The sequence below is a fragment of the Aythya fuligula genome, chromosome 6 (genome assembly GCF_009819795.1).
Source record: "Aythya fuligula isolate bAytFul2 chromosome 6, bAytFul2.pri, whole genome shotgun sequence".
NCBI lineage: Eukaryota > Metazoa > Chordata > Aves > Anseriformes > Anatidae > Aythya > Aythya fuligula.
The window spans coordinates 33,468,364-33,590,259 of record NC_045564.1 but is presented as its reverse complement, the minus strand read 5'-3'; the positions used below and the strand labels follow the sequence as shown (position 1 = coordinate 33,590,259).

At 40.2% G+C, this 121,896-nt stretch overlaps 2 protein-coding genes across 2 annotated transcripts; one reads left to right on the top strand and one right to left on the bottom strand.

The window, feature by feature from the left end:
- Positions 1-12,088: 12,088 nt before the first annotated feature.
- Positions 12,089-45,370, top strand: NXPH2 (neurexophilin 2). Its single transcript, XM_032190064.1, has 2 exons — positions 12,089-12,139; positions 44,382-45,370. Exons 1-2 carry the CDS (start codon positions 12,089-12,091, stop codon positions 45,123-45,125), a joined length of 795 nt encoding a protein of 264 aa, XP_032045955.1. The 3' UTR covers positions 45,126-45,370.
- A 17,188-nt stretch (positions 45,371-62,558) lies between these two features.
- SPOPL (speckle type BTB/POZ protein like) lies at positions 62,559-95,479 on the bottom strand. Its single transcript, XM_032189926.1, has 11 exons — positions 95,439-95,479; positions 80,581-80,714; positions 80,289-80,410; positions 79,865-80,016; positions 76,475-76,602; positions 72,896-73,073; positions 72,746-72,801; positions 71,375-71,497; positions 68,991-69,133; positions 68,853-68,906; positions 62,559-66,780 (listed from the first exon to the last, which is right to left on the bottom strand). Exons 2-11 carry the CDS (start codon positions 80,656-80,658, stop codon positions 66,636-66,638), a joined length of 1,179 nt encoding a protein of 392 aa, XP_032045817.1. The 5' UTR covers positions 80,659-80,714; positions 95,439-95,479; the 3' UTR covers positions 62,559-66,635.
- Between the last annotated feature and the right edge of the window lie 26,417 nt (positions 95,480-121,896).

Genomic DNA, 121,896 nt, shown 5'->3' with positions numbered 1-121,896 from the left:
AATCTGGTTTAGATACTTGATATTGGCAGTCTACATCAAAACATGCACCCTCTAAGCCCTTGCTTTTGGCTTTTCCAGGCTGTTACACATACCACTTTTCTTCATTGACTTTGTATCTGAAAAGTATTTATGTCTCATCTTGGCTACCCATCCGGACAAAACAATCTCTGGCAGCCTGCTGCACCTGCATTGCTTCAGACCTTCAGCAAAAACAATCTTACATTGTAGAAGTGTTCTCTGAAATTCTTAAATAAGTTGGCATTTTATTAGTGTTGGTCCCCTCCTCCCCCCCACCCACCTCCAATCCCCTCCCCAAGACAGATTAGTGGTTGCTTACTTACAATCAGCCTTTAGCTCCACTGTTGGTTTTTGTCTAGGTTAACATTTTATCATGTACCACTTCTCCAGCAAGCTTCCACATGTGTCCAACACCACCAGTGGAAGATTCTGGCAATTAAGTTCTGCAATCCAACCAGATTCAACAGCGAGCAATGTTCTGGTGAAGTCTGTTACAAATAGAGGCCACTAGCAACCATTAGCTTCAGAAAGTGCTTCAAAACTTGGCCCATGTGACAGACTGCTGGAGATTAAAATGTATTTCACACATTATGCAATGAACAATGAACATCACCATGGCTAAAGGTTAGATCTGTTCCACATTAAGAATACTTCAATCATCTTTTCAATCCTTCATATTTTTTCTGATAAACAAGACATCTCAGCCTATTTACCAGTACTTCCTGCATTAGACAACCCCTATCCTTATGCAAGTGCCCATACCTACAAAACCATTTCATTTAACCATTTATAGAACAGAGTAAGGAGAGCTGAGAAATTTTTTCCTCAACTTTCTTTCCTTGTATGTATCAAATGTTTTGGACATGAAGCTGAGTCAAAAGAGGTCAGGAGTCCAAAGAGGCAGTGCAGCTGTGGAAGCCAGCTGGGACCTGTGAGTGAAGCTCTGATAACTGATAAGGCTACACCTGGACTTCAGTCCTTCCAAGAGTTTAAGCACAAAAGGTCTGAAGATGATTTTAAGAACCTGGCTTACTCCTAAAGGAGGAGCTATTAGAAAGGAGAAAGTTTGTGGGCACATAATCAGCTGAGGATAGAAGCCACCCTCAGGCAAACTGAAGGCACAGTTCCCTGTTATTCCCTCTGCAGGCAAGCTCTTGGTTCTCCCTGCGTCACTTGAGGTAACATCTAGCATGGATAAAGAGATCTGGAAGCTGGAGACACACGTGTAGAAGTATAAACCAATTAGCTGTTGTCTGATATACACCTATATATACACCCCTGACCTTGTACTCTCCTTAGGATTGTGCAACGCTTTATGTTTATTCTCCCTTGGAGTCCTTGAGCTGCCTTCTACGCACTTCTCACCTGCCTTATCTCTGTAGTTTCACCTCTCCTGTTTTGCATGGCTATGCTCCCTGTGCTTTATTACAGCTCTTTCTATCAATTTGGCAGATTTCTCAGAAGTCTGAGCCACAGTTACACAGGCATGCTGCGCGCAAGCTGGGTCTGGGATCGCAGAGAGATGAACCCCAAGGAGTAGGGTTACAGGTATGTCAGGCTGTTCTGGGGAAGAAAAACCTATTGACATCACGTTATGAAGACCTGTCTCTGTTATTGTCAAGTCACATTGCTGGGAGGGAGCAGAGAGCAACAACACACACTTAATAAAGTAAAAGGACCTCTTTGCATCTCCTTCAACTCTGACACAACAGTGAGAGCAGCAGGCAGCAGACTCTCGCTGTTTAGGAGCACGGATAACACAAAAGCAGGTAGAAGTACATAACAAACCTCTTCATTTGTGCTAAGTTAAGCAACAATAAGCCTACTTGTGCCCACAGATGGTTCAGTGCCTGTAATGTTCGGTTTGGGTTTTAATGCAGAAATACCTGAAGCTGTTGCTGGCAATACTGAATGACCTCCTGCCTGCAGCCAGCGATTTCCTTTTGATACAAAATGCACACTACTTTCAACCGCTGTGAAAAGAAGGACAAGTGACAAAGTAAACAGAGGCCACCTCACTATAATGGTTTTTCTTTTTTTGAATGTCCCTGCCTCTTTCCGCTCCTTTCAGTAAGGTCTGTGTTGCCACACACATTGCATTGAGCACTGGTATCAACAGATTTCATCTGGTACATTGCTTGTCCTAGAAAATTAATAGTGGTAACTATTTTCTAGAGAACTGTTATAAATGTTGTAGGACTGCGGAAACTGCAGTTGCTAAACAAACATTTCTGGTGAGCCTTGAGGAGTAACTTTGAAGGAGTCCATATGTCAGATTACACTTGCCTTCCAAGAAGAAACATTTAAATACTTTTTGTCCCTCTGGTAAATTTATAGTCTATATTTTTTTTTATTCTAATAACAGAAAAACACATCACTAGCCACAAAATTTGATCCTGAATGTATTGTTATTGTAGCACAAAATGTAAAGTGTAGAGTTTACCTATCAAACTCCTCTGGAGCGTAAGACCTGCAAAGTGCATCCCAAATTAATGTCCACTGCTGCTTTGAAATGACTGGAAGCATATTGCTAATGGCAGGGCAAGGAGCATTATCTATTTACAGCAATGGTTTTGACTTCTAAAATGAATTTTGACCTATAGGCCTTTAAATATCACACATTTCAGTCTCGCCGTGGAAGGTTTCTGCTTGCTACACTCCCCGTTCACACTCGGGCTGCAACGTGCCGGATGTGATCTGATTAATAAGGACAGAACCGCATGGCTGCACCGAGTCCCAGGCTGTCTCTCATGATTTATTTAGTCCTACAAAGGATATTTCCCTCGATTCGTTACTTTATTGATGATATTTGCTGATTGAAAAGTTAGTACTTGCTTCCACTAATCATCAGATCAAAGAAGCCTGGTAAGATTTTTAATGTTACGTAATGCTTTTGAGGAATTTTTTTCTGATTCAAGAAAATTAACTTTCCTAATCCACCTGGGTAAACACTTGCTTTTCTGCCTCCCTCTCAATTGCTCACTCAAAAAAAAAATAATAAAAGTTAATGTCAAGTTTTTCTTTCTCTAATTCTGAGACTTTTAAAGATGGCAGAGGCGTCCATGGGCCTTTTTAGCTTAGTCTTACAAATAAAGCTGACAGAACTCAGCGAGCAAGAAAAATGAGCGACATTTCTCAAAGACCCAGCACATGGAAATGAAAGCAACAAGACACACATATGCCTCTTCCCACTGTAAGAGGCAGGAAACCTCTCTAGACTCACCAGCTGCAACGCTTCTTTCCTCAGCTCCTGGTCACCCCAGCTTTATGGGTTGCTGTCCCCACCACCAGAGACCACATCTCCCATTAAGGCCAACAGCATCAAACAGGCTGAAATCTTAAAGTCCTGTAACCTCAAGGCCACTACAGACTAAGTGCTACTTCACTTTCCAAGCAGAAAAGTGCTACTCACTACCTGGCCTGCTCCAGACCTTTCAAAGGTAGCACACCATCACCACTGTACTTCAATTTTCACACACTAGCTTTATGGAGAAGTAAGATCTGAGGTCAACACAGAGCAAACCACAGCCTAGCCCTACATAGGAAGTGGCAGCAGGCCATCCATCAGTTACTGCTGCTCTCCTCAGCTAAGCCAGCTGCCCTCAATATGCCAGTTTTAGGCAGCTGGCAAAGCTTGCCCTTGCTGAGGCATGTTTTCTGCAACAAGGGGCAAAGCTAAATAGCATTGACTGGAATATGTGGCAAACTTAATTACAAATCCATGCCTGTACTCCTGGGCATCTTTTTCAACAAACAATTTTTCCAAACCAGGCTTTTTTTTTTTTCCTTTCCCATATTTCCTTAAATTTCAAGCACTCAATTTCCAGCAGTCACAGTTTTTTTCAAATAAAATCCCAGCAAATGCAAAATAAGAAGCGACAACAAACCCTACCTCGTTTCAGGGAAGACTCCTAGTCCCTCTGATTTATTCCAAAGCTGTTCCTGCTCAGCATGAACCAGGCACATCAGCAGCAGGCTTTACCAGACCTCCCAAATAACTTTCCTAGAAGCCAAGGTCTGCCTCTCTTCATCCACAGAGGGAAACTGTATTTCCAGAGGGCCAAAGCACTGCTCCACCCAAATTTCTTCAGTAATTTTGGTCTGGATTCTAAACAAAACCAAGAGGCTTGTACTATTTCCCCAGCCCTGACCCTCACAAAGCGTTTCCCTCCTCCCCCAGAAGCTCTGTGTCCACCTGGGCTGCAATTTATAAGTAGATGCAGCAGGCTGATACTTGTTCCTGGGGCACCTGTTCCTTGTGCTAAAGGGCTGACAATGACAAAACTGAGAAAGAACAGAAAAAGGAGTTGATATGTAAAGCAACATAGGGAAAGAGACCATGAGGGAGGGAGAGGGAGGCTGTTTCCACTGCCCAAAGTAAGATGCCAAAGACCACAATCAGCTTTACGATTAAAAAATATTTTGTTGTTAGAAGTTAAGGGTGTTAAATAGTTGAGTTTTTTTATTATTATTATTATCATTCAAAGTGCAACATTTTATATTGAACATCAAAGAAAACTTCTGAGTTATGAAGCAGAAAAAAAAAACACACATTTATAAGTCTCAGCTCACAGCTGACTAAGTAACTAACTCCAGGCTGCAGTGCCCTGTGACACCTATCCCAAATTTAGCAGCAGCGGGGCTTGCATTACAGGCTCTAACTCTTTGATCTCATCGTTGTGGCACTGAGTATAGGAAATCAGTAACATGTATTGTGCTTACTCGTCGCTTCAGCTGCCTAATGGCAAGCTTAGAGCCAGGGTCTGGGAAACACAACCCCTCCCATAGTGTACTGCCGGGAACGATGCAAGGAAAGCCCAAAAGATTCCAGGTATACCTCAGAAATGAAAATGTCTTGTGAATAATCGCTTTGGCATTGTGGAAGATATGATGAAGAAAACAAAGAATTCGCACCAATGTACAGAAGCAACCAGTTATGAACTTAGCTTAGTAGCTTCGTTATCTATCAGCCTGCTGTAACTATTCTGATAACGTAACACATCTTCTGGATGTTTTAAGTGGCATTTATCTCATCAGGTACCAATGCAACGTGCACTGGATGTATACTTCGTATATAGCTTGGGTAGTTTACCCGTGAGTCTCATACAGGGGATGAACAGGATGATAAAACATGACAATAGCTGGTAAATAATATGTAAGGAGATGTAAACCACAACATCTTAATAACTGATTAAAATAATTGCTTATATTGGAAATGATATAGACAAAGACCCATGTTGGTCAAATAGGCCAGAAAAATGATGATCTAAAAGTCCATGTGTGGCCTCTTTATAACCAAAAAGAAACATTTTTCTCTATCTTTCAAAAAGTTCACTTGGGCATGTTATCATACCTGTATGTTCCTGACCAGCTAAAACTCTAAAAAAAAAACACTGAAAACATTATATTTCAGTTGTCTTCCAGAGCTACCCAGATTCACCTTGATACTGAGTAATCACACGTGCTCAGTGCAGGTTTTTTTAATCACTCCCCATATGAAAGTTGACAGTAAAAAAAATTGCTTCTTTTTATGTAAGAGATTATGACTTAGAAGTGTAATAAAGGTGAAAGTGAAGTGGATTTGGAAGCGTTCACTGAACCAAAGATCACATTATATTTTCAATACTAGATGAATGCAATAGCAAATTCTAATCTCAAGTCACAGCCTTCATTTTAGTACAGCTCTGTGATGTTTTTTTCATAATGTTAAGCAGGATTTTTTTTTTAGCAGAATTACACAACGTATATTTTTGTCATAATGCAGATTTGCTTGTTTTGTCTCTTGGTTTAAATATAAGCAACACGGTACATTTGTAATGATATTGTTTATTCATATTCTATGGAAAAAAAAAAAAAAAAAACAATAGTTAAAAAATTAAAACTCTAACATGGTAAAAAAAGATATTCAAAAATAAAGCTTTTCATAACTTATAACTAAAGGAAATTGAGCAGCTGCAACATAAATGAATCTCACGTGAGTGTCCCATCTAAATTATAAAATATTCCTTTGCAAGAAATTAACTGATGAAAGAATACATCCATTTCTAATGAGGAAAATGTATTAATTCTGAAGGTGGAAAAAAATCTGAGAGTATTAATGCAGGGATGCTCTGCCCTCAAACGCTACCATTGCTGTATGTGTATATGTACTATACAACAACTCCAGATAGTATAACTTCTAAGACAAATTATATTGAATAGCTCTTCTGATCCAGTTACAGGCAACTTGCTTTCCTTTAAAATGGATTTTTTACCATTACTTTTTCCCATTATGACATCTTATAAAATATTTCCCATGATCCTGCTTTATACACATCTAGCCATAGTTTATAAACTCTGGAAATTTAACTGTTTTACTGACTCATCTTCTAGGTCCATTTGTATTAATTCCTTTAATATCTGCTCAGGTATTTTGCTGGGCATTTGACTTTAAGTAACAATTACTAATTTCCTGGATGTCCCTTTTTATTCATTCTTTCATGTTCGTAAAAAGGTTTAAAATGTATTGATTACCGTTGCCACCTGCCTCTCAGTTTTAATTAGTGATCTGCTCTCACCTATGCTCTTCCAGGAGTGCCAGCATGTCTACTGAAAGGTTTCATTTGTCCATTTGATCTGGATGCGCCCCTTTATTTATGCCCTCATTGGTAACGTGTGTGATAAAGTGTGTGTGATACTTCGCTTGCTTAATTCTTTTTATTCTTTGAATATATGTAAGCTATAGGAATTCAGAAAGTCAGTGAGCACTGGTGAGTCACCTCGCTTTCTTCCAAATGGTTTTCAAGGTCAAAAATCATGTTTAAGCACACAGCGGAAAAACAGCTTAATACAGTGGTCACTCATAGCCTTCTGAAACCAAGCTTTAAATCTAAATGTGTAAAAACCCCCTTTGAGGAGCTGGGCTAGAATTTGTCTGTGCTACAGCACAGATCCATCACCTGAGTTAAAGCAGCACTAGTAAAGAGCGGTAGCAGGCTGTTATTCTCTATTTAGACTACTCACAACGGAGAAAGGCAGTACGCTGACTGCACTGAGAAAAAGAGTTAACTGATGTGATACAAAATTCCAGTGGAGAGGCAATCTCTGTCTCAAGCAAAGCTTACAGCTCAGCTTAATGACAACTGAGCACCTCAGATAAATGAGGAAACAATGAATGCAGAAAAACAGAAGGCATGAGGATGGAAAGCAAGGGAACAAGAAGAGCTGCTGGTAATGCAGGCATAAAGAAAAAACTGACAAAATTAAGATTTAGAAATTATACAAAAGACACTATATAGGGTGAGAGAATGAACTAAAACACTCTGGCGACAATGCATGAATACTGCACCCAGAAGCAGAGATGCAGAGCTGGTCAGCTTGCTGACAGGCTTATTTTCTTAGTGTATAGTTAAGACATTTAGAGAAAATCAACATGTAAAGGTTTAAAAAAAGAATCTTAACATTGTCCAAATTAAATGAATAGAAACAAGAAAATAGCCTGGCAATTAAATTTCTTAATGTCTCAACGTCAAATGTGCTGGGTCCAACTGGACAAAAAAAAAAATAAACACAGAGCACATAAAAGTGGTAAAAAGGATTGATAATCAAAGCTAATGTGTTCATTAGGGGTCAGAAAGTGTAATAGAGTGAGAAACGTATATTCAAATGAAAAAGTAGACAAGATTCTTCAGCCTCATAAAAGTGTATATGGAAAGAAAAAAAACAAGGCACTATCTCTTTAGGGTGAAGAACTGAAGATAGTCTAGATGTGCCCTGAAATGTCTAGATGTGCCTTCTGCTTCAGTTTTAAATACAAATGAAGATTCTGGCTATTAGACAAATATAATTAATATAAAGGACAGGAAAAAGTGGAAATGGAAGTTCTAACAGCCACTGCAAGACTAAAGTCCCACAGTGAATATGGTCTGACAAGCAGAGATGCAGAAGTGGTGTCAGACAATCTTCAGCCCGAAATTCTGAACCAACAGACTTGGGAAACTGCAAGTCAGTAGGAAAGATCTGTAATGGGTCTGTACAATCAGGAAGGGTGAATATGTAGAAGAGCAAATGTAATTCTGCATGAGAATACAGAAAAAAAAAAGAGAAATACAATAACAGCAAACATGAGCTTTAGAAATGCACACAGCCTGAAGGAGGGGAAAAAAAAAAAAAAAAAAAAAAAAAAAAAAAAAAAAAAAAGCATAAGTAAATAGAAAATGGAATCAATTTGTTGCATTGTGATGTTTTTATTTTATTTTATTTGTTTTTTATTATATTTTATTTTATTTTTTCCCAAAAAGTAGATCATAGTGGATGATGAATGTTTCATTACCTGTCTTTGATTAGGTTGCTAATTTTCTAGACAAATGAAATAGAGTCATCTATCAGGACCTCAATCAAAATGTCTTTGGATGTCGGATGGGAAAAAATAGATATGCTGGAGAAGGTGATTAGGGAAAAAGTTGTGGAGAGGGTAAGGTATGGCTTAACAGGGTATGTTCAATGTCTAGGATGAAATAACTAAAATTCTGGTGGAGGGTTGAAGATATTAGTTACAACAAAGCAGAGGAGACAGACTTCGGTCACTTATGTGACACATTCTTGAAAATGAAAATACGCTAACACCATGTATCATGGAATGTATTTCCAACAGTGATACATTAAGCATTAATTATGTTCCACATGACTACTACCATCTAAATTTGGATTTTCACCCATCTGCAAGAAAAACTTGTTCCAATGGAAATAGAAGGAAAGGTTTACTAGAATGATACTGGAATTTGAGTGCTATTGTCTGAGAGACACTGCCTGGCTCACATAATTAGTAGCATTTTAGAGGAAATTTGTCCACTCCTTATCAGTTTTGATGGGTAGACATTTCCAGAGGGATGAAGAAGAACATGTTAAAAACAAGCCCCATGGCTGCAAAGAGATAAGCGTGTATAAAACTGGGTATCAAGTACAGTGAATCTGGAAACTAGAAGCTAAAAGAAAGTTTTTGAATGCCAGAGGAGTGAATTTTTGGAACCGTTTCCTAATCCAGTACAGGACTCTCCACACTTCTGGCTGACTACTTTAAAGACGGAGCTTGAAGCATTTCCCAAAAGGACCTACACCCACTGTCTGCAGCCAAGAGAGATGGACCGAATGGCACGGGCTGCTCTCTCCAGTCCAGAATTCCTAATATCAGAAACGGAGTGAGGAGGGCCAAGAAGAGCAAAGGTTGGAGCTGGTGCTTTAAATTAACCTGGAGGACTTGGAAATTTAATTGGGGTTGAACAACAGATGACTTTGATGCTAACTACAGGTATTACTTGTTTGTGCTTGTAAATGACTTGATAAATGAATAAAAATCACTCTTGACTTTGTGCACAACCACTAGAAAACTTGTGATAATCAGGCATTTTTCACCATCTCATAACAGCCGGGATGGTTCAGTAGGACCTTAAGATGTTACTTTAGTTTTTCCACAACTGGATCACCAACCCACTTCTAAAGAGAGAGCGGGATTACTTCCTGCAACTCTTATTTCGCGAGTTGAACCAACTATTTGTTACTGTGCCTTAAAATTAGGCCAGAAAATTTTCACTTCCCCATTCAAATGACATTTGAAGATCATGCTAACAACCAAAGCCAGGGGGTGCAAAGCTCAGCCTTACGTTCTGTTCTTAACCACCGCTACCGTGACTTTTCTGGGAAGTAATACAAATAACAATGCCACTTATCACTTACTGTGCATGGTACTTTTCATCTTCAAAGCGCTTTACAAACATTTATGGGTAGTTAATCTGGAAATAGTATGATTTAGGGCCAGCTTCTGATAGCTTGTGTGACAAAGTTAATGTCATTTAAATTGAGTCTGCTCGCATTTAATAGGATAGAACTACAGCGCTTTAGTTTAACCACTATTGTTCCATTAAAAGCCAATTACAGAAATTCAGCTCTCCTTGAATTTATAGAGCGCGGCTTTTCATTTTAAGAGAGATCCATCTAAATACCTCATCCGGCTTCGGCCCTCATAACTGCGGCTAATTGCATGACGCTTCTCGCCCCGCTGCATAACGGCATTACGGCTCGCGGGGAAGCGAAACCCTCCTCGGGGGGCTCGCAGGCGCTGCTGTCGGGCAGCAGAGGGCGCTGGCGACATGTCCAAATGTCGCCGGAGCCACTTCGGGTCGCGACGGCCGGGCTGGAGCCGCGACGGATCGGCACCGCTGCTGCCTGCCCCGCTCCGCGTCCTTTTGCCCTTTCCCAGGCGATAATTCCTGCATCGACACGTGCAGGGGGAGAGGATCGGCACCACAGAAAACACCATTTTAGCATAAAACCTCTTAAATACGGAGGTGTTTATTTGTTGGACAGCCAGGGTGGGAAAACAGTTTTTGGGGTTATGTTCTGACAGAGAAGCCCTAACATAGCTTGCAATGATTATTCTATAGTAAAAGACCACTAAAATAAACATTATATATGAACTTTTAAGTAGTGCTACAAACTACATGGATTATCATGCATTGCCTCAGTGGGTACTTCTCTGAATCTTAAGTCTGATGCATGTGAACCCATTTTGGACCTGTTCGGCTTAGATGTAGTTTCCTTCTCTACACCTGAACATATTTTCTGGACCCAAATGAAGGAATGCAGTCGGTGGCTCATTCACAGCTGCGTGATGTGCCTTGACACGGTCTAGGAAAGGACCAAATGGGACACAGCACACACATAACTACAGCTGTCATCTGGTAAACTCTGTGCAGTAAAAGGGCTTCCAAAGCGCCTTCCAGTGGCAAGTATTTTAGAAGTTGAACCCCATGCAAACTGCAAAACTCGGGGCGATGCTCAGGGGTATAACAGCGCTCCCACCACAGCCTTGCATGCTGAACATGGCCAGGCCTTCTGCCAGCCCCAGGCATCCCGGCCTCCACAGCAGCCCAGCAAGCCCCAAACTTCATTCTCCTTTTGAGGTTGCGTCTTGAAAGCCCAGGAACAACAGTTTTACCACCGCTGCTAAGGCCACATAACTTAAAAGTGGGTGCAGAGAGCACTCACTGAGAGCTGTGCCAGGGGAGGTTCAGGTTGGAAAAGAGAAGACATTTCTTCTCAGAAAGAGCAGTCCAGCACTGGGACAGGTTGCTCAGGGAGATGGTGGAGTCTTCCCCCAGGGGTGTTCAAGGAAAGGTTGGACATGATGCTTAGGGAAATGGCTTAGTGGTGACATTGGTGGTAGTGGGATGGTTGGACCAGATGATCTTGGAGGGCTTTTCCAACCTTAATGATTCTGTGACTCTAAGATTCACTGCCTTTGATCATTAAAAAGACAGCACCTCAGGCGGGAGGTGAGCACTGCAGCCCTCCCTGCCTCCCCTCACGTCCCAGCACCAGGTGCCCTCATGCCCAAATGCCATTGCCCAGACTCATGTGAGGAACCTGCCGAGCCCCTCAGCACCCACAGGGACCGGTCGGGCACAGCACCCCGGGACCCTGCGGCCACCCCGCGCCTCAACCCGGCCCGTGGGCAGGCTTAATTCCCCCGGAGGGCTCCGCTCTCCCCCTGAGGGTGGGCTGGGGACGAGGAGGGGACCCGTCCGGCTCCCTGCGAGCGGCAGCAGCCCTCCGCCCGCCTCCCCTTCGGCACCACGCCGGCCGCACGGAGCCCGCCCCGGCAGCGGCGGGCGGGCGGGCGGAGGAGGAGGGGGCGGCCGCTGCGGCGCGGCTTTAAACTTGCCGGCAAAAGCCGGGGCGTCGGGAGCGGGAGCCCCACCACGGCTCTCCCCCAGCGGGGGACGCCACCACAACCACAACCATCGCCGCCACCACCACCATCATCATCATCATCACCATCACCATCACCAGCGGGCTACGAGGGGACCCCTCCGGGCCGGCAGCGCTCCCGCCCCCTGCCCGCCCCCCGCCCGCCATGGCCGCCCGCGGAGCCGTGCGGCGGGGCAGAGCCGGGGGCAGCGCCGGGGGCTCGCCGCCGGCCCGCAGAGCCCTGTGAGGGGGGCACGGCGCCTCCCCGAGCCCCGGCCGCCCCCCTCCGCCGCGGGGATGCGCCACGGCCCCGCCGAGGGAGCCGCCGCCTAGACCGGCAGCCGCCATGGTGCCCCTGCGGCCCCTCGTCGTGCTCCAGGGCGTCCTGCTGCAGCTCGTAAGTGCCCCCCCTCCAGGCTCCGGACCCCCTTTCCGTCCTCCCCCCAACCCTGCTTTGTTTGTTTATTAATTATCTGCCTTTATTAATTGCACCCCTCCGGGCCGGGGGAGCGCGGGGGCGAGGCCCGGCAGCGCTCTCCTGAAGTTTGCCGCCGGCCCCCGGAGCGACTGCTGGCTGCCGAGGGGCTTCCTTCTGCCTTTTTATCCCTTTTTCCCCCTTTTTTTTAAATATAAATCCAATGCTAGGGGAGCGGGGTGGCCTTCGGCGGGACGTTTCCCTTAGGGGCCAGCGGCCGCAGCCGAACCAAACGCGGTTTTCAAGACTTTATTTATTTTTTTCCCCCTTTCCATCACTATTATTATGATGATTATTTCGGGAATTTCTGCCGGCGTGCTCCCCTGTCACCTCCGCTTCGTGCTGCCAAACTTCTGCCTCCCTTCCCCAGCTGCCTCGCACCTCCAAAGTTTGTCACCGTAGCCAACAGGGAGCGTGTAATAAACCCTGAAGGGATTAACCATCCTCCCCGAGAGCCGGCTCCTAATGTTGCAGCGTGAATTGATTGATTAGTTTTCGGGGGAAGCTTATGTCAAATCCTAATCCGTTCTCTGGCTTGTGCTTGTCGTGTAACGTTTCTCGCTCCCGCACTTTGTCGTATAGCAGCGAGGCGCCGAGCTGCAGCCCTGCGATAAGGCACCGCCACCCTTTTCGGACGACCAAAGGCTGGTGGCATCCTTCACTCACACGGCAGCTCCCAGCTGAGCAAGGCAGGGGTGAGAGCACCTCTGCAGGGGTGAGAGGTGCGGATGGGGAGCAGTAAATGGACGGCCAAGCTGCTGAGCAGAAGGGGACTAAACAGCAAGGCTCCTTCCTCGCACCTCCGAGCCCTCCTCGCCCACATGCCCCGTTTTATTTATTAGGCAGAAAGCAGAGGGATTCATTGTATCACAAGGGAGCGGTTGTGTGGATAGTGTTTCAGATAGCATCCTGAGGTTGCTTGCTGTGGTGCTGAACGCGCTTTGCAGGGAGGCTGGCTGCTTGGAAGAAGCAAAGTTGCTGCCTGCCACGCAGCCGGTGCAGGTTTCCAGGTGGATGTGGCACCAAACTCACGCAGGAGTGCTCAGTTTTCTCTTTTCCTCACGTACAAACCGGCAAAGTTTTGTTGTCGATTAGTTTTATTGCTTACACAAGTTAGTGTAAGTAATAATTTAAAGCAAAGGGAGAATGTTTGAGATTTTAGAGGTGCTTTAGATCTGTCTTTTAACGCTCAGCTATTACTAAAAATACACATGAAAACGCTTTGGCATGCGTTTCCACAATATCTGGTTAATTTCTGGTAAACATCTGGTTAAAGCTACACCTTATTATACATTGCAGGCAAATACGTTTGGTGCTGCTGGTGATGCACAGAATACAAGTCTCTGTGCTATCCTCTGCTCTCTGTGCAATACTTGGAGTGCCTGGTGGCTTCCTGGAATCTAATTAGCAGTTTCAGCAGGCAGGCATCGGTGATGCTAATTCTCAACTGTTTCTTAACCAACAATGAGTACGGTTAATATTAATAAAATGCAGAATGCTCAGCATTACAGCCAAATGAAGAAAAAATTGTGGCTTGCAGTGTTGTAGTACAGCAGCACTCTAGTAACCCAGAAGTGCTGCCATCAAACCCTTACTGATGGCACAATCTTAATTTTTAAATGCAAACAGACTTGTTAGGATGCAAAACATCTTTGCATCTACAGTCTACATTTTAATGAAGCCAGAAATACTTTTTCATTAGACCTCAAACTCTTGCTTGGCTTTCAAACACAGAAGGGTGTCATCTGTGTGCCCACTTTATAAAGATGTGCAGATACGGGGTAAAACTTCACAAATTTTAGGAGATGCTGGCAGAAAATCTCACTGCGTTTTTGAACAGCGTTAGTTCGGTGATGGTGTTATATGCAATACCATTCAATCAGAAGTTCATGTTTGGTATTTTCTCAGTGGAGTGTGGATACATTTTTGTAACACTTTCCTGGATTATTATTTTTAACTAGTGGATGGCGTGCCAATAATGCATGCAGTGTGAGCACGGCTGTATCTCTTAAACTACTTTGCATTATTTGGGTATGGAAAGCAGCACGGCTGGAACATGCAGCTGTGTCAGGTTGAGGTGCTAACTGGCGTCTGGATAAATGCGTTCAGTTCAAAAGTGAATTTTGGCTCGTGCTGTCAGTATAGATCAAAAAATAATTTGCAGTGCTCGGTCAGTGATGTTCAGGCTGTTATTGATAAGAAGCCCAATAATTGATATGCTGTATTGTCGCTAGAAGATGCTTTTCCTTTACCGTTAGTCATCAGTAAGCTTTTTAATTTTCACATAGTTGCTGAATACCTTCATAATTATCTCTGTATGAATAATGGAGTTCTACATATTGGAAATTGAAAATACCAAGGTATTGGGAATTTTAATTTTAAGGAGATCTTATTAAAGTACATGCTGTATATATTTGGTGTTTTCATGTTCCTAATTTGCACTGTTAAAATGCCACATTTAATACCCTTCTTTAACGTAGTTTATGGGGTCTTTAAAATGTACAAGACTCACCCTTTGCTTTACAAGGGAGGGAGCAGGGGGCTGTACGTAGGGTTTGAATCAGCTCAGGTCTGTTTTTGCTGTAGATAGGTGGTGTAAGCAGCACTTTGCCTTGGCGAGGGGCAGGGACAGAGCAGCACTTGCAGGTGGGACCCGTGGTTCCGTAGGGTATTCAGCTCAGCTGATCTCAGCCAGCTGGAATTAAAAAGGGATTGCAGCAGCGTTTTCCAGCGCCCATAGCTAAAGTTGTGTCAGCAGTCCTCCCAAGGAACTCGCTTCTAGTGTTAGCAGTGGGCAGAGCTGTCACCATTTATAAACCGAGGGAGTTAGTTATTTTACAAACACTTAAAACTGCGTTTTTGGTTTTGTTTTGTTTTGTTTTCCCAGTAGTGTTTGGATAGATGAGAAAAAAATAGAGTGACAAAGTATATTGTTTCAAGATTTTTCTCCACCTAGGCTGAATATAGCATCTATTGCTGTGAATTTCAGTGACGCTTTGTTTTGGCCTTTTTAAGGGATGACATTTTTACCTACAATGAATATAATTTTGCCTGACAGTTAAGCCAAAATTTTTACAGCATGAGTTTAAAACAGAGTTAAAAGGTCTTAACAACTTAAGTAGGAAAGAACATTTCATAACATGCTGTAGTGCAAGACAATGTTTCATCAGCAGAAATAGCTTGAAAAGTGAGATAAAGCTGCATTTCCATTTAAAATATTTACATTATGTGGGGCATAGAAACAGAAGTGTTTTTCTCTTGGCTTCTTTAATTTTGTCACCGTCACCTTGCAGACTTGCAGTGTGTAACATGCCAGTGCAGTGAGAATCAGAAATAGCCACCATGTAAAACTCCAAACTCCGTTTGTGAAAGGTAAATGCTACCCTCTGGTCATTGGGAAGCACAGGGATGAAATTCCATCCCTCTTAATTTCACTCAGATATTTGCCACGAAATACATTCAGCCCAGCTTTCCTTTTGGTTTGTTTTGGTGTTCTCGGTGCTGTAGGCATCGTACACCTGCATCTTATTCTGGTGTAATAAGGTACTAGAAGTAATCTAAGGAGTGAAGGCAGTTTGAAGTTAAGACAGCTCAGGAAACGCTGGTTTCAGCACTTTGGGACTTTCATCATCCCAAATGAGGAGCATGCATCAAGGTGGATGGGCCAGGTTTAGTTTAGGAAGGGTGTTGAGATGCCACGCGAAACGCAGCTTGCAGCAGCATCACATCTTTTAGCCCAGTTCTGTGGAGCTGGTGCCTGACGTTTTTCATGGTTTATTTGCAGGTTGACTGGGGCACAGAAAGGTTGTGGATCCTATTTAAAAACTGTTGAGCAAGTCAGTTTGAGTGATGTCTGTGAGACCACAAGAAACCCCGGGCTTCCCAAGCACAGGACACTCAAAATCCAAGCCTCAATCTTTCCACTTGGGACATGGAGAGCATTTGTTTGCCACTGTAAAGGGCTTTGGGATCTGCCTACCAGAGATGTGCTGTAAGCACTTTTGTTACCTGTATCGTAGTGTAACTGCCAGGGAAGCGAAACAGAGAAGTGAGTGGAGCCTGAATGCTAAGTTGGTGAATTGGGATGCAGTGGGTCAGTCACCTCCTTCTGCTTGCTTCCTGAGCCTTGGTTTCTGCAAGGAGGGAGCTCAGAGTTGTGGGCAAAAGGAGAACACATCTAAAAACACATCTAAAGAAAAATACATCTAAAAGCAGGTGTACTTCAGAGGACAGTGCATTTTCTCTGTCAGTCTGTCTCTAGTCTTGATTTTTGCCTGCCTATCTGTAGCTCACCACTTAGCTATTCCCAGTTATAAAGCAGAGCTATTGGCTGTGACATTTTTACCACATCACAGGGGAGGTTCCCATTTACGTGACTCTGATGCATTCACCCTGACCTCGATTTCCAAATGTTCTGGTTTGGACCTTTCACCAGAATAGCCTGATTATCTTTGTGTATGTTTCCCCTCGCCCCATCCCTTGTTCCCGTCCCATTTTCATTCTCTTCCTTTCCTCCCCTGTTTGTGGCTGTAGTTTGTGGTTTCCTTGCGTAGGTAAAGAATCAGTCAGAGTTAAAGTTAAAACTGGGAGGACCTGTACAGAAGCAGAGCATCAGTAGTGTTAAGTCCCTGTCAGTCACGTTTCACCCTCTTAGAACCTCTCTTCTGCAATTTAGCCCTTCCCACACTTGCAGGCTTTCTCTGATGCTCTGTAAATTCAGCCCATTCATCAGCCGTTCAGCTGTGGCTCGCACACTGCTGGGTGAGCAAGAGGTGGAAGGGGCGGCTGGATGAATTTGGGGATGGATGTCTCACCAAGGCTGAGGCTCACAGGTCAGGGCGTGGAAAACACTGTAGCTCCTTCACTGTAGAGGATCTCTTGTGGCTGCTGTTGTGGCCAGCCATCGGTTCAGCTGCAGCTAAAGCTTATTTCAGGGCTGGAAGGACAAAGAAATATCTGAAGACAGGAGGAAATGAAGAGCTATGAAGATGGGTCCACAGAAGACCAAGTAGTTGTGTCCTAGAGGCAGAGTTTGGTGCTGGTACAGTGCTCTGGGCTCCCTGGGTTGCAGCACTTGCTCTAAATACCCAATCTGAGCAAGTTGACTATAATTTAAGGTGGAATTATTTGTAAAGAGCTTTAAGAGCTGGAGTTGTCAAGCTCAGGTTTTCTATTTGTTCCAACTGGCTGGTAGCAATATAAGTTACTAATAGCAGGCAAGTGAAAATGTAAGAATAGGGAGAAATAAAAAAAAAAAAAAAAAAAAAAAAAAACAACTAAAAATCCAATGTCTCTAAAAGCAGTTTTTGTGTGCGCTGGGACCAATTATGGTTATTGTGCCATTACAATGAAGAGTTAAGGTTATTTAGAGCACTTGAGTTCTGCTTCCCCAAATCCAGCATGTTTGGCTTATGTTTGTGATGAACAACCATTTGAGAATTTCCTGACTTTATAGAACTTGGTTTTGGTGATGACCGGGTATTTCTAGAACCATGAATCACCAGTATAAACTCAACCTGAATTTCATCATGCTGTAGCCAGTATCTAGGAAAACAAAGCACCGTGCATAGATGTGCTGCTGTATTTGTTCTGTCATTGTGCGGATTTAAGGGCTTTGGTGAAGGAGCTGGCTGTGCGTGCGGCTGACCTGAGGAAGAGGAACACTGGGACTTGTTTGTGGGGGTAGGAGGTGAATATCAGAGGGAGGAAGATGATGGAAATGAAAAACCCTGATGGGCAGGTGGAGTGAACTTGAGCAGTCACTGCAGGAGGAGAGGGACCGAGGGACCGAGAGGAGCAAGGTCTCTTTCCCCGACCTGTTCTGAGTCTGTGCTTGCACAAGTGCAAGAACCTGGTGGTTTCCATCAGCAGTTTTCGGCACTGTTGCTGGTTTTTCTGCCTTGAAAAGGAAGTGGGAACCCCAAAGTTGAGCATCCCAGGATGGTAAGACATGGACCGTGAAGTTTTTTCCTTTAAAGCTGGCTGCTCAGCTTTTTTTTTTTTTTTTTTTTCTTGTTTATTTCTCCCTGCAAGCATCTGCTGGCTGTTTCTGTTGTTCATTACGTGGGTCTGGAAAGTTGGAGTTGCTGTTCCCCTGGAGGTTCTCATGGGCAGTGATTTCCCTCCAACCTCCAGCTGCAGCTGCTACTGATGAGTGTCTTCCTCCAGCACTGCCAGCTTAACCACCCGTGGGATTCCCAACCCAAATTTTCTCCTTACCCCAAGCAGTTGGATTCTTGTAGTTCCCACAGTCTGGTTACTGCAGTCCTCAGAGACTGTAGTGCAGGAGCAGGTATGTGATGGTAGCTTTATAGTACTCACTAGCAGGACTTCGTGGCATTTATAGGCAAGAGATGTGCACTCATTTTTTTTGTGAAACCAAGGAACAAAGGCTGACTGAACGTAAACCAGAGCCTCACAGTGTGTTTCTCACTTTTTTGTCTCCAGTGCACCAGGAAAATGTTCCACACTGCTGTCCCTCCTCCCACTGGCCTGCCTCAATACAACGGCAGGGGCAAGGATGAACTTTGTCAGAGAGGAAGCTGACTTCTCCAGTCTGTTTGCATCAATAGTGTATGACTATGTGTTGATTCATACGACTTACTGCTTAGGGTTTTTAACCCATTAGGTGTCACTGCACGTATTTTCCAAGTGGAACTGTAGTGCTGTGCCACGTGCTTTCTGTTTCATATACTGTAGGGCAGATAGTGCATTGTGAGACTATGGGCTACATGAGCACGTGCTCAACCTACTATATCCCTTGTTTCCTGGGGTTCAACTTAAGTCTGGAACTGGGATATGACAGCAGAAACTAGCACCACAAAATGTTGCTGAGAAACAAGAATGGCAAGGTTGGTGCATAAATCTGTCTGTACAGCCTCCAGATGTAAGTGCAGGAGAAACTAGTGTATGGCTCCTGGTTTTCTAGGCTGTGCAGATGTGTTCTGTGTTTTCTCATGTATCAGAAGTTGGTGGTGTCTGTAAGAAACAAACTCTGTTTCCAGAATTTTATTGTTTCATTTGGGAATAATTACAAAACCTGCTGCTTCTGTTTTACTCTACTATGGATTATTAAACTATGTTCTCAATTTGGAGCCTTAATTTAAAAGCAAAGAAAAACAGTAAGATACTCATTTTAAAAAAAAAAAAAAAAAAGAGGAAAGAAAAAGGTGTGGTGTGTTCTTATTTGTTTGGTTGTTTTTTGAGGAAAATACAGTAGCAGATGACGAGTGGTGCTAAATCTAACTCTTAGGCTGGAGACAGGGGCATTTTTAGAGCAGCACAGTGGGAAGCAAGGGACGAGCGAAACCCAGTCCTTCAGTTTCTTGAGCAAACAGCATGTGAGGGAGAAGCCAAAAGCTTAGGCTGTTTTCCACTCATTAAGATAACAAAATGCTAATCAGCTTTGTGGAAAGATTCATAGCAGATAATGTTACCTTTGTTGCTGTGACACCGCTGAAAGGTTATCTGGTATGTTAGCACGGTCCCCTTTAATTTAGTTGATTGAAACAGTTATATACAGCAATCACTAGCTAAATTGCACCTTTCTTTCTTTTAAAATGAATGAGGTTTTGGCCATTGGTTAATCTCAATGTTATGATCGCTCAAGGCAAGGAAAAGACTGACATTAAGATCCTTGTTGGGTTGGGATGGGTGCTGTGGTACTGCTGGAGATGGATGCCAGACTCAAGTTCATCCCCCTGCTGATCCCTCGTGTAGCTTGCAATTGGTTGTAGTTGTATAGCTATGGAATTAGTCTTCCCGTCATGGAAACATCCAAATTTGAGTTAGTTTTGAATCCCCCTTAAGTCTACTCTGTTAAAATCATAGCATCAGTTAGGCTGGAAAAGACCTTCATGATGGTGAAGTCCAGCCACCAAGTCCCACCAGGCTTTCTCTGCCTCCTGGAGGTGTCCACATGATCCAAAGTGGAGCAGCCAGGACCGGGCAGAAGGACTGCCTTCCTTTCTGCTGCCCAACTGCACTTTTTTGTTTGTTTGTCTTTTTTTTTAAAGCAAAACGTACTCTACCTGTACAGGAAACTAAGGAGTTGCAGCCACCTTTCCAGGATCTCCTAGTGGTCATCAGTTCACACCGTGCTGAGAGCTGTCTGTCTGAAATCCCTGGTAGCAGGACAATCCAAAGGCTTTATCAATTTGAATCTTAGATTGTGTAATGCACTTCTAGAATGTTTCCACTTAAAACTAACTGGTTTTCAACTCAGTTGTTAACTCTGGGACCAGGGAATTAAACTCCACGTTTTATTTAACAAAACACTTTTGAGAATATTGGATGGGATCTGTTACTCTGCTTTCTCTAGAGTCAAGGTGTCAGTGTTTTTTTTAATACTTAATGTTGCACAACTGGGGAAGGAAGGAATATAAAATACCTAACTTTGCGTTACGGTGACCAAGAATACCATTCTGCAGAAATTTGCTTTCTGGTGAGGTTTGCAATGTTCTTTCAATGAACAACAAACTTTATTTTTGGTGGAATAACAAGCTTAATATGGCAAAAAATAAAAATATAGTAGTTTTTGTATCTTTCTTTGGGTTTGATGGATTGCATTGTCTTGTTCAGATCAACAACTAGACTTCATTTTTAATTCATGTCAATAAAGCAGATAAATGTAACGGAAATTCAATGTTGTCCTATTTAGATATTAGAATTGTAGTGCTGATAATGCAAACCAGTAGTCACTCTACCTGATTTGTCCTGTACCAGTGATATTCTCTGAAGGCACAGAAGGATGTTAGCATTGAGATAAACTGGTCTGTGAGCAGGCATTAATAAGCCTGCTGTACTCTGAATACGGGCCTTGTACCCTGACTTCTGTCTTCCCAGTACCATTATTTAATAGAAATGTAATTATCTTTGAGATCTCCAGGTCTTTTAGATCTAGTTGAAGTGCACAGAATGGTTGAACAGTTGTTAGAGAGGGACTGACATATAGCTGCAGCAACGGCATCATAGGAAGCTTGTTTTTTTTTTTCATAGGAAATGGGCTAAAACAGTATTCTAAACAGAAACGAGTCTGAAAATTGAAAGAAACCTGAGTCCTGATCAGAAGTTCTTTAGGACATCCTGGGACAGACACATTTCAGGGATTTGCTTGTTATTGTACAGGCATGTAGAGGCCGCAAGACATTTTAATCTTTCCTTGGCTTTGATGAAAACGTGGGCTACTGCATAATTCATCTGGTTCGGGTTCCTCTTTAAAATACTCAACTGGAAAAGAAGTAATCAATTTTAGTCAGGCAAGAAAACCTATGCTAATACAGAGGTTCTGCTCACTTCCTCAGTTTAAGAATAACATCTTAACTAAAAGCAGTCAGGCGTTTTTCTACAGTTCTGGAAAATTTCAAGTTCTGAAAAGATAGCACGGAAGTTACCCCTATGGCAGCTTTGAATTAAACACCTGCAGTTTGCATATTGTGCCTGAGAGGGGATTCAGGCGAGCTTGCTGCACAGAAGGACGTGCCGTACCTGGTAAGATCCCAGGCAGGAAGGAGCAGTGACTTAAATGCATCCCTTTTAGAAGCTGCAGAGCCTTCCCCTAGGTTGCAAGGAGTGCTTTTTCACTTGAATCCAGCAGCCTTGCTACATTAAGCTGTTTAGCTTAACATACAACAGCTTTCAAAGACTGATGAGTAAATTCTCTATGTGCAAATAAATTAGCGGTTATCCTAGTTTACAGCACTGGAAGGGAAAGGGAGCCTGTGTCTCTCAAGACAGTATCATATTTACCAAGGTAGACAGTATATTTCATGAGGGTGCTCAGTCCCTTCCCTCAAAGCTATTTAGATTCATTTTTTGGAGGAAGAGAGAACAAACACAAATTTGGAAGTGGGATATGCGAGCTGAAATTCAGTGAGGTCAGGAAGGTGGCTTTCCTCTCACACCTACCAGGTGATGCGCAGAACACAAAGTGGTGGAGGACTCATTGCAACCATTTTTCCTCCTCCTTCAACCTTAGTATAAGGTGTGTGAAAACCATGGCCTGAATTGGATCCTTCAGCAGAAATTGATGCAGGAATGCCTGGACTCGTGTCCCAACAGAGCCCATACGTGGATTAGCGCTGATGTCCTTGGTGAGACGTGCTCCAAAACAACTAAAGGCAGTTTTCATCCTTAAAGCATAAGGACTACTTGGGTCGTATGTCTTACAGGGCGATTTTAAAAGTTATAGATTTAGGACCTAGGCATCCCTTATGAACCCGTGAAAAACCGTGTTTGCTGCCTCTTGAGCTCTCCCTATTCTTGTGTTTCACTTCTGAAGACAGACACCAGGCAAAGGTATCCAATACCCTCCTGTAATGTAGGATTGCTGCTGCCCTAAGCTTCCTAGTACTCTTCCTCAGCTTGTTTTAGGTCTCACAGTAGTCCCTAGGAAGCTTCAGAGCTGACAGCATTGTGTTATTTAGTAAGCTTTTCCTGATATTACGCACAAAGTTTTCTTAATTCCTTCCTGTTATGTTTAGCTATCTTCTTTTTATCACTATTGATGTGCTTTGCTGTAGGCTTTGTTATTTGCCTGTTCCTGGGGACCTTTTCCTTGAAGAACCACAGCAGTAGCGTTGTGAGTTACATCAAGCTTTGCCTCTCTGTTGATCTCTGTTACTGACCATGCGTGTTTGGAGTGCCTTTTGTCATTTTTTGTTGTTGTTGTTGTTTCTTACTCCCATTAACTTTCACAGAGCCTCTTAATGTAAAGATATCTGCAGGGCTGACCCAGTCAGTAGTAAGACAGCCTGTTAATGTTACAAGATACCATCCAAGTGTTAGAGAATCCAGCAATTTTGCAGATGAAGAAAATGGGTTAGATTCAGGAGGAAGACAGTATATTCTGAGTGATACTCTTAACCAACTCTTCTTTTGAATACAATCACAAATGCACATCTGAAGCCAGTGAAATAAAATACCTTGTACTTTTATCCTACTGTCAAAAAATCCTGTTCTACTGATAGTGTATTTATTCTACTTCAAACTGCAAAGTGTTCACTACCATATGTTTTTATCCGTCTCTGGACACTTTATCTAGGCAGCTTTACTCTGGACACCAGCAGTCTGCCCGTGAGAATGGCGCGCTGTGTACACCAGGCATATATCCTGAAGGTGTGAGCTACGTGACTGTATTGGCACTATGCACAAACTAATGAGCACTACACCAAAAGGTAGGATGAGTACAGTTATGCAGTTTTGATCAGTTTAGCACTCAGGGAGAATGTTCTCCTATCTAGCCAGAAACATCCTTACCAATCTCCCTAACATATTGCTTCCATCGCGAGCTCTTGAAAAGTGCCTTCTGCTTCATGTACAGGGCTCAACACCCATCAACGCTCAGATAAAATACAGTGGTGGCTGAAAAGAAAAGTAACAGCAGGAGTTACATGTAAACAGATTGTATACCTGAATATTTTGCTCAGTCTCTTAATTTCTGGCTAAAGAAACATACCACAAACTCCTGAGGGACACGTTTCTTTGCAAGCAATGGCAACCTTCGTAGCTGTCAATATGTGAGAAAAGCTTCTGCTGAAAGAGGCTGTAGAAAATCATCAGATGTGTTGTTGATATAAACCCAACATTACTTCACATTTCCTATTCCTGAAAGAAATGTGTTTGGAGAAGTCTGTAAAATAGTCCTCTTACCTGGCACCACAACCTGTTTCTCATACAAGTGATCATCTTTAATAGATAAACTTTCCATTAAGAGCTAGACAAGGTGCTATTTTTTCTTGCAGTAGTCAGAAATAAGAACAATAAATGTGTGGGAGAAATTCATCAATTTTGTTAGAACATCAAGGTGCATGTCTATCTGAAATATAGACTGCATGGAAACACAAATCAGTACAGAGAAGGCTCCAAGTATAGAATTATTGACCCTGGAGGATAAGATACAGAATAACCTTTCCAGGCTGTACTTTGTCAAGTTTAAGTAGTGTTTGCAAGGGTGGGTATTTTAGCAGTCTCTTCCCCCTCAGCAAAGGTTTAGTAGTAGATGCATTATAGCTTTTCCTAAATGTTGTTCTTCTTATAAATTACAGTACTGTAATAATGTATTAATCGTTTGTGCATTTCCTAAATTTACTGTTCTGAAAAACAGTATAAATAAGTCAAACTGATTGATGTGAGTTACTAAGTGTGTAGATATGTCTATTTTTCCAATCTGTTTGTTCGCTTTCTGGTTGCAGTCCCAATTCTAGGACCAATTGGTTGAGTCCTCTCTGCAGAGTGTCCCAGTGCTGGAAGTGATGGGGTCTGCAGTGCAGCCTCGATATATCATAGGATGATAGATTATGCCAGTAGATCACAATTAATCGTTTTCCAGCCTTGTGAAATATAAATGCATTTCTCAAAAGTTAGCTTTTGAGATAAATCCTTATGCCACACAGTGCTAATCATGTCTGTGCTGGGATATTTTGAAATACATCAGCAAGAAAAAAAAAACACACCTACAACTTCTGTTCTCTTCGAAATGCTTTTGAACACTGGTCCTAACCATAATTCAAAAAGTGCACTTTCTTCCAGACAACTTAAATACGAAGCAATCTGTGTCTAGTTATATTACCAAGCCAGGAAGAACATCTCATCCTATCACAGAGTGTATATATATGTAAAGCAATGTCCTTGGAAGTTAGCAGACAAAAGCTATCCTTTGGGTCTACCACAGAGTACATACATTTTTTGTTTCAAGGGATGTGAAAATTAATTTATATGCTGCCATTCTAAGCTTATAATCAACTGTTAGTCACCATGTTTAAAAAATAAAGCTGTTAGTAAAATATTTTTTTAAATAGATCATTTCCAGCATCTTGGCACAAGCATTTCTCCGATGAAGGAAAGACTACGACTGGGAGGACGGGGTGGCAGTACCTGTCCTCCTGGCGTTGCTTGCCTAACCTGTGGAAGGCTGGACTTCTGTCACGTTTTATTGCACCTCCGGCATAAGTCTGGACCTTGAGAGATGAAAGCACGCTGCAAATACGAAGAGGAAGAAGTTAACTTAAATACTTGCACCTGTCAGTGTTTGTGGGTATTAAGTCAGATCTTCAGATACTTCAGTCTTGATAGTAACAACTTCAATTAATATATTCTGAAACTAACTTTATAAAGACATATGAAGTAAACAACATTGTATAAAACATTTTATGCAGTAGTTCTGATTTTTTTTCGTTTGTTTACACTGTGCTTTATAGCAAACCACCTCAAAACCTTTCAGTAACACTCACGATTATGAAAACTTAACCCTAGAAAATCCCTTAGTGAATTCTGCCTGCACTCTTGCAGAAGAGTGGGACTCTGTTACTGACTCTCAGGAGGGGTCCCGCCACTTTTACACCCAAATGGTAGTCTACTCATCCAGGCTGTAACATCCCATGTTAAATATGGCTAACCAAAGTAGATGACATTCTTCTGTTATCCCCCAACCCCCAGATCTAGTCTTTTGATAAATGTTTGACAATCGGTTTAGTCAAGCATGGCAAATTTAGTAAATCCATGGTAAATCTGACTGTCTATTCCCAGTCATCATCTTCCCCTTCATGTGCCCAGACATGACTTCAGAGAGGATTTGTTCCATAATTTCCCCAAGGGGCTGAAGGAAATATGAACAGCTGGTAATCCCCCAGATTGTTCTTAGCTTTTTTTTTTTTTAAGAATGGTCACTACGTTTGCTTTTCTCCAGTCATCAGGGACTTCTCCCAGTCTACAAAACCTTTCAAACCTGATAGAGAATGGCCTTACAGAAACATCAGCCAGCTTGCTCAGCGTGCTTGGTTGATACCCATCGCTCTCATAGTCTGTGTACGGGTTGGGATTGCTCAGGGGATCCCCAACTCAGTTCTTTTCTACTGATAGTAAAGATTACATAGGGAATAGAATCAACATCTCAGGGGACTTGAATTAGTTGCACTTAGGTGTACAAATTAATCTATTGCAATGAATCCACACTACATAATCAATAGTATGTCACTGAAACAGGCACCAATGTTCTTGTTTAGTGATGAATGCTAAATGATCATCAAGCCAAATTTTAAAGAATCTCCTGCAAAGGAATAGTTGCCATTCACTTTTCTTTTTTTCTTTTTTTTTTTTTTTTTTCCTTCTAGATGAGCTAGGTGGACATGATGATCCGCTACAAGTCTCTCTAGGGAGATCTAAAACTTGCAAGTGTGGGTCTTGAGTTTGGTCTTCCAATGCCACAGCAGCAAATAGCTATGTGGATTCAGAAGCAAATAAGCTTCTGGGCATTGGAAACGTTTCTGTAGGATGAGGGTGCTCCAGGGGAAGCAGCAACATGCTCTCTCTTGGTCACCCTAGAGCAGTCGTCCTGTACGAACTGCTTCAACCTTCCTTCTATGTAGCTTGAACATGGTACATTTTTCCCTAAAGTCCTCATCAGCAATGCAAAAGATTGAGCAAAAAGTTCCAGAACAACATTAGTGTGGGTTAACCAACTTCTGGAGTAGAATCTCAAGACCAGCTTGCCTGAAGTACTGATTATTAGATTCTTAGCTGTATTACATTCAGCTGTACCCACAGGTACAGAAATAATGTCTGCTTAAGGCAGACACAGGAAGATGATTTGCAATTCGCCATAAATCGTGTCTTTATGAATTCAACCGGTGTATTATGGATAGCAAGCTCGGAGGTGAAACTGCCAGCCTGTGCTTTGAGTCAGACTAACAACTTTTGCTCCTGCAAAAATGATTTGCATTTTTAATTGTCTGTTAGCTTGTGTCCTACAAATTAAGGGCTTGTAGATAAATTACTAAATTGGGTACTTCTAGGTAGACAAATGAACCTCAAAGCAAATGTAACACCTGAAAATTGATCAATTCAGTGACGGAAAGAAATTATGGTCAACCGTTGTCAAGCACTTGCAGTTTTTTACCATACGGGAACTTGGTTCTCCCTTAGTTTGTTAGCTGATATAGTGACAAGCTGCTGAGAGATGACAGATTTAGCCAAGGATTTAGAGTCTGAACACCTGTGCAGTGTCATGCATTTAAAAATAGAATGTGACAGCAAAACACATCAAGCCTCTAATGTCCAAATGGAAACCACAGGGGTTTTTCCTTCAGCTTTTTTCCAGAGAAGTAGCTCTCAATCATCGCTGTCCGAGTAAACACACAAAGCTGAGGCTGTTTTGTTGAGGTCCAAAATAAACAGGAACAAACTCAGGTGGTAGGCATGGGAGCAGCAAAAATGTTCAGTAATCACCATTTCTTCCCTCTCAATGATGTTCTGGTGGCATCCATCTCCGAGGGGTGCAGGTTATTACTGCTCAGAGGCAGTTTCTCCAGGAAAAGCTTGCTGAGGGCCTAGCAGGGTCAGCTAACCTTCCTTGGCCTACCTTGGCTTCTGTGTGACTCACTCAGTCCTCCAATGAAGCCGACAAAAAAAAAAAAAACAACAAACCAAGACGGTTTTTGTTTTGCATAATCTCCTTCAAGGGAGAAAAAAGCCTAAACCAAGGGCATGAAAGATAAAAACAACCTTTGATTAGATTGGGTTAGATCTGCGTATTACGCCCTTCTTTGAGGGAGCCTACATCACTGACAGTATTTGAGGGCAACGCCTCTGCTTCCCCTCTCCTCTAATAGTATCCTTGAAGCCTTAATCAAAACTAAAGCACATAATCTTTTTTTTTTTTTTTTTTTTTTTTTTTTTTTTTTTTTTTTTTCAGGGTGAGACTGGCTTTCCTGCCCTCTCTGAGGCATTAAGTCTGTGGCAGTCCCCGCTGCCAAGGAGCACTCTGCTCCAGGGAGCACTGAGGGCTGGCAGCCGTGGGCAAGGCCATGAACCCCCCTTCACATTACAGAGAGCCAACCTTCCAGCTTGGGTTCTCACCTCAGCAAAATGCATGGTATTTTGAAGGTCAAGTGTTTTTTCATCACATTGGGTGCAATAATTTTGAGAGGGTATTTTTGCCTCTCTGTTTTGTTGCAGTCCTATTAACTGCGTTAAACAGAACAGTCTCAGCAAAGCCATTTATTCAGTGTTTTGGACAACAGTTTTGTGTGATTGTGTGATGGGGAATTCAGTAAGGTCCACATTTTGCTCATCTGTGCTCTCATTTATATATGGGATACTTTAAACTGAGATAACGCCTATCACACATGAATGGGTTGCTTCTTGAAATCAATGATATAAATTAGACTCCCTGTTTAGGAGCATCTGGCACCCTTAGAACCTAGTGCAAGTAATGATATCTCTGTTTATTAAAAAGAATTATGTAACAATATGGTTGATTTATTTCAATGTGATTGGCTTAGCAACTTAATTGGACTATACAAGAGGAAAAAAAAAAAAATTTAATTAGCTCATTCATTTGTGGCTGACTGGAAGCACTGTATATCATGCTCAGCTTCTTTAAAGGTGTGCAGCCGTTTGATCCTGCAAGGAACTGAACCTTTTCAATGTTCACAGAAACCTTCGTGTTTTATGGGGCTGCTCAGCACCATGCTGATGTTCAGACTCCGGGCCCCAGTCAAAGCCCACAGAAACCAGCAAGAAGTTTCCTTTGAATCCAAAGAGCTCTCGAAGACTCCTTGCAGACAAAGGAACCTTCCTTGAGAAACAGCAGGACGAAAAGTGCCTTGAAGAATAAAGCCGGTTTTCCCCCACTGTGGTCTCTCTTTTCCCTTGAGCTGAAACTCCCACCTTCCAACTCCCAAATGCTATTAGCATACCAGAAAATTAGCATGCTGCATCCAAGTTTTTATATTCAGCCTGGTGCAAAGTTTTATTTCCTCTATTTCCAGGGTGGCTACTTACACATGAAAAACATGCTCTTGCAACACTGTTTGATTGCTTTATGAGGTTACCACATCTCAGCTGAGAGAGAACACTAATTGTTTTTTGTTTTTTTTTTTTTTATTGGTGTACCTCTTAGTAACACAAAAATAAATGGGTTATTTATTTAAATGTGTTCAAATTACTTAATAGGCAAATAGTATTTTCCGAATAGCATTTGACAGTGATTCAAGTAACTTTCAAGATCCCTCCACTTTATTTTAGTTCCAAATGCAGCTTGCTGCAATCAGCCAAGAGACTGTTGTCTTGGGGCCAAATTCCACTTGAGTGGAGTTAATCACATCAGCATAAGTTGTTTCTATAGTCTAGTTTTACACCAATTTAAATAAAATTAGAGGTTTGGATGTTGATTTCTCTTGTGCTGTTAACTTAAGATACTCTGAATCCCAAATGATTTCTTTTTCCATGCCTGTAATTGAATGCCAAACTCCCCACCATTCTCCCACCCTCTAAAACACACCAAAACAAGGCAGAAACCTAAATTAAAATCAGAGTAAGGATTTGACTTAAAGCATAAAAGAAGAAATAAGGCTGAAATTCCATACTTATCGCACCCCGTTGTACCTAGATACTGCTGCACATCTGGTATGTGAGATAATGCACTGTTTAGAGACTGCGTTACGAACACAGAAAATTGGAAATGAGTTTCAAGTCTTAACGCTACATTTCTTTACTACTGGGAGCAAGTAAGGCCCTGTTTTTCACTCTTTTTTTGTAGGTTGTGTGATTTGATTCCCTCTCTCGGTTATATAAATAATATAAACATGAATGAAATCAGAAAAGGAATGGTTCTGTAAGAAGTGTTTTATGCAGCACAGCTCTGAAGGCTTTTTAATAATTCCCAAAGTGTATACCAAGGTTTAATTACAATATTAGCCATATAGCAAAAAATAAAATCTGCTCGGCTGAAGTAGTGAGTGTAGCAATAAAAGCATATATATCTTGTTCAGTCATTTATCATATAATATAAATAATTAAAAACAAGGGCAGTGGTTAGCCATTCTTGACCTTCTGTAACAGAATATGTTCTCTCGGCACTACCTGATGTTATAATTCACTTCTGAAACGATCACACATATGAGCTATTTGCATGAGACTAGCCTGTAGCTATCAGACACAAGAAGGCAAATCTGCAGCCAACGTGCTTTTGAGACACTTCTTACTGAAACTCATCGATGGCTGTACGGGTTGTATCTTCTTAGGGGTCATATTCTTCTTATGTTTTCTTTATACAGACATGCAAAATGCAAGAGTTTTATTACAAAATGACCCGTGTGTAGCACATGTGGGCTTAATCTACAGAAAAAGAAATATATCTCTACATGAAAAGCTGTGAATTTTGTCTGATTTTTTAGTACCTACATCCTTCCAAATTAATCACTTTTCTCAGTTTCTTGTGTACGTGGCTGAACACCCTTTCAGCAGCAGTCTGGAATGAGGGGCTCCAGGGGCACTCCAGGACACAGAAGAGGACCCTCAGCAGTGCAAGGACCACTGGTGGTGGCCGCTGCCAGCCTACAGCACCAGGCAGGATGGCACCGGGCAGGAGCACAAGGAGCAGGGAAGCTGTTGGTGCATGGCAGACACTCATTCCTCAATCCCGACTTCAGCAGGAGGAGCTCTTGTACCTTGAGAGCAGGGACAGCAGTGGGAGAAGCTGGAGGCCGGGCCTCCATCTTCTGCAGCAGCCCCATCCAGAGAGGGGAGCAAGCGGGCCGTGCAGAGACCTCTCCTCCTCCCTCCCAGCTGGGCTGGGTTTGCCGTGTGTAGTCAACATGAGGACAAGGGGAGAAAAAGCAGCGAAGTGAAGCATGCTGCTGGCACCCTGGAGAAAATATCCCCTTCCGGGTATTGAGCAGCAATGAAGTGCACATCAAAATTGTTTAGACATTTCGATCCATATTCAGCTATCAGAATTTTGGCTGAAATTCAGCTGAGCTGTAAACAAACTCAGACACAAGCCACAAACATCTTATCTACACTAATGAGGTGTCGCCCTTTGCTGACTGGAAGGAGATCTGCCAAGATTTTTTCTGGAGCATGATTTGGAAATACGAAGTCTCTGTTTAGTGAAATAACATATTCAAGCTCTTGTTATCATGGGTGATAGCAACACATGTATCTCACTGCCAGTCCAGCAGTCCTGCTCTCCTTGGTGCGTGACTGGTGGACAGTGAGGAGCTGCTATACCTCAAACAGCAGCTGAAAGGTTATCTGCTTCCACCCCAGACGGGAGGAACAGGTGAAACAGATTTATTTAGAAATTTTTAATCCAAAACCATGCATATACTCTGGCTAATTTGATGGTTAAGCCTGATTCAGATTAAGTTTGTAGCAATGGGTGAGCCTGGCACACAGGGAACTGGCACTGGTGAATGTGAAACCACAGTCTCAGGGCACCAAAAACCCAGACTGTGTTTCTTTAACTGCTGGAGAAAGGGCAGAGAAAAGAAGGAAGCAAAGGCCTCCCTGGTTATCTCACTAATGCAACAGCAGAGAAATGGCTGGGCTAATTTTGTTGCACTTAATGCTTGCCTCCTGCTGCTGACATCTCCCCAGGCTTTGGACGTGTCCTGTGCCAGTGCCACCCGGTGCCAGCGCTGTGTTCCCTGCATCCTTCCCCTGCAGCAGTGCAGGCAGGTGGCACAGACAAGCCAGCCATTCCTGGAAGGCTTCATCATCACGACCAGCCGGCACTTCTCAGGTATCGGGACTCGTAACGTTGTTTGATCTAGCACAGTCTATTGACCCGAGCACGGAGACTTGGAGATTTATAAAATCACATTTTTATTACTGATTCAGTCATGCACATACATATTTATAGACTTTTAAAAATCTTTGTAATTGATCGAGTAGGGCAGCACATTCAATTTTAATACAAGGGATTACTTGCAGTCCCTGTAGAACCACCATTGGTATGCAGAGGAGGCAGTTTAAAACATTTACAACGGAGTTGCTTTTTTGGCTGTCTTATGCTTATTACCAGCTTTGGCCTAGGCAGCAGTTACAGCTAGATTTGTCTCCTTTGATCTCTACAATCTGCATGAAAACACGCATTAAAAACAAGAAGGAATGTGTGCCTTTTCAAGCCTGACTTTACTTACACGTCATCAGCTCTTGTACCTTCTGCTTATCAGATCACATCTCATATCTTTTGCTTAAAAAGCTGTTCCTCCCAACCCCAGTTTGTTCAGTTTTTGAGTGTTAACAAGCAGCATGATTAATCTCAGTCCCAAACCCACTCGTATATTTTGCTTAGGTTTTGTGTACAGACTCAGAATTTGGCTACTTAATGAGAAAGACTTGATTTCATGTTAAACCCTTTTAGACAGTAAGTGAATTAAGCAGTGACCTGTAAGCCTTGTTTGCTGTTATGGATTCTGGAAAGCAGATTGGAAACACATTCATTATCTGCGCAAGAGCTCAAGACTGTGATCAACTGAAAAACAAAAATCAAAAAGAAATTTAAACGAACACTGATTTACAGAAGAGGCACTTTTTTGTTATTGTGCATGGTCAAGGCTGGGGCCAGTGAAGAGAATCACAGGGGTTGTTGACAAAGAACTGTGAATAACACAGACATTATCTAAACTTTTGGGAAAAAAATGTCTGCTGTGAGTTAAGTCAATAAAGCCAACAGGGCAGAGATTTCTCATTGAATGGTTATCCAAACTGACACCATATTTAAGCCTTCTGAGGTTTTTGTAGTCAAAGGTTTGGGAAACAGAGTGGACAGAAACATTGGCTGTTAGGACACATGTATCCACCGAAATCTGGATTCCTATTTGCATTATTCATGGTAACCCAGGGAAGACTTTTTAAGGTCATGCATTTTCATAGCCTTTCCTCTAAAACACCTTTAATATGCATATGAAGAGAATGCTTCCTGCTGTCTCTTTTCTAGGGTTGCACATTTTCTAGGCTATATATTTTAGATGTGTGTGCCTTGAAAGCGCTGTGCTAGAGTCCCATCTCCCCCAGCCCTGGTCTGCCAGCAGGTGATTTATCTGCCTTTAGTGCTTGTTTCACCAACTGCAAGCACCCTGCCAGTATCATTCTTTTATACAACCTGGAAACGTTATTCTGTATATGCTAATTGAAATGCATCAAATGCATCCTGTGATGAGATCAAATTAATACTTGGGGTGATGTGCACAGTAATTTACAGTAAAAGAAAGATTGAAAGATGTAAAGATGCACTGAATGTATTCCCTTTTTGTTTGATACAGATACAGCATATGTAGAGCAAATAGGTTTGAAATGATATTTTTATATGCAAATGACAGCAATTTGTATTAACTCCTATTGTGCTAGAACGTAACATTGATGTCTGATGTAAGCCTTTCTTTCTTCAGATCCTTTTTGTGTTCTTAGAGTGCATGTTTAAAGATCCTAGACACTAAACACCTCTGTGAATTACCAAACAGGAACGAGCCAGGCATGTATTGTGACAGTCTTCCAGGCGAACTGGATATCAAAGTCATCCCTTCTCTATTTTTGAAACCCGAGTCATGATTTTGGTACACCCAGGTACAGGCCAGATGACTAAACAACTTCTAGTTAAACCCTGCTAAATATCACATGGCGACTGGATTTCAAATTTGGACCTCATCATTTCTTAAGCATCTCAAAACTGCCATTTCATTTCAGAATTAACATCTTGTGTATCTAGCAGGGCTCTTGAATGGGAGTAATTGTGTATTCTTTGTTTGTTTTTAAAATTAATCCAGAAAGTTGAATTCTTAGATTGATAAGCAGCTAAAAAATGGCTAAGGAAAATATTTCTATTTTAGGAAGCTTTTAATTTAGAAAGGATTTGACCAACTAATCTCTAACTGCTCCCCAAATCTTCAAAGAACAACCAAATTCAAGCTGGAAGGAATTCTGTTTTTCCTTTTCTTGGGGACACAAAAGATGACTGACTAAATTAAAAGGGATTAAATTTGAGTTTAAACAGGACCTTACAGTGTAAGTCAGTACTACACCACAAAGCAGTGCACAGCAGCTGCACGCATGGCTGACTGCTGCTGGTCAAAGGGTAATATTGTTTCGCCTTCAAACTTAATAATAAGGCAGCATCAGTTCATGATTTTCTCCTCTTTAAGAGAGTAATTCATTTTGGAAAGCAGCATGCAGGCTTGTGTGTAGGCAGCAATGAAGTATCTGGAAGTGCCCCCGTGTGCTCCCTCATGCTAGGTGGCTTAAAAAGGAAAAAGACTTTAATTTAATTTAGAAAACTGACGTGGGCTCCCCAGTATCACGCCCATGCTGGGGTGGGCAGCGAGAAGGGGCCAGGCTGTGCTCGCAGCAGGGGGCTGTCACCCCAGGCCCCATGGCACCCCAAGGCCACGGGCAGGGGGTTTCTCTCTGGTTTTCTCCCCTCATGCTTGCTGCCAGCCTTCAGGAGCCCCGTGCTGCTCAGCCCTGCAAGCAGCAGCTCTTCCAGAGCCATAAGCCACCTTCCTCCTCTGCCTCGGCCTACACTCCTACAGGGCCTGGAAGTCAGATTTCCAGGGTCACCATGTGGAAAGCAAGCAGTGAAATGGGTTTTTTTTGGAGGCCAGCGTGGATCTTGTGATTATAATTGTTTCCCATATCCTTGCCTAGCTCTTGGACACATCCTGTTCAGATGGCGGGGTGGAAGATTGACAAGGGATCGCCAAGCCCTGCTTTTAGGCCCCTCACCGTGCAGCATGTCTGGCCTGGCAAGCCCAAAACCAGTGTCAGGACAATATCTGTGCTTTTCATTCCTCGAACAGGACATTTCCTAACACGACAGAGTTACACACCCTCTAGCAAGAGGCACATAACAGTGAAAGCTGAAATCAAGTCCAGATACACTGACTTTGTCTCTCTCTCCCCTCCGTGTCCCACGGAAGGCAGCAGTCCGCAAGCATACACACACAGCCTTCCTGGGACAGACCCATTTAACTATCTTCGTCTCTTCAGGTTGTTAGGAAATGCAGCCTGCAGTGAAGCAACAGAAAAATCTGATGCTGTATTTAACTAAGTGTGTTCATTGCCTATTAAAATGTAACTCCTCGTTTTAAAATAGGATTAATTAAAATGTACAAGAATGCAATTCAGTTACATTTTATGCTTCAGCCCAGCGCACGCTTTTTTTCATAACTCGATCCCAGAAGTAATATTCAGGGCAGCACGGCATTCTCAGTCCTGCCATTAAAAGCGCAAATGAATATAAAACCTGTTCTTTTCAAAAACTTGGCTCCAGTATTGCCATTGTTAGATTTTGCGTAACATATTACTTTGGCCATTACTGTTTTGCAAGATAATTGTATCAGTGATCTAACTTTTGACAGTATCCAAAGTGGCTGAAAATAGTTTGCTGCAGCACCTTTGTCTTTTAAAGGCCATTTGGGGCTTGTTATTTTAATCCTTGTGCAGCCTGATTTATCACTTCAAACATCTGTCAGCTGTGCTTTGTCTTGAAATTGATAGTGATAGTGTTACTGATTTTTCAACAGCAGCTGTTAGAGGTTCATTAGTTAGACTCTCAAAGGGAGTAGATAACTGTAATATTTTTCTTTGTTAATCATCTCTTACGTGCTGTAATAATTCAGAGTTTGAAATCTGCTAGAAACGTACAGCTTCTTTCTGTTTCTAACTTGTCAGAAGCATACTTTTATTCATTTAATCTGGCTAGATTATTAAAACTCTACCTCATAATGCTGTTAAAGTATTGAATAATGGCACGTGAGTGGTAAGATAGAAAATCACCTTTTTCTGTGTCGTGCTTAGCATGGAGGGAGGTCAGCTGGGTCTCGGAGTTCTCATCCAAATATGAATCAACTCCAAAGACGAGATTAAGGGCTGTTCTGTAATTGATTTTTAATTTAAAATTTATAAGGCATACAAAACCTAGATGACAACTTGAGTAAAATCAAGTTGATTTCTAACAGGTACAGCAGTTTTACATTAATGCGGTTTCCCCGACACATAAAATCGTCTTAATGGTTTACTGTGGCTCTTAAAACCTCTCTCCCCCTCAATCCTTTCATGCCCACCTCCGTCCGAGTGCCCTGGTGACTCCTGCTCGGAGCTTTGTGGGACTGGGGCAGCCATGAACTCTCCTGCTGTTCAGAGCCTATCAGTGCTACCACTGGTTCAAACAGCAGTGCTCACCAACAGATAATTACACTTTGAAATTAGTATTTTAATGAACTGATCTCCACAAATGTAAAGCGAAGTCTCCCAGGCATTAAAGAAATAAGCAGGAGGGAGAATTATTAACTGTAAAGTTCAACAGACAGCAGGTCAGCAGGTGCTGTGTTGGCAAAGGACTCGAAGTGGTTCCATTTCAATTTGCTGTCGGAGGAAGCTTTTTTAGGTATTAGTCCTGCAAGCCGCTGAGCAGCATCTGCAAGTGGCATGGTGGAGGTTGAAAGCACCTGGGACATCTCACAGGCTTACCAGACAAAAGAAATGTCTTCTAAAAATACCTAAATATTGGTTGGGAGGCCAGATTCATCCTAAAGGACAAGTCTCAGTCCCGTGAGCTGATACATGTCCATAGCACCAGCTAAGCTCCATACAAAATAGGTTTCATGAGCACAGCTTGAACTTCCAGCAGCTGAACACGGTGATTCAAAGAGCACCTGAAGCTCTTTGCAGGTGCCCAGGGAGCAAGGCCAGAGACCTCAGGGGGCTCGGTGCAGCCTCCCCAGTGGTTGAGGTGTTCCCTTCTGAAAGCTGGACTGGTGCCCTGGCCTTGCTGGCAGCAGGCAGGGTGGTCAGGGAGAGGCTGTGAGGAGGACAGGAGCAAATGGGGCCAGAAGGCACCCACCAGAAGCAGCATCCTGAGTGCCCAGGCAAATGGCCAGAGCCCCCAGCCCACTGCAGCAAGGAACCTGCATGCTCAGGTCAGCTTTCAGCTTCCCCTTTCCCTTACCAGGATCAGAAACTGGCCTTGAGAAAACCACACTCCCACTGTTAAAGTCAGATTTTCAGCTTTCAGCCATCTGACTTTGGAAGTCCTTCAGAAGTCCCATCTAGGCAGATTATGCCATTAGTATTTCATAGACTTGATGACCTTTTTATTTCACTTGCTGAAGGGCAGCTCATCTCTACCAGAGACGCTGCCCCGCTGAGCCCCCCCACCGCAGCATTCCCTTTCCTGGCCTCTCATCAACTACACACGCTTCTCAAATATTTTAGGTACTTACATAAGTACAGATCCCAACTAAGATTTCTTTATCTATCGTGACTGATCTAGATGTTCTGTTATGACACTGCTTTTCAGATCAGTCACGGAATGGTTTACATCTCTATTACTTCTCCACCCTTGAAAAAGAGCCGAATGCCTCACAAGTGGCAAAGAGAAAAACTACTTAGTAATACCAATATTTATATCTAATCTATGTCAGACAAAATTAGGAACCTTTTTTTTTTTTTTCTATAAACAAATAAGATACCTATTTTTTATCTCAAAGATCTCTATTTTAGCTTTAAGGGAATCTTTAATGGATTTAAGTAGAATAAGGTGAAGTCTTCAACAGCTGAGTTGTGTGCATTTTTTTTTTTTGGCAAGTAGCATTTCTCAGAGTGAATTTTCTGTTGTTTCAGCAAAAAGGTAGATCAATGCAATACACGGATATCATTTAAAAGCCATCTATGCAATTTATCCAATTGAAGCTGGAGGGAACAGTTAAGCTGAAACTACTAGTAGGGGTTATGGGTAAAATGGCAAATGCTTTCCACAGATACCTTTCTGGAAAAAGAATTAATTACAGGCTTCCCTTTTTTTTTTTTTTTTTTTTTTTTTTTTTAATTTTCCTTCTCTATTCTTTTGCTTCTTTCTCCCCCACAAATTTCTTTCCTTATTGAAGTGCTGTTTTAGTAAAGTACTATTTTGCTTTCTCACAAAAAGTGGATAATTTTATTTTATTTTTTTTTCTCTAAAATATGATATCAAGGATACATTTTGTTGAAAAATATGCCATGAAATCATGGTCTGAATTGGAACTTCTCTCAGCATGCCCATTTGTTTTAGACTGATATGTTTGTCTGTAGGTTATTTGAATGATAGCTATATTCTCGTTAAAGCAAAGATTTCTACCTGTTACCTTCCCTAGCCTTCAGGGGTACATAGATGTAGATAGAGGTTTTCTCTCTCAGATCTTTTGCAGAAAAATGGCAAAGCGCCTTTCAGTGGCGCTCAGCGAACCCACTTTATTCAGTTCCCGTATTTCTGCCGTGAGAATAAAAGAGGAACTTGCCGTATTGTAGTGGGGGAAATGGTGCTGAGTCTGCACATTTGCTTTTATGTTTCCAATTTATGTTTTCTGCCTTACCTTCCGTGACAGTCTGAAACTCCTGAAAGGCAGAAGGCTAAGCAGTTAAAGAAAGCTTCGGGCTGGCTGTTACTGTCATATCTCCTTCAGGTATTTAAGTTTATATTCGTGTTTATCAGGATTCATTGAATTTCAGGCAATGATATGCAGTGTCAGAAAATACAAATATTCACAATTAATATACAGTCCCATTGACTCACTCCCCATTTTCTTCCTGTGACATCCCCATTTCACTGCTCTGACACTTTCCCAGAGCTGCTGGGGGGGTTCGGTGCAGGAGGGCATCACACTGCCCATGGCTGGCAGCAGCAAGCAGAGCGGCCCCAAGCACAGCATCCCTCTGTGAGAGGCATCTTCTTGCAGGATTCCTTTACAGGCAGGAAGTTTAATGGGCTGTAAGGTTCAGTTGTGCCTGATCTTTGCCTCCACTTGCGATGCCTTCTGTCATTCCTTTAATTTTTGGAAGTTGTGAAAAATGTATTTCCTTCCTCAGTCTGCTCCTGTCCACCAGCTCAAGGGCTGCCATGCCATGGGGCTGGTCCAGGGACACCCCTGGCTCTGGCTAGGGCATGCCGCGGCCACCCCAAGCACCCTCAGGTCACCCAGCACCTCCTCCGTCACCACAGCAGAAGAATTCAGCTCGGGAAGTAAAGCCAGCAGTCAAACACAGAGCCTTTTGTTAGCTTCACTTCATCTCCAAGTCATTTTGTACTTTCCTCACAGCTGAAGCGAAAGGCAGAAGTTAGCTGCGCTCCTTTGCAGCTCTCGATATTTTCCCGGTATGTGAGCCGCATTCCCTGCTGCCAGGCCCTCAGGTATTTACAGACACTTTTGAACTTAATAATTTCTAATAAAGTAGCTTATCTCAACTCCTCTATCTGATTTAAAACAGCTCCTGGGAAAAGACACAAGCCCCAGATCATGGCAGGATGCTCAGTGCTTCCTGCAATGAGCTCAGCCCCCAACTGCTGTAGCTGCAGCCGCGTGTCCATGGCTTGGTGTATCAGGACCAGGGCCCTCAGCTGACTGCAAAGTCCAGTGGAGGAGGAATCGGTGCAAAACCTTGGACCTGCCTGGCACTGAAACCTCTTCAACTCTGAGCAAGCAGCGACTCGTTCCTTGGTGCAGGCTGACCTGCACGATCTCTTATTTTGTTTTCTCAAGGGAAATCCAAACATTTCCCAGCAGCATTTCTGGGAGAAGGGAAGCAAAATCAAAGTTTATGAAGCAAAAACCTGAACATAAGTTTGGGCTGCTGAAGATCCGAGTATCCAAAAGAATTTTTCCTTTAACAACCCCAGTTGTTAATTCAAAGCTTTCATTCCTAGCAGAAGCTGCAGTGGTAAATGAGAGTTAAACCACCTTACAATTGCAGCTCATGTGCTTATAACATCCTGCAAAATGAGGCTGTGACTGGATGGGACAAACGTGGCTCTTAAACATAGTCCTGCTAAAAGACGTTGCTTAATTCCTAAATTCCTTGAAGCATTCCTGACAGCAGTCGCATCTGCTGCCATAAAACCCATCGCGGCCTCTGCCTTTGAGAAAAACGTATTTAATAATCGGTAAAGTTCAAACTCAGCTTGTTGTGATGAATTATTAGGAGCCGTCATCATTTTCTTGCAAAAAAAAAGGTTATAATGGAACACAATTTTATGTTTTTCCATTTAATTGATGACGGTCTGAGTTTTTATTAATCTTCCTGGGCTCTGGTGTAAGATGCTGAAAAAGCTAATATGAGATCATTGTATCTGGTTAATGTGTGTGCTTTGCAAAATTGATAAGGCCTGTCAAGACATAAATTATTTAAAATTTGATAAATGTGTTGAAATCATTGAATTTTCAAACAGATAAAGCAGAGCTATTTCTCTTCCTTCTACCCCCCCATTCACAGCAAGGTTTTCGTGAGGCCGCTCAATGATTCTGCTTTATTCTTGCAGCGCGTGGCTTGCAAGATGCTGAGATTAGCACGAGGCAGCCAAGACAGCATCCTCTGCAGCTACAGCAGTGAGATGAATACAAACCCTCGCGATGCAGCGGCAGGGCTGGGACCAGAAGAGAGCTCGGAGCCCACTGGAAGCTCCCCCAGGATGAGTTTTTCTCTTGTCTGCGGGATAAAAACGCTCACCGCAGCACGGGCAAGTGGCAGACTGGTGCTTCAGAGCAGTTTATCCCACCAGACCTATTTATTTCAGCTAATTGCTGGCGGTTTTTAAATGATTCCTGGCAGGGCAGAAGCTACAGAAATGATTGCTGGTGATTGATGACTAACCTGGATCAAGTCCCCAAAGCATCAGAACTGTTAACTCTTGCATGGCTGCTCCTCCTTTATTTAGTGCCTTGCCCATGGAGGAAGGTGTGGGAGCAGGTTCCAGCACAAATTTAATGGGGCAAATACAAAAAATACAGCATTTACTGATACTGGCGTTGCTTCAGCACAGACTAATTTCTTAAAAATAGTTCACAGGGACCTCATTCAACCCTGTGCCTCTCTGCCATGATCTGAATCGTTCACGGAAGGGAAAGGCCTTGAAGAGAAATCACAATCATTCAAAGAAGCATGCAGGAAGAGCCAGTGGTTTGAGTGAAAACCACACAAATAAACACGATGCTATGCTTTGGTCTGAACTGCTTCTGTGGGTAGTGTACCCCACCAAAAGAGCAAGGCGTGTTGTGGGTTCTGCACAGTGTGACAGGTCCAAGATAATGCCCAGTACAGGAAAGTATCTGTGGTCTGATAGAAATTTGGGGGTAACCGGGTGACAGTTTACAGCCTCTGTAATACAGAAAATAGATGAGGCGATTTCCTCTGCTTGGGAATTGATGGGTTGGAGGGAATGGGAAAATGCAGGTGCAGCAGAGGAGAACTACAGCCACAGCCATCTATTTAAATGTATATACAAACTTCCCTAAGCTAGTATTTTTTTCAAATACCTTCCTAGCAATATTTTCCACTATAGAGAAGCACCGTAGTGAGATGGGAAGATGCTGAGGAGGTCATTTTTTCCAGCACGCTCTGCATTCTTTTAATACAGATTTTTTTATTTCCTGGAAATTGCTAACCAAAGTGAATAACCAGCTGAACAAAACGCATCGGCCCATCCCTGCTAATAGCAAAAGGCTGTCATCACGTGAGGGGTCTGTGCAATGCGTAGCAGCAAATGATGGGTTAGGGTTTGGTTCTCTCGTGTTGCAGAAAGCTTTATTTAAAATAGCAAAGTCTGTGCACACACACAAAGGGTTTTGTACAAATATTATTCATGTTTCTGAACAAGGTGCCCTCACTCGTGCTCCTGTGCTGGGCACCGAGCAGAACCAGGCTTTTCTTTGTTAGGCACTGTTTATTGAACGTTTGCAGAACACCACAAATGTACCATCCAGGGCTTGCAAAGTCCCCTTTCCTGTGACTGACTGAGCCGATGACTTTTTCAGCCCCTGAGCCTTGTTCCTACAGCAAGATGAGGGAAGAGGGCAGCAGCAGGAGGAGGCAGAGTCAAGAGTTAAGGCTGCCCAAGTCCTGTAGTCTTCAACCTGTTTGAGAGAGGAGGGAAAAAATACTTATTTTAAGGAAGCAGCAGCGATTATTGGGTGCTGTATGTGCCCTAAACAGGAATATTGCATCCTCATGATTCAACACATTAATGGTTTTGTATTCCTGTGTTATGAAAGCCAGTTCATTGCCACATGAACCAGCCCATGTCTCTGCAGCTCCAGCGGCAGGTCTCACTGTGAGCGTACCAGCTGCTCCTTCACTGCAACACATACACAATTAAACGTCGTGGCAGTGGCTTGGCATGGCACAACTCCGCAATTCCACCACCATGGCTGTGAAATAACTGTGCCCTAATACCTTCCTGATGTGACAATCCTGACTTGTTTTATCATGCGGTAATGTTTCCCATTCCTTAGCTCCCCCGAACCTTATACTACATATTTCTTCTTTTTATGGCGGAGCCTGCGGAAAGAAGCACTTACGAAAGCAATGCTCTGCTATCTCATTTGGAGTGAGCGCCCCCAGAAGAGCCATACGCCGAGCATTACCGCTAACACATGGCTCAATGCCCTCTAGATCTCTTCCTAAAAGGAAGGGGAGGAAAGCCAAAGAGCCGCTGCACACATACCAATAAGCACTGCAGAAGGAAAGCAGCCCAGAAGGACGGCTGTGTGCATCCCTGTGCCCTTGCCAAAGGACAGGCAGAGCGGTGTGCGGACACAAAGCCAGGTCCTCCTGCGCACCGAGCGGCTTTGGGGCCAGCAGTGCTCCTTCACCTCACCCCCTGCAGTCCTCAGCCGGGTACCAGTTGTGGGTACCTGTGCCTCCAAGTGGTTGTTAGCACTTCAAATAGGAGCAAAAGCTTCTGGACTTTCAGCCCTATCCCCACTGGAGCCTGGGGCTGCCACACGATGGCATCCCACCTTCATCACCACTGCATCCTCGGTGCCAGCCCCGGCCTGCAGCGGGGAGCTCCCAGCTGCTCCCAGTGCCACCTGGCTCACCTTCAGACCTTGGGCTGGCTTAGCAGTGGCTGAGGACCCATGCATAAACATGCGGTGTTGCACCGGGAGCTTTCCATCACCGTGACAGCTTCCCCCAGCATCGCTATGACAGCAGTATTCGTGGTGGTGCAGATAAGCATCCGTCTCTGCTTCCATTAGGATCTCCTATTTTCCCAAGTTCGTAGCTCAGCCATAAAAAACGTAGCATGGAGGCAGAGACTTGACATACAAGGTCTCAGGCTGAGAGTGATGGCTGGTGTCTTTTTCCCCCTTTCCAACCTAAGGAAGAAAATAATTTACCTACGGAGGGGTGCTCCTTCCTCCCCAGCAAACCATGCCAGGAGGAGGAGGAAGGAGCTTTTCTTTGGGGGTGGAACACTCTACAACTCAGTTATTTCCCTATTTAGCTGCTTTTCATGCCGTTCATGCAATGGGTAGCGTGTTGGTGAATGATAATGCAGCTGAAAAGCTTCTCTTTGTACGTGAGGATACTGATGTAGGATAGCCCTGAGGAGGACTACCTTGCAAATATGTTTTACAAAATTTATGTTTAAGACTTCAAGGGCTTTAAAACAAGTCAAATGTCCACTTCTAGCCTGTCAAAACACACGTCCTACCTCTGATTTCCTGACTACACGCTCAACTTCTGTCTTTTCAACAGGACTCCCCTCTCAGGGTGTGCAGGAAGAATGTACCTGGGCAGTATCTGTGTGCATTGAATCGGGAACCTGATATTTACTGAGACACATGGGTCAGAAAGCTAACACTGTCACTGCTACGAATTGTTATTTGCTCTCTGACTGCAAACTATTTTGCATTAGACATAGCTTGGCCTAGTCATGTTACTGAAAAATGATGAGACGTGCTCTACAAGTGAAGTTGCTCAGCTCCTCATGCAGGTTAGGCCTTGCAAAATACACGCAGCTTAGCACCTGCAACCAACGCACCAAAAGCTATGATTATGTTCACAGTCTGACTCAAACTGAGAGCACGAGTGGGCATACCAAGTTAGGTATGCCAATGGAAGAGACAAGACCAAAAATACAAATGTATAATAAACATTTTATTGTACAGATAGGAGGATTTTAAGCATTTGGCAGGTTAACTACGCAGAAAAAGAAAACAGAATGGAAAAAAAAAATCTGCTTTTGTCTGTCACCCCATCTTTTAGCAGAGGTACTGCTTTGCTGTTTGGGTTTTCTTCTGTCCTTAGGCATGGTTTTATCTAACACATCTGAGAGCAGTGTGTGCTTGCCTTGCTTGACACGTGACAGTCCTCGACCTGTCCAGAGATTTATGCATTTGTTCCCCTGGATGGCTCCCATTGAGCTTTTTGCATCTGCCGTAAGCTATTGTGAATAAAATCCTTGAGCTTTCATGGGGCAATAGAAATTACTCATTACAGAAGTCCGTGTGACTGAACTGGCACAGATGTGGTTCAGTCCCCACTGATATAAAAAGAAATATTAATAGCTCCTTTCGGATCTTGACATTTTTATTTTCATACTTCATGCCATTCTTTTTCTGTTTTGAAACAGGTATTTTGTGACGCTAATCAAGTCGTACAAGCCACGGACGTGCTGGACTGGGAAGACAAGGATGCTGCAGAGACATTGGTCGACAACGTGGTCCACTCCAGGATCATCAATCCCTTACGCCTGTTTGTTAAGCCATCTCCAGTACTGAAACACGGCCAGGTGTCCTACTCAGACAGCACAGAAAACTTTTGGGATTGGTTGTCCAACATCACGGAGGTTCAGGAATCTCTTGCACGAACTAAACGCAGACCTATAGTAAAAACTGGGAAATTCAAGAAGATGTTTGGATGGGGCGACTTCCACTCTAACATCAAAACTGTTAAACTGAACCTCCTGATCACAGGGAAAATCGTTGATCATGGCAACGGCACCTTCAGCGTTTATTTCCGACATAACTCCACAGGTCTCGGGAACGTTTCTGTAAGCCTGGTGCCACCTTCCAAGGTGGTTGAGTTTGAGTCGTCTCCACAGTCAACGCTGGAGACCAAGGAATCCAAGTCCTTCAATTGCCGGATCGAGTACGAAAAAACAGATCGCGCTAAAAAAACTGCCTTGTGCAATTTCGACCCCTCCAAGATCTGCTATCAAGAGCAGACTCAAAGCCATGTCTCCTGGTTGTGTTCTAAACCCTTTAAAGTTATCTGCATTTACATTGCTTTTTACAGCGTAGATTACAAACTGGTGCAGAAGGTCTGTCCTGATTACAACTACCATAGCGAGACTCCGTACCTGTCCTCTGGCTGAGACAGCCGCCAGTAACTGTAAAGATCCAGCATCAGTCATAAAAATCAGCATTCCCATTAACCTTCTGGAGAAATATGTTTTCCTAGCAGGTTAAAAAGTCTTTTAAAACTGTAGCTGTGTTTGTGCTGTATCGTAAATAATCAAACTGTTTATGTAACAATCATTTTCATTTGAGACCATTGCACTTTAGCACTCTCATCGTTCACAAGGGAACCACCAGGCAGACACATTATGAAAAAAAAAAAAATAAAGCAAATTTTGTCTGTAATGAGCATTGATCATGAAAATAATTCTTTTTTAAAGAAGACTCAACAGCAGAGAGATTATCTTTTACTTGAATTGGACAACACTTAGCAGGAAACGATCCTGTTTCTCATTGGGAACTTTAGGAGGTGACAATATAAAGAACAAGTGATTCTCAGCTGCTTATATGGAAACCCAAATAAACAGCTCTCCCTCTAATTTCACAAAGAATGTTATACACACAGGGCTCAAAGGATCAAGTCTAAATATTGAAAGTGTTATTTCTAGGAAAAAGAAAAGGAAGCTGCATTTCTATGAGTTGTAGTAGTTGTATGTATTCGTTGAAGTGAAGAGTGAGTAGTTCTTCCTTCAGACTTTTACCCATGGATATGCAATGATGTAATTAAACACTGATGAGTTTTAGTTTATTAGACCCACCAGGTGTGCAGGTTTGGTGTACATTTCTTCCTTCTGTGGTCATCACTGGTTTTGATCATTCTTAAGTGTTTGCACACTTGTACTAGTTTCATGGTGAGAGTATACATACCCTGGAAAAAGATAATCTCTGTTTAAGTCTGAAAATTGTAACAGGGGCTGGTTTCCCCTCAAGGGAAGCAATTGTCTTGCTACCACTATACTGTGGCGAAGAAAATACATCGCAGTGTAAGGATGATGCCTGAGTAACACGAGCTTTCTGCTTAACAGCACCCAGTTGTCTTCCTTAGCATTGCATTGCATATTGAAGGTCAGTACATAGGCAATGAAAAACAGAGGAGAACAAAAATCTATGCATCTTCACCTCATAAAGCAGATTTCAAACAATTGCTGTCGATATGAAAACACTCAGCCAGACTCACACCTTGTACAGAAAGCATCTTGTAGTTGTAAAACCCAAGGGTCTGGCTAGGAATTTGCTTCAGAAGCAAAGCTGTTGCTCCCTCTGAAGTCAGTAGCAGCTAGCTCCAACGGTGCGGCACCAAGCACAAATTCCCCAGGCTTTCTTGCAGTATTGATTTTACCACTGCTGCTGGTTTGCTATCGCAGACCCCTGTGACAGCCTGATATTACAGGTCCCGTGCAAAAAGCTGGCTGAGGAAGTGTTTTTCATTACCTATAATCAAACTAACATGCAGGGCCCAAGAAGCTACACGCAGCTTAAATGAAGTACTGTTAAAATACTTTGCTCAAGTTTTATGCACCCAGACAAATGACTGGCAGCTCAGAAGGACTCACTCATGAGATTAATTCTGATTTCCATGGTAAAGTCACACACATGAATTTATTCTGTCAAAAAAATAAAGGTAATGGTTAATTTGCTTTTCTCTTTAGGTGACAAACTTAAATGTGTGGTTTTGTTTCATCACAAATCTGAATGTTTTCCTCCATTTTATAGAGTCTCTCCTGTTCTAAATGATGTTTTTAGTTTGTCGATTATTGTTGATTCCTACAAGATGTTCTACTTTGTATTCTGTATAGCGTGTCCTCGTTCTAGCTGTATATAAGCTTGGATTTATTGCTATGGGTTCGGTGTTTGGTGCTTTTGTAACTTAGCTGTAAGCCATGATTTTATTGCCATGTATTTTTACTCAGCACTGTAGGCAATTAAAAGAAAACCCTACATGCTATTTATTGTAGAGTACGTGGAAACCATATATGTATATACACTTGAATATGTGTACATATACAGAATATATGTGTACATGTATTTGTATGTAAATAAAGAGAGTTTGCTAAATCTGTCACTCACTTGTGGTAAATTGGATTTTTTTTCCCCAATATCACTTTGTGTCCTTATGCACAAAAACTCAGATATTGCTACACGTCACTGAGTATTTTTCCCAGCTGGAATTTGTTCTTTGATGAGATATTTAAGTCTGGCCTGCACCTGACTGTGTTAGAAGCCTGGGCTGAATAGGTTTGATAGTGTTTATGGCAGCTGAGAAGTGGATAGTTTGATGAACGTGGTCATGAACTGCTTAATTATTACGTAAGGCCCCTGAACCAGGGCATTAAAAGTAGAGGGGTTGGTTGGGCTCATGTCTGCTGGGTTCCTGCCCAGCAGAGGCTCTGTGGAGATGCAGGGCCTGCTGCTTGGTCTGTCCGTGCTCGGGGAGCTTCTGGGGTAGGAGCTGGGTTCTCCACCTGCAGCTGCAGAGCCAAGGCCTGGGCTGGGCATTCCGCACCACAGGGTGAGGGTACAGGGATCTGTGGCAGGCAAGCAGGGCTGGGGAAAGGCCTCAAGCCTCCATTTGTTGTGAGCCAAGCTGCAGGTAGCAAAATGGACTCACACAACAAGAAGACAGGTGCCCAGGCAGCAGCGGATGACTTGAATCAAGTCTCAGGCCCACCCATAAATCCCCCCCAGGAGCTTTCCTTTCCCCTAAGGGCTGAGGAGTGACCACTGCCAGCCCTGCTCCTCTCCTGCCGCACCAGTGAACATGACATAGGCTAGGGAGAGCCGAACATTTTCCACAGAGAAAAAGGCCCCGGTCCAGAGGGCCCCACACACCTAAGAGAAGCCCCTGAAGGCTCAGGGTTTGCCTTACAGCAGGCCAAAAATTGGTGGTGCTGCAATGGCAGCCCTATACCACCACCCTCATCTTCCTCCTCCTCCAGCCCCAGTGCATTGGGGCAGCCTGGCTCTGTGCTTGACCCTGTGAGGGATGGAGCCCCGGTACCAAAATCCATTATGTCACAAAACTCACCTCTACCCACCACGTTGTTTCTGATCAGTACCTTAAAATCAGCCCCAAATGATTACAGCGCATTTTTTAATATCATTTTTGAGAAAATCACTGCAAGAAAGGACTTGCAGTCAAAAATCAGATTAAAAAGAAAGTGTTTCAGCCTAGCGAGTTAAGCAAAATATGCTCCAATGAACCTAACAGTGACAGACTTCATTAACTCGAGTTTCACTACCTGTGTAAACAGAACAAAATTTAATTTTACACAGAACAGGCACTACTTTAAAAAGAATTTTCTGTATAAACAGATGACTTTTTATACAAGTTCCAAATTTCAATAGTTGTCACTCATGACCCTTATCCAGAGAATTTTGAAATAAGAATTTAGTAGATTAAATGTCATGCACCTTAAAATAATTGCTTGGAAGCAAAGAAAATACACCATTTTTTAGAAAATGTCCCAAGTGAGCAGGAATGACTTATGACTGAAGAACCAATGTTTCTCATCTAATTCAAAAAGTTTAATATATTGAGTTATAAATCAATCCAAATCTCAACAGTGGAGTTTTGCATGTATTTATATCAACGCAAATAAGAATTTAAACTCCTCACTAAATATGCTGGCTGCTGTTCTCCCCATCACTCTGATATGAAGGTGTTCGGTGCAAATCAGCATCCTGAGCTGCTACCTCCCTCCCCCAAAATCATGGGTAATTCAAGGACATTAGAATTTGCTATTTGTTTTATGCTCCGTTGACCAGCATAATCTGGATAATGTTTTATTTATAGTATAATAATGATTCGTCATTACCACTGTTCCTATTCAAATATGCACAGTAGAAAAGACAATAACAAGTCGCAAACTAAGCAGCTCAAGGAAACACACATCAATCAAATACATTTTTAGCTGTAGGCTGTCTCATTTGAAAAGCTAGACTATGCCATTCCCCTCTCTGCCTCTTGTGAACATCTCTTAGATGCATCCACCAGAAGCAGTTTACTTCTTGTATTTTAAAATGAATAAAATAAAATGATGTTTCTAACACATGGGCAACTAGCATTGAAGTGTATACAGAGAATTTTACCTGTACTGTATCGGTCACTGACTAACTAGGAATTAGCATAACCCCCTCACAGGTTTCCAGAATCAGGGTCACAAGTTGATATCATGTCCCAGAAGCTAGAGAAAAGAAGTTAAGCCACATGCCAGCAGCACAGCCTGCTCAAATCTACGTTTAGTAGTGATGCAACTTGGATGAAATCCATTGTGTGTTGCCAGCCTCGTGGTGCAGCAACATCACCCTGCAGACTGCTGCTGCCCACCAAATCGCTCAGCTCACCAGCCTGGAGCACCCGTAGGTTTTCAGCCAGAAGGCAGCTTCCAGCTGCAGGATCTCCAGGCCGGGTTTGGGATCTCATACAGACCTGGGCCATGGGAGCAGCACACAGGACCCTGCAGAACACAGCCTGGCCATGGCAGTGGGCACAGTCCCAGGAGAGAAGCAAAAGCTGCTTCTACAACGTTTCCTCTGATGTCCTACTACTCACCTTGCACCTCTTCCTTTGACTATCATTAGTAAAAAAAACAGTTTTATTGTCACCCTGATCCTAGCATCTCACGTTCCAATTATTCTGTACACCTGCCCTTGGCTGCTTTACATTTTAGCCACTTCAGATGCAAATTCAGGTTCCCTAGTCTCTTGCCTCGTTCCCAGACAGTATGTGGCTCAGCTATCATTATGCAGTCAATTAAGCTTTGGCTACCTTATCTTAACAGCTCCAAATACACTGGTGATCTTCCTGAAAGGTGATACATTATAATTGGTTCCAAATTGGCAAGAAAGTGAAGAGCGGAATATGAGACAGTGAGGCTATATGAATTAGCCCTAAAGTTTAAAATGGAAAAAATAAAATAAAATAAAATAAAGCAACTGACGTTATCAGTGTGCTTGCCTGGATCTCATAGCACTGGTCAAATTTGTATTATCTGCTACAGCCAACGTTACTGCCCAAGAAACAAGACTTGCCCCTGGGGGCAGCATCAGCTCCATAGGGCCAAGCTCTGGGTATGTTCCTGGGGACATGGCAACACCAGCATTACTAACTGCAGCCACTTGCATAACAATTCACATCTATTTTTGTGTGGACTGCTCTAAAAAAGTCCAAGTTTCAAAATTTGTCAAGCCAATTTTAACTGAAGTACTTCAAAACTTGAGCATTTGCATTTCAGCTTGGTAAGAGAACTGAATATTAAGGAACCCTGAGTCTATTTTATGTCAATACTACTTAGGCTCTTCCACATTTTGAGGTGTTTTTGAAGCACACGCCACAATGGCAGGTGATGCTGAGCTGACTTACACCACAAACCTGGCAGCCCAGTGCAGAATACTTAACACAGATTTCTGGGGAGGTAAACCAGAGGATTAAAAATACTTCAAGATGCCATATTTAAGATGATAAAGCAAGCCTATTTAACATTATCTAGTACTTGAGAAGTGGATTGGAATTAAGTAGCCTTATGTCAATTGTATTTAACTGCAGCATTTCTGGCTTCAATCACTGAAGATCTGGATTAGACAAAGAAATCTTGGGAAACCAAGGAACCCGAGCTTCCTGGAGGCAATGCTCTGTCCCAAGTGAGCACCCTCTCTTCCAACTTTCTTCTGCCAGTTGTAAAGTATTTATATTTACGAGATCCACAGCATTTTGTGACAGCCAAGCACAACCTCACTGCTCAAAATAAAATGGTACCATGGATGAATAGCATGCAAGGTAGTCCAGACCCATTAAATCATCCACACTCAGTGCATTGAGATAGAAGGACTGGTTGTAATTTTATTTGGTAAAGGAAGTGGAGAGAGAAACGTATTTGATACGTTACACCAGTTACCTTTAAAACAAGCAGAACCCCGTATTTAAAACATAAGTATTGAATAGCATTGCCAGAAGCAGATTAATTGCAGCTTCCAGGAAAAACTGAGCTTATTTCACATTGACTTTTATTCCCACTTGAATTAAGTTCCTTATGTTACACTGCTTCATTTGAATTTTTTGAATTGGTTTTGCATAGTATCATTTACTGATGTACTATCTTTAATTACATAATACACATACAGTCTCCAACTGCATTATTAATGGAAGTGTTTTTAATTAAATGGCTCTCAGCATAATATCCAGTCATTAATTTCACATGTTGAGGATGTGGAGAGATTCTATTCTGATGGTCTGGGGAAACTTTGTACTTTAGATGAGGAATACTTCCAAAGTGATAGTTTTAGAATGAAGTTGAAAATCATTATGAGCATTGAATTACCCTCTCAGCAGCTGGTACCGCAGTTATGCTCTGCTGGGCATTATCTATTCTTCAGCTGAAGTGCTCCTTTTGCTCTGCCATGCTTCACCGCTGGTAATTTTCAGATGCCTCTCACAGGGTTCATGTGTATTCCACAGTGAATAATATCAGGCTCACCTTTTAGGAACAATTTATGCTCAGATAACAACACTAAGGCTCCACCTTCCACAAGGAAAAACCCTGCGTCCCCCTTTCTAATTATAACTCACCTACCAGCACCTACTCAAGTTTTCAGTGCTCTCAGAAATGACAGTATCAATGCTCGTGGGGTCTGGGCTTTTTTCACCCATCCTGCAGATGGAGGCACGGACACACTAGTGCAGAACGCAGGCTTTGCTGTGAGCATTCACCCTGCAAAGACAGCTAATTAGGGCCAAGAGACAGAAGAAGAGCATTATTCCCCACCTTGTACCCTCCCCCCATAGCAGCACAACCTCAATGTTGCCTTATTCCGAGACAGCCAGCAGACCTCTTATCCAGCCCAGCTTGGGAAGGTCCATCCAAGCAGTGGGCCAACATAAAATTTTCTTTTCCACAAAGTCTGAAGATAGGATCAATTTTCACCCATTTATTTCCACCCTCTGTTTATTAAAGATAAATCCTTACTTTTTTTCCCCTCCTTAAAGTTCTAGGACAGCACTTTACAGGACTTTTAATCTTGAAGTCTTTTTGTGTGTATTTCTATGAGAGTCAAGGATCTTAAGTGCAACGAGGTCGCACACTACATGCATTTGAAATGTCAATTTTGGGGTAAATTTGCACATTTTTCTCAATGAGAATTTCACATACGGAAATATCATGGCAAGATTCTTGCCAGCTCATTAGCCTCTAGGGAATTAAGTCCTAGCAACACAGTCCCACATCTTTTTTGAGTAATTAAGCCCTTCCCTAAAAGCTGTCTTTTAGTTCTTTTTCAGCTTAAAAGCCTTTTCCTCACTGCAGAGGTTCTCCTGGTTTACACCTTGCTTACTTTACACCTCTCCGCCTCAGCTCAGCTTCCTGCTGCAACACTCCTGCTTTTGGATTTCTTTCTGCTAAGCCCCTCTAGAGCTGCCATCCTTTTTGACACCGAGATGCTGCTGTTGACCCTTCCTCTTCTGCTCCTGTGGCCTAACTGCAGCAATTACCTGCCACCATCTCAGTTCAGCCGAGCAAAGAAAGCCTTGTGAAGGAGGAGAGGAGACACAGGAGGAGCATAAATTAGAACAAATGCTCGGAAATCTCTCAGCAAGATGAAACTGAACTCTACTTCCAGGAGAACCAAAGGACTTCAGGTAGCAAGTTCATACCATCACTAGAAATCCTACAAAGGCTCAAAGCAGAGTCCCAAGTTTTAGTGCCCTGATCAGGAGAAAAGGCAAGGAGGCAGAGCATGTACAACCAGGCTAGCAGCAACAGAGCCCATATTTCCAGAGCATCCCTGTTAAAGATGGTTGTTTCTCTGAGTTTTTGTAAAGGAAGAAGGAAGAAAAGGGGATGAACACAAACACTTAATGAATTCCACTGTATCAAAAAGATAGTTGGTTGTGGACCTCCAGCGCATTAAAAATGGATTTTACAGAAGAGAAATAACTCGAGTATTTTTATATGACAAGACTAATTAAAATATATGCCCACATTCCAAGCTTTTCATGTCTACATAAAACATTGCACCATAATGAAGATAATTGAAAGTATGACTTCCATCAATATTTAATTAGCATTTGGTGCTAACTCATTATTTTGGTACAATTAATTTGACATCTTGCGATATGGCCTGTACAGATTTCCTTCTCGAGTGCTGTTTTATTGGCGGAACACGAGTAACACTAGACATGTGCACCTTCCCCGAGGCTTCTCGAGGACCATGAAATATGGATACTATGATTGACATTTTAATCTAGCGCAGGATATGAAAACATAATATTGATGCTCAAAATATGCATGTGTATTTGGTTAATGCATTTTTGTAATAAGGGAAATATTCCACTCAACTAACATTTCAGAAAACAAATTGTACCGTCATCACGTCTGCCTTTTCTCCCTGAATCCTGACTTATGTACACAGCGATAATTCAGTACATCAGACCCACAGTGCCTTATTTTAACTGTTTAAAACCTTTGTAACTATCAATTTTGAGATGATTCCCTATAAATCCGTAGAGTTCTCTACAATAAAAAGTGGATCTTTAGATGATCACAGGTTACAAGATGACTCCTGATGACAGGGATATATAGCTCACAGGAGTATATTCTGCACTACCTACAAAAACAGGCAGACAAAGGCCAAAAGGGATAGGGTTGAAATTACATCAGTAATTTTGGCTGTCAGTCTAACTTTTGATGGAAGGCAGCAGATAATAGGGGATGGGTGGTAAAGAGAGATCCTGGGGCAGTTTTGTCAACACTGATGGGATTTCACTGCAACGTTTTGATTCATACAATGAGACCTCAATGGATAAAGTTTCAGATCTGCAATACTTTTCTTTAGCCCTGACTTCCCATGGCTTCCCTGACTTCACATTGCAAATATTACTGGAGCTTGTAGGTTAGCTTGCTCTTACAGAACACAGGATTGCCTTGAGTTTTGTGGTCAAATTAAAAACAATATAATGAATGCATTTTGTATGCCAGGACTCAAATATGTACTTTATGATAGAAAAACACTTCAAGCACTGCAATCTGCAAAATCTGAAGTTACCTTTCCATTGCAGCAACATTTAAAAACCTACAAGAAGCATAGAGACTCTTTAGAACTGCAGATACCAAAGTTAATGTGTTGTCTAAAAAACCTCTGCTCTGTACACTTCAATATACATGCTTAGTGATACATAATATAACATTTTCTGAAGACAAGGACTACAAATGCTAAAAAGTACAACTGGCCTTTCAAAACTGTTGAAACACCCTCAAAGTAGCCATTCTTTGGAAGCCTGACCAGTTTGATGCACCTTAAATTGGTCACACCCCCAAAACTTGACTTAGTTCAAACTAATATTTGCTTACATGCAAGAGGATGGAATGAAGTGTTTGGCAAAGCCTTAATGAGTGTGACAAATGAAGAATTGGTAACAACAGCTGTAAGAGGGAAGTACCAAGATCTGCTTTAAGCGCTGTTTTTCTTCATTTTGCACATACCTACTTGTTTTATTAAATATAAAACCCTCCAGCTCATTGATTTTTAGAATTTCCCTCACTTGTAGGGACATTTTCAAGTATGGACTACATATTTTTAAGGAAAACCACTTCTTTTTTTAATGATTTTTCAAGCAAAGGCAAAGCTAATGAACAGATCCTATAACTTTGTCACTTTTGAAGGCTATTAAGACAGTAATATTCATGCCTGGCATGTTAATGTAGCAGCGCATCTAAAGAACAAGAGGTAATCTCTCTTTAACCAATTGAAAAAGCCAGCCTGACAAGTATCATTTACAACCTGCAGGCTCTGGCACACGTTTTTGTTCAAATCCCATTACAGGGCCCCAGAAGGACACGCATCGCGCTAACGCAGTTCCTGGGCAAGGACCAAAGAAAGATCACCATTCCCCTCTGAGTTATTCTTCCTGCAGATCTTCCAAGCGCAGTTATGATAACTCTGCCATCCACCTACTCAGAAACAGGCTATTGAGCACAGTGCTCACAACAGAGCCAGGATCTATTTTTCAGTGTCATTTCTCCTCACCTATTCCCCAAGCAGCTGTCAACCCAGGAGAGTGGGAGCAAAAAAAAATTTTGCTAGGTGCAAATGGGAAGGATGAGTACTTGGCCTGCAGTGTGAAGGTGTCAAGTCCTTCCAGCTCAAACTCACTGGAAATAAAAGCCCTCATCACCTGTGCACATTTTGCTTATCAATTACTTGATGGTAGGTGGTATTTACTTAAGGCACAGAAGAAAAATCCACAACTAAGAAATCTGCAGTGGTGCCTTTCTCATTCTGGTTTGCAAAAGACATTCCTATGACTGCTCATGCACAAGAATTAAGCAAACAACTTCTTAGCAAATCCTAGCCAGGCATTTTAGTTCTGTGCATGTCCGTGCACACATGCATGCAGAGCTAAGTGTACTACAGGGAAATTAATCCTAAATACAGGGAGGTCGTGATGAAACCAGGAGCAAGTTCAGCTGCAAACTCTAATAATGTATCATGCTCAAAGAGGTTTATATTACACATTTAGAGAATTGGCTAGGAAAAAAAACACAGGTATTTCAACTGGTGGAGAAGGGTGTTGATGCGACAGCTGTAGATGTAAGACACTCACCATGAAGGCAGACAGTGATCAGGACTTCACTGCAGGTTTTACTGCCTCACCAATAACCCTTCTGCCCTGCGGGAGAGCCCTGGTGTGGACAACATGTGAACGTCCTCCTTCACCCTGAACCTCACCCTTTTGGCATAAATTGATGACCGAATGGCTTTGACAAGCACTTGCAGAGACACTAACTGTAAGCAGGTGAGCACTGAAGCCTCAGCCCTACCGAGCCAGCCATGGCCTTTCCTTTTTCCTTTCCTCCAAGGCAGCACATGGCAGGCAGCTCTGGGGAAATTGGCATCTCCATTACAGGCACTTAAATCCTTTTTATCAGCAGGAAAAGAAGCCAATTCTGATACTTGTAGATTTGCAAGAGCCAAATAAAAGTTACTAAATGATGCCAGCGCTATTGATGGTTCTGATAGGAATCTCCACACACAGCTGTACAAGCTGCTTATGTTTTACCACTCATCGACCTCAGCACCACCCAGTGCTGCTGAGCTAGCCCCATGTTGTGTGTTTGCTTTTAAAGGATGAAATGATGAAAAACATTCGTGTCAGGAAAAATTTCTTCCTGTCTTTGTGCTTCGTTTTAAAATACAAACACAGATTATTGTTAAAGACCGTCTCAGTGCAACAGCAGCCTCCCTACCTCTACGTGCCTTTATTCGGAAGAACCAGGAACAAATATTGAGTTTGCTCTCTGTAAACAAGCAAAGAGGGAAGAGGTTATGGATTTGCTGATAGCACTGACTTAAAGACTATAAACACAACGACTGTTCATAGAATGGCTAAGAGTGCAGAGATTATTTTTTTGATCTACACAGAAGCCCAACGACAAAATGCACTTGGGTTTTATACCAAATGGAGTATTCTCAACAGCTAATTTGAGGGTTATATTTAAAAAAAAAAAAAAAAAAAAAAAAAAAAAAAAGACTTAACATTCCTCAACATTAAATAGTAACCTCCACTTAACATAAACCAGTCAAAATCCTCTTATTTTTTAGCTTTTTTTTTTTTTTCCTCTAACTGTCCAGAATAACACATAGCAGCCAGCCCAGGACAGTCAGTGTCTTAGAGGAATCGGATTAAGCTACATATCGGAGACCTTACCTGGAACTATACTTTCAGTTCTCACATTGACTATGCTATTTAAGACTAAAGGATATTTTTATCCCAAGACATTTTAAATAGCTTCTAATGCAAAGGGAAATCATAAGAAAAAGCTTCCTGAACATTCATACTAGCATTTTTTTTTTCAGGATAATTCTTTTTGAAAGCCAGTATTCTGCTTGAGTACTTTGATTAAAATTCGTACGGGATATTCACAGAGATGAATGTGACCAGGGTACGCTGCCCCAGTAAGCATCGCATATTTAACTAAACAAGTGACAAGACTAGTATGAAATATTTGTCAATAAAGCAGCTCAGAATGCAAGCACTCCGTTTCTTTGATGAAGTACATCTGAATAAATAGCCTTTTTGTGGCTATCCAGAGACACTAATTTCAGGCACACAGACTCTGCAGCTCTTGCAGGCCTCCAGAGCTGTTACAAACTCATTCCTCTGTTCCTGCCAGTTCCTGTGGTAACTTTAATCAGCAGCACTGAAATCACCAGTTTAAGAGTTGTGAGCCAGGTACAGGCAGAACCAGGCCTTGTATACACCCAAAAGCTGTCAGAGGGCCTACCAGCCACAAGTCATCCTAATAAACACCTGCAATACCTGCTGCTCTCCAGGCTGCAGGCCTGAAAGCTGTGGAGAAGGGGCAAGCCTCTTATGAGAAGGAAATGCAGTTTTTACAGTTTTAGCCTCAACTTGTGATGATGGGGTGCTGACCAAGCCAAGGAGCAGACTGCCCAAAGTTTATGGTGAACTATCTCCTTGCTGTCTCGCTTGGTTTTGCAAGTTCCCAGCTTGCATGGCGTTCATTATAGTCTTGAGTTATTTTTCTGCATTAGCAATTTGAAAGCATCTCCATTGCAGAAAGCCAGTTTCAGATGATTATTCTGCCAAATACTGCATTATTTCTTCAAGCTGATTCTTTATATCCTGCCAATCTATTATAATTTTTTATCCTGCTGCCCTTTTTAATGGGAAAATACTTGTTTGATCGCAGTTCTTTCCTCTGAATGAGCTTTTGCATCAGAAGAGGCAAGATTAATTAAGCAGAAACCAAAGTTGTTTTTGGAGAGTCAAAGGCTAAGTACCTGCAGAGCAGCATGGAAATCTTGAGCTCCCATGCAGGCAAAATAAAGTAAAAGGAATAGCTAAAATATGCTACTGATTTTAAATGCAGAATACATATGATGGACTTAAGAGAAATCTCTCAATGTCAGCGCATTGAGTAGGACAAAACTGAATGACAAAGAGGTACAGATATCCTAAATATTCTGAAAAAAATCTGAAGAGATGCCCAACATCAGGGCTTATCTTTTGTCATCTTGCAGATGTAAAAGTTTCCCAAAGCAGATTTAGACTCATGAGTTGAGCCTCCTGATGAGAGCTCTGCATTCCCTACCTACCCCTTAAAGAGTAGCTGAGAAGAAATTGTTTTGTAGAAAGATTTGAAACCTGGATTATGCCCAAATTATTTATGGTGGCAAAAGCATATTAAACTATTTGATGCATCTACCATATTCTCCCTGCTCAGTTGAAAATATACACCTGAAAAACCTCAACATCTCAAAGAGATAACGTACTAACATGGCTCACCCTCACACACAAATCTACATTTTTTTAGAAACACTGGAGCCTGAATATGCAAATTATAAGAATGTATTAATTATCATTAGTCATTCCTTCACAAAGACTAGAACTAATTGGAGAAATAATTTGAGAAAATTGAAGTACATGACAGAAAGCATTAAGATTCATTAAGTTTCAATTCTCTGGTCTGTCAGCTTGTCAGAAGTAGATGTCTGCTATTTAGGCATTACTGGCAAAACACTGTTTTCCTAACCTTGTATACAATTTAACCCTTCTTGTAGTTTGCTCTGAGATCAACCAGATTTGACATGATACATTTACTATGAAAGGCACTGTCAAAATGTGATAAAACTTATCTCTATGTCTTTCAACTGAGGAAAATGAACTTCCTGAAATTCTTGCAAAGCATTTTCAGGTTCCTTAGATGAGGTATTTTATTTATATTATTTCAAAGGTGACAGCCCCCATTCTGGAAAAAAAAAAAAAAAAAAAAAAAGGAAAAAAGACAGCAAAAACCAACAAGACTTTTGAAGAGATAGGTACTTTCATAAAAGGATATCCATATGCTTCCATATCGAGCTTTCATAAACTCACGTTAGCCAGAAAATATAAAAATATGCAAGATGTTCTGGCATTATTTGTCATAACACTAACAGCCAAAAGCATTTTGATATTTATGAAGGCAAAGAAGTAGCTTAGAAGCTTGTCTGCATCTAGAAAGACATCACTGCACCAACAATCAATATCAAACAGCTCTCGTTAACTTCAGCTGCACTTTTTAGTATTCAAACTGTGCCTTAGCCCAATAGTTACAGAGAAAAAGGGCAATGAAATTTTACATCTATCCATTTGTTGCCTTTAGATAATCCTCCTCAACTTGTGCTGGTATGCAATCTATTAATCCAGCAAAATAAAACAGTCCTGTTATAGGGGGGAAATGAAGTCTTAGTGCTGTGAGAATTCCCACATATATGTCTAAAAGGAAAAAGCCATCTGCAAGATCTGACAGGGACAAGATGCAAAACTTATTAGTCTTTGTTTCTTTTACAACATATGGTGTGGGCTCTATGGAGAACATCACAGCTCTTAATTTGAGGGTGGCACAACCACCCCACCAAGTCTTTGCTGAGCACAGTGGGCAGACATTTCAGTTGCATGCTTCAGTAGCAGGTAGGTGGTTTGCTTTAAAATTTCAAGACTTGATAAACTTAACAGAGCTGGTTTTGAAATTAGTGTACATAATGCATGCAATTAATTTTAAAGCTTACAGAAAGTTATCAACTTAAAAACAAAAAAGTTTTAATAGTTTACTCGGCAATTAAGGTTAAAATAGGACATTTGCCTGCAATTAAAACTTCTATGATTTAAGAAGTCACGCTATTAGAATTTTTTGCATATACTTCAAAGTTTACCTTTATTAAAGGAAAAGGCTTAGTCAACTATGCAGTGAAATCTGGGAAGTCAAAACCCATAACTGCTTAAAATTCAGCACAAATTGCCTCTGCTCTGATCAGCGGCACAAAGTCTGACATAGCGCAATTTATTTTCTACATGACTATCACTGCCAATACATGAAACATGCATAAGTTTGGCAAAGCACAGATTTACACTCATTATATACATGCCCTTGATTGAAATACAGTACCTGCACGAAAATGTTGCTACACTCCAAACTCTAAGAATGCAGGACAGAAGTGTTAACGTCAAGTCATGCTTTCAAAGCAAGGCAAATCCTCTCTCTACTTTACAAGATGATTACCACATGTTGCTACTGCTATAAGGCTCCTTCAAAATACTTTAACTGAGAACTCAGAGCACTTGTTTTCTCTATAAGCCATGACCAAGCAAACTCTGCAAAATTATTTCTCCCTCCTTATCTGCGTCTGGAATCACAAGTTCATTTCTGACGTTTATACTTGACCTACAGGAAACCCAATTTTACACTTAAAACAATCTCACACTATTTAAAACACACATTATCTGAAAAAACACTGGAATGCCATCTCTATTCCCGAGCATTCACAATTTCTCACAGCTGCTTTTTTGTTTAGTTTGGGTGGGGGTTGTCTTTTTTGTTTTTGTTTTGCCTAGATTCTGTGGTTCTAGCAGGACACCATCACAGATCTGAAATACTTCACTCAACTTCTGCATTTGCATTTCTTCCATTTTTTTTTCCTGAGAGAACAAACATGGGATCTTCACAATAGATGATGCAAGAAAAAAAGTATTACTCTAGTGGAAAATTAGCAAAATATTTGCAGAAAAACTGTTCAGAAATGCTGTAGTTTCAACAGCATTTACTACTATTTCTTCTATTACAATACAATTAGGAAACTAAGTGCAAAAATATTTTTACATATAAATCAAGTAGTCTTACCATTAAAATAGTTTACTTAATAAATGTGTAAAGTAAAGTTTGAACTAGAATGTGCAAAGCTCTTGCTTAAATAGTAACAGGATTCATCTAAAACATGGAAAAAACACTGATATTAAGGGTTATATTCTTCCATATAGAAGGTAATAAAGCATTCATTAGTTTAGCTAAGTCAAACAGGCAAGATCCTAGAATAAATTTTACTGAATTTCTTACAGAAAAATTAAGATGCTATTGAATAATCGTGACAATTTACAAATAAGTTTGGAGAAGTGGCAGACACTAACTGTCATTTCTCACCTGCAACTGCTTAAGCTGCACTTTGAAATACTTTAATGTCAGTAACAGGGACTGCTGAAGCTGGCACCCCTCAGGACAAACTATGCCTTCAGCGTATGGCAGAGCTGGCAATTTTGTGCTATTAAAATAAAAAGCAACTCACTATACATCTTATCAATTCCCATCAACCTTCATTTCTGTTTTAAAGAAAGATGACAGATGAGACTTCAAATGATAATTCTAAGAAAGCTGCTAAAGAAAAACTTACTAATATTTAAATTAAATCAAGATTGGCAGTGTGAAGTACTCTTGTACACAGTTTCCACACAAAGGACTATTAGAATTCAGCCTAGAAGGCAAATAGGTGCTTTTTTAAAAAAATGATTGGTGAATAATAAACTAAACCTTAGTGAATACTGAACTAAAGACTAAGGATAAAAATACAGCCTTCTTTAAAAAGCCTCTTAAGCTTTCTTAAATGCTTTAACGCCCTTTACCTAAATGTAGGAGCTCATTTATAAACTGGAACTTGCACAGTTAAATTTGATTACGATTCACTGTGCTAACCAGTCAAGTTTACTATGGATATTACTGAAACTGCCTGTAACTGTGTAAGTTATGCCACTCTTTTGCTATAAACCCCAAGAGGAACTTTAAGCTGAATCATTGTGGAACAACCACTAAAGGATGTTAATTTCAGGCAGATGTGGAGAATTTTACATGTACCTACAGACAAACATGATGTTCTATGCTGAGACCCCCAAAAGCATCCCCATAGCTATACTTTAAGCTATAATTTTAGGAATTCCTGTAGTAGCATAGTTTTACAGCAATACATCATCGGCTGTGCTAACTCATAGAGCAGTCTATGTAACAAGTCAGGTAACTGTGTTCAAATGGCCTGTAACTGTATAAAAAGTAACTTACCTTCACATTACCTGCTCCCTCAGCTCAGTGTCCAAATTCAAATCTGTAGAGCAGCATACTAACCATTCCACATATTTTTGCAAAAACCTATAAAACGATGAAAACCCATGACCTATCCCTAAGGATTACTTTTATGCACTACTCTTCCCATTGAAATGGTAGTAGTCTTCTGTTACACATGGTCATTATGAACCTATACTCACTGGCAGGAAAAAGGGACTGTTTGCCATGGTAGGTGATTTAAAAAAAAAAAAAAAAAGCCAACCTCTTAGAAACCATGAAACTCATCTTCATCTCCACAGCCTTCATTACCTGAGGAGCAATTCTCCTTCCCACTGAGCACCTATTCTTACACAGTCCATGCAAAGGCAGTTGTTTCTCAGGAAAGCAAACCATAAGCTATTCAGAGCTCTGTTATTTTAATTATGTTAAACTTGAAAAATAGTGGAGATCAGAGCAAGACTACAATACGAACCTACCCCAAAAAGATTTCCAGAAGGACAGCAGTATATTTTACACCAACCTGTTTTACAGTGCTGGTAAAATATTTTTCTCAAAGCACAGAAACAACAGGAGACACTATGATCATATACAGGAGAAAAAAATACAAGCCACACAGACACGTTCTGTATAAGTAACAACTTTATTGTAACTTGATGTGCTGAAACGCAAAAATATTTTCAGCAACAAGGTACAAAAAGTATTTCACCATTAACATCAGCTGATAAAAAAAGGCTGGATGGTTTGATACAACTGTTTACATATCTGAATTCTTAGTCATTTCCACCCCAAAACAGGTCTAAGTCATTTCACTGGCTTAATTTCTAAAATAGGACTCATGTATCTCAAGCCTTCAAAAACCAGGTTACAAATACAGCGAAGTTCCTTGCAAAACACTTGAAATAGTGAATTCCCTTTACAAACAGTCCATTTACTGTAAGCAGAAGCCAAGTTATGAGACTAAGTCAGTGTCTTGCTAGCTAATGAGCTAAGCTCTGTACTAAATATGCTATCAACACCAGGTAAAGAACATTCCATTTGTCAAATACAAAAAAATCAATTAAGATAAGGAATTTTAACCAACTGCAAAAGTCAACGTAATTCAACAACTTCAGGCAGCAATACCTCACATTTGCAATTCACTGTCTTATGAAACACAGTTTCAAGTACTGCACATTATTTTAATCTCCCAAGGGAGAAACCTTACCATGAGGATTTAAAAGGAACACCATCTCCATGTAGGTCTTCTACTGACCTGTGCAAAGGTGAATTTTACGCTAAACACTCAATGTTTAGAAAAACATCAAAACTAGAGTAACTTGTAAAACTAACTCTGTATCCATGATTATCATATTTTGACATACACTCAGCTTGTAACAGCAAATATGTTCACATTTTCACAAAATATACCATTACTCAACTTGTATCTGTAATTCCATATTTTTGCAGTTTCCACAGTGAAACTAGTGTAGTTTCTCAGGGAAACTTAATTGTGGAAGCAAGAGTCAACATGCAACAGAGTTCAAAGGTATAATCTGTAACTTTTACTCAACCACCTGTCAAATATTCTCCTTCACCTTTAAAAATACCACTTTAAAAGATCTTGTATCCTGTTAAATCTTCCCTTCATTGCAACAGTTTCCTAAAAAAGGCACAATGTGTTTATACTTCTGCATGCAGTAAATGGACTAGAAAATAAGGATTGTTTATTGAAGCCTCTTCCACCCAAAGCATCTCCTTAGGAGAGGTCCAAATGGAAAAAAAATATATAATACATAATAGCATTTTAACAGCAAATCGAGTCCTTATTTTTAGAAAGTCATTCTTGACAAAAAACACCGCACAGTCATACACACACACACGCACGCACACACAGGACACATGCAGGGTTCTCCCCAGAAAAGTATGGAAGCGGTGGTTCACATATATCCAAGGGAGTAGTGTTGGCAAGCCAAAACATGGCACCTTCATACAATATATTCCTAATCTGTATACAAAACTAAGAAAAAACCCTAAAGACTTCAGCCTGAAAAAAACCTGTCCGTTGTAATAGATAGTTTTACATCTGCTGCACTTAGAACTGACAACTGAGGTTTTGAAGGGCAAGCTCTTGAGATGCGGGGAATGAAAACAAGCTACTGAATCTGACGAACGCTGCAGTTATCAGCTGTCCTGCTCCAGTGAGAACACTGCATGTAGTTAGAGAATAGAAGGGGTGAATAGTTAGTGCACTCACTTAAGAATACAGCAACTGTTTTACCTTTTCCTTAAGAGCTGATAAAACTTAATATACATAATAAATAAAACCAAATCTCAAACAGATCAACCATGATTTTTGTGGTTTTTTTTCTCCCTGTTAGTGTAACGTATGGTATACACTGCCTAACTTGAAAAGTGGACACTTCACAACGTAGATAATATCACAGCACAGTGTCTGACTTTTTGGTACAAAGTGTGCTATTAAGCTTCTGAAAAAAGTCTTCATAAAATCCTTAAGCGTTCCATTAAATTACTGTATGCTGTTACTTTAGAACAAGCTGAACTGGACAATCATTACAGTATTAAATATTCAAGTCACTTGGTACGTTAGAGCTGCAAGTTTTACCAGTGATGGGTATGAGGATATTTAGTTCTAACACATTACACAGTGCAGCAAAAACATCACTTTTTGGAGGGAACAATTACCTTTACGTCTTATTGTGAAGAATGCTTATGAGACCTTAGATAAATATTTAAAAATTGATAAAAGGATAAATCTCTGTAAATATATAATTTGATGCCTTATGCACTATTAAAGTTTTTGATTTTACACTTTATCCATCATAAAGATTTAGTTAGAAGGTAAGAAAACGCATGTTTAGAGGTTATTTTATTTAGAAATTGGCCCGGGAATTTTTTCCAATTTGTCTTTGCTAATGGTTCACTAGACACGAAAGTATAAAACTATATACTCTTTCCTCTAAAAATTTCATTTAGAGCAATTCAGATGAATCTTAATGAAATGAGGATGCAGATAGATTTTAAGATAGTAAACAATGTGAAATTCCTCCTCTCTCCTCCCTGCATAACTTTTTTTTTTTTTTAAACTAGGCAAAGTAAAACCTTTATCCAAACATGATTATAAATTAGGTGAGATCTCCTCCCATTCTCCACCACTAAACCAAAGTCTTCCCAAAGAAAAAATACAATGCATTATCACTATTACAGTAAACTTAACGTAATAACTCAGGAAACATTTAGAGTGTGCACTACTGCAGACTTTTCCTCCCAATTGTAAACAAAGCTATCAAACACTGAGGATGTTGGTATTAAAGCTAAGGTTCATATAATAAAGAACTGGCCCATGACAAGCAGTTTACAAATGTTTCTTCTTTTTCACATTATGCAGAATTTCAGTATCATCCACAATGCTAGCACAGTAACTGAAATGCAAGACTGAGCAAGTCTCTGCTTGCAAACACCATCTGACATTTCAGGAAAATATTCCTCGTGATGTGTATGCAGCCTCCCCAGGTGTTAGCAGAAACTGTGCACACACATCGAGATGGGAAAAATCCCTCCTCCAGAATTTTATCTTTCACATGCCTTTTTCAAATAAGAGAAAATATTCTGTTACTTAAATACAAAAGCTTGCAATAGTCACCTTCAACCGAGTCTTAAAAAGACATGCCTTTCTCTTCTAACAAAACTAAATCCCATGTGGCTGTGGGCATCTGAAAATGTATCTAAAAAGTTAAGCCACAATTACCTGTACCTCATTAATTCATCAAAAGCAAAATATATATGTACCACACAACATACAAAAGTTACACGTTAAAAGTGCATATAATCCATTTGGCCCATTTCTTCAATTTACATTTGGTCATTCTATGCATCCTTTACTTTGCTATGTAACCGTACATGTGGGATATATTTTTCCATACACAATACTATTCCATTTTCACATTGAACTCCTTGCCTCTCATTCAGTTCTGCATTAAATGTAAACTAGTGATGGACCGTAAAGAAACACAAGTAAGAGGTTTATTCTGTGTTTCTTTTCACCGTCTGGACAGCTTTGACACACACACAATAAGCATTACAAACTGTAATGAAAATACATTTTTGGGCCAAACCATTGCATATTTGCCCCACAATGAAAAATAAATTATGTTCAAAGCAGTATATTGCCATAAATAGCCTGTAGGCATTCGCTGAAGGTAAACAGGCTCTCCCTATACTTAGCACTTGCCTAGGGTACATTACGTGCCTCTGGTTCAAGTGCTTTCAATGAGAGGCTAGTTAAAACCTTCCAGTTAGCACAGGACCAAACTATAATAATCTTTTCTTCTGAAAATAATGGAAGATCCCTTTCAAAAATTAATCTTCAGTTATCAACTTTACTGCATTATGGAGCTAGTGCAATCCTGCAGAGCCTAGTCAAAAAGACAAGGCACATTAAAAAATAATAATAATAAAAAAATCAAGATACATTAAACTATATGGACTAGAGTCATTGAAGATAATTTAAGGCCTTTCAGTGAATTAGAGTAATCAGTCTAATTTAAAGCTGAGGATTAAACCATAAATTATCCATCTGAAAAGCAAACAATAGGCTTTTTCAGCTTCTGTTCTGTGTACAAGGATAACAAAAACTCTTGTTATGGTTTGTGAAAACACCTCTGGACATGGAGGAGTAGAGTCAATTCAATTTCTTTAAGTTCATGGAAGATTTCATGACTGTTTTAGCCGTTTGCGTGGAATGCCAAACTGTGGACACTGTGCAGATGCTAGTGCGCGAAAGGCCTCTGCTACTAAGTGAGGGTGGGAGTGGATCATGGACTTCCAGCCTGCTGTTTCCATTATGTCTGTTGCTTGGCTGAAAACAGAAGTATTAAGAATAGTCACACAATTTTACAAAGCAAATGCACAAACACACAGTGGAGAAGAGCAGGGAAGGCAGGATTACTACAGAAGAGCAACTGAACATGACAGACAAAGTTTACAAATGCCAATAACAATGCCTTTGGGAAGGAGCACCAAATTTGGGTATACTAATATCACCATGTGTAGGACACGGGCTATGTATCCTGCTCCAGTCAATATCAGCTAGACCTCAGACAGAGAATTGTGTCCTATACAGAGCAGAGTGTAAGACAATCACCTTGAAATTGCCCATGAAAAAACGATAAAAATGATAAGAGGATAGGTAGAAAAAATGAGGTTTAGCATATAGAAGAGAAAACCAGGGGAAGACATGATAATCTCATTACATAGAAGAAATGATCAATTTGTAGGAGAGGGAAGGATGACAAGATGCATCAGTTTAAACTGCAGCAAGAATGATATAGTTCATGTACGAGAGAAGTCATGGAGACAGATTAGCTGGCTGACTGCAGAACCCTTCACTGGGAGATCGCAGTCTAAGTACCAGCAGATGATACTTGGATATTCACTCTTGCTTCGGTACAAGATTACAGGCTACATTCAGAATGGCTTTCAATAGCCATTGCCAATTTTTAACTGACACAACAGCAACAACAGGTATCAGCCAGTATCACATTGATATCCAGGAAATAAGAAAACAACATATATAACTTTTAAAAAGTAAATGCAGTATTTTGAAATAATATAAAATATAAAATTTTATTCTGTACATGGAGAATACTACACTGATTGAGGCATGACACATTGACCACGGACACATTTGTAATTTGGAATGAACAGCTTGTGCATTGATCCCAAGTTCCTGTTGCCCTGCGTTTCCATATGCACCTTCATATTATGCCTGACAGGGTTCCTAAAATAAAGTTAGCATTTGACCTCTGCACAGTACAATCTCTCAAGAAAGCTTTTGCAGATTATAATGCAAGACTTTAATCTTCTGCTGCAAGTCAGTAAAGGTAAGTGCCTTGAGCAACAAAACCAAAAGTTTAGATTCCCTAGCACTCAGGGTCAGTTAAGCCAGGCCCTCTAAAATTACTTCACCTAAAGCATCCATAATAAGTCAGGGAAATAAAGATGACCAGCATCTTTACTAGCAATTACCAAAGACAGAAGTAAACTAGGAAGCTCCAAGTCACACAAAGAGGAACACAAAAACTAATCTACATTGCCTATATAGTTGATTTACATTTATTAGTGTTTAATAGTGTTGGTTTTGTTGTTGTTGTTTTTACTAGTATTTAATGGTTTTCCTTCTACCATTCACTTCTCTTTCATATCACACTCATTCATGACATCTGTGAAGAGCTCAAGTTCTTCAGGAAAAACACTAGATTTAAAGTAACTGGTATAGCACAAGCCTTTAACTGTTCTGGAGATTCTGATGGCAATAACTAAATCCCCTGTTGCTGTTTTACTATGTTTCAGCCCACCACTGGCCATTTTGAAGCTATCTTCTATTCCATGATTCACTTGAGCTGGTCTAAGCATATAATGCAATCGGTGCTACAGTCTGAGCCACATAGTCTCAACCTATTTCTTGGGCAGGCATGAGCACTTACAGACTCAGCCATATGAGAGGGACCTGGCTGACCAGTTGTCTTGACATCAAGAGCACTAGTGCTGGCATGTGGGAAGGTGCACAAACATGTTGCTGAAGGCAAGAAGAGTACTACTCTTCTGGCTTTGACAATGCTGCAGGCTCAGATTGATCTAACTCTTGGAATCACACCCAGGTTGCCACTTGAAGGCTGCTGCCACTTTCCTCACAAAGCTGATACATCCCTAGGAGAGGAATCAAAACTGTTGTGACCTCACACTGGAGGGCAGTTAACTCCTCTTATCATCTGAAGTGGAAGTAACATTCCAAACTGTGATAAAATCTACTGAATCCTACTTTACCTATGGTGCATGACTAGCCTCAATAGCAGGGAAATGAAGTAAGAGTCCTTAGATCTGCAGTCTATTTGGCAGTGTTTGTACAGAAGATCGGGAAGGGAAACTTACTTGCTATTCCAGTTTTTCCCATCTTTACACCCAAGTTGTCTAAGAACACTGCACCTGGAAGAGAGAACGGTGCTAATATTGAGAGGGTACACAAAACATAAGTACTAATATATTTGGAGTTTCATAAATATTACTTGCCTGTTAATAAAGTCTATTGCTTGTGCTTTTAACTGTTCAGCGCTGTGCAAATCTGCGAGGATAAGAATGTCAGCAACATTTTCTACCGAGAGGTTACTACAGAGTGCTTCCTCACACATGACCTTCAGCCGTTCCAGTGCATACTGATAAAAGAAAAAACTACACTAATCATTCTTCAAACTTATTCTTTCTACCATTATTTCTACAGACAGTTTAATACAGGTCCAGCCACCACGAATATGCTTACTGCCTCTCAAGTTTAAGATCACACTGCTTCCAAACAGGTAATTTAGAATTCAATATGCTGTAATTAATAGTCCTCAAATTATAAGACATTAGACACAAATTGATGAATGTTTTACTGGAAGAACTTTTTATTAAAACAACAAAAGTCATTTAGAAGTTTGTTTTCCTTCAATTTAGTGTGGGAGGAAGAGCAAGGAAGATACGAAGGCACTTTATCAAAATCATCATCAGATAGGTTTACATCTCAAAGCAGACGGCAAGAAATTATACAACGGAAAGTTTCATGAAACTGATCAAAGCAAAAATACATTGGGCTGCTTGAAACTGGCTTGTTCTGAGGTTTCCCACTCCCCTCTTTTTTTTTTTTTTTTTTTAAGCTTCTCATACCTTTGACAAAGCCTACCAGAAAATTGATGCAAAATAATTACATTCCCTTATTACATTCTGCATGAACGAACTGTGCTTTGATTTTGAAGGATGTCATACATCGAACGGTTTTCAGTCAGCTGTATACACTTCTACTGAAATCTTCTCCATCCCATTTAATTTAGCACTCAGTTTTCAAGTATGAAAGGAATTTTAGATGCTTAAGTGGCACATATATATGTATGTGTGTATATATAAGTCAAGTTGCCACTCATACCTTTGTATTAGCAACCGTACCATGCAACAAAGAAATACCATTGAAGAAATGTCAAATTCTTGGGCTAGCTTCTGTGTTTCTAGACCTATGCATTTTTACATCCATTTTATCATTATACTACTCTTTAGAATACTTCTATTTAGAGTGCATAACTAACAATTATAACAAGTCTATACCTAATAGGTAATATAACAGGGAATATACAGAATACTAATTTTTAGAGTCCTCATTCAGAAACAATAGAAAAGTTTATAGCAAATTTTGGACTGTTATAAAAAGCTAAAGGGACCTTCTAGCTCACTATCTTTATGCCCTGCTATCACAGACAATTATATAACTGCATCTTAAAACATTCGCTACATTTATCAATGTCTTCAATACAAGCTGGCATTGATAAAAAACACCATTTCACCTTCCCACTTGGGTGTTTTGTCAAGGTCTAGTACACAATGAGCTTAAAAACAGAGATGAGATGCTGGCAATGAGATTTGAAGTGAATGCAACTGGTAAGTCACCAAATCCAGGGCAGTGCTCATTCAACAGTTCTTGAAGAAAATTGAAAACAAATTGCCTAAAACAACATTGTAATTGTTCCTTGAAATTTACTACTGGGCTGACTTAAATTGTTGTGATAAGGCTGACTATGAGAACAGGCAGCTTCACCACTAATGATGTAATTACACAACTAATTTAGAAATCACCTAGGTAGTTTAATAAATTGCCACAATCTCAGCTGAGAGTTTCAGATTACACACACTGAAAGGAGCATTTTCTGAGTTCTGAGCTACTTAAAACTCCTCAGGGAAAAACAACTGTATGTTGTCTGAGGATAGCTACCTAAAATCTCAACCCAAGCTGTAAAGCAGTGAAAAGAATAAACAAGGTATCGGGTCAAGTTTAAAATAGTTAGAAAATTAGATAACATGAAAGTGAATAACCTCACTTTAATTGTTGTGCTGTTTTACGTCCTCTAATCTCAAAAAACACAGGAGAAAAAGCATTTTGCTGAGTGACAATTTAAAGAGTAGACGAAATCCCAACACAGAAGAGATGAAAGATTAGAACTATAAAGTTTGTAGGAAAGACAAAAGGATGAAAGCTCTGAAGTAACAGTAACTTTAGGAAACAATTCAAACACTCGAATTTGTTCAAACACTCGTATAAATCCTCTTAAAGAATATAAAGATCGAGGATAAAATTTATTCAAGACTGATTTTTCCAAATCATATTAATAGTTCCTGATTTTTTTATTTATTTATTTTAACAGAGAGTAAATGCAATTAACATCTGAAACTCTTCTGAACAGTAAAGATTTACCAAACAGTTTCTAAGCCTCATACTGATTAAAAAAAGTCTACCCTTCCATCTTTCTGCATTTCTGATGAGATCCTTCTTATGGAATTTAAAAAAGTGAGATGAATATCAAATTAAAAAAAATATTTAAGAGGAACATTCCACAGACAAACATTAGTTTTGAGACCTTAGGGTTACTTACTTTGTCTGCAGCTGCCAACAAATTGTCAGCCATTTTTTCAAGGTTTGGTGCTTTTCCTGTGTAAATGAATCTCATCATTTCCTTAAAAACTTCAGGGTCTACATCATTTATTTCTACACGGTTCTGGTAAATGGTAAAGAAGAATTATCATCAAAAATCACTGGAATTCAACAACATCTTTAAAACAAATATGTCAAATACCTGTTGCAGGCTATATTTTCATTTCACATCCATCATACAAGAACCTTACAATTTTAAACTAATTATTCTACAATATTAAGCAGAAAGTAAATAAACAGTAGCTCTTAGTCAAGCAGAAATCAATTGGGAAAGCTTACAAAAAGAAGTAATTGCATTTTCCTTCTAGAAATGTCTGTGTGGACTCTATTGCACAGGCTGTACCTGTGGCAGTTTCAGGAACATTTACAACTATTGCTGAGTTTCCAACCTGACAGCGATATGCTTGGAACATTAGAAATCAGAGTAGCACACAGAACAAAGAGCCACTTTCAGCTCAAGTCTGGATTTCTTTAAGTCTGGAAAAAAAATCTAGAAATCCTAAGCAAATGCTTCCAATATTCTAATTCTGCCTGAGAAAGTTTCCATGCTGGTGAACTGCAGGGAGGAAAAAAGTCACATTCGTGAAAACTTAGTTGTATTGCAGCACCACAGTCACCTGATAGATTCATATGCAAGTGCTACAGTTGCAGCCTGCAATATGAAATCATTTGTTATAAGCCTTTAGTGAGTTGATCAGTTCTCCTTGCCTCTTCATGTATTCTACCTATAACCAATCCCTTTTAGATATTCGTTTTTCATGAAAGAGATGAACAACTCCTTGCTGTAGGAGATATCAAAAGCATAAAAGCAGAAGCAGCTCTCTGTGCTGATTAAATAACTATCCATCCAAAACACTCATGGAGGTCAAGTGCTTGCAGAAACTGTGAATGAAAAGCACTTCACTGCTTCAGGGCTTAATGCGATTTATAATTCACTTGTTGTTCCTTCACGTCCCTAGTGACCACACAAAACTTCCAAGTTTTGCCATAATGTATTAATCAAGTCAATTGGCTTACGTGAGGTAGAAGCTAAAGAAAAAAATAGGCAGACACTGCTAGATCAATTGCATTAGTAGCTAACGTTAAAAAGCAAAACAAAACAGCCTAGAGCAGATGTAAATAAGAACAAATCCATCAGAATCTTTCTGCACAGAGAAATTCCCCCAGAACTCATTGGAAAAGCATTCAGTAGTACCCCCCTCCACTCACGCACTATCACGCAGTACTCACCTTCCTCAGTTAAGTTTTCTGCACATTTTCCCTTTTTTACAACGTACAAATATTTATGTGCAAAGTCTTCACTAAGGCTTACCTTTTTGCTTTCCTCCATTTCATGTTCAAACATTGCATTAAAAACTGGAGATCGTGCTACAGCAAGAGACGTAAATATTAAATATAATCAGTTTTTAAGCTTTTAGCAATTTTAATAGCAAAATAATAGCAATACAAAAGTAGAAAGTACCTGCAAGGACAGATTTATGAGCTTTGAATTCTTGTCCTCCTACATAAAAACTGCAATCTGTAAATCTTGTTGTTTCCCAGAGATTCCCTAAATCTTCTGCTAGTCGACATTCAGGTACCTTCAAAGTGTTTGTATTAGACTGTCCTGATATATTTACTGAGTCTTGGACCACGCTTACCTAACAGAAAATCACAGCAAGACAACTCTTTCATAACTGAATGCCAATAATAATTAATTTACAGCACCTATTGCTACAAGTTCAGCAATTCCAAAGCAAAGCACAAAACAGTGGTGTTTTTGGCATTAGGCCAGAACCATTCTACAGTTTAAGTAACATAAAACAAATACAGTTTTATTTAGACTAACATTGTGCATTTATCCAACCAAAACAAAATACCACATAATAAAATTAGCAACAGTGAGTCAAGAAGAGACATGACACCATAAGTAAATGTTAATACTATTTCAGAGATAAATTAACTGTTCACTCCTCACACATTTAAGTAAATATATACAAAATAAAATTTTAAACAGGTCATTAAGATCACAAGAGCACAAAAGTTTTGTAAAAACAATCCACAGAAATTCTAAACAGTATGATATTCCTAATTAGTGAGTTCATACCTAACTTGCAAACTGATAACACAATCTGAGTGCAAGTAACATAGCTCCTTCATTATCCTGTTTTGCTTTGTCACAGGCGATTGTTTTTCCGAACAAGATTAAAAGCCATTATTTTAGAAGTCAACAGAATATAAGATCTAGGAGGAAATAACTAAAATAATAAATGAATACTCACAGGTTGTAATGCTTGTACAGAACTGGTTAAATTTAAAAATGTGCATCTGAAGTGAATACATTGTCAGTATCCTCCAGGTTTAAATCTTTCACATAGTAAATTAACAGGACAGTAGCATTCTTACTTGTTTTTTTTTTTTTGGAAAAAAATTACATAAGTCCTTTTAATCACTCTGTTGGGAAAATAGAAGAGCTCAGCAGGTCTTATTTCTGTTGTCTGAGAGCACACGCCTGAGAATAAAACCTTCCTAAAGGATAGAGCCATACTACAGGATCTCAATCACTGCATCTCCCAAAATACAGAAAATTAGGATAATATATTAAGAAAATGGTGACACTGTTAAGATCAGTGCTATGTTTGATATCCAGAGGCACAGCATCTGGAATAAATCTGACATAAAGCAAAAATAGCATAGCTAAGCTTCACAGAAAGTCATAGGAGTGCAAAAGAAATACCAGATCAGAAGAGGATGATGATCCAATTAAAACAGCAGTTTGAGGATTTGAATCATTTACTAATTCCCTCTCATCCTATATCCCCTTGTGAGAAGAAATTCCCTTATATTCTTCCACTTTTTAAAAAGAAAAGTATCCCAAAGTACTCAAAACCTTCACTTTCACACTAAGACTATACATTTCCAGCATTCAAAGCTCTGTAGGTCTATGGTGTACTCTACTTCTGTTTTCACAGCACAATTTCAGGAAGTACACGTATGCACAAAAGGGAGTTTCAGCCTAGCAACACTTGTCCTTTGTTTTAAAAGGAAAGTTTTGCTTCTCCAGAGACCTCACTTTAAGTTCCTGCTCCAAGTTGTCCACGCAGGAACTTTTCCCTGTTAGCTACAGACACTGCCTAGAAAGGCTGGCTACATCTTTATATTTACTCAAGCTGGTCTCTGGTGATCTAGTATTTCATATATCACACATCCAGACAGTATGCTTAGAATCAAAGCATTGTTTTGTTTTGTTTTTAAATGAATCACTTTAGATTGAGCTGAAATCCAATCTCATTAAAGCCACAGAACTTTTGAAAACACATCTTAAGCTACCAATCGTAAAACATGTCCTTTTTTCAAACACATGACCCTGACTCCAGATATTTCAGAGTTGTGTTTGTAAGACCACTCACAAGAACAAAGGTATTTATCCCCTAAACTCCAAAATGACGAGGAAATGCTAAAACAAATAGTGAACAACCCATCTTCTGGGTCCTGGAATCTGAGCAGGACATCCAAGTTCTTTCTCCACAAGATCAGATTCACTTTACTTCTTAGGAAGCTATGCAAGATGCAGCTTTTGCACTGCATCTGTGGATTAGGATTAATGTTTCTTTTTTACATTGCATACCCTCCTGTAGAGGGTGTACAAGAATGTACAAGTTATGATTTGAACAAGTTTAGTGTGTGAGATGACAGACATGGAAAATGCACATCATTTTTGCGGTTTTGAATCTGTGGTGGTCCAACAGTAAATAAGGTGTGATACTTTAGGAAACAAGTTAAGAAAGCAGTCTAAGACCTCATTATCTAAGCACTCTGTAGGAAAAACATCTCTGCAGATAATTTATTGTTTTATAATTTGTTATAAAACAAGCTCTCTCTAAAATTATGTAGTGACCTAATTCCAAAAACAAACAGTAAGAGCTGTTTATTTACAAACCATTTATAACAAGGAAAACTTAAAATGACAAAATACTCAAGAGTATCTTTGCAGAACCATAAAACACTTGTTACATCTGCTTTTATCACCCAAATAATTGTATTCATAACAAATTTATCATGCAGCTAATTTAACTTGTCTAAGTGAAAATAAGATGCACTATATTTGCAATATCTAGTCTCAGGGGCCACATTTCAATTATTCTTCCTACATAGCATAATGACATATAATTAAATTGTAATCTTGCCAAGACAATTTTACACATTTCCTGTAAATACACAGATCAAAGCAAACTTATTAGCAGTTAAAACATCCATCATCCTCCTAAGCCACTAATCACTTCATGGCAGCAGAGATAGCCAGCCAATGTATATTTAACACACAGTACATCCATTGCGACTTTCTCTAGCTTCCATTTTTAACATATAATAAGCATTTTACTCAGTTTTAATATGACAACATAGGTTACCAACAAAAAACAATATTATAAAAGTGACCTATAATATACCATGAACTTACACCATAGCTCTCAATATTAATTATCAGTACACTAAGGAACATCTTTATGCAGGATACTTGTATTTGTTCAAAAACAACATATAACAGTTACTATAAAAATAAATACTTTATGTGAAAAAAATTGCTAACTGGCTAAAGCCATGAATAATATTATAGTAATATAGATTCCAACTATTAGCTATGCTTTTTTTTTTTTTTTTAATAATGCAAACAGCAGATATTTCCTTTTTGCCTAACTATTGAAGAACAATCCTATAATTTCAAACACAACCTATTTGAAAGTGACCTCAGTTAAACGACACTTTACACAGCACTTATCAGCCACCTTTTCATAAACAATTTTACAGCCGACTTTAACATAATCCTGGCAAATTCTTGGGAGTTGCAGAGTAAGTCTGAACTGATTGCCTGAATCTAGATTTCAACACGTATCAAAAAATCAAACAGTACAATGCAGACAATGCAACTAATGCATATCTTACCATACTTATTTATGGAACAAAACATTTATATTAGTGTTAAAATGAACATAAAAACATATAAAAAAGCAGTTTTTTGTTTTTTTTCCTTTTTAAAACTTATCACTTAAAAGCTTATACCTACCTCACAAAATAACGTAAGCTTGTCATCTGGTAAAAGACCATTAGCTTCATCTAGTAAAAAATCTCTTCGGATAAATTTCTTAAAACCCCAGTCCTTGCCTTGCACAAACCGATACGCTCTTTGGCTTTCTGATAAAATAAAGTTATGTACAAATAAAGCAAGTTAACAATATTAAAAGAACAATAACACGTAAAAAGTCTATACAAAGGGTAAGTCTTAAGGCAAAAAAAAATAATTTAACACATTTGGATCATGTCTGTCACATTTTTAGGAAACAACTGATTAAAGTTGTGGGTTTTTTTCTGGGGTGCTATGATATCAAAAATTTGATAACTCTTAGAAGAGCATCTCTTAGAAGAGCATGATCTGCAATTCAAACCATAGCATCTCCTCCTTACGCGTCATCCAACAAGAGTTTTTAGTTGAAGTTTATAAAAGCCAACACATCAAAACAAACAGTTCATGGAGAAGTACAATTACAATGAGCTTGTCATCACAAATGCATTCTGATAACACTTCTGCATTTGTTGTAAGTCTGTTTTGACTTCTTCCTGAAAGGGAAAATCCTGTTTCACAGGTTTATATTATTTTGGAATACAGCAAAAGCATAAAATAAGCAAAACAGAAATAAAAGCTTCCAACTAACTATTTCTCTGGTCATGAAAATATATATTTTAGCCATATGCTGTGAGATATTTTTTTTTTTAATCTATCAGGTTGCTGTGATCACCTTTTTTTTTTTATCCTGTTCTAATGTTCACAGTCTATAGAAGGGTCCCTAGGGTCATATTAATGCGAATACATGCACTGAGTAAAGTTATTCTGTACTGCTTGTCTGCCCTAAGTTGGTCACTTGTTCCACTAAATGAATTACAGGAAAGAACGCAGAATACTTTTATTTGCAAGTAAAGCATGGCAAGTTATATTTAGAAAGACTGTTGAAACGGAAAAGAAAAAGAGTATTTCTGAAATAATACCAAAGAATTAAAAAAAAAAAACACAATCACCCCCACTTCTCCATAAAGAGGGATTTTTCCTTAAATCCAAAAAATGCTGGACAAGAATCATTTAATCATTTCAGCTGCTTTGTGAATAGGCATTTAAATTTATAAGTTCTTCACAGAAGACTGAAGTCTGAAGTTTGTTATGGACGTAAAGTATCTTTCAAGACAGAATCAAGTTTAAAAGCACTCCTACAAATTCCAAAATAAAGACATAAGTAAAGTCTAACTTCTCTACAGTTAACTTAGTAGCCTCACTGAAATATATGGTATGTTAGATGGTCAAGTTTGTGTTAAAAAAACAAACATATCAAGCTGATTGTTCCCACTTTCAACAGCTGGATAAATGAGATTCACAACAGCTCTTTCACCAAAAGTAGATGAAAATGTCTTACTGGCAGCTTACATTAAAAAAAAAAAAGGAAGAACAACTCAAGAACTGACAAGCTTCATCACTCGAAGTGGCAGTCTGTGCATGAATTATCAATTAACAAAGGACATCAAAAGTCGGGCATCATTACACTGTATAAATAAAAACAGAGCCTCTCCAGGAGCAGATGGTAAATGGCTGCAAAGTCCAAGAAATAAGATTTCTGTTGGTAATTTCCCAAAATGAAAAGATGTTTAATTCCTGCAGTGCAAATACAGGACAGCTACTATTGAAGAAACTTAAGACATATTCTTTAGGTTCTTTTCTAACACCTTGTGATTTTTAGCATTTCAAGGACTGCCTGACAAATAATCTTCAGATCCCTCCCGCCCTACATTGTATGGCCCTCATTTAGGGCAGCATTTTGGAAGAGGATGAATATGGAGTTAAGTATGTACATTTATTTCTTTTCCAAAGAATCCAACTATTTAATGTTTTTGGATTTACACTCAGCTTTGTGGATTTACATTAGATATTACAAGTGGGTCCAGTCATATAAGGAAAAAGTGGCATGGAATTGCTACCTTGAACCAAAATGTTAAGACCCAGTTTGCAGAGAGAGAAAAGGTAAACTAGTGGATGGATAAAGAAACTACAGAGCTATTCAAAGAACAAAGCAAACCCTCCAGAAGACTTTGAACGTAAGTACTGGAGAACTACAGATTTTCCAAAATAAATAAATAAATAAATAAATAAATCAGAACTTGCAACATAACAGGGCTTAAGAGACCTTGCAGCATCTGAAGTAGGAAAGGGAAAAAAAAGCAGACTGATTTTTCACACACAGGATTAGCAACAGCACAAACCTGCTTGCATTAAGCCAGCATTTGACTGTTGTGCTAAATCAGATTCATAGGTCAGACTGGAGATGGTAGAGTTTAGTATTACACAGAGCATTACCTTGTATTTTGGCAAGCAGACTAAAAGACACTTCCACTTTCAGCTACTAGTTAATGCCCCCACAGCATACATTCTGCTAGTTTCAGGTAATGACATGATTGTGCTTTGGGAAACAGGCATTTAAACTATTTTCCCAGAGATAAACAAACAACTGAAAGGTGACTAGGGATTTATACTTTTTATTGAGCCCTCATGAAACGAAAAGTACATTTAAGTAACTTAATTCTATAGAAAAAGGAAAAAAAAAACAGTGAATGCTGAACCTTTTTCATATTCGTCTGAACCCTACAGAAGTCACGCTACCATACAGGTATATACTTTTTCTAAACATGTATTAACATATTTCATTTGAATCTTAGACTAAATCCTTCTAGCATGTTTCACTTCTTCAGATACCTTTCAGTATTTAGTGTAAAAAAAAAAAAAAAAAAAAAAAAAGAGTCCAGCTCTTGAAAGCACATGTTTTCATGAGAATTCCAGCTGTCCCAAAGTTTCCCAAAAAGCATTTCCAGTCAAAGTTGTGCTTTTAAGTTTGAAAAAAGAGCCAAACATTTTTCATATCAAGAGGCAATTAAATCCAATAAATTACTTCAAAGTCTTCTAGTTCCATGGGTACATGACTCATGTCTTTAAACTGATTACAGTGTAAATCAGATGAAGTAGATGAAAACATCATAAAAGTGTGTGTAAAAACAAAAACCACTGCTTGTTTAGCCTAATTAACTATGGAAATCAAACACTTTCACTGAAGTTAGAAACAAGCAAACAACTCTACTGACAGGAAGCAAGAATGATCTGCTAGAAAAGTTAGGTGACAAGAATCTGAAGCGATGGCACTTGGCAGTGCATTGTAATTTATACTGCTCAGGAGAAATTAACATAGCTCAGTGATCAGAAATGTGTGAAAAGATTTTTAATTAACTTTCTAAAAGGATATTTAAAAAGATATTTTCAAGTTTCTCTCAGTGTTAAACTCTGTTTTAATTGAAAAAAGTACAAAGCTAACTTTCTTTGGAATGCTCTTATAGATTTGCAGGCACTACATTAAGATTCCCTTACCCATTGCTTTAGTTTCTTCTCTTTTAGCATTCAGCAGGGAAAACTTGAATTTTGCTCTGACTTCACTTTTTGGACAACTGACTAAAAGCAAATATAATGACAGGTAGTCTTTGCTTTCATCATCTAATCCCTTTGGATTCACTCTCAGGCACCTGAAAGAAATGCAGAAAATTTACATTTTTAAAGTCATACACAGAATAAATTCAAATCTGTATTAATTTTTTAAGATACTACATGTGCTACTAAAACAAGTGTTTCCCTCATGATTATTGAGACTACGAAACCAGCAGCAATCTGTACCTACAATGAAACTTCAAGAAATGTCTTAATTTTATTATTTATTCACAACTATATTTTGCAGCTTTTGCTAATGGGAGAAAAAATAGGAAAAAAAAAAAAGCAGTTGCAAGAATAACGACCTTACCACTTCATTTTGTCATTTGGCCCTGATGAAAAGGTAGAACTCTTTAAAACTTCACCCATTTCTTCTCGGCAGAAACTGAAGTTATTAATGGTCCACATGTAGGAAAATTTTACTACTTTAACCTGAACAAAACATGTAGAAAAATTTCAATAAAATGTAGTTTGTACATCAAACATTAATTATGAGAATTAGATTATCAGCACAACTCAATATTTTTACAAATTGTTTTTAAATGGTTATTATGACTAGAAAATAAAGGAAAATAAAGCCATTGGAATTCATGCAATTTCACCTGTGTGTAACACCAGCTTTCAGCCACAGGTCCACTGGACATCTCCCCAGGAGGAGGTGGGGTGGGAACCCTTGACATTGCCACTTATTGCAGGTTATAGTATCAAAATAGCAATCCAGACTTCAGTAATTCTCCTAAAAAAAAAAAAAAAGTAATTGAAGAAATTCATATGTTTTTCTTTTGTCACCCTCTGTAAGCATGGAAGGATCTATGTTTCGATATCCATATTGCTGTGTTTACGAAATGATGTAACTGAAAACAAAACCTGAATGTTAAAATTGTTTTGCTATTTAGACAAACTAGGTGTCAAATATTCATTGATGACCACTTGTACGCCAAATCTGCAAGCTGAATCCTCATGCTGTACTTTATAAAAACAAGTGTCTATGCAGTATACAGTGCCACTAACAACCTTGCTTCAACATCTCCTTTTAAAATTATTACACCTTGGTCACTCCAGTCATGTTATAACTTTCCTCGGGATCTTTTCCTTTGATTTGGAGGCTACCTAGGGCCTTGTGAGCACTCAATAATCACAATAATAATCACAACCACTTGCTGGCTGCCTGCTGAAGCACTGAACTGAAACAGTTGAAGCTAACTTGCCAAATCTGAAGAATTTTCCAATAACAAACAGAGCAATCTTGTTACAGGTTACCACCAAGCACTGCAATTTCTCCTTCCCATCAGAAATTGAGTCACATGCCCAGATTCATGACATCTAACTAGACATGTAATTAGTCAGTCTACTTGCCCTAGCCTTTTACATAATTAATAAAAGAATAGAGACATGTTGGAGTGGCTCTGGGTTACTGGTGACCCTCCTTTAGAGGCTTTGCTGTCATCTTTCGACAGAGACCTGCCAGACGCGTTGTTTCTCACTTAAGCAGCTCCAAGAAGTTGCTAAAGAGAAGTGAAGCAAACCCTGGTCAAGTTGGATGAAAGTCACAATTAAACATTTTCTCTCAGTACAGTAAGTTTTTTTAAATCGTTTCCTGCTACCATTAAAGAAGATCAGAAGACTACAACCTTCCTGGAACGCTAGCTTCATCTTTTTACTTGCAAAAACGTGTTATTTGCATTACTGGAAGGAGGTGGTTGCACATCACTAATCATGCTGGAACTTTTCAGAGATGGGCAATACACTTAGAAGCAAGGTTTTATATAAATGTAGGTAAGAACACCCTGAAAGAATATGCACAATTCAGTCACAATGAATGGAGAATGATTCCCTTTCTATGGGGGAGAAAACTTCTCTGTGAATCACAATGACCCTCCCTGGATGCTTTCCTTCATGCCCTTCTGGGACCTCTTCTCACCCACTTGCAATATTAATTAGCCCTTGTACATTAAAGCCTGTTGACATGGAAAACACTCTGGACGATGAATGTGTAAAGTCTTGGGGAGAAAAACCATTCCCAGTTGTTGTCAAATAAAGAAGATGCTACACAATCAGCTAAAGTTCTCTGCAAAGATATCAACTACAAGGCAAAAAAAAAAATCATTGGATAAGTCTCATGCAAGATGTGGATCACTGAGACAATTCAAGTTTAATCAAAAATACAATTCAGCTGCTTCCCGTAAGAAATAAAGCTTTTCCTTCCACATAAAACTTATGTTTACTTCTGGAAGCCTTCAGCATTTAATTCGTATTTTCTGTAGATGGTAACTGGTGACAGTCAAGTGTTAAATTCAGAAAGTGGAACTCGCTTGCCCCATTTTATTTTTTTCTGTCATGTTCCTGAGCTCTTTCAGTACCTTAGACCAGCCAGCTCCTAGAAGTCCAGTAATTACAGAAGAGACAAGGTTGCCCCGAAGGAGTCACCAAACTGAAAGAGGCTTAAAGTAAGCTCTGTATAGCATCCCCCTTACGAAGCACCCCGTGACCTGAGGCCAGCTACTGGCAGCTGCCTGCTCCCTCCTGTCTCACAGCTAAATGAGCCCGACAAACTGGGTCTAAGTGAAGGTGGTTACTACCTGCCCCTCCATTATTTCCCCGTCAGTCTGTCTCTGTACCTGGTTCTACCCAAGGCATCTGTGCTTCAGAGACTACTTCAACCTGCTGCGTGGCTTTTATTATTTACTAGTTTCTGGCAGGAGCCGTGACCAAGCATGCTTTTCACATCCTTCAGAGTGGCTTCAACTTTTGGTAAAGTTTCCAATTACCGCATTAGGAGCAGAAAACTGACTTTCCAGAGCTCCTGACATGTCTTTGAGGAACAGATTTGTATCTTACTGTATTTTTGGGCATGGATTCAATAAGTTGAGGGTTGCCAGCACTAAGCGGGCCTTGGGGGGACAGTCTGCAAGCAGGCAGAAGGATGCACCTACACAGTTACTCCTTGTTCTGAGCTTTGCGTGGGGAAAAGGCTAAATACTACTTTGAAGAAAGTGTTTATGAATCATTGATTAGCCACTGTGATCAGCTCACACAAAAAAAAGGTCTTCAAGTACCAAACCCTCCTCAGAGCCTATTAGATGAAGCGGCCGGGAGCAGCTGGAGCTGCAGCTGATGACCCCTGTTAGAGAAGGACAGGGTGGAATTAAACCAACAAAGTGCAGGAAGGAGGGCTTGTTATCAGCAGGATGAAGCTACTTACTCACAGGGGCAATTTTCATGCTAGAACCTGCATTTACTCCTCTGCCCGCTATTGCACACAAAGCATTGGAGGTGACGGGACATGATCATGTCACAGCACCGATGATTTTTCAGGCAACGCCACGCCTGCCTGGACAGGGCTCAACAAAGCAGCCTGTGCAAACATTTCCCTGGGAAGACGTCCGACTGCTGGAGGGAACTTGCACGTCTCCACTCACTTGGGAACACTAAAAAGTTTTAGTGAATGAGAAGTAATTTCCAGCTTTACAAAACGGAAATTACAGATATCTTTAAAGTGTGTCAAGTAACCTGATTTTTTCCTGAGCAAAGTGCTGTACCCATTTTTAACGCCATGCAATCATCGATGACTTACTCTGAGAATCCACTTTCCTTGTCATACTTCAAAAGAGGGGAAAAGCCCCAAACTATGTTACTTAACCTGTACTTTCAGATCCCCAACGTGACGGGCTTACCACTTCTCCTGGTCTTGTAAGGTATAGATGGCACCAGCTAACCATTGTGCCCAACAGACCGGTCTCTAAAATCAGCATCTTTGCAGAGCTCAGCACTACTGGCAGAGCAGTAGTGGGAAGAGAAAAAAAAGGAAACGCAGCTTCTCAAAGCCCATTTTCTTTAGCAGTTGAAGTAGTTTCCTGTTCAAAGAATTACTTGTATTAAGCTTCAAGCTATCTGAAGTTAATTCCCTCTAATTACTCACAAACGCAGTGTAAAGAAAATAGACTATCATCCATAACATTTATATACACTAAATTTTATCAAAAGCTGTATAAGCTCTAACTTTTTTCCTTTTACTTTTTAAAAGAGATCTTCAAAAGTACTTTATACACCAGTTTTATATTGAGTTCCAAACATTATCTCGTTTCCCTTCCCAGAAATTATTCCCATAAATTGAATATTTATCAAGATTATTCTAGAAAAAGTTACTTTTCAACCTCATAGCTATAGAAAAACACATTGAGTCTTACATGCTGTGTTGGAATCAATGCACTTGTATGCACAAAGAAAATACCACAGAGAGAAATCCTCTAATCCCTCAATAATAAACCTGCAAAACACTTCAAAACTTATTTCAAGAATTTCCTTAAGCGATAGCATCATCTTTTGTGAGCTCTCACAGGGAAGAGTGGAAGCTCAGTACAACTCCTATAACCTAGTATTTCTTTCATCAGAGCAGCAGTAGCATAAGAGGTGCATGCGTGCATACTAAGAAGTGACCACTGCGATGCCTCCTCTATTTCAGTATGGTGTTACAGTCAGCAAATTACTAGCAGAATTGGACAAACTGCCTTCTGTACAGCATCCAAGAGACCCTGAAAGTTCAACGCAGCCTGCCAGAACCTAGCCATGGATCAATTCACCAAGTCAGTGACCCCACCCCGCTCCCTCAAGAGTGAAGATGAAGCACGTTGGGAACTAGAAGGCCAGTCCATGCTGACCCTTCTTGCACAGGCCCAAGCATCCCCTCCCAGGATGTGTTTTGGCACACCACAGGACTTCAGCACTCACCACATGATATAACTGAACAAGAGGCACGGCGTGGGCTGACTCAAGTCCTGTCCAGCAGCCAAGGAGCAAGGCAACACCTAACAGGGAAGTCCAGTGTGCTCCCAAACCATTACTGGGCCGAGCTTCCAAAACACCCCAGAAAGAGGCCAGGGAACCTGCCCTGCCTCAAACATCACACGTCTCTAACCAAATTACTTCAGGCATTCATCAGCTAACAAGAACTAGAGCAACTTACCCAGAGTGACCGACACTAACATCATTTAGTAGTGTCTAAAGAAAGCCTAATAAATGGCCATGCCAACAGATCCCACATCTGCACACATCTGGTCACATCTGCACCCCTCCTGACATGATCCTCCCGTTCATACTCAGTTTTACATAACATCAACTTATAAAGGGCAAAACAGGCGGCCACCCGCCAGGTATTTCAGGGTTAAACCCCATGAAAGCCACGCTCCTTTCTGCTCAGTAGCAGTTCTTGCACACCTCCTGCCAGCCGGGTCCGGCTTATCCACCAGCATGGAGCTCCTGCAGCTGATTAAACAGGCTTCAATGCTGCTCAAATCCACACAAGGCACATTATCTTTCTCTCCAAACCCTAGAGACTTAAAAAATATCATCCAGCTGAAGAGAGAAGTTTACCATTTTTTTTTCCTGTTTAAGAGTTGGTCTTTTAAGCCGATTACGCTTACAAAAATTCATAAGACATTACTAGTAGAAAGAAAACTTTGTAAAAGATAGAATTGTTTCTTAATTGGCAGGATTTGCATCTCTCCACAATTGATCTTTATGAAAGAATTGCTGCACATTTCCTATTAGCTAACTGTATTAAACCAAATTTTCTGCTGGATGATACACAGCACAATAACAGACATGTGAAAGGTCTATTAAGCTTAGGCAGCTTTCCAATTTATTCAGCAGCAGCATCTTCTCTGAGAACGGACTCGGGGTATACCCAAAGAATTATTTAAATACTGTGCTCAATATTTATTGAATTTAATCCCTATCTAACACTGCAACATTTGAGTGCACAGAATTACTAATACTTAATTGCAGATGTTTTTTGTTTGTTTTATATATATACACACATACACAGTTTTTCCACACCTCTGCCACCCCAAAGTTAGAAAAACTGTAGATTGAGCACATGGCTACATCTAGCTTCATTTGCAGCACTTCTAATGTGTAAGTTTCCTTTTCAGGGCAAGTAGAAGGGAACAGCAGTTGAGTTACACACAGAAAATACCCTATAAAGACTCATTGGAGAAGTAAAAGGCCCATAATAGGTAAAAGGAAGGGTTTTTTGAACGTCATACCAAAAATGCTTACTTAAGCATACGTTTCACTGGAAACGCACAAACCTACACCAGTTTTGAGGCTTAGATCACAAGATCTAGGCGCTCTTAGCTGCTTCAGCACAAGGTCTCACCCATGCCACCCATCAGCAAGCACAAACACCCCTCAGCACCCACACTGCAAGCCAAATCCTAACTCCAGAGACCAAAAAATACTACCCTGGACTGTGACAGCTGAGAAACTACATTTACATCCCCGTCACCCCTGCTCCAGGGACAGTGAACTCCAGGGAAGAGCTGGGGCAGACAGCTGGGGCAGGCACAGCTTAAAATAGCTGCAGCTAGGACACGGAGTTTAAAAGCACATCCTGAGGTGCTCCCGCAGAAGACCCCAGCAAGGCAAAACCAGGCACATGCAAAATGCACAGCTCCTCAAGGGGATGGGGTAGCAGCTGTAACCAATAACACTCAAGTCAGCAGCTCAAAATTAGCAAGATTATACTATTTGTTGTAAGAACTACAATCGAGTACACCATTTTTTGTGCTTTTCTCTGAATTTTCTTTCCCATCTTAAGCCTCAAAAAAAATAAGCTGAATTTTACAAGAGAAAACCCAGTTTCTAGCAGAGTCTGAACCACAACTGTCTAGTCTACATCAGCCAAGCTTGTTAATAAAAATCCCTCAGCATTAGCCTTGCATTATTGTGCTATAATATGGGAAACTCCACATTAGATAACCTAGACTATTCCCTACAGGAGTCATCTATCCATTTCCCCAGAGAAGAAATGCAAAATTATTTCTTAAAGCATTTCAATTTCATTTTAGTCTAGCTTTATGGGACCCAAAAGATGGGCATTTCCACCACTATTCCTCTTGGGAAGCTATTTTATTTTAATAGTCAACTGCTGTCTTCTTTTTTTCCCATGCTATACAGCCAAAGTGATCTTTCTCTCTCCTTAGTTTCACTCCATTACTCTCACTCAAACAAATCACTGGCATGTGGAAGTATAACAAATGAAGAATTATTTTTTCCAAATACTTCAGTTACACACAATCAGAAGTTTACCAAATTGAAGATGGGAACCTTGATATTCTTTTTGCATAAAAAACTTCTTTGAAAGATTTAGTTAGTTGGGTGGGGGTCTTTTAAAAAATAATCATGGTTTTAGAGTAAAGCATTGGACTACATGCCCTAGAGACAGGTGCTTATTTGCTCCAGAGAAGTTGTACAGAGAAATAGCAGCATAATGCTCTGCTCACTAACCTTTGCAGATTGTTATTACCTGGAAAATTCATACTGAAGCGATAACAATTGCTTTAGGCAGCCAAAAGCTTATACTCACAAATGTTATCAGATGTTTTTTTTTTGATCATTCACTTCCCTGTTACCTATCATGGCAAACAGTGAACAAATTTGCATACACAGCTGCATCTTCGTGGAAATTTTGTAAGAGGTACAGCTCATCTCACACCTAGTCAGTGACTCGTAGCAAAACAGTCACAAAAAACACTACATCCTGTGCAAAAAGCAATTTACATTTATATGCTAGGAAACTAAGCAAAAACACCAAAGCAAGTTAGAGAACCAGACTGCACTTGATGCTAGTTCACCTAAACAGTCTCGGAACAATTAATTTCAGTGAACTGGGTATTAAAGGTCACCCACAGCAGCATCCTAGGAAAGGCAGGCAGGTCAAGAGGTAGAGCTGCACATTCACTCCCTTTGGTGAATATGAAGTAAGAATCTCTGGAAGTGTTACAATATGAACACCTCATGAAAATCATGAAAGCAGAAACAGTCCTAGAAAGACATCAACAAGTTCACATGTGCACAGGGTTAAAAAAAATAAAAAATAATCTAACGTTCTTATCCTACAGAAACTGATTTCCAAAGCTCAAATACAGGTACACAGTTTTTCCTACTCTGTTGTTTCAAAACCAACCAGATATTAGTTTACTTCTACTTTTAGATTTCAGAACAACTCAAAAATAATCTGCTTAAGGTGCATTTTTCCACAACAAAAGCCATTCAAACCTTTGCAGTTTCCTACTATTTCTCCTACTTCCAGCAGTCTTTTTTGCTCAAGACAATAAATTTTCAAAGCATGTCTTACCTCTTTATAGACAGGTTAAACTAACTCAGCAGCAATAAACTTTTAAAACTATAGATTAAAGCAGAGTAAGGGCTGAGCATAAGTAACATTAAAAAGTGGTACAAAAGTAATATTAAAATTGTTTTCCTCGCAAAGGCTAAACTCTTTTTAAAGAAATAATTGCTAAAAGACTCCTATGGCTTTCACTTTCCATTGGACCATGGTGATGAGCACCTCACAAGAGACTGCTTAGCAATGAGCACTCTGGCTTCAGGCACTAAGCCCCAGTGCTTCTCCAGCTGGGGAGGACAGACCTCACTGCTCTTGCTTTCAGCTCCAGGCTGCTCACCTGGGGCTGCGAGGGCAAGGGAGAAGGGATGGTCCACATCAGGATGCCCTGCTGGGGAACTCCCCCAAAAGGCTAACATCTATTCACGCAACACAAACCTGTGCAAGTTTTTGAGGATTGGAACCGAAGCCTAGGAGTACATTCTAAGCACCAAGAAAAAATGGGGTCTTGCAAAAAGCACTAGCTACCAAAGTGTGAATACCTGAAATCTTACATCTTGTTATGCAGGATGCTTGCTCACTTTTTTCACCTACTTACACCACCAGTTTGTTCCTCTATGTGTAGGCTGCTTTACTGAAGTTTAAACACAGCAGTAAGGCAAATAGCATGAGGGGGCAGGCATAGCCCCCTTGGGGCAGCCTGGCTAATCCGAGCATGGTTAAACAGATCACAGCTTGACAAAAGCAACTGGGGCTGATAAAAGGCTGCTGATTTAATCAGATAGAGCTTGCTCGTTTGTAGGACACTTCTTCAGCTGCCTTTGGGAGGCTGTTGCTGGAAACACACCCCACAAAACACCACACACAGCAGCCACCACCACGGCCAGCTGCCCTCCATCACAAGCCATGCCTCCAGAGCACCTGCTGCTGCCCTCACTGCTCGCATGGGTAAGTCAAATCCCTCCCGGTGCTTCCCTGCTGTCCTGGAGCCGCTGGGCCTGCGAAGGTCTCCATGAGCTACGGCCGGAGGTTTGCTTCATCTTCCCTGATGTCAGGGAGGCAGGCAAAAAGCCGGAGCTGGCCTGCTGCTTCTCGCCTCCACCACATCAGGGGCAGACCCACCGTGATTCACCCCGACACTGAGGAGCAGCACGACGCCTGCCGTGCCGCTCCGCCAAGTTGCCTTCACAGAAAAGAAACAGGAGGGGAAAAAAAAAAAAATACAATCTACTATCAGGAAAGGAAGAAGCCAGCTGACACCAAGCAGCAAGCCCATCTTTGCAATAAACACAACGTTTCTGTGAAGGGTATGAGGCTAGAATTTAACTGATACACAGAAAACACAGCTGATGATGGTATTGCCATGTATTTTTCCTCTCCCCACTCAGCGAGAGGTCTCAACTATCAGAGGATACAGCATATTTCCAAAACCAAGTAATATTTAAATTCTTAGAAATGGTATCTGGCCTGTAAGAAATATTCAAAACTACTGACTACTGAATAAAATGTGATCTGGCTTGATAAGATTATTACTGCAACTAACCACAGCAGCTAACTGTAGACAGCATGCCACATTCAAAACTTAAGAAGACTATCATCTGTGGAGGCTTTTCTCCTATTTCTACATATATTATGATTTTTTTGTTTATTTTTTGGAGAGGAATCACACCTTACAAAACACTGAGGATGAGGCACCTTTTTCCATAAGCATTACAGGTGCCCCCAGATGCAGAAGCCTCTCATGGGACATAACAGGACAAATCCTTCCAAACATTGGCTGCATCTCTTTTCTCACGCCAACCACATGTCAAGTGTTTGTTTTCCAAAAATGTTTTAAAGTACAATTACGCAAATGACATCCTCACTTCAACACAAATATTTTTCCATTTTTGATTTTAAAATTCGTTTCCTACATGCACAGAAGTAACAAGCAAGATCTAGCTCAGCAGATTCTGCACAGAGATGAAAAGCATCAAAACAAAATCGCATCCCTCCTGCTCCTCTGAAACCACACACACCAGCCCTAACTGCAAGCTCACATCAACTTCAGTGGCTGGCTCAGCAACGTGCCGTACATCAACCTACAATTACCCAAAGAAGCTAACTAGAGATTTCAGACCATTTGGTTTCTAGTACAACATTTCCAGAACTGAAGTAGTATGACTCAAGTCTGTAAGTGAGTTCATGCAGAGTGTAAGAACTGAAGGCATGGAAAAAAACACCTAAAAATAGGTACAAATCTGGTTGTACACAAATAACTGCTGCAATTATCTTCACACACAGCAGAGACATGACACGAGTTGAAAGGACGGTATTCTGTCATCTTTCACAACAACAGTTATTCAATTTAATACGTAAATATCAGTGTGACCAGTGAATACAAGGCTCATTAAAAGCAGTTAAAGAAGCTTAATGTTATCATAAAATATTGCTCCATCCCAGAAGCTGAAACAAACTATATTAAGCACTCGTTTGCTAAATTCATTACAAAACTGTTCTACTGATTTTATCTTCAAGAGTTTTGATTACAAACAAATGATTCTGAAAATAAACCTGGTTAGCAAAGAATCCATCTGTTTTAAAATTAAAAAATCACCAAAGACTACTTGTTGTGTTGCTGAGGTAATGTCTACAGATGAGGTAATTCAGAGCCCTATTGTGTTAAGTTCTGTAGACAGTCAACAAGTCCCTGCACCAAAGCATTTTAAGAAATTATTAGCTAACTAACACAAATCATTACACCCCTACACTAAGCACTCAAAGCAACAAGTGACTTGTACTTCGAATTCATTTCAAGTTCAGGTAGTGGGTGGGTGTTTGTTTTATTCTGTTTGTTTTGACTTAAACATTGAAGATGGTTATGCTTTACAGGCTACAGGCAATGCTAATGGAGAAAACACACTCATCAATTAGAAACTGAATAAAGAAAGCCAGGAAAATTAAAACTTTGGGGAAAGGAGTTTTCCAAAGAAAAAGTCAACATGGAACAGAGAACTAGAAAGTATGACACCAGAGGAGAAAGTTACACCAGCTGCTCCTCCGGCCAGAAGGAGCTCTGCATCTACACGCAATTTCAGTTGTTCAGGAAGGAACAGCTGATGCAAATAACCTCAAACCTTTTTACAGACACCCAAGTCTAATTAATTTCCCAAGCATTTAATACACAACAAAACACGGCGTTGCAAATAAATCAAGTGCGAGTCATCGCTCCCCCTCCTTCCCTTCACCTCCATTTGTAGCCCTGCTTCGGGATTGATTTTGCAAGTGACTCGACCAAGCGTGAGCAGGCACCTGGGAGGGGATGAGCATTAAAGCAGCAATCAGGAAGAAGGACAAGGGAAAGCCTGGCTCCCAAGTTTCACCCATCAATCCTCCCCACAGCATGGCACAGGCAGGTACAGCAGCAAATCCTTTCCAGACCAAGAACTTGGGCAGCTGCTGCAGACACGCACCCCAACACCAGCTTGGCCCTAGCCAGGAGCTACTCGGTGGCATTCTCCCTGGCACACCATTACTTGGTCTTTCTCTAAAGCTCCAAGCTAAATTACATGTCAAGTGTTAATTCACCTTTGAACTACAGAAATTAAGTCACAATATAGTGCAAAGAGCAAACATTGCACGCATGAAGGTGGATGGGACTGACACTGTTCAGTATTCGATTAGGGACTAATTAAAAGCTAAGCAGCTGTCCATCCTAAAGCAATCATACAGCATGAGCACAGAGCAAACTAGAGCTTCAAATACTGCTAAGCTGCTAAGTGAGCTCAAGGTTTTTTTTTTTTTTTTTAAGAGATATAATTTCCTTTACAAAATATTCACGCACACACAAGACGTAAATTACCATTTTGTAAGTGCTCATAAAACCTGCCTGCTTCACTCCATAAATTTAGCAATGAAATCAAGAGCACATTAAGACATTTCTAATGCTAAAAAGAAGTGGTTAAAAGCAAAGTACACACAAGGAGCTTCTATAATAGAGGTAAGAACTGAACACAGAAATACTTTTCTCTGTTCACTTAGCATTCAACTTGACATGAAGTTCACTTAAAATTGTTTTGCCCATCTTTAATCTCTGAGCAAACAGCATGGAAAAGAAGCTAGATTCTTTTCCACTAAAGAAACTGTCCAATTCTCACACCATGAAGTGGGACAATATATTACAATTGGTTTATGATTTCCCCCCAAAAAAGACTAGTAACCAATGAAAATTGGCAAGTGTAACATTTGCCACAAAAATTAAAGGGCTTTAAGGTGATACAAGGTAACGCCGTGGGTGAGTGATCTAATTCAGAGAATTTGAAGGTGTTATCTCTCCAGATCATTCCGTGTCAATGAGTTTCTGAATCAGCAGAAGGAGCATCTCACTTTCCACTACATTTCCTAAATGCTAAATGCAAACACTGATCACAAGAAGGTTGGCAGACACAAGGAACTGTTTTGCGAGCACACAGGCAAAGACCATAAAAAAAACAAACAACAACAACAAAAAAACTTTATAGCCCACAAAGAATGGTTTTAAACCAGGTTACCAAAAGCCATACAAGAAAACTATTAACTTGGGTAAAGCGGAGTTGTGAAAGTTGAGGGGGTTTCTGTTTAAGTTTACTCCAATACTGATCACCCTCCTGCCAAAATTCAACCACACCACACAAGTTGAACAGCACAACACACATGCTATCTAATGCAGTATACACACTACTTAAGAAAGCCACGGAGCTATGGCAAGTGGCCATCCTCTCTCAGTAACAACTACTGCTACAAAATTGCCATTACTACCATACCTCCGCCCCTCACACAGTTGCACCAGGTCTCTCATTTAATTAAGCACAAACTAAAGGAGAGGCCTCCTCCTTTTGTTTGAGGCAAGGATGCTGGTAAGCATACTTTTGGTATGGGTAGGACAAGGAAAAATAGAAATGAGCTGCTGTAAAGAAATAAACCGGGAAGTTTCTCAAGGAATCAAAGCAGGAAAGAAATCTGCTGTGAATATGCAGGAATTTTGAAGTATGAAGAGCAGAGGTATGAACGCCTCAAGGAGGCCATCTCCAAAGCGGTGGAGCTGAGCTTCATCACAGCCTCACACGCACCACATTAGGCAACCACTGATGCAAGAGCATCTCCTCTTTCATCCCAGAAAGGCCCCTGTGATGAAACAGAGCATTGAGTTATTGGGTTTTTCTTCCTCTCCAGTCCAATGAGCTCCACAGAGTTAGGAGAAGGCTGCATGTCCCTCCACGTTTGCTATGCTAATAGGCTTCTGAAACCAGGTAATTCGCACAGGTTAACGCATCCTCAGTGCATTGCTTTGCTACCCTATCATTACTTGACTGTGTAGCTTCTGAGCTGATTTGATGGTAGACAGTTAAGGAAGCACCATCTGTGCGACTCCGAAGAAGCCAAAGTGCTTTAGCATAAGCAGTGAGGGAGGACCTAAAAAAAAAGGCAGGAAGAGAAGCGACACGACACCAACACTTTTCAAAGCACTCGTGCTTTGATCAGGGCAGAGTATTGTGAAGATCACAGGATTTTACGATTACAAGTATCAAGTTCTTGCTCTCAATTAGAGTAACAATCTCATGAAGATTTCCTTACTCTTAACCACATTTTGTCAAGTACACAAAATGCAAAAGGGGCACATTGTAGACTTTTTTTCAAAGTGACAGAAATGCCTGTAATAAACAAATGAGCCTGCCACAAAATATTGCCAGAGAAAAACAACACAAACATCTACTTCTCACCAGCAGACAGAAAGAGAATGAGATGGGGTGGTTTTGTAAAACAAGACACATGGAAATCTCCTTCTGAGCATGCCCAACGACCTGTAAACAATCTTGAAATTTCTAATTACAGTCACCTCCTCTACAGGGGCACAAGACAAAGAAAACAGTTATGGTAGATGGTGAAGAGTGTGCACATGACAGAAAACCACAAATGCAGACACAAAACAAAGAAAGAATAAATGAAAAAGGAAGTCGATGAGATCTATGTGCAAGTCTTAACCAGATTATCTATTACTGCCCACAGCCAATTCCTTTCTACTTTAACTTGTGCTGTTAATAACAACTGTTTTTTCTCTCCTCTATGCTTATTAAGTGTTTTCAAATACATAAAGATTAACAGAGAAACACAATGCATTGGAAAAAGGAGAAATGTAGCTTTTATAATATTTAATTTCAACTGACTGCCCAAGACGATTTGTCCAGGTGATTAGGACACAGAAAACCTGTGTTTTTTAAAACTCCATTTTATATTTATTCTACAGCATCTACAAGTTTTTGATAGCAACAAGTAGCTTACAGTTCAAAACATAACTCTTATTTTCACTGACAGTCTAAAAGCAAGCCGAATTTAAAAGTCTGGCAGAAAGCTGTTTCAAGGCAATACAACACCGAAGATATTTCTGGATATTTAAAATCTCAGGTTTCCAGTAGAGAGTTAAAAGTAGCTTCTGGTGATGTACCAAACCCTGCCGTGTTTGTAGCTTTACACACAAAAGATATATTGCTTAAAAGTGATTTTTGCTGATAGAATACCTGCTTACAAGGGTTGCAGGAGGCACACTATGGAGTAGGCACACACGAGCATCGGTGTTTGTCCAAAATCTTTATGCAAGAAGCACAGAAGAAATACTTAGGGCCTGCTACGTTAACCGTATCCGATTAAAAACAAATTTTTGCTTCAAGAAATAACAAAGAGTCCTATAAAAAACAGAGAAGGACCAAAACTTTTTATTTTTCTCCCGGAGCAGCGAAACAAACACACATGCAGGGCTCGGCTGCGGCCCCCCCGCGGCACCAGCGCCTGCGATACCCATCAGAGCAGCGCTGGGGAGGCCGAGGGAGGGCCGGGCCCGGCTGCCGAGCTCGGAGCTTCCTCCCTTTGTGTCCGGGGCCCGGCCGCTGCCTCCCGCAGCGCCCTCCCGGCGCGGCGCTACCTACTGGGTTGACCTGGCGGCCCTGGAGAGGGGGGAGGGGGGAGGAGGGGGTAACCCCGCACCGGGGCGGCCCCGCTGGGATTTCGGGACGGCTTAGCCTCCTCCGCCTCCCCCGGTGACGTCTCCCGTGACGCAATACCTGCCGATGACATCACCGGCTGAAAAACAGCGTCAGCCCAGCCACAAAATGGAGCCCGGCCGCGGCCTCGCGGGGCCACCCACAGCCCCCGGGGCGTCCCCAGACCCCACACACACACACGGGGGGGGCTCGCACCGGGCCGGGCCCTCCGGAAAAGCCCCGAGGACACCGGAGGGGGGCACGACAAAGCCCTCCCGCCTCCCCCTAACCCCTCCCCGGTCCCTCGGATTCCCCCCCCTCCCCCGTTCCGTGCTCTACATACCGGGGCGCGGCGGCTCTCATAGCGCCGGGCCGGGGGCGGGCGGCCGGCGGGCAGCGGCGGGAGGCGGAAGCGGCGAGGCCGGGCGGTGGCGGAGCCGCATCGCGATCGCGGCCCCTCGCGGCTCCCGTACGGCCCCGCCGGAGGAGCCGCCGCCGAGAGCCGCCACCGACACTTCCGGGCACGGAGGGGGCGGGGAGCGCCGCGCCGGGCCGAGCCCATCCGGGCACTCCGCGGGGCCACGCCCACACCGGGCGGGGCGGGGCGAGGGCGGCCGTTGAGGGGGGGTGGGGGCGGCCGTTGGCGCTGAGGTGGCGGCGGTTGAGGAGCCCCCGGGGTGTTGGAACCCAGAGGTTCCTCATTGTGCCCCCCCCCCCCCTTTATTATCGACTGCTTCAGGGTCCTCTCAGACCTTCTCACAGCTTTTTATTTTATTTTTATTTCTATTTTTATTATATATATATTTTTTATTATTACTATTTGTCTGTTTTCAGACGGTTTAACCTGAAAATTGTCCCTCGCCCACTCCGTCCCCTGCCAGGCGTTTGTTAGGACTGCGAGGAATAAAAAGTTGTGTGGAAAATTCCTCTAACCTCACATACTCACCTGTGGTTGTGCAGGCACAGTATGTTAAGTAGTATAAGGGGAAGGTCCCGCTGTCCCGAAATAAGGGGGATAGCTGAGAGAAACAATGTGAAATAAGTAAAAACCCTCTAGTCAGGAGAGAAGGGAAAAACAAGGAAACCGACAGCCAAATAAAACTGTGCGTTTATGGTATAGTAGCAAGCACTGCGTGGTTTGTGAACCTGTGGTAATGAGGTGAATGTGGTAACGTGAACCTCCGCCAATGAGGAAACCGGGGAGGAATCAGGCGTCGGGTAATAGGGGATGTAAGGTTATGATACGCTTTCGCTGGGCACTCCCGCTTGCAGAACAGCCACCGTTTCAGTCACAAATAAAACTGCTTCGCTGACATCCTCGCCTGAGCCTGTGTTACTGGCTGCAGAGTGTTTCTCGTGGGACCTGAGGAGAACCGGCCCGCTTCCATTCCCTCCCACATAACGCACAGCACCCAGCAGGTGTGAGAGTAGCTGGACTCATCGGTTTCCTATAGTCCAAGTGGAATAAATGGCTCAGAATTGATATATTGCTTCTAAAAATAAAGGAAATTGTAATTTTAAATTCCACATACAATACTGCAGTCTTCTTTGTGGAGGATTGTAAATAAAACTTGTGTAAAATGTTTTTTTTTTCTTTCTTTCTTTTTTTTTTTTCTGAGAGCTATAACCGTATGGACAATATTAGCTATGGGCACAATTAAGGCTCACTGACACTTCAATTCCTTCCCTCGAGAACAAGCACTAATAATCCATACACACAGCACGGTGCTGGGTAAGGATACCCAGGCAAGGTCTCGAAATCAATACAGCTGCATTAGGGAGGCACGTTGCCCTGGATCATTCATCCTGCAGAGAAAAACTGCACTGATGGGGCCATGCTGCTTTGGGTAGTACTTGTTCACTCAGAATTATTTCAGGTACTTGTCCAACGTGGCTCTGTGCTTTTGGATGGCTCAGCATTTTTTGTTTGGTTGGTTTATTTCGCTTCATACCAGCCCTTGAAGGAAATAGCTTAAGAGCCACAGCAAGTGTTTATTCCATTTAGCTGAAGAGAACACTTGGAGGAGGACTAGGCCATTGCCTTTTGTAAAGCCCGCTACTTAGAAGAAAATACATCGTACCTTTGTTGTTTCTGTGAGACACAAGTAGGACAGACTGTCAGGAATTTTGGTATTGTGAGCTGAACAGTTCGGGTGCTTGGAGTAGCTGTTAACAAAGGGGAAGGAAGTTAAAAAGGTCCGCTCTTTCACAAGACAGAACTAACTCTCCCTTACTAGAAATCAAGGGTGCGTTCCTGCTTCTAACTGAAAAGGCCATATGGGAATCTTATGATTTAAACGGAGTAATTTAGCACATAGGGAAAGCAGTAGGCTAAGATCATTTCATACAGTAACTACCACCTCCTTTAAATCCCACTTTAGAGGAAGTCTGCAATGATGGGTCATTAACAGCAGCTGTGAAAAACACATGCATATTTGTCAACAGACAAAAGGTGAGAGAGAGTACAGCTCAGAAGTTTTTAGGCTGCCACCAATGCATGCATTTCTTGGTTTAAGATCTTTTGCTTTCCCTCGGAGACGTAATATTCTGATGTGTGGGCAAATGCCACAGACGGGCGTGCAAATGGTTGCCAAGTAAAGCAACAAGCACTTTCCAGATCTGGGTCTCCAGCTGGTTTTCGCAGAAACTGAATATATTTTCCTGTACTTTTTTCAACAACTGCTCAGTCTTATTCTCTCCTATTCCCATTTTCATATCCTGAGTTTGTTTCTCCTCTCGGTGCCAAATTACAGTGTGCCACACAGCACCAGCCTCTTGCATCACATGAAGGTGAAATACCATCAAGTCAGGATGCATCAATATTGTTTGCATTATAGCAGCACTTAGCAGGTCAACTGAGATAAGTGACCTTTTATACCAGACGTTTTACAAAGCATGCAAAAAAAACAAAGAGTTTATAATCTAATTAGAAAAGACAGAAGATGGTAGAGAAAAAACAGAGTGAAATGATCAACTATGCTTACAGAGCAAAGATTGTAGCAGAGAGCAGGGAACCAAGCTTTCCTGAATCCAGAGTGAATGCCCAAGGTCATACTTTCTCTACTCGGGCAGAGGGCCCACAGGAATATGCACGTAGAGTATACGCTTCTTTATGGCACGTGTTTTTGTTTGTTTTTTTTACTACTATCATATTCTTGAAAGCTTTTTAAGGAAAGGTAACATGTTACATTGCTGCCTATAAAGAGGTTAAAGCCAAAAAAAATCCTCTGTAGATGTTCTTTCTTCTCATCTTCCACTGGGATTGAGCAATGGTTCCACTGCACTGCAGTGCTGCCTTCCTTCTCTGGACGTCCTCATATTCCTCTAGGGATGCCTTCTTGAGGGTAGACTTTTTTATCAGCATAACTAACAATCATTAGGGGTTTCTTTATAGAATAAATTCATTTAAGAATGCTCATTGAAAGCATAAGAAAGCATATTAATACACAGTTACAAAAGGATTAGTATTTGGAAACTAAGTGCTCTAATCTGGGTAGACAATACAAGCTTTTATCTTTCCAGGGCGATCAAGTTTCAGGCTGTCAGGATTTTCACCTTAGATAAATCCTTCAGCATAAAACTCGTCTGCCCTATATTAAACATCAGATTTCCTGTGCTACTATTTGAAACAGAGAAAGTAATCCAGGTTACTGACCGGATTTCCTCACCCTTGTTGTGTGATAAGAGGTGGACGTTATGAATTCAGCTTCTGCACACGATGATGTTAACTCTCAGAATGTTTAAAGTAGATTGGTTTCAGTATTAGGCGTCTGAGCAGTCCCACACATTTAAGGGAAAGAGTAGCATATGTAAACACGCACTTACATGATTTGCAAGTGGAAGTTACAAGTGAAAGTAATTCTCTACCCAATAGGTAACCACATTTCAGTTGTGAAATTATATATCCTAATTTCTGATTCATTATAAACCTCTTTGAGATCTTTTTGGTGTAAGGAAGCATTTCACACACATGCAAATGCATTGCTGCGATACGTTTCTGAGATTGAAAACTAGATTAAGATAATCTTTTCGAATGAAAGCCCAGACTTGAATAGTAATTTCAACTCATTTCTTAAGCAAGTTAATCACTTTTATAACTGATGCTAGAAAAATCAATGGCAAACAAGCCAAGACTGTTAGTGTCACATGCTTTCTGTTTTCCTTTCCTCCCACATCCAAATGAGAGTACCTTCTGAAAGAATCATGATAAATCTGTAATAACTGTTGTTTTGTGTTTGTTGTTTTTTTTTTTTCCTACCCTATTTAGCTGTAAAAGAGCAACATTTCAAACATGCTGCCATGTTGTATGGTTGGTTTTACATTAAGTAAATTCAAGGCCTGATTTAGCTGATATGAGTACTGTATTATGGACAGTATTAAATTTTATGGACAGTGTATAAATTTTCATCAAATAAGTTTTTTAGTCTTTTTATAACGTACTGGCTTACAAAATTGAATTGCTTTTTGGAATATGAAATTCTAGGGTATTAATGCATTGACCAACTTAGATTGACTTGCCACCTTAATTTATTTTATATATATGTATATATGTATATATATGTGTATATATATATATATATATATATATACATACATACATATATATATATATGTATATTGCTTTTAGGTTTTCTTCCTTAAAAGAAAAATAACAAAACCTGGTAAGCTGCAATAAACTAATAATTTCTTACAAGTTAGTGATACAGTTCTAAAATTAATCAGTAATGTTTCAAGAGAGTGGTTCTTCACTTGAAAAGTCTATGTATTGAAACCAGAACTCTTCACTGGAAAATATACGCTAGGTTTGGCAGAAAGGCTTTAGCAAGCATTCAGTTTATTCTGAAGGAGATCGTGAATAAACAGCTACTATTCCAGGGGCTATCATGAAGAGCCTACTAGGGCTGGGTGGGTCAGATTCAATCTCTGTTTTTCACCATTTAGGTGAGAATTTTGATCTCCTGTCTTTTACATTACAGATAAGACCTTAGCCACCAAGCTACTGGCTGATATGCAATAGGAATATTCTCTGTTCTTCTCTGCTTATACTTTGTATAAATAAGCTTTGATATTAGCAGAGACTTGAACTTGGGATTTCCATTTTTTTTTCTGAGCTCAGCAGCTGTTCTGTCTGAGCTTCCCCTTCTTCTTTCATTAAAAACAAAGAAACACATCAAAAAAAATCATCCAAAAGGTGAATTAGGAAAACATTTGAGTTTTCTAGCTTCCACAAGATGGGCAAATGTTTCCCACAAAGTTTTAGTCAGCTTTACAACACATTTTTGTCCAAGGGAAGCTTATATGTTAATAGCAGCTGTACTTATTCTCCCTCAGCTGAAGCCTGATGTGTTAAAATGGGAAGTTATTATATAGAATCTGCTTTATATTGACATGCTCTTCATCCTCAGTTTCTCTTTTTGTGTTCGCTGTATTCACTAGAACATCTTAAATTAGATAGTAAGGACTTCAAAGCAGGTATCATATCTTTCTATGGATATTTACTTAATGCATTGTGAAGAGAACTCATTGAAAAGTGGTTGCAGCAGTACATGACATTATTTTTTCTGCAGAATAGCCTACTGCAAATCACTGACCACCTTTGGTTAGTTCCTCCTCAGAATTCTCTAACACATTATCACCAGTTTCTTGTCCAAAAAAAATCTCATATTCTTTTCAGTCATCCGCCCCTACAAATCTTCTACCTTTTCCTTATCTTTCCTTCATGTCCATACACGCCATTGAATTCATTCATATTTGCTAGAACTCCGCAGCTGTGTTTGTATAACTGTGTGCTGTGTCCCAGGTTCTTTCTACTTTAATCTCTCATCACTGCAGTCTCTCAGGGCTATTGCAGTGTCACTGAGGTGATCACAAATAAGATGGCAAACCTGTGGTATTATTTTATATGCTCGATAAGACACATCCCTTGCAGCCACTTCTGCTTCCAAGTTCACGTTCCCTGCTGCGAAGCATGAAATATTTGCAGCTCTTTTTGCAATAAACAAGCCTTTTCCCATACACACATGTACAATGAGACCTTTTTTCATAATGAGAACTGATAGGCAGTCTAAATACAGGAATAATTACTGTTAGCTGCATATGCAATTAAGAACTCCTAAAGCCCTTTTGCTTTGTTTAGTTTTCTTTAGAAATACAGTTTCCCAGGCTGTATCTTGGAAACTAAATACATCCCTGGATGTCATAGATTTTTTACAATATTCCCGAGTGGGAAAGATGATGGTGATTTTTTCGTGAATTTTATAGAAGACTTGTTAAAGTATGAGAAAGCCTTTTTATTTTTATTTTTATTATTTTTTTTTTCAGATCAGCATTCCTCTCCTCTCCCAAAGAAAAGTACAATTGAAACCTGTATTTTGAAATGTAATACTGAATCCTTCCTCCTCTACTCTCTTCTGCTCTCCAATAAACAAACAAAAGAGGCATAAGTTTCTACACACTCTGTTTCATTGAGTATGGAAGCTTCTTTTTATACCAGAAAACAATCATGAAGAGCACATTTTGCTTTGTGGCTTATATTCATGTATTTGATAATGAATCCAAATGTGTAGTCTTTGTCTTCATTTCAATACCAAGTAACTATTAAAATGCCTTTAAAAGTCACTTTCAAAGAGAGAAGCAGAAGCATAAAGTTCTGAATTTTATATGGGCCCAAACTTTATCATTTATAAATTCATATAAAACCAACATCTGAAAAGAATTCAGTTGGCTCTGAGAGAGTACAAATAGATTCACAGAAGAGTCAATACATTCTTCACTGAAAGATCACATTGCTAAGTCACATTTAGAGGGGAAAAACCACACCTGAATTCAGAATGTAAGGAAGACAAGTTGTTTTGAACTCTATTACCTTTTTTGTTTTTGAGATTTCTATGGTGTTGCCTCTTGAAATGGCCTCTTGCTTCCAAACTGATAAACAAAATCCTTAATTGTACTGCTCACAAGAGTACTTTTAAACATCAGTATTCCCCAAAGCTTCATGCTTCATGCCATGGCTTGGCTCATTTGTCTCTTGTCATAAAAGCCTGATCCTTCTTTTAATTTAGCATTTTATAGGGTTGATCTATTCTGTCATATTTTGCAATACAAACATTTTTAGTGTGGAGTTTCGAGCAGTAAAAATCTAACTTTTAATAATGACTAAAATAAACCTGGATTGCCATTTTGGTAAATATCTATTTCTATGCCTGCCAAACATACAGGACAGGTAGCTGCATCTCCCAGAAATCCTGAAGATTTGTATAATAAGTGAATCGCTTCATTATGGATAAAAGTAGGGCTATATAGCCTATCCTGAATACCAGAGAGAAAAAAAAAAAATCACACACCTTTCAGGATTATCTGAAAGACACCAATACAAATGCTAAATGTAAAGTTGAAAAAACAAAACATTGTGATTTCTAATAGTTTTACTTGACATGTGAATTTTAGAAGTAGCAACCTTTTTCATATTAAGACAATACATAGTTTTGTTATCCATTTTTATTTATTTTTGTGGCTGTTTAAATTTAACACCTTTTTACGTGTCAGTGGTCACTTTAAGTTCTGTAGTTCTCATTAGCACAGATTTTGCACTGTTGGTGATTTTATCTAGTTCAGTCCTCCTTGCTGACAAGCATTTTGTGTCTCAAGACATGTCATGATTCATAAGCTGAATAGCCTCCTTTTGCTCTGGGATTTGATAGACCAGCTCAGGAGCATCCTATTCCTACAGCAAAAGCTCAGATGAATAATGTAGTATGAGTAGAGTGTATCAGTCAGAGAGGGAGATACTCTGTTAGTGCAGATAGCTTAAAACTGCTAGTCAGGAAAAGGTAGATTAAGGCAGATAATGGTCTTCTGAGTCAGATTTTGTCTGGCATAAGAAATATATAGTGATAAAACAGTGTTGGAATCATTTTGCAGTACTGTAATTGGACACAACCTTCATTTAAGATTTTAGCTTTCAACTGCTTTACCAAATTTACATAGCACAAATGCTAATTGGTGAAGAAAATTATACAGTAAGCTCTCATTCACATTAGGTACAGAGAAGTTCAAAATTCCACTTTTTTATCAAAAGGTGAGGTGCATTTTTTTAAAAACAGTCTGTTGACACCATTGATTTGGAAAATGTGAGATTTGCAGTAATTACTCATCATGACAGTATATTTGCATGCAGATGTTGTTCTATGTCTATTTGTATTAAATAAAAACTATTTTAAAGAGTTTTCCCCTATGTATATTAAAAGTCCAATTTTCTTGCAACTCAGGGTTAAGTTGCTTATTTTCTTTTGACTCCTTCTTGTTTTATACCTTCACCATTTTATCCGAAATACTTGAAGCTTAAAGTCTGAGCTTTTCCTGTGTCTGGTGCTGGGGTCCCCAAAGCTGAACGAAGGGCTCCAAGTGGGGCCTCATGAGAGCAGTGCGGAGGGGGAGAATCCTCTCCCTGGCCCTACTGATCAAGCTGCTTTAGGTGCAGCCCAGGGTATGGTCAGATTTCTGAGCTGCAAACGCAGTCTGCTGGCTCATGTCGAGTTTCTCATCGACCACCACCCCCAACTCCTTCTCCTCAGGGCTGCTCTCAGTCCATTCTCTGCCCAGCCTGTGTTTGTGCTTAGGATTGCCCCAGCCCAGATGCAGGACCTCGCACTTGGCCTCATTGAACCTCAAGAGGTGTACACAGGCCCAGCTCGCAGCCTGCCCAGGTCCCTCTGGATGCCATCCCTTCCCTCCAGTGTGTTGACTGCACCACACAGCTCGGTGTCATCAGCAAACCTGCTGAGAGTGCACTCAATTTCACTGTCCATGTCACCAACAAAGATGTTAAACAGTATGTTATGTATCTTTTGAGTTTCAGTATTTCAAGGTGTTTTTACAAGCATACAAAGTAGCTAAAAAAAAAAAAAAAAATAAAAAAGCAGGAGAGATGTTCTTCCTGGATGACTACCTTGAATTGCCTTTGAGTGCCAACCCAGACTTGAAGATGAAGTGTATTACCTCAAAGTCACTGACAATCATAAACGAAATTTGAAAAAATATCTTCTAAGAACACAGTCAAAGATTGGATTTGTCATCTAAAACATCTGTTCGGTCCTGTGAGTTTTAAGGTAACAGAAGATGACAGCATCATCTCCTCAAACTGAAGAGTTACAAAGGAAGCCATGATCTCATAAATATAGAATAGCTTGAGGCTATCCAGGGTTCTCTGAGTCATATTTCCCTAATGATAATTTTAAGGTCACTGCTGAATATGATCAGTTTATTTTGAGAGGCAGGAAATAAATCAGAAGCAATACCTGGCAAGAAAGAAACAGAGATCAATTGGCACAATACATAACTCGAGCTCAGTTAATCAAAATGCCTTTTGAAATACTTTTGATTTGTAGCTTTGGTATTCTGTTGTTCTTGAAATTTGTTTTAATTTTTCATCCAGTACTCTATGAAGGAGTCTATCAATTCCATGTCTGGATAGAGAATGATTAGTTTTAGTACTTTGATCAGTCTGTGTTGACAAAGTAAGCTTTATCAACCATTACTGAGATTAATTTTTGCTACATATTATCATCAGTCTAGCTTCTCTGAAATCTCTTTTGAACACCTGCATGTAAGTAGTTAGTTTTGCATCAACAGGAAAAAAAAAAAAAAAAAAAAAAAAAAAGTCAAAATGCTGGATAAAAGCTTGATATCTGCAATTTTAAAGCGAACATGCTAGTCAGCTATGATGAAAACAGTTTACGATCTAACATGAAACATCACTTCTGAATAGTTCTAACTACTGGTTTTCAAGACATGAGGTAATTTCTAAACTCATGGTGTAGCATCGTTAGCTTTTACCCTTGTGAGTTCAGAACTGCCTTCCTTCCTCTGCCCTGAAGTTAACAAAGAGTTAACTGTGCTTTTACTCCATTGGTGCTGTCTGCTTCTGGTAAATTGACTTTTGAAATATCTAACTTGAAAGCTCATTCTAGGCAAACTTTAGATAATTATCCTTTCCAAGACTAGTCTTCATTAGCTAATCCTAGCTATTAACAATGTGGTCTCTTTTCCAGTAAAGGGAAAGAATTCCCTTGTAAGTGCCAGCTGTTTATCTCAGTTAATAGTGCCTTTCACTTGCTTCCCATAATTCCTCTACTACTCATCTACTTAGAGGTGAATAGGCCTTATCTCATAACTATGTGCACCTTGACTCAAATGCTTTTACTGGAGCTTGGGAATTTGGCTTTTCTCCACTTAAATGAACAATCACTAGAGGAACTTAAAAAGCAACTAATTCATGAGAGCTCCTCATCAGTGTCAAATATATTTACTTGTGACAGCTGAGAGGTGTTTCTGTTGGCTTATTTAAAAGATAAGGCTATCAATGTTTTTCTTTGAAATAAATATTGACAAGTGTTTTGCATTCAATTAGTCTCTTTATCAGAGTATTTCAATTATTTAATGGTCATTACTACTTGTTCTTCTATCTGCACTGAGTAATGGAGTACAGATATACTACAAGACCGTCAGAAAAAGTACACAAGAGCAGAGGTTTGAGCAAACACATTTGTACAGATAAGGGATGCCCCAGAGGACTTGGCCCCAGAGCTTCAGAGTACAGAGCTGCCAGAATGGTTTCTGGGAGCAGTTAGGGACCATGCTGAAAGCAAAAATTCTGTGCTCCTGTTAGTACAACATTTCAGTTCATACCAAAATTGCAATTATATGATATGGCATGCTGGTTAATAAGGCCTCAATTAGCTCATCTTAGACCCAGGGCAATCTTAGAAGTGTACTGTGTGCCATTTTGTGTGCTATTGCAGATCTTTGTGACTTACCTGAAATAAAGGAAATTAAGAATGACATTAATGCTCGCAGTGAAGACGAGGCTTGGGCTGAGCAGCAATAATAACTGAAGAGCTTCAACACTTGTGGCTTTTGAAATTTGAAACGAGTCTTTCAAGGAAGTACTAAGTAGGGTAGAACTTGGATGAGAAGCACAAGCTGCAAGAGAGAAGCATGTAGATGAAATGTCACAAATGTATACGTGTAAGACATTTGCCAGAGTTGTAGGATTCTTGTAAGTAACAGATAAAGAACCATTTGATTATAAAGCTTGAGCTGTTACTATTCGGTGCTCCTAGTTGAAATTTGATGTCGGTGAGTAGAATCATAATACCTACAACATGGGAGGAAAAGTGATTAACAAGACAATAATGCAGCACCTACAGGTATGGCATCTGCTCACCTGGATATCCAGACCATAAAGAACTTGCACAATATAAAAAAAAAAAGAATTAAATCTTACAATAAACTGGCCTGATGATGAAAACTATGATGAGAAAATGAAGATGAAGTCATAATTTTCTTTTATTTTTCTGTACTTTCCCATTGGGAAGCAAGGAAACAAAATGATTGACACTATTACTAGGAATAAATCCTGAAATACTGGAATGAGTAATAAGTGTCTGATGAGAACTATGACCTGAGACTTCTGCCTGAGGCTGTGGAGTGGAAAGGATCAAAACATTAATAGCCATTAGTGCAGAACAAATACAAATGTTCAAGGTAAAGGAACAGGGAAGCAGAACAGGCTGACACCATAAGAGAAAGCAGACATTGTGGTTCAATGTGTCTGCAAGAGAAACCAGGAAGAACAATATTTAGCTTGAAAATATTATTGAGAGTTGCTTGGACAAAGAAAGTATCTCACTGCTTGTTCCCTAAAGGAAATGGAAGTCAAAGCACATGTGAACATGTATAGAGGCTATAAATGAAAGAAGAACTGATGTTGTATGACAAGAACCTCTCCAGTGTTTTGTCTCCACTTTTATTTTCTGGAAGAAGCTGTTTGCTTTTTTTTTTTTTTTTTTTTTTTTTTTTTTTTTTGCCACTCTGCTCTTAAACCAGTGACCAGCTTGGTTCTGGCTGGCTGGCAGAGCTGCGATTTTATTCTAGCAACACTGATAAGCAACTGTTTTAGAAAGGAGATACGTGACTATGAGAAGAGAAATGTACCATTTTGAGATCAGTGGATAATTACTGATTATTAAAAAAATTCTTCCCAAGAAGATGTATTGTTGCTGTTTTTTTTTTTTTGTTTGTTTGTTTGTTTGTTTTTTTTAACAACTCCCTAAACAGCTGAGTAAACAATCTCAGGTTGACCCTCAATAGAAATGTTTCACTTTTTTTCTAAATAAAATAATATGATTTCATTTTCTTCTATTTATTTATTTATTTATTTTAAAGTTAGTTCTAAAATGTTTCTTAATGAAAAGCCAAACCAAAACAATTGTATAACGTAGGAGCAGGATGCTTACACTATTCCAAAATGTGTTGACTTCTGACATTACCTGACATTTTTTAGACATGCCTAGACAAAATTTGACTTGAAATCACAAATAATTTTTAAATCTGTTCAACATTTTGGTAGATACATGAGTGTTTGGCCAAGGGAATCAGGAAATGTGCCACAATAATGAAAAAAAAAACAAAAAACAAAAAAACAAAAAACAAAAAACATGCCTTGATAGTGAGTAGTGGGCAGAAATGACTGCTCTGGAGTAAGGAAAAGATTTCCACATGAGAGAGACAGCACAAAGCTTGTGTTGTCAAGGCTGTCTAAGAGAACCAGGGAGTTTGCAAGTCCTCTGCTTGTCAATGTTTATGAAAACAAAGCTCTCTGTGAATTAATGTGCTACTTTCACACCTCACAGTCTTACAAACCCCAGTCTCTGTGCTAACAAAATCTCACAAGTGGCACAATTATAAAAGTACACTGACAAACATTAAAACTGACAGGATATAAAGTGTTCTCAGTTCTGTAACTTGGATATAAACTAGAAGCAAAGAGGATGGCACATGTTTCTGCACTTGAAAAACTTCCCCCAGAATCTTCTTTCACGGACAGCTTGAGAAGACAAATTGTACTGGGGTTTTTCAATCTGTCACAGTAGAGGACAGCTTCTGAGCTGTAGATGCTTTCAAATGAATCATATATCATTTTATGTGAGAATTTATAAACCTTTCTCTTTCAGTTAGCTTTTTTTTCTCTCTTTGAATATCAGAAACACACCATCCAGCTCTAATCCAGTACATGCTTCCAAAACAGCCATACAAATCCAAACCAAGTGTTGGAGCATTCCATTCATTGAATTTTATATATGCTCTTATCCTAGCTCTCCCTTCAAAATTAAAATGTCATGATAGAGCAAAGGGAAGAAGCATCTATTCTTTAATGGGAACACCAGGATGGGAACATGATGGCCTTTGTGGAGCTGGAGTCCAGGCTCGGTGGATCTCACTAGCTTCTGTTGTGGCTCAGCCCCGGCAGGCAGCTGAGCACCACCCAGCCACTCGCTCACTCTCCCCAGATGGAAAGGGGAAGAGAATCAGAAAGGCAAAAGTGCAAGAACTCCTGGGGTGAGATAAGGACAGCTTACCAGGTAAAGCAAAAGCTGTGCACACAAGCAAAGCAAACCAAGGAATCCGTTCACTGCTTCCCGTCAGCAGGCAGGTGTTCAGCTGCATCCAGGAAGGCAGGGCTCATCATGCGGAACAGTTTCTTGGGAAGACAAATGCCATCACTCTGAATGTCAACCCTTCTTTACCCCAGTGTTATTGCTGAGCATGACACCCCATGTTGTTGGACGTCCCTTTGGGCAGCCTGGGCCAGCTGTCCTGGCTGTGTCCCCCCTGCAGGGCAGCAGGGCAGAATGAGGGCAGCACGAGGAGCTGAGCAGTCCTTGGCTCTGGGTGAGCCCAGCTCTGCAGCAACTGAAACATTGCTGCGTTATCACTGCTATTTTCATCAAAAATCCAGAACACAGCATTGCACGAGCCTCTACAAAGAAAATTAACTCTATTATCCCAGCCAAAGTCATTACAGTATAAAAGTAAAGTACAGTTGAGAGGTTATTGTCTCTCTCTTCAGAAGAAAAAATATGTATAAGACCCTACACAATAGGGTTTTAAGATTTATGAAAACGCTGCTGACCACTGACTTGAAATATGTGAATTTAACCTTAAAGTTTTTCCTGCTTAGGAGAAATCTGCCTCAGTGCACAAGGATGATAGAATCTAGTCACGCTCTGGCATGATGCACAGAAACTTCTGAAAGAGCATAATGTTTTCTGATCTAATGATGCAGTACAAACATAACTTCTTTGGTGGATGCTTATTCAGAACTCATCTGTGATTATCTGTAGGGTAGGGCTGTATTTTCATATGAAATCTGTTCTAACATAATCTCACAGGTGACAGCCTTTGAAGTTTGGCAAAGTCCTTAAAAGCAATTATTTTACCACTCATTTTATTCTCATTGTAATTTCTCATCAGGAACAGTGCTAACTGCAGTTTTTATTTTCTCTTTCTTTGAGGACAGTTTATATTATTTTCAGTTAAGCATTTTGATTAACTGAATCACTAAGGCTTTTCATGATGTAAGTGAATAATGACACTCGTGTTTTATAAATGTGGAAGCTGAAGAATGGTGAAGGAAAGTGACTGTGAGAGTAAGTGGCACGGTCAGTGGCAGGGTTCGGAATAGAAACCTAAGGTCATTAATGCCAGTTCCACTGTAGCTGATGGACAGCACTGTTCCATGGGGGGAACACGTCCCCACACAGACCTACATAACAACAACCTCAGCAGACCAAAATCAGGCATTAAAAGATGAAATGACAAACGAAGGATGCTTATGTAACTTCCAGTTTCAGTCTATAAGTGATCTGTATCTTTCCAACCACTCTGTTTTTACCCCAACCCTAGCCAGTGTAGAGCACCTTCTTTTTGCACAGGCACAAAGTTGTGTATCACTGCCTGATTACAGTTCAGCTGCAAGAGCCTATCTTATCCCAAAGAGCTACAGCCCATTCAGACTAGCTGTAAAACATCCAAATAGATTTGTTTAAAAGCTCTTGCTGATGCAGGGTCAAAACCTTTCCCTACCTTTCCTTGTTTTTCAGTAACTTACTGAGTTTTATTTTCAAATCACTATCCTTGTGGTTTTGAACAGATAGTACAACAGGCAATACATTGAGTCACTTACAGTATTTTCTTGTAACTTTATGGCAAAATAGTAGAAGATAATACTTCAGAAGTGTTTTGGAGAAAATTTAAAAGTGTACATCTTGGTGCTGTTTCTTTTGTATTTTCCAGTTACAAGAATCTACAAGAAATTGACATATATATAATTCAGCAAATTATCAAAAATATTACATTTTTAGTGAAGTGAGAGGGGAGAGACTTGATGGGACCTGAGGGAAAGGAAATGTGTGGTGGAGTTGTTATGAAGGTATGTAACACAGCGCTCTTCCTTTGGGTTCATAATTTGAAAGTGTGGTCAATTAGGATTTTGATCTCCTAACACCAGATCAGAAAAAGACTTTTGTTCTAGCTGCAAGCTATCAGTCTTGCATAAACTGAATATGCTAGTTAAGATGCTGTTGGTCTGCATGTAGCTAGTAGAAAGCCACCATAAACATTATCACGGCTCTGGATAATTCAACAGAAGTGCAGTTTGCATCCATGACTGATCTAGACCAGATACACATGGCAAAATGTTTTGCTAGTGTACAGGTAGGGTGTTAATGCTCGTGGAGTCATGGCTCAAGTGTCATCCAGACATGGTTCTGCTTCCACACCTTTTCTGGCTCATTCCTTTGACCCATCTCTGAACAGTTTTTTGAGTATGTCCCTAGGTTCTCTCTTAGCCTGTCTAGGTGGCTGACACTTGGACTGTTCCCGGTTGTTGGTCTGTTCTTGCTCCTTTGTTCTCAATCTCACTCTCAATGGATGTGCTGTACTTGTTCTTTCTGTCATAAGATCATTTCATCTCCAAATCTGTAGGCCAGTAGGAGGATCCTTATTCAAGATGATAGGAAGAACCTCATACTGGAAACAGGCAAATAAGAAGTCAGTAAAATTGCTGGGGATGTTCTCTGAGTGTGTTAAAAGTTTTAATTAGAAGAGCTACTTCCTGAGCTTTTACCCCATCTGCTCCTGGGCAGGTCTAGGTGTTTCTTTTAGAAATATGCTCCTGCAGTCTTCACATCCTTATCATACAGAGCTTGCCGACCCCTTATCAGCATGTTAGGTTGATGAACCCCACGCAGCAGTCTCTGTTAGTGTTTGGGGGAGGGAGGTGAGCTGGGTTGTACAGAAAAGCTGTTTGAAATGAGCTAAGACATTAAATAACAAGTTTCAGCCCAGAGTTAGATTTTTATGCATGAATTATAAACCTCCTGTAATAGAAACTGTAAGGGAAATTCAAATAGACTATTAATTGTAGCAGTGCCGATATATTAAGATGAATAAGATTTTCTGAAGGTACAAACTAAGCAATTTCAGTTCCTTTTACTTGCTTCATTAGAACTGAATTCTATGTAGGTGCGTTTTCAATAAATTTGCATGCTGATTTAAGAGCTCCTGTATTGGAGCCACTCACCTCTGCCAAGGCTCAGAAAGCTCGATGTTCCTAATGCCACCAGAGTTATACTGCTGTTACGTGCTCCAGTATGCCTTTGGCTTCATATAATCTTCATCTGACCTGTGGTAAATGCGTACTGACTCTTCTCACTCTCAAGAAAATTAAGTGAGATTAAGGCTTCTAAAGGCTTCTGCAGCCTCTCGGCTGTTTTAGAAAATGGTACAGTTCAGCTGGTCATGATATTTTGTTCCCTTGGCAAAACTGTTTTGAGGAAATGCTGAAACTTTTCCTTTGAGCAAGGCAGCTTCAGTTGTGCTTGGTCAACCTGAAATCCCAGCTGAAATTTCAAACCCAGACAGAGAAAATCAATCCAGTATTGTCCCTGGCATGGTGGCTCTGTCACACAGTGAGGGCAGAAAGCTGGTTCAAGTTCATTCTCTCCGTGGTTCAAAGATTTGAGTCTCAGTTGAGACTCTTGTCATAGCATTCACTTCACCTGGTGGTCCACTTTCTTTTATAATTATAAATTACACAAACTAGAAAGGCCATTCTTGGCATTGGAAGTAGAGAATAATTCTGTTTTCATGAAAAATCATCTAGAATATGTTCATTTGAGCTGTGGATATAAGGTAAATAAGGAAAATAAGGTTCTTTTATTCTATAATGGGCTCTCCTGTGCTCTTGCCATGCCAAGCCTCTGCATATGTCACTGTAAACAGATTTTTTTTAGAGACATCATTGTAGAGTGTTTGCAATGATTGTATATCTTACTTAGGTGTGTTTGGGGAACAGGCACATTTGCCAGAAACAACAGAGTGAAAAATATTCATCAGCTTAAATGGTTCTGTATTTTTCCTGGATATTCTTTTTCTCATGGGAAGTATTTTTGTAGACTTCCTTGAAAGGAATGAAGTGCTTGGTCAACCTGGAGGGACAGAAACAACTTCCTCTGACTAAGCATCCCTAAATGATTAAACACCATTTTCAGAATGCGCAAAAATGCCCACTACTTCATTTGACTCATTCCATAAAGTATTGTTTCTGCCAACCAGTTCTTCCCTTAGCTTCTCTGAAAAACGTATTTACATTGTGAGGTCAGATACAGAAAAAGTAAGGAACCCCATCGATGGCATAAAAATAATCAGCTTTGTAACAGATGAAAATAGGCTATCACAAAAGGAAGAAAAGAAATTCTCTTTCATGTTCTTCAACGTTTTGTTGTATACTGTGATTAAGGTGAACCCTGAGCAGTGCTTATTGCTGCCTGTCAAGGAGCATATGCACCGCATCAGTTTCTCACTATTAGCAGTTTGAGTTCTCGGTCTTTATTTTTTTTTATTTTATTTTTTTTTCCTGTAGAGACCCAAAGACTGAAAATAAAAACTGTGCTTTATAGATACTGGGTAAGGGTCTGGTCTGAAAGAGGCAATGGTGTCCATCAATACAAGAGCACTGTCAGGAGTCATTTGTACTGGCACCAGCTCCGCTGCCTCTGCATTGTTTCTTGTTCATTTTCTCTGCACAGAAATCGGGGAGCTTTCTCGTAACTGCTATTCATTACAGTTCTCTTCTGGAAAAATACCGGTAATTTAAAGGTTAATAGAATGCTGATGTCACTGTAATTAGAGCAGAGGAAAAACATTTCTGTAATTACTGTTAATGCTTTCTTGCTGCTCAACCAATAAGGTATGGCTTCCAGTCTGATACAGGAGGCAGGTGTAGAGATGAGTGAGCGAGAACTTGTGACAGGGCCATCACACAAGTGCAGAATGATGCCTGAGTCACTTCGGAGCATGTGAAAAATAGGTTCTTAAGCAACACACACTGGGAAAAATAGAAGCCCAAAATGTCAAGGATGAGCACAGCATAAAAATGTATTTTATGGAACTGGCTAGCCTGGAAAAAAATTCAAGACATTGTTAATCAGAATTCTTTTTTTTTTTTTTTTTTTTTTTTTGATTTTCACTATACTGCATTACAGAAACACCCTTCACTTTAAGAGGTTTTCGTTTTCTAAAATAGCGATACTGCAGAGCTCTACAGAGGAGCCTGTGCTAGTGACCCCAGTGACAGGGCTGGAAGTTGTTCACGCATAGATCATTATTCCTTCTTTGAAAGAAGGAAGGACCTACTTCAAAACACTCTGTTATTTAGAAGTCTTGCCATTTTGACTTCAGATTTTTAGGTTTCCCAGGTCCAACTTTACATTTCACCAGCTATAGTGTGTCCTATATGGCTGACTTGATCATGGTGGAGATTTCTATATTCTGAAGAATACCTATTTTCAAATCACTTTTAATACAGACCTTACTGATCATATTGTTTTAGTCTAGTTTACTTGTTTCCTTTCTGGACTATAGATACTTCTAATTAGTCAGTTATAGTGGTCTCTAAGATGGGCCTAAAAACCTTTTTCACCTCCTGAAAGTTTTAATGTCTGCCTTCATCTTTTTATGTGTATTTCTTCTGCTGTTTTATTCTGTTTTTTTGAGGATCATTTTCTAATTTAAGATTCTGACCAGCAATACTTACTGGCTAAGGTATGCGGAATCCCATTTATGAGTGTAAAGCAAAGTTTTCATAGGGTAGCGTAATCCTGCAGGGTATAGAAATACTTTTTTTGCTATTTGTTTTTAATGTAGATGAGACTTTGTAGTTATAAAGATTTCTTCAGTGTTTAATGAGAATAAAAAGATAATAGTTTGCATTGTAGAAGTTGTTTCAAGAAATTTTAAGAAATCGTTTTGCATGTCTGCCAAGTGGCTGGGTAATATGCAAGCACTGGAAGTCACCCACTTCTGGGTGACATATGCCCTTGCTTTTCTTCAGCATTGAATATATTTTCTTTTCACACACAAGCAAACTTTTTTTTTTTTTTATGTGTGTGTATATAATGGTTGGAAATTGAATTTTATTTTATTTTATTTTATTTTATTTTATTTTATTTTATTTTATTTTATTTTATTTTATTTTTTTACAAGATAAAGAATACATTTGCACACAACAGACACCTTAAGGGAAAAAAAAAAAAAAAGAACTACAAAGAACTACAAAAAAGTCTTCATATGAGTTTTGCTAACTTTAATGGAGTAGCATTTGCACAATTGCTAGTGAAAGTCTCTACTCTGATAGACCCAGAAATCATCAAGCTACCACTGAGCAAGCTGATACAGTGCTAGGGCAGAGTGCGGCACTGTGAAGATGCACTGCCTTCTTTCTTTAAAGCAATGCAGCGCTGTTAGCAAGGCACTGTGCTTGGGCTAATTAGCTCTGTCCTGCAGAGCTGACTCATTCAGTAGTAGCTCAGGTATCTCTGTGGCAGGTAGTATTGGACAGTGCAGATGTGCCCTAAGAAACTAATCAATAAAGTGCAGAAAAGAAGAATAAAACTTAAAAGTAGCCATCACTATTTTTACTGTACAATATACCCCAAATTCCCTTTGGTAGAACCGTTATTAGTCACTTCCTAGCTTGCACGTGTCACAGTAGATGTGGGTTTTTAGAAAGGATTTTGCGGAAAAGCAGCTGTATGTTTCAGCCCAGAGCTGGGATCCCCTGATGGAGCCTGGAATGAGAGAAGCAGCAAGTGCAGGTGAAGGTCAGAAGCACCGGAGAGGAGCTGGATGATGCGATGATAGACAGGAGCAGATAACAGGAAAAGTTCCATTGCAAAGGGAACAAGCCTGCTAGGTTAGGAGGAAGATAAATAGGCCTTTGAAACTTCAAATCTTCTCCTTTCCAATTTAACATATGAAAGTGAATTATGTCTGAATGCTTATGGGGATCTAAAACTGAAAAATAGCCAAGGTTCTTTCCTTTTTTTCAATATACCAGTAGCTCAGTTTTCACTTTGAAACACAGGTGTCAAGCAAAATTCTCATAATGCGATCTTTACATTTTAGCAAGACGAGTTCTCCAGAGATTATAATTACAACAGCAAGTATTGCTTTCTTGTAGCATCACTGCAGTGGTCAGGACTCTTGTGCAGACTCTTGGAACGTTGTATTAAAGTGCTCCTAAGGGATTTTAATCACATGGGACTGTAAATTGATATACTTCGGCAGTACCAAGTAAATGTAATACTGAAACTGCATCTCTGAGTATATAATTCTGTGCTACTTATAAGGAGACTAAGCTGTTTGATTTTTCCTGGTGTCATGTCTGTGGTCTGCATTAAATTGTTATGGTGATTAAAAACCTGAAGGACCTGAGACCTTTGTGGCCTCAGGCTTAGTACATTTTTTTTTTTTAAATACAGGAAACAAACTGAACAGGAAGAATTTTAATATCTGAGTACTTAACAGGTTTATTATCTCTTGTTCTTCTGAATCTTTGTTTTGACTTTACACAGAGTATGGACCAAACAGGTTAGACATTTCAAACAGAAACAGAAATTGAAGGAATCATACATTTTTATTATTATTATTATTATTATTATTATTATTATTATTATTATTATTATTATTTCCTTTTTCTTTTAAGATAGAAGAGTTTTTGACAATTTGGGTACTAAATGCATGGGAGAATTAATTATATCCTTTTTATCTGAACCAAACTTGTATCTTCAGAAACCAAGAGCCCTTCCCTTCAGTTAACTACAACTGCTGTAATTTAATACAAACAATAAATCAACCAGTTTAGTTCAATGAAAATATCATTGTTCAAAAGGTGGTCTCGTCCTTGCACTTTTAGGTTCAATTTCCAGCTTTTTCTAGCTATCACTTCTGTTTAGACCACATTGCGCTAACTTTAAAATAATTATAGGCATGTAATGTGGCAAACCTGCTTGACCAGAAATTACAACTCCTCTTCACTCCCTTTTTTTCTCACAGGACTAGGTCCTAGCACTCTATGTCTAGGCAGATTTTGCCTCTGGCCAACAGGTCGACTAATAGTTCTGACCTTATGTTTTTTTCTCTGTCTCAAGGGCAAGGCATCGTATGACAGACACGTTGGTAAGATGTGGAACAAAGCTGTACCAGAAACTGGAATTGTCATGTTAGATTATCAATATTATTTACATTGCTATAAAATTTAAGAAAGTGGTGACTGCAAAGAGATCCTCCTGGCTGAGAGCCATTCACACTCTGGTCCAGGAGTCCTTACTCATACTTTTGAAGGATAGTTTGCTGGAGATACCTAGTGTCTAAGAGCTCTTATGCCTTGTTAAATCTTAAATCTAGCGTACATTTTTCTTCTCCTTATTGCTGTTGTCCTTAGCTTCTTGTTCCCCTTACTCCCCTAATCCCAAATTTGTGAAAACTGGGACAACATGCAGCTGATGGTTCTTTGTTGAGTCCTTGCAAACAAAGTATTCATGTCTTGTTCTGATTGTGAGATGTTTCATTTCAATCTGGGACAGTAGAGAAAATAGTGGGAAATGTACAGATCCCATATTGATTGACATGAACTTCTTAAAGGAAAATATGTACTGGGTTTAATGCACATGTTGATGGAAAACAGCATTTCGTTTTGCCAAGTTCACAACTAGTGGCAATGAACTCTGAGAGCTGTTTAAAACAATGGGATAGTTTTGTAGAAGAAATTGCATGAGCTAAATCACCAGGTAGCTGTAAAACCACTAAGTGTTCGTTATTGCTCCTCCTCTGAACCTCTGAATAACGTTTTAGTTCTTCTTTTTAAATGCCCATACTTCAAGATTATTTCAGCATCTTCATTCTCAGTTTTTTATCTAGCAGCAAGAGGGATAATTTGCCCACAAAATCTTTGCAGTTTCATGGTGAGTAAGAATAGTAGTAAGAATAGTTTGCTACTGCAATTAAAGGTGGAAATAATTTATTTTAAATTTGCAAATACTGGGCTTAAACTTGCAAACAGCTGTAAAATCACTTCAGAAATCTACATGAGTTTTCAAAGGTCCATGAACTAGCATAAAAAAAAAAGGAAAATGAGAGGTAATGTACTTAATTTCTGTAATACCTAATTTTTTAAGACTGCTATGAACAGTTCTGGGTTTATGATAAGGAGAATTGTCAAAATAGGCAAAAAGATTCTGTGCCATTTTTTGTTATCTGAAATCAAGCTTCATAAATATTTTTACATGCACATTTGTTAAGTGTAATAGTTACTCCAGCTGAAATGATTTTCTCCTTTATCTACCTTATATATCTAAGCAGCTTAGAAAAAATGATTTTTTGTTTGTTTGTTTCTGTCTTAGCACAATAGCTGCACAATATTTTTCATGTCAAAAACTCCCAAGGCTATTAGTAATTTATTAAAAAACAAACAAACAACAACAAAACAGGAACTCTGTCCAAAGAGAGGAAAATTCAGCAAAAAGCATGGGATAAAAACCTGTTAATAATGTTTTTGCTATGAAGTGATGCCTTCTGTGCCTTTCAACTGGCACTATTTTCCTTGCCAAATGACTGCTCTGTTTGCATGCGCTTGCCTTTGCCTCTTCTTTCTAGCTAGAAAATACTATGACTGTATTAATAGTGCAGCCAAATGGTTTAATCTCAGGAAGGGAAAAGAAGTTTTCATGTAATTGGATAAGAGTATCTTCCCCTGGTTGAAAGTTTAGCTTGTGGCCATTTATAGCTTTCTATTTTCAGCTGATATCTGAATCCTTGTTCTCTACATGGAGAATTCTGCTTTCTGTTAATATTCCCCTGTAATTGAGATAGGGGAGTTGATTGTTGAATGTGTAATTGTGGATCAGTATTAGGCCCCTACATTTCTCAGGGTTACGTTCACTTCTATCAAACTCTTTACTGAAAAAAAAGAGTTGTGGTCAGTAGGTCTATAGAGTGTGTTCAGTAGGTCTATAGATCCCATAATATGACTTAGCTGACCATTAGAGATCCATAGACTACACTTCATGAACAACTACCTGAAACCATAAAACTGTATCAAATGCAAACATATTTAGTAGGAATTTCTATTCCAACTGTATTAAATTGTTCAATAGTGTAGTATCATGCTTTTTCTGTATCCCAAATTAAAAGAATTTACTTATCTGTAAAATAACAGTTGAAACAGTGAGTAATCCACTGTATCTGAAATAAGTATTTTACTCCATACCATGACTGTTAAACTGAGAAAAACTATTTCTATATATTGAGAAAAGCTATTTCTTATTTTTCTGAGCACCATTGGATTTTACTTTCCATACTTTTCACTGCAGGAAAATGATTATTTCCTACAACATACAAGCTTGTATCTGATTATAACAAAATATCTTTGACTTCATGTTCCTGACTGAGGTTCAGTATGTGTCATGAAATCTCAGCCTCTTTCTCTCCTCACTTTAATGCAGCTAAAAAGAGGCAATTAAGATGAGGAAATAAATGTGAGTTTCACAAGGAACTGCAGCAGCCTGAAATGCCCTCTGTTCTCAACCTCATAACAAAAGTGTATTTTAATTCAGTTAGCTCCAAAGGTTGTGCTGGCTGCACAGAATGAATCATGCTGGAGACCCCTTGTTAGTAAAGATAGCTGTTGTATAAATACTCTTTGGTGTCAAATCAGGGAGAAAAGTATAAACCAAGGATCAAATCATGTTAAATGGCTCCTGCTGCTATTTAAGCCATCAGGACTGTAGCTAGTTATATACTTTGATGGACAGAATGCATAATTTGTATTTTGTGTGTGGCACAGCCTTAAGTAAGAGAACTTATTGCAGGATCTAAGTATTATACACAAGAAACTGTCTCGTTCTTTATTTCAGTAGCAATTTTGTTATAACTTTTCCTATGCAAGAACGTGCAGGTTCCCTCAAATGAGTTTAAACTTGAAAGGGTTTCTCAGGTACAGATTTGCTCTAACCATCACTTTCATTCTGTTCTTGTGTATGTGGTGGGCTGCATTTCTTTTTAATGACACTTGGCTACATCTGTCAGTAGGCATTTAACCTTTTTTGAAAATAGATGTGTGAGAAGACCTTTTCTGAGCTAGCAGAGCTTGCTTTCAAAACTCAGTGAGTTCCCAGTCGCACAAGCCCTCTGCAAGATTAATTCAAGTCAATAGAGGATTTAAAAGTGAAAGGGGAGAAAAATCAGGTCAGCAAGAAATATGAATAGAATGATTAAATCAGTGGGAAATGCTGTGGTAAAAGACAGAGGATTCCAATTCCGGTTATTATAGATTGGGAGGCTGAGATGCTTAATAGCAAGGAAGGAGAGTATTGCTGGAGAATTGGATTGAATCGGCAGAGTACATCCAATCAGTCTTCTAATAGATGGGTTGAATATGTAATGTAATGTGATAAAAGTGTTTGGTCTCTTTGCTTTTTAATAGGACTTCTGTGAATTTAGTCCAGATAAAAAGATCGTCTATGCTTCCTCTTGCCCAAACTGAACAAACTTCGTTCATCATGTCCTGTTCAGGAAGGTGAAGACTAAGTCCTAATCTGATGGCCAGAGTCCATATCACCAGTTATACCTTGGTACCAATGTTTTGTTGATGATTGATGATGGTTTGTTGTCTTTTAAGTCCTAGCTCTTCCAATAATAACATTTCCAACTGCACTGAAAATGGATACAGACAGAAAGGAGTGCAATTTAGGTATTCTGGGAAGAGTTAAAGTTGAAATGAAAATCGTGGCTTGTTGTAAAACTTGTATATAAGAGAAATACCCAGTCTTGCTAAGAGTGCTGGCACCTGGGTTTTGTCTCACGAGAAGTAAGTATTCCCTGGAGTTTTGTCACCTCTGGATCAGATAAACGTGCTAGGGCTGGGACTGACTTATTGCAGACATGCACAAAGCTACAAACCCAGTGGATCCCCCAACTTCACTGGGGAATCTGGTCACTCCCTCAGTATAAATATTCAGCAGCAGAGGATGAGACAGACTTTCTCACAATGGCATTATAGATTCACCAGGCATGATGATTTTACCTCTGTTCCTAGGTGGTACAGCACTGTAACCCTGTAGAAACCAGAGATTAAAAAGTCTGTGTCGGCCTGTATTCCCCACGCTGCATGGAGGAAAAGCTATCTGAAGTAACTGAGGGCACAGAAGGAACAGAGGATGCTGGAATTAAAGTTTCATGACAAAGGTACACATACATGCCCTGAAGATCTGACTCGTATCGCTGTCATCTGGCACTTCAGAGTGCTGTGCAGCAGAGTGTGAATCTGTGACATGCTGTTTACTCTTTCTTATGCTAACTCCTTGCGTGGGCATGATTTGCATGTGTGTTTATGTATATGTGTGTATACGGTCTTGGCTATCATCGCTGCAAGGGGAGTGAGTGGAGAGCAGCCAGAGATCCAGAAATATTTGCCCAGCTTATTGTACACTAGCTTCCTAAAGTAGACAGACCGTACTCTACTCAATTAAAACCACTGTAAGTATGAATGTCTGTTTCTGGAGAGTTTCATGAAGTTAAATAAATCTGAATAAACCACATTAATTTTTCCATTTGTCTCCCTGTAGGTGAGCCCTAGATATTTTCACTTTTTATTTTTTCTAACAGCTTTGACAAATACTTCATGAGTCCAGTTTCCTGATGTCAGAACAGGACTGAGATCTGCAACCCACATCAAAGTAAACTTGTGGGATTTTTCTTGGCTGTGCTTCTCATAGTTATGGATGCTAAGCTGTAATAATGTGCTTAGCAGTGTAAGAGGCGGTAAGAGTGACACTTCCTGGCCCAAGGAGTGTGCAGTCTAACAATAGACAGCACAAACTGTGCTGGGAGACCTGAGGAAGGTGCTTCTTAGAGAAATGCTTCTTTTTTTAAATAATGGTCGGGCGCCTGACAAAATTTACATTAACAGTGTATTCAGGGCTTCAAGATAGATGAGAGTTTAGAGAAGGGATTTGGCTCTTGTGCAGATTTTATTCTACCACATGCAGAGGGATCAGATCACTCTGCCATTGATACTATAGAGACTCCTTCCTTCCTTCTTTTTTTTTTTCCTTTTTTTTTTTTTTTCCTATTTTTCATGTGTTATTTGAGCTTGCTTATTGATCTGTGCCCTTTACATTTCACGCAGTGACTAACAGGCTGTTCACAAATGCAGAGGAGTTTACCTACTGCCAAGCATGTCATTAGTACAGTACTTTAGGCCCTCCATTGCATACCGAGGAAGTTTAGATGGCCTTACATCGATGTCAGATATTGCTGTACCAAAAATCTTCTCCAAGAAAATAAGCTGCTTTAATTTATGGTTTTCAGTAAGTCCTTGAAAGTAAAATTGATATATTTGGGCTCTTACTTCCTCTTTCTTATTTATGTGGATATGTATAGGATTAACACATCTTTCTCTATTAGCAATCATCTCTCTTCTCGTTAAATAACTTTGTTTTTGAAGGGACAGTTCTCTTACTAGGAAAAGGTGTCTGAAGTCAAATGTGAAAAACTTTCAAGTGCAGTAACAGTGCATATTGGTAAGCTGCTTGGGGCTGGTTTGGGGACAGATTCCACAT

Excerpts from the sequence above, each read along its gene's own strand:
- NXPH2 (XM_032190064.1), top strand. The coding sequence starts at position 12,089 with ATGGTGCCCCTGCGGCCCCTCGTCGTGCTCCAGGGCGTCCTGCTGCAG. Across the intron at positions 12,140-44,381 it reads AGGGCGTCCTGCTGCAGCTC|GTATTTTGTGACGCTAATCA; the intron begins GTAAGTGCCCCC and ends GTTTTGAAACAG.
- SPOPL (XM_032189926.1), bottom strand. The coding sequence starts at position 80,658 with ATGTCAAGGGTTCCCACCCCACCTCCTCCTGGGGAGATGTCCAGTGGA. Across the intron at positions 73,074-76,474 it reads AGCTTACGTTATTTTGTGAG|GTAAGCGTGGTCCAAGACTC; the intron begins GTAGGTATAAGC and ends ATTTTCTGTTAG. Across the intron at positions 69,134-71,374 it reads TGTTGGCAGCTGCAGACAAA|TATGCACTGGAACGGCTGAA; the intron begins GTAAGTAACCCT and ends TTCTTTTATCAG.